The sequence below is a fragment of the Saccoglossus kowalevskii genome, chromosome 17 (assembly GCF_978046115.1).
Source record: "Saccoglossus kowalevskii chromosome 17, keSacKowa6.1, whole genome shotgun sequence".
Lineage (NCBI taxonomy): Eukaryota > Metazoa > Hemichordata > Enteropneusta > Harrimaniidae > Saccoglossus > Saccoglossus kowalevskii.
Genome location: NC_140657.1, coordinates 24313894 through 24458072, shown reverse-complemented (window position 1 = coordinate 24458072; position 144179 = coordinate 24313894). Strand labels below are relative to the sequence as shown.

The 144179-nt window shown below is 36.3% G+C and overlaps 4 protein-coding genes across 6 annotated transcripts; 3 read left to right on the top strand and 1 right to left on the bottom strand.

The window, feature by feature from the left end:
* Positions 1–41755: 41755 nt before the first annotated feature.
* LOC146732760 (uncharacterized) lies at positions 41756–49824 on the top strand. The gene is made up of 5 exons (XM_085491944.1): positions 41756–41847; positions 45929–46943; positions 48121–48258; positions 49297–49343; positions 49711–49824. Exons 2-5 carry the CDS (start codon positions 45971–45973, stop codon positions 49822–49824), a joined length of 1272 nt encoding a protein of 423 aa, XP_085348070.1. The 5' UTR covers positions 41756–41847; positions 45929–45970.
* Positions 49825–49912: 88 nt separating this feature from the next.
* Positions 49913–69651, top strand: LOC100367207 (histone-lysine N-methyltransferase EHMT1-like). Of its 2 annotated transcripts, XM_085491782.1 has the most exons (17): positions 49913–50012; positions 51924–52240; positions 56354–56466; positions 57066–57132; positions 58958–59040; positions 59503–59657; positions 60604–60678; positions 61155–61256; positions 61755–61859; positions 62005–62120; positions 62995–63033; positions 63490–63657; positions 64628–64850; positions 65305–65507; positions 66322–66400; positions 66875–67050; positions 68285–69651. In XM_085491782.1, the coding sequence occupies exons 1-17, from the start codon at positions 49935–49937 to the stop codon at positions 68385–68387; spliced, it is 2202 nt and encodes a 733-aa protein (XP_085347908.1). In that variant the 5' UTR covers positions 49913–49934; the 3' UTR covers positions 68388–69651. The 2 variants fall into 2 exon arrangements, with proteins under 2 accessions (XP_085347908.1, XP_085347909.1); XM_085491783.1 differs by lacking the exons at positions 49913–50012; positions 51924–52240 and adding an exon at positions 54861–55171.
* A 27310-nt stretch (positions 69652–96961) lies between these two features.
* Positions 96962–129659, top strand: LOC102804279 (ral guanine nucleotide dissociation stimulator-like 1). 2 transcript variants are annotated; one of them, XM_085492391.1, is made up of 17 exons: positions 96962–97058; positions 108494–108643; positions 112024–112247; positions 112949–113026; positions 113427–113617; positions 115284–115432; positions 116189–116398; positions 117923–118026; positions 118266–118350; positions 118635–118715; positions 120316–120441; positions 121227–121348; positions 122328–122402; positions 123996–124110; positions 124798–124968; positions 125451–125565; positions 127950–129659. In XM_085492391.1, exons 1-17 carry the CDS (start codon positions 97032–97034, stop codon positions 128117–128119), a joined length of 2193 nt encoding a protein of 730 aa, XP_085348517.1. In that variant the 5' UTR covers positions 96962–97031; the 3' UTR covers positions 128120–129659. The 2 variants fall into 2 exon arrangements, with proteins under 2 accessions (XP_085348517.1, XP_006815181.1); XM_006815118.3 differs by lacking the exon at positions 96962–97058 and adding an exon at positions 101644–102040.
* A 420-nt stretch (positions 129660–130079) lies between these two features.
* Positions 130080–142008, bottom strand: LOC100368122 (peroxiredoxin-6-like). The gene is made up of 6 exons (XM_002733660.4): positions 141813–142008; positions 133595–133751; positions 133017–133154; positions 132268–132341; positions 131309–131381; positions 130080–131050 (listed from the first exon to the last, which is right to left on the bottom strand). The coding sequence occupies exons 1-6, from the start codon at positions 141896–141898 to the stop codon at positions 130922–130924; spliced, it is 657 nt and encodes a 218-aa protein (XP_002733706.1). The 5' UTR covers positions 141899–142008; the 3' UTR covers positions 130080–130921.
* Between the last annotated feature and the right edge of the window lie 2171 nt (positions 142009–144179).

Here is a 144179-nt window from a genome sequence, read left to right as displayed (position 1 = left end):
GTAATGAACAGGTAACCAACGCATACCTAGTGGTTCAACCAAGAGTGACACACAATTTGGTTTGTATAATGAACAGGTAACCAACGCATACCTAGTGGTTCAACCAAGAGTGACACACAATTTGGTATGCATAATGAACAGGTAACCAACGCATACCTAGTGGTTCAACCAAGAGTGACACACAATTTGGTATGTGTAATGAACAGGTAACCAACGCATACCTAGTGGTTCAACCAAGAGTGACTCGCAATTTGGTATGTGTAATGAACGGGTAACCAACGCATACCTAGTGGTTCACCCAAGAGTGACTCACAATTTGGTATGCATAATGAACAGGTAACCAACGCATACCTAGTGGTTCAACCAAGAGTGACACACAATTTGGTATGCTTAATGAACAGGTAACCAACACATACCTAGTGGTTCAACCAAGAATGACTCACAATTTGGTATGTGTAATGAACAGGTAACCAACGCATACATAGTGGTTCAACCAAGAGTGACTCACAATTTGGTATGTGTAATGAATGGGTAACCAACGCATACCTAGTGGTTCAACCAAGAGTGTCACACAATTTGGTATGTGTAATGAACGGGTAACCAACGCATACCTAGTGGTTCAACCAAGAGTGACTCACAATTTGGTATGCATAACGAACAGGTAACCAACGCATACCTAGTGGTTCAACCAGGAATGACACACAATTTGGTATGCATAAAGGACAGATAACCAACGCATACCTAGTGGTTCAACCAAGAGTGACACACAATTTGGTATGTGTAATGAACGGGTAACCAACGCATACCTAGTGGTTCAACCAAGAGTGACACACAATTTGGTATGTGTAATGAACGGGTAACCAACGCATACCTAGTGGTTCAACCAAGAGTGACTCACAATTTGGTATGCATAATGAACTTGTAACCAACGCATACCTAGTGGTTCAACCAGGAGTGACTCACAATTTGGTAGGCGTAATGAACAGGTAACCAACGCATACCTAGTGGTTCAACCAGGAATGACACACAATTTGGTATGCATAATGAACAGGTAACCAACGCATACCTAGTGGTTCAATCAAGAGTGACACACAATTTGGTATGCGTAATGAACAGGTAACCAACGCATACCTAGTGGTTCAACCAAGAGTGACTCACAATTTGGTATGCGTAATGAACAGGTAACCAACACATACCTAGTGGTTCAACCAGGAATGACACGCAATTTGGTATGTGTAATGAACAGGTAACCAACGCATACCTATTGGTTCAACCAAGAGTGACTCACAATTTGGTATGCGTAATGAACAGGTAACCAACGCATACCTAGTGGTTCAACCAGGAATGACACACAATTTGGTATGTGTTATGAACAGGTAACCAACGCATACCTAGTGGTTCAACCAGGAATGACTCACAATTTGGTATGTGTAATGAACAGGTAACCAACGCATACCTAGTGGTTCAACCAGGAATGACACACAATTTGGTATGCATAATGAACAGGTAACCAACGCATACCTAGTGGTTCAACCAATAGTGACACACAATTTGGTATGCGTAATGAACAGGTAACCAACACATACCTAGTGGTTCAACCAAGAGTGACACACAATTTGGTATGTGTAATGAACAGGTAACACACGCATACCTATTGGTTCAACCAAGAGTGACTCACAATTTGGAATGCGTAATGAACAGGTAACCAACGCATACCTAGTGGTTCAACGAAGAGTGACACACAATTTGGTATGCGTAATGAACAGGTAACCAACGCATACCTAGTGGTTCAACCAAGAGTGACACACAATTTGGTATGTGTAATGAACAGGTAACCAACGCATACCTAGTGGTTCAACCAAGAGTGACACACAATTTGGTATGCATAATGAACAGGTAACCAACGCATACCTAGTGGTTCAACCAAGAGTGACACACAATTTGGTATGCTTAATGAACAGGTAACCAACACATACCTAGTGGTTCAACCAAGAATGACTCACAATTTGGTATGTGTAATGAACAGGTAACCAACGCATACATAGTGGTTCAACCAAGAGTGACTCACAATTTGGTATGTGTAATGAATGGGTAACCAACGCATACCTAGTGGTTCAACCAAGAGTGTCACACAATTTGGTATGTGTAATGAACGGGTAACCAACGCATACCTAGTGGTTCAACCAAGAGTGACTCACAATTTGGTATGCATAACGAACAGGTAACCAACGCATACCTAGTGGTTCAACCAGGAATGACACACAATTTGGTATGCATAAAGGACAGATAACCAACGCATACCTAGTGGTTCAACCAAGAGTGACACACAATTTGGTATGTGTAATGAACGGGTAACCAACGCATACCTAGTGGTTCAACCAAGAGTGACACACAATTTGGTATGTGTAATGAACGGGTAACCAACGCATACCTAGTGGTTCAACCAAGAGTGACTCACAATTTGGTATGCATAATGAACTTGTAACCAACGCATACCTAGTGGTTCAACCAGGAGTGACTCACAATTTGGTAGGCGTAATGAACAGGTAACCAACGCATACCTAGTGGTTCAACCAGGAATGACACACAATTTGGTATGCATAATGAACAGGTAACCAACGCATACCTAGTGGTTCAACCAGGAGTGACTCACAATTTGGTAGGCGTAATGAACAGGTAACCAACGCATACCTAGTGGTTCAACCAGGAATGACACACAATTTGGTATGCATAATGAACAGGTAACCAACGCATACCTAGTGGTTCAATCAAGAGTGACACACAATTTGGTATGCGTAATGAACAGGTAACCAACGCATACCTAGTGGTTCAACCAAGAGTGACACACAATTTGGTATGTGTAATGAACAGGTAACCAACGCATACCTAGTGGTTCAACCAAGAGTGACACACAATTTGGTACGCATAATGAACAGGTAACCAACGCATACCTAGTGGTTCAACCAAGAGTGACTCACAATTTGGTATGCGTAATGAACAGGTAACCAACGCATACCTAGTGGTTCAACCAAGTGTGACACACAATTTGGTATGCGTAATGAATAGGTAACCAACGCATACCTAGTGGTTCAACCAAGAGTGACTCACAATTTGGTATGCATAATAAACAGATAACCAACGCATACCTAGTGGTTCAACCAAGAGTGACACACAATTTGGTATGTGTAATGAACGGGTAACCAACGAATACCTAGTGGTTCAACCAAGAGTGACACACAATTTGGTATGTGTAATGAACGGGTAACCAACGCATACCTAGTGGTTCAACCAAGAGTGACTCTCAATTTGGTATGCATAATGAACAGGTAACCAACGCATACCTAGTGGTTCAACCAAGAGTGACACACAATTTGGTATGTGTAATGAACAGGTTACCAACGCATACCTAGTGGTTCAACCAAGAGTGTATCGCAATTTGGTATGTGTAACGAACGGGTAACCAACGCATACCTAGTGGTTCAACCAAGAGTGACACACAATTTGGTATGCATAATGAACAGGTAACCAACGCATACCTAGTGGTTCAACCAAGAGTGACACACAATTTGGTATGCATAATGAACAGGTAACCAAGGCATACCTAGTGGTTCAACCAAGAGTGACACACAATTTGGTATGCGTAATGAACAGGTAACCAACGCATACCTAGTGGTTCAACCAAGAGTGACACACAATTTGGTGTGCGTAATGAACAGGTAACCAACGCATACCTAGTGGTTCAACCAAGAGTGACACACAATTTTGTATGCATAATGAACGGGTAACCAACGCATACCTAGTGGTTCAACCATGAGTTACTCACAATTTGGTAGGCGTAATGAACAGGTAACCAACGCATACCTAGTGGTTCACCCAGGAATGACACACAATTTGGTATGCATAATGAACAGGTAACCAACGCATACCTAGTTGTTCAACCAATAGTGACACACAATTTGGTATGCGTAATGAACAGGTAACCAACGCATACCTAGTGGTTCAACCAAGAGTGACACACAATTTGGTATGTGTAATGAACAGGTAACACACGCATACCTATTGGTTCAACCAAGAGTGACTCACAATTTGGTATGCGTAATGAACAGGTAACCAACGCATACCTAGTGGTTCAACGAAGAGTGACACACAATTTGGTATGCGTAATGAACAGGTAACCAACGCATACCTAGTGGTTCAACCAAGAGTGACACACAATTTGGTTTGTATAATGAACAGGTAACCAACGCATACCTAGTGGTTCAACCGAGAGTGACACACAATTTGGTATGCATAATGAACAGGTAACCAACGCATACCTAGTGGTTCAACCAAGAGTGACACACAATTTGGTATGTGTAATGAACAGGTAACCAACGCATACCTAGTGGTTCAACCAAGAGTGACTCGCAATTTGGTATGTGTAATGAACGGGTAACCAACGCATACCTAGTGGTTCACCCAAGAGTGACTCACAATTTGGTATGCATAATGAACAGGTAACCAACGCATACCTAGTGGTTCAACCAAGAGTGACACACAATTTGGTATGCTTAATGAACAGGTAACCAACACATACCTAGTGGTTCAACCAAGAATGACTCACAATTTGGTATGTGTAATGAACAGGTAACCAACGCATACATAGTGGTTCAACCAAGAGTGACTCACAATTTGGTATGTGTAATGAATGGGTAACCAACGCATACCTAGTGGTTCAACCAAGAGTGTCACACAATTTGGTATGTGTAATGAACGGGTAACCAACGCATACCTAGTGGTTCAACCAAGAGTGACTCACAATTTGGTATGCATAACGAACAGGTAACCAACGCATACCTAGTGGTTCAACCAGGAATGACACACAATTTGGTATGCATAAAGGACAGATAACCAACGCATACCTAGTGGTTCAACCAAGAGTGACACACAATTTGGTATGTGTAATGAACGGGTAACCAACGCATACCTAGTGGTTCAACCAAGAGTGACACACAATTTGGTATGTGTAATGAACGGGTAACCAACGCATACCTAGTGGTTCAACCAAGAGTGACTCACAATTTGGTATGCATAATGAACTTGTAACCAACGCATACCTAGTGGTTCAACCAGGAGTGACTCACAATTTGGTAGGCGTAATGAACAGGTAACCAACGCATACCTAGTGGTTCAACCAGGAATGACACACAATTTGGTATGCATAATGAACAGGTAACCAACGCATACCTAGTGGTTCAATCAAGAGTGACACACAATTTGGTATGCGTAATGAACAGGTAACCAACGCATACCTAGTGGTTCAACCAAGAGTGACTCACAATTTGGTATGCGTAATGAACAGGTAACCAACACATACCTAGTGGTTCAACCAGGAATGACACGCAATTTGGTATGTGTAATGAACAGGTAACCAACGCATACCTATTGGTTCAACCAAGAGTGACTCACAATTTGGTATGCGTAATGAACAGGTAACCAACGCATACCTAGTGGTTCAACCAGGAATGACACACAATTTGGTATGTGTTATGAACAGGTAACCAACGCATACCTAGTGGTTCAACCAGGAATGACTCACAATTTGGTATGTGTAATGAACAGGTAACCAACGCATACCTAGTGGTTCAACCAGGAATGACACACAATTTGGTATGCATAATGAACAGGTAACCAACGCATACCTAGTGGTTCAACCAATAGTGACACACAATTTGGTATGCGTAATGAACAGGTAACCAACACATACCTAGTGGTTCAACCAGGAATGACACACAATTTGGTATGCATAAAGGACAGATAACCAACGCATACCTAGTGGTTCAACCAAGAGTGACACACAATTTGGTATGTGTAATGAACGGGTAACCAACGCATACCTAGTGGTTCAACCAAGAGTGACACACAATTTGGTATGTGTAATGAACGGGTAACCAACGCATACCTAGTGGTTCAACCAAGAGTGACTCACAATTTGGTATGCATAATGAACTTGTAACCAACGCATACCTAGTGGTTCAACCAGGAGTGACTCACAATTTGGTAGGCGTAATGAACAGGTAACCAACGCATACCTAGTGGTTCAACCAGGAATGACACACAATTTGGTATGCATAATGAACAGGTAACCAACGCATACCTAGTGGTTCAATCAAGAGTGACACACAATTTGGTATGCGTAATGAACAGGTAACCAACGCATACCTAGTGGTTCAACCAAGAGTGACTCACAATTTGGTATGCGTAATGAACAGGTAACCAACACATACCTAGTGGTTCAACCAGGAATGACACGCAATTTGGTATGTGTAATGAACAGGTAACCAACGCATACCTATTGGTTCAACCAAGAGTGACTCACAATTTGGTATGCGTAATGAACAGGTAACCAACGCATACCTAGTGGTTCAACCAGGAATGACACACAATTTGGTATGTGTTATGAACAGGTAACCAACGCATACCTAGTGGTTCAACCAGGAATGACTCACAATTTGGTATGTGTAATGAACAGGTAACCAACGCATACCTAGTGGTTCAACCAGGAATGACACACAATTTGGTATGCATAATGAACAGGTAACCAACGCATACCTAGTGGTTCAACCAATAGTGACACACAATTTGGTATGCGTAATGAACAGGTAACCAACACATACCTAGTGGTTCAACCAAGAGTGACACACAATTTGGTATGTGTAATGAACAGGTAACACACGCATACCTATTGGTTCAACCAAGAGTGACTCACAATTTGGAATGCGTAATGAACAGGTAACCAACGCATACCTAGTGGTTCAACGAAGAGTGACACACAATTTGGTATGCGTAATGAACAGGTAACCAACGCATACCTAGTGGTTCAACCAAGAGTGACACACAATTTGGTATGTGTAATGAACAGGTAACCAACGCATACCTAGTGGTTCAACCAAGAGTGACACACAATTTGGTATGCATAATGAACAGGTAACCAACGCATACCTAGTGGTTCAACCAAGAGTGACACACAATTTGGTATGCTTAATGAACAGGTAACCAACACATACCTAGTGGTTCAACCAAGAATGACTCACAATTTGGTATGTGTAATGAACAGGTAACCAACGCATACATAGTGGTTCAACCAAGAGTGACTCACAATTTGGTATGTGTAATGAATGGGTAACCAACGCATACCTAGTGGTTCAACCAAGAGTGTCACACAATTTGGTATGTGTAATGAACGGGTAACCAACGCATACCTAGTGGTTCAACCAAGAGTGACTCACAATTTGGTATGCATAACGAACAGGTAACCAACGCATACCTAGTGGTTCAACCAGGAATGACACACAATTTGGTATGCATAAAGGACAGATAACCAACGCATACCTAGTGGTTCAACCAAGAGTGACACACAATTTGGTATGTGTAATGAACGGGTAACCAACGCATACCTAGTGGTTCAACCAAGAGTGACACACAATTTGGTATGTGTAATGAACGGGTAACCAACGCATACCTAGTGGTTCAACCAAGAGTGACTCACAATTTGGTATGCATAATGAACTTGTAACCAACGCATACCTAGTGGTTCAACCAGGAGTGACTCACAATTTGGTAGGCGTAATGAACAGGTAACCAACGCATACCTAGTGGTTCAACCAGGAATGACACACAATTTGGTATGCATAATGAACAGGTAACCAACGCATACCTAGTGGTTCAATCAAGAGTGACACACAATTTGGTATGCGTAATGAACAGGTAACCAACGCATACCTAGTGGTTCAACCAAGAGTGACTCACAATTTGGTATGCGTAATGAACAGGTAACCAACACATACCTAGTGGTTCAACCAGGAATGACACGCAATTTGGTATGTGTAATGAACAGGTAACCAACGCATACCTATTGGTTCAACCAAGAGTGACTCACAATTTGGTATGCGTAATGAACAGGTAACCAACGCATACCTAGTGGTTCAACCAGGAATGACACACAATTTGGTATGTGTTATGAACAGGTAACCAACGCATACCTAGTGGTTCAACCAGGAATGACTCACAATTTGGTATGTGTAATGAACAGGTAACCAACGCATACCTAGTGGTTCAACCAGGAATGACACACAATTTGGTATGCATAATGAACAGGTAACCAACGCATACCTAGTGGTTCAACCAATAGTGACACACAATTTGGTATGCGTAATGAACAGGTAACCAACACATACCTAGTGGTTCAACCAAGAGTGACACACAATTTGGTATGTGTAATGAACAGGTAACACACGCATACCTATTGGTTCAACCAAGAGTGACTCACAATTTGGAATGCGTAATGAACAGGTAACCAACGCATACCTAGTGGTTCAACGAAGAGTGACACACAATTTGGTATGCGTAATGAACAGGTAACCAACGCATACCTAGTGGTTCAACCAAGAGTGACACACAATTTGGTATGTGTAATGAACAGGTAACCAACGCATACCTAGTGGTTCAACCAAGAGTGACACACAATTTGGTATGCATAATGAACAGGTAACCAACGCATACCTAGTGGTTCAACCAAGAGTGACTCACAATTTGGTATGCGTAATGAACAGGTAACCAATGCATACCTAGTGGTTCAACGAAGAGTGACACACAATTTGGTATGTGTAATGAACAGGTAACCAACGCATACCTAGTGGTTCAACCAAGAGTGACACACAATTTGGTATGTGTAATGAACAGGTAACCAACGCATACCTAGTGGTTCAACGAAGAGTGACACACAATTTGGTATGCGTAATGAACAGGTAACCAACGCATACCTAGTGGTTCAACCAAGAGTGACACACAATTTGGTATGTGTAATGAACAGGTAACCAACGCATACCTAGTGGTTCAACCAAGAGTGACACACAATTTGGTTTGTATAATGAACAGGTAACCAACGCATACCTAGTGGTTCAACCAAGAGTGACTCACAATTTGGTAGGCGTAATGAACAGGTAACCAACGCATACCTAGTGGTTCAACCAATAGTGACACACAATTTGGTATGTGTAATGAACAGGTAACCAACGCATACCTAGTGGTTCAACGAAGAGTGACACACAATTTGGTATGCGTAATGAACAGGTAACCAACGCATACCTAGTGGTTCAACCAAGAGTGACACACAATTTGGTATGTGTAATGAACAGGTAACCAACGCATACCTAGTGGTTCAACCAAGAGTGACACACAATTTGGTATGCATAATGAACAGGTAACCAACGCATACCTAGTGGTTCAACCAAGAGTGACTCACAATTTGGTATGCGTAATGAACAGGTAACCAATGCATACCTAGTGGTTCAACGAAGAGTGACACACAATTTGGTATGTGTAATGAACAGGTAACCAACGCATACCTAGTGGTTCAACCAAGAGTGACACACAATTTGGTTTGTATAATGAACAGGTAACCAACGCATACCTAGTGGTTCAACCAAGAGTGACTCACAATTTGGTAGGCGTAATGAACAGGTAACCAACGCATACCTAGTGGTTCAACCAATAGTGACACACAATTTGGTATGCGTAATGAACAGGTAACCAACACATACCTAGTGGTTCAACCAAGAGTGACACACAATTTGGTATGTGTAATGAACAGGTAACACACGCATACCTATTGGTTCAACCAAGAGTGACTCACAATTTGGAATGCGTAATGAACAGGTAACCAACGCATACCTAGTGGTTCAACGAAGAGTGACACACAATTTGGTATGCGTAATGAACAGGTAACCAACGCATACCTAGTGGTTCAACCAAGAGTGACACACAATTTGGTATGTGTAATGAACAGGTAACCAACGCATACCTAGTGGTTCAACCAAGAGTGACACACAATTTGGTATGCATAATGAACAGGTAACCAACGCATACCTAGTGGTTCAACCAAGAGTGACTCACAATTTGGTATGCGTAATGAACAGGTAAACAATGCATACCTAGTGGTTCAACGAAGAGTGACACACAATTTGGTATGTGTAATGAACAGGTAACCAACGCATACCTAGTGGTTCAACCAAGAGTGACACACAATTTAGTTTGTATAATGAACAGGTAACCAACGCATACCTAGTGGTTCAACCAAGAGTGACACACAATTTGGTATGCATAATGAACAGGTAACCAACGCATACCTAGTGGTTCAACCAAGAGTGACTCACAATTTGGTATGCGCAATGAACAGGTAACCAACGCATACCTAGTGGTTCAACCAAGTGTGACACACAATTTGGTATGCGTAATGAACAGGTAACCAACGCATACCTAGTGGTTCAACCAAGAGTGACACACAATTTGGTATGTGTAATGAACAGGTAACCAACGCATACCTAGTGGTTCAACCAAGAGTGACTCTCAATTTGGTATGCATAATAAACAGATAACCAACGCATACCTAGTGGTTCAAGCAAGAGTGACACACAATTTGGTATGTGTAATGAACGGGTAACCAACGCATACCTAGTGGTTCAACCAAGAGTGACACACAATTTGGTATGTGTAATGAACGGGTAACCAACGCATACCTAGTGGTTCAACCAAGAGTGACTCACAATTTGGTATGCATAATGAACAGGTAACCAACGCATACCTAGTGGTTCAACCAAGAGTGACACACAATTTGGTATGTGTAATGAACAGGTAACCAACGCATACCTAGTGGTTCAACCAAGAGTGACTCGCAATTTGGTATGTGTAATGAACGGGTAACCAACGCATACCTAGTGGTTCAACCAAGAGTGACTCACAATTTGGTATGCATAATGAACAGGTAACCAACGCATACCTAGTGGTTCAACCAAGAGTGACACACAATTTGGTATGCTTAATGAACAGGTAACCAACGCATACCTAGTGGTTCAACCAAGAGTGACTCACAATTTGGTATGTGTAATGAACAGGTAACCAACGCATACATAGTGGTTCAACCAAGAGTGACTCACAATTTGGTATGTGTAATGAATGGGTAACCAACGCATACCTAGTGGTTCAACCAAGAGTGACACACAATTTGGTATGTGTAATGAACGGGTAACCAACGCATACCTAGTGGTTCAACCAAGAGTGACTCACAATTTGGTATGCATAACGAACAGGTAACCAACGCATACCTAGTGGTTCAACCAGGAATGACACTCAATTTGGTATGCATAATGGACAGATAACCAACGCATACCTAGTGGTTCAACCAAGAGTGACACACAATTTGGTATGTGTAATGAACGGGTAACCAACGCATACCTAGTGGTTCAACCAAGAGTGACACACAATTTGGTATGTGTAATGAACGGGTAACCAACGCATACCTAGTGGTTCAACCAAGAGTGACTCACAATTTGGTATGCATAATGAACTTGTAACCAACGCATACCTAGTGGTTCAACCAGGAGTGACTCACAATTTGGTAGGCGTAATGAACAGGTAACCAACGCATACCTAGTGGTTCAACCAGGAATGACACACAATTTGGTATGCATAATGAACAGGTAACCAACGCATACCTAGTGGTTCAATCAAGAGTGACACACAATTTGGTATGCGTAATGAACAGGTAACCAACGCATACCTAGTGGTTCAACCAAGAGTGACTCACAATTTGGTATGCGTAATGAACAGGTAACCAACGCATACCTAGTGGTTCAACCAGGAATGACACACAATTTGGTATGTGTAATGAACAGGTAACCAACGCATACCTATTGGTTCAACCAAGAGTGACACACAATTTGGTATGCTTAATGAACAGGTAACCAACGCATACCTAGTGGTTCAACCAAGAATGACTCACAATTTGGTATGTGTAATGAACAGGTAACCAACGCATACATAGTGGTTCAACCAAGAGTGACTCACAATTTGGTATGTGTAATGAATGGGTAACCAACGCATACCTAGTGGTTCAACCAAGAGTGTCACACAATTTGGTATGTGTAATGAACGGGTAACCAACGCATACCTAGTGGTTCAACCAAGAGTGACTCACAATTTGGTATGCATAACGAACAGGTAACCAACGCATACCTAGTGGTTCAACCAGGAATGACACACAATTTGGTATGCATAAAGGACAGATAACCAACGCATACATAGTGGTTCAACCAAGAGTGACACACAATTTGGTATGTGTAATGAACGGGTAACCAACGCATACCTAGTGGTTCAACCAAGAGTGACACACAATTTGGTATGTGTAATGAACGGGTAACCAACGCATACCTAGTGGTTCAACCAAGAGTGACTCACAATTTGGTATGCATAATGAACTTGTAACCAACGCATACCTAGTGGTTCAACCAGGAGTGACTCACAATTTGGTAGGCGTAATGAACAGGTAACCAACGCATACCTAGTGGTTCAACCAGGAATGACACACAATTTGGTATGCATAATGAACAGGTAACCAACGCATACCTAGTGGTTCAATCAAGAGTGACACACAATTTGGTATGCGTAATGAACAGGTAACCAACGCATACCTAGTGGTTCAACCAAGAGTGACTCACAATTTGGTATGCGTAATGAACAGGTAACCAACACATACCTAGTGGTTCAACCAGGAATGACACGCAATGTGGTATGTGTAATGAACAGGTAACCAACGCATACCTATTGGTTCAACCAAGAGTGACTCACAATTTGGTATGCGTAATGAACAGGTAACCAACGCATACCTAGTGGTTCAACCAGGAATGACACACAATTTGGTATGTGTTATGAACAGGTAACCAACGCATACCTAGTGGTTCAACCAGGAATGACTCACAATTTGGTATGTGTAATGAACAGGTAACCAACGCATACCTAGTGGTTCAACCAGGAATGACACACAATTTGGTATGCATAATGAACAGGTAACCAACGCATACCTAGTGGTTCAACCAATAGTGACACACAATTTGGTATGCGTAATGAACAGGTAACCAACACATACCTAGTGGTTCAACCAAGAGTGACACACAATTTGGTATGTGTAATGAACAGGTAACACACGCATACCTATTGGTTCAACCAAGAGTGACTCACAATTTGGAATGCGTAATGAACAGGTAACCAACGCATACCTAGTGGTTCAACGAAGAGTGACACACAATTTGGTATGCGTAATGAACAGGTAACCAACGCATACCTAGTGGTTCAACCAAGAGTGACACACAATTTGGTATGTGTAATGAACAGGTAACCAACGCATACCTAGTGGTTCAACCAAGAGTGACACACAATTTGGTATGCATAATGAACAGGTAACCAACGCATACCTAGTGGTTCAACCAAGAGTGACTCACAATTTGGTATGCGTAATGAACAGGTAACCAATGCATACCTAGTGGTTCAACGAAGAGTGACACACAATTTGGTATGTGTAATGAACAGGTAACCAACGCATACCTAGTGGTTCAACCAAGAGTGACACACAATTTGGTTTGTATAATGAACAGGTAACCAACGCATACCTAGTGGTTCAACCAAGAGTGACACACAATTTGGTATGCATAATGAACAGGTAACCAACGCATACCTAGTGGTTCAACCAAGAGTGACTCACAATTTGGTATGCGCAATGAACAGGTAACCAACGCATACCTAGTGGTTCAACCAAGTGTGACACACAATTTGGTATGCGTAATGAACAGGTAACCAACGCATACCTAGTGGTTCAACCAAGAGTGACACACAATTTGGTATGTGTAATGAACAGGTAACCAACGCATACCTAGTGGTTCAACCAAGAGTGACTCTCAATTTGGTATGCATAATAAACAGATAACCAACGCATACCTAGTGGTTCAAGCAAGAGTGACACACAATTTGGTATGTGTAATGAATGGGTAACCAACGCATACCTAGTGGTTCAACCAAGAGTGACACACAATTTGGTATGTGTAATGAACGGGTAACCAACGCATACCTAGTGGTTCAACCAAGAGTGACTCACAATTTGGTATGCATAATGAACAGGTAACCAACGCATACCTAGTGGTTCAACCAAGAGTGACACACAATTTGGTATGTGTAATGAACAGGTAACCAACGCATACCTAGTGGTTCAACCAAGAGTGACTCGCAATTTGGTATGTGTAATGAACGGGTAACCAACGCATACCTAGTGGTTCAACCAAGAGTGACTCACAATTTGGTATGCATAATGAACAGGTAACCAACGCATACCTAGTGGTTCAACCAAGAGTGACACACAATTTGGTATGCTTAATGAACAGGTAACCAGCGCATACCTAGTGGTTCAACCAAGAGTGACTCACAATTTGGTATGTGTAATGAACAGGTAACCAACGCATACATAGTGGTTCAACCAAGAGTGACTCACAATTTGGTATGTGTAATGAATGGGTAACCAACGCATACTTAGTGGTTCAACCAAGAGTGACACACAATTTGGTATGTGTAATGAACGGGTAACCAACGCATACCTAGTGGTTCAACCAAGAGTGACTCACAATTTGGTATGCATAACGAACAGGTAACCAACGCATACCTAGTGGTTCAACCAAGAGTGACACACAATTTGGTATGTGTAATGAACAGGTAACCAACGCATACCTAGTGGTTCAACCAAGAGTGACACACAATTTGGTATGCATAATGAACAGGTAACCAACGCATACCTAGTGGTTCAACCAAGAGTGACTCACAATTTGGTATGCGCAATGAACAGGTAACCAACGCATACCTAGTGGTTCAACCAAGTGTGACACACAATTTGGTATGCGTAATGAACAGGTAACCAACGCATACCTAGTGGTTCAACCAAGAGTGACACACAATTTGGTATGTGTAATGAACAGGTAACCAATGCATACCTAGTGGTTCAACCAAGAGTGACTCTCAATTTGGTATGCATAATAAACAGATAACCAACGCATACCTAGTGGTTCAAGCAAGAGTGACACACAATTTGGTATGTGTAATGAATGGGTAACCAACGCATACCTAGTGGTTCAACCAAGAGTGACACACAATTTGGTATGTGTAATGAACGGGTAACCAACGCATACCTAGTGGTTCAACCAAGAGTGACTCACAATTTGGTATGCATAATGAACAGGTAACCAACGCATACCTAGTGGTTCAACCAAGAGTGACACACAATTTGGTATGTGTAATGAACAGGTAACCAACGCATACCTAGTGGTTCAACCAAGAGTGACTCGCAATTTGGTATGTGTAATGAACGGGTAACCAACGCATACCTAGTGGTTCAACCAAGAGTGACTCACAATTTGGTATGCATAATGAACAGGTAACCAACGCATACCTAGTGGTTCAACCAAGAGTGACACACAATTTGGTATGCTTAATGAACAGGTAACCAGCGCATACCTAGTGGTTCAACCAAGAGTGACTCACAATTTGGTATGTGTAATGAACAGGTAACCAACGCATACATAGTGGTTCAACCAAGAGTGACTCACAATTTGGTATGTGTAATGAATGGGTAACCAACGCATACTTAGTGGTTCAACCAAGAGTGACACACAATTTGGTATGTGTAATGAACGGGTAACCAACGCATACCTAGTGGTTCAACCAAGAGTGACTCACAATTTGGTATGCATAACGAACAGGTAACCAACGCATACCTAGTGGTTCAACCAGGAATGACACTCAATTTGGTATGCATAATGGACAGATAACCAACGCATACCTAGTGGTTCAACCAAGAGTGACACACAATTTGGTATGTGTAATGAACGGGTAACCAACGCATACCTAGTGGTTCAACCAAGAGTGACACACAATTTGGTATGTGTAATGAACGGGTAACCAACGCATACCTAGTGGTTCAACCAAGAGTGACTCACAATTTGGTATGCATAATGAACTTGTAACCAACGCATACCTAGTGGTTCAACCAGGAGTGACTCACAATTTGGTAGGCGTAATGAACAGGTAACCAACGCATACCTAGTGGTTCAACCAGGAATGACACACAATTTGGTATGCATAATGAACAGGTAACCAACGCATACCTAGTGGTTCAATCAAGAGTGACACACAATTTGGTATGCGTAATGAACAGGTAACCAACGCATACCTAGTGGTTCAACCAAGAGTGACTCACAATTTGGTATGCGTAATGAACAGGTAACCAACGCATACCTAGTGGTTCAACCAGGAATGACACACAATTTGGTATGTGTAATGAACAGGTAACCAACGCATACCTATTGGTTCAACCAAGAGTGACTCACAATTTGGTATGCGTAATGAACAGGTAACCAACGCATACCTAGTGGTTCAACCAGGAATGACACACAATTTGGTATGTGTTATGAACAGGTAACCAACGCATACCTAGTGGTTCAACCAGGAATGACTCACAATTTGGTATGTGTAATGAACAGGTAACCAACGCATACCTAGTGGTTCAACCAGGAATGACACACAATTTGGTATGCATAATGAACAGGTAACCAATGCATACCTAATGGTTCAACCAAGAGTGACACACAATTTGGTATGTGTAATGAACAGGTAACACACGCATACCTATTGGTTCAACCAAGAGTGACTCCCAATTTGGTATGCGTAATGAACAGGTAACCAACGCATACCTAGTGGTTCAACGAAGAGTGACACACAATTTGGTATGCGTAATGAACAGGTAACCAACGCATACCTAGTGGTTCAACCAAGAGTGACACACAATTTGGTATGTGTAATGAACAGGTAACCAACGCATACCTAGTGGTTCAACCAAGAGTGACACACAATTTGGTATGCATAATGAACAGGTAACCAACGCATACCTAGTGGTTCAACCAAGAGTGACTCACAATTTGGTATGCGTAATGAACAGGTAACCAACGCATACCTAGTGGTTCAACCAAGTGTGACACACAATTTGGTATGCGTAATGAACAGGTAACCAACGCATACCTAGTGGTTCAACCAAGAGTGACACACAATTTGGTATGTGTAATGAACAGGTAACCAACGCATACCTAGTGGTTCAACCAAGAGTGACTCACAATTTGGTATGCATAATAAACAGATAACCAACGCATACCTAGTGGTTCAACCAAGAGTGACTCACAATTTGGTATGTGTAATGAATGGGTAACCAACGCATACCTAGTGGTTCAACCAAGAGTGACACACAATTTGGTATGTGTAATGAATGGGTAACCAACGCATACCTAGTGGTTCAACCAAGAGTGACTCACAATTTGGTATGCATAACGAACAGGTAACCAACGCATACCTAGTGGTTCAACCAGGAATGACACACAATTTGGTATGCATAATGGACAGATAACCAACGCATACCTAGTGGTTCAACCAAGAGTGACACACAATTTGGTATGTGTAATGAACGGGTAACCAACGCATACCTAGTGGTTCAACCAAGAGTGACACACAATTTGGTATGTGTAATGAACGGGTAACCAACGCATACCTAGTGGTTCAACCAAGAGTGACTCACAATTTGGTATGCATAATGAACTTGTAACCAACGCATACCTAGTGGTTCAACCAAGAGTGACACACAATTTGGTATGTGTAATGAACAGGTAACCAACGCATACCTAGTGGTTCAACCAAGAGTGACACACAATTTGGTATGCATAATGAACAGGTAACCAACGCATACCTAGTGGTTCAACCAATTGTGACTCACAATTTGGTATGCGTAATGAACAGGTAACCAACGCATACCTAGTGGTTCAACCAAGTGTGACACACAATTTGGTATGCGTAATGAACAGGTAACCAACGCATACCTAGTGGTTCAACCAAGAGTGACTCACAATTTGGTATGCATAATGAACAGGTAACCAACGCATACCTAGTGGTTCAACCAAGAGTGACACACTATTTGGTATGCTTAATGAACAGGTAACCAACGCATACCTAGTGGTTCAACCAAGAGTGACTCACAATTTGGTATGTGTAATGAACAGGTAACCAACGCATACATAGTGGTTCAACCAAGAGTGACTCACAATTTGGTATGTGTAATGAATGGGTAACCAACGCATACCTAGTGGTTCAACCAAGAGTGACACACAATTTGGTATGTGTAATGAACGGGTAACCAACGCATACCTAGTGGTTCAACCAAGAGTGCCTCACAAGTTGGTATGCATAACGAACAGGTAACCAACGCATACCTAGTGGTTCAACCAGGAATGACACACAATTTGGTATGCATAATGGACAGATAACCAACGCATACCTAGTGGTTCAACTAAGAGTGACACACAATTTGGTATGTGTAATGAACAGGTAACCACCGCATACCTAGTGGTTCAACCAAGAGTGACTCACAATTTGGTATGTGTAATGAACGGGTAACCAACGCATACCTAGTGGTTCAACCAAGAGTGACTCACAATTTGGTATGCATAACGAACAGGTAACCAACGCATACCTAGTGGTTCAACCAAGAGTGACACACAATTTGGTATGCGTAATGAACAGGTAACCAACGCATACCTAGTGGTTCAACCAAGAGTGACTCACAATTTGGTATGCGTAATGAACAGGTAACCAACGCATACCTAGTGGTTCAACCAAGAGTGACTCACAATTTGGTATGTGTAATGAACGGGTAACCAACGCATACCTAGTGGTTCAACCAAGAGTGACTCACAATTTGGTATGTGTAATGAACGTGTAACCAACGCATACGTAGTGGTTCAACCAAGAGTGACACACAATTTGGTATGCATAATAAACAGGTAACCAACGCATACCTAGTGGTTCAACCAAGAGTGACACACAATTTGGTATGTATAATGAACAGGTAACCAACGCATACCTAGTGGTTCAACCAAGAGTGACACACAATTTGGTATGTATAATGAACAGGTAACCAACGCGTACCTTGTGGTTCAACCAATAGCGACACGCAATTTGGTATGCGTAATGAACTGGTAACCAACGGGTTCAACCGGAAGTGAATCTGGTAAAAAAAAACGTCTCATAATAATATAAATAATATATAACGCTTCATTTTGTAGAATATTCTGTCGATAGAGGTCCAAAACCATAGAATTAAAATGGACAAAATATGAGACTGTTTCAATACAATAAAGGAGTAACTTTTTTCTTACACAGATTTTAAAAATAATTCAACAAATAGATCATCACCAAAACTAGACTCCGAAACTTGTTTTCGTAAGTATCCTCTTATGGAGTATATTTATATATATAACTTTAGTACTCAGTGTAATTTTATTTTGAGTAAAATTTGGTTAGAGAAATGTAAGTCCGTCACTAAAGACACCCAATTCATTCTCTGGGTGTATATTACTAGTATGTTATATTACTTCTAATACGATGAGGTTATTACGAGGTTACCCCAAAGTATGCACGAAGACAGTACAGCGACAGTATTGACCGACGCGAAGCGGAGGCTGATGCAAAAGCGTACTGTCTGAGTGCATACTTTGAGGTATCCTCGTAATAACCTTATTATTATACATCTTTTCCTTCCAATGATACATCATGGGAATGCCGGAATCTAATAATAAAAACAAACATGGCTGCCACTGTCTTCGTGCATAGTTTGAGGTATTCTCGTAATACCTCATATACGTTTGTTGTACGTTTCAGTTTTTCTAGATTTGCGACACACAGGACCAACGTAACGGTACATTTGGTGACCCAAATAGACAATCTGGTGAAACTCCGCCAAGCACGGTATGCGCGCCGCGTGTAATAAGACAATGAGTTCAGCTTTTTACTGTGTGAGTACATTTATTAACTAAGACGTTTTCGATAACGCGTATCTTTAGGATTGAGTATAGATAACGCATAACGTGGAATAACAATTCTGCAAAGTACTTTATTTTCACTGGGTACATCAATCAGTGAAAATAACATCTTCTCTGTATTTCAAATAAACTTTGTACAACCAAAAAAATTTTCTCTTAAGGTAGCGAGACTATTATTTGTGTTGAAAATTACGATTTTCACATTTATTTATTAATTGATGAAATGCACTATAAACTTTCATGTGATAAAGTCAACATAACATAGAATGTCATGTAAGTTGGTTAAAATGTAGATTTTCTGAAGGGAAGCAAGGCAGCCTCAGTAGTGTTTTCCAAAATCAATAACACAGGTTTAATCTGTGTGTCTATAAGTTTCAAAGATAAACTCAAGACAAAGCAATGTTAGGATGTGTTATCAGTAGCTATCTGACACACAATGAGTGTTTCCTAACATTTGAGTGGTTTGTCTCCGCCCCTGTTTGTTTCACAGATTAGTCATTTGCATATGAATGTGTCAGACACAAGGTCACACAGCCACTGAAAAAAATCATTGATTTTGGTGTTTTCATATGCCGAATTTATCCAATTATAGCTATCCCATTCCTTTATTTGTTTGGTTTCCAATAGCCTTCCACATTTGGATGTCCCTACACATGTTAAAGCAGACCTTGATGGGAAAACAAATTGATTGTGCCGATAAACAAGCTTGAAAATCTTTGCTGTTACTTCATGGACGTTTATGTTTTTCAAAATACAAGGTCTTTAACAAAAAATAACGTATACTTATTGTCGTCGGATTAACACCAAATTTTCACAGCTTTAAGGTGACAGTGAGAGGAACTTGAATGTGTCCAGACAAACTATTTCATCGATTATTTACCAACGAGTTGTGGTCTGAGTTGGGGGCAATGCGACTATAACAGTAATTGAAATTCAGCACACTATTTTTTAAAACGCATTGCTTGCATAAAACTGACCAGACACATTCAATTTACCTATTGAACAACTAGGAAAAATGAAAAAAATACTTCTTATCGCCAGCATAAATGCGTAATTATTTTTTTACAGAAAAAGTAATGTTTCACCTTTGATTGAGTAACGCGTCGTAGAATGCAGATACGGGCATGACAAACACACCTTTGCAAAGCTTGAAGTCTGGCGATTCTAAAAATATATACTATCCTGGGTCTATTTGTAGTCATTTAGTCACAATTAGAAGATGAAAATAAGTAAGCAAATAATAGTCCCGCTACCTTAAATCTAATATTTCCGAAAATGATTTTCAATGATATTCTGCTATTCGTTTAGTCCCCTGATAAAAGTGTTATTTCTTATCAGAAGATTCTAAGATAAATATCTTGAATTTATCATTACTGATAAGAATATTGATGACCCTAGCATGGCTAAAATGGCGCAACTGTTCGTAACATGGACAGAAATATCCTAAATACTAGTAATACGGGAAACACTATACCCAACCTCTCTGGTTTGACAAAAATTACTAGTAGGTCACTGAAACGGAAAAGCTGTTAATTCCATAGCAATGACGATTTAAAATTTTCAACCTTGTATAAAGACGCAAGAAAAATCTTCAAAAATATGTTTGAAAGAAAAAATGTAATTATTTTAATGAGCAAAAATTGAATTATTATTGTTCGGAGTCTAAAACGTTCAGAGCTGCTACTACTAGACGTCTGCTAAAATCAGTCATAACACAATTCATCAAAATGAATGTTTTGAATAGTTTAGAACTTTGTTAAATCAACTTAATTTTGGAAACTGTGGCAATCATGCGGGATTGTAGTCACAAGTAAATTGATATTGTCTAACTTCGTCTATCACTCAAAATGAAGTTATGGGTGCAATACCAAAATAAAAAAAAAACAGTAAAACAGCGTGATGTGAAAAATTGTTGGGCGACTTTTTAAAGAATATCGCACATTTCCTATAACCCATATGCATTTTATTTAATAAGCTGTTTGATACGAGTACGTTTCCTAAAGAATGACAACAATCAATTATATAGTTCTAATGCATAAAATGGTTCATTGAATAGTCCTGAAAACTACATAGACATTTCATTACTTAGCATTTTAGCAACACTTCGACATCAATTTCAAATAAATGTTCAACTTTTTGGGATGGAATGAACGATAAGATGTACGATAAGATGTAGGAAGGTTTTCGCAGACCAAATTATTTGACTAAAAGTCTAAAAAAGGTTGGATAGTTCTACTGCGCCTTCGTCGAATTCGTCAAAGCTTTCGATACCGTAGAACGACAACGATTGTGCTATGTTCCGCTAAAAAGGCATTAACGTTAAAATGTTCAACATTTTTGTTTTTGTTTCCCCTTTTCAATAATGAAAGTGTTTTGTGCATTGTAACGTCCAACTTTCCCAGATTTAGTAGAGAATATGTATTTGGGTTTGAATGTTGACACTGTTTGAATTATTATTGTCTGCAACGGAAATTAACTGTAAATTTAAAAAAAGAAATACTGCATTCAAATCGATCGTTTGTCCAAAAATGAAACATAAATATATAATGGAGAGAGTGCTTCTCCGGTACAAATATGTAAATATTTTGTTTTCAAATAAATTGATGTTTTCAAAAACAACAACAACACTTGCTCATCGGTCGAGAAAATCACTTTTTGCACATATGTAGTGTGACGTTTGTAGATATTACATACCGTGCTGAGGTGTGGGTTTCAATAGATAACATGCCTAGAAAGATTATATTTGGCATCTCGTGTTTCCTGTGTGTATCTAGCAATTCGTCAAATGCCTCTATTTTATAGTCTACCAGTATTTCTTTTCAAACGTGCACCACGTACTGGATCAAACTTTTAAAACATAGGTAATATAGGTATACCGAACATTCTATAAAATGCTATCTAATATTGAAAATTCTGGTTTGAGGTCTAACCCAACTTGGGTTGCTCAGGTTAAGCACTTACTTATCATGTAACTGTTCAATTTATATGTTATGTGGGAAAGTCAAGAAATTTAAATAAAATTTGTCAACTTTTGCTACAGACTTTTAAAATACCTCAGTGCGTGAATACATATATGAGTCCACTAAACATTCATGACCTTTCTCAGATGTCAGCACGCTGACGTTTTTTGCTCATTCCATTGCTTAGAAACATAAACGGATAGAAAAAGACATTTTTTTTTTCTAATTGAAATTAAGTTTAATGTGAATACATTCACGCATTTACTTTACGCAAAGATGTGCACGAGTTTTTTAAAAAAATAACGAGTTTACACCATGATTCTACCATTTATATAGGTTATATATTTGTATAGTCCATAAATAATAATATTACTATCCCCATACCCGGAGGCTTTTCAATCAAAAAACATTTCATTCTCCCATAGCCCTATACAGGAAATGTTTGTTGAAAACCATGTCTAACACCAGAGGTTTTTTGACCAAAAACTTTTCATTCATGTCCTTGTATCAGGGGACCCTTAATCAAAAACCTTTTCATTCTTTCGTGGTCCTACACTAGAGAGTTTTCGATCTAAAAACTTGTTATTCTCACATGACCCTGTACCAAAGGGTTTTCAATCGAAAACCAGAGGGTTTTCTACCGAGAACTTTTCGGTCGAAAACCATTTCTTTCTCTACTGGGCCTATACAAGAGGCACTTCTATTTAGCTATAACCCTGACTAGACATAAATAATTAAAAATGTGGGAAAGTATATAATAAATAAACAAGAGATAATTTAAAATTATGCTGGGTGCATTGTAATCTCAATTTTAGAGTCGATATTTTCTAGTACTGACAGTCTAATTAATATAATCCTGTGTCGCATCAATAATATTTTGGTTCTATTTTTACAATATTAGTATGCTCTCAATGGTAATTGGCAAACACTGATAAAAACCACCTATTTTCAAAAATGTTATGTGCTCATAAAGAAAACAAGAACATTGAAAGGTTTCTAATACTTGTGTTTAATGTATAGTACTAGGTTGAATAGAATATTTCAAGTCATATTTTCACTTTTAAATTGTGAATCATCAACTTTGGATTTTATAGTGTGGTAGAGCAGAATAAGATGAATATGGTGAAAACACGGTATAATGAGCAAACGTGTATTATTACAGAAAAAAAACAATAAACCCAAACTTTTTTTTCGCAATTCTATAAAAATCAATGTATTATTTCTATTTCTTTATTTATCCATACTAATAGCAAAATTATTATAGGACAATATGTATATTTCGCTTAAAAAATATGGACAACTGTAAGAATATGTCACGAGAAATAAGAAAATAAAACAAATGCACAGAACCCTAAATAGATGGCACAAGTGTTATTAGTAAATGTTGAATACATTATTTTTGCAGTTCCCCTCAATGCATCACACTGAATTATTCTGCATGACGCGGAAATATCGGAAATTGTAGAAAGTACAAACCTCCCATATTGTGTAGCATCTTGTGCACGTCCTTGTTGCAGTATATTGTCTGTGTACCACGATATCACCTGTGGGAAGTGTCGGGTGGCCTTATGGGTATAGTAATCCTGAGTGTGAGCCACTACAGGCTAAGCAGTACGCATCAGTTTGTTTATCAATTGTATATTTATCCACAATTATTTTATTGTGTGATTTTTTGTTCACTGCCACTTTTTGTATTACGAGAAAATATAGCATATATTATGTATTTATGAACTAAACTACTTGAAAGTAATGTTGCCTTTTGAGTTGTATCAGAGACTATTATGTGAACTATTTCAAAAATGTATGGATTGTGGAAATTATGTTCTAAACGTGGAACGTCCAAGTTGAACTTCAGGGCGCTAAATCAAATATTTTAAGCAATTCGCCCAAATTCATAACATTATATAATTCACATAATAGTCCCAAAGATGCAATAAAGCATGATCTCAGGGCGCATTATTGAATGCTTAAGACCCATTGACTCATGGCAAGGGAAAAATATGTTCATTCTTTATATAAGCAAAATCAAAAAGTTTCCTATATATTTCTATATATAAGTGAGGCATAGGTGATAGTCGCAAATCAGTTTTAGTTCAAAAATCTATCTTTTGTAAAACAACGTAACTTATTATCGGCAATGAGACCACATGGTTTGGTCGTAAAATAATAAACAACAAAATTAATAGTCAGAAATATTTACTTTTTACACGGAATTACTAAATACTTCTAATTAAAAATATCAATATTTATTTGTACAATTGATACATTCGTTTGTCCTTTCAAACTAGCGACGACAACTAAACAATATTGATACAAATACCTGACCTATGGCCTATGACCTATGACCTATTCCATCTTAGTTATTGATAAACTCACTCACTGTGTGATTATAGATTCACACACGGTGAACATCATGTATCAATAGACAGTTTCCCGTTGGAACGCTCAGGAAACATTTGCATGCAATTACCCGAATACCAATGTTGTCCCACATATCAAAGTCACTGTAATAATTGTCAGTGGTATAATTGTCAGTGGTATACTGGTATAATTGTCAGTGGTATAAATGTCAGTGGTATACTGGTATAATTATCAGTGTTATAATTGTCAGTGGTATAAATGCCAGTGGTATAAATGTCAGTGGTATAAATGTCAGTGGTATAATTGTCAGTGGTATAATTGCCAGTGGTATAATTGTCAGTGGTATAATTGCCAGTGGTATAATTGTCAGTATATTCATACTCCAATGTCTGCTTGATTCATGTAAGAAGATTAAACTTATGATATAATCGCTAACAATTTTAAAATACCCAAATATCTCAATTTGTTTGTGGGTTTACTATTTTTTACACAAGTACTCTTAAAACTAGTACTACTACTGTTGGCAATTCACGATGTCAACTAAGCCTGCTGCGATCAAAACAGTTGTAGCGGCGAGTGAAGATTTCTTTGAAAGACGAAAATGTTGTCACGTATCTTTTTTTGGCATTACAAAAATGTCACTCCTACTATTCCAACAAAATGCCACATAGCGCCCAGCCAATTTTAATGTTTTTAATTTCTATTTGATATTAAATGCTTTCATTCAGTGTTGTTTAAAAAATAATGAGTCCCCACAACACAGTGCCATATATTAATCGGAACAGCACTATAGATTGCAACGATAAAAACGTAAGGACAACTCAGTCAAATCAAACGCTGCGTCTTTGAAGTGTAGATACATTGCTATTTTTGGGGTTATACGTTTCGTCAGGCAGTTGGGAGACATGTCTTTCACGTCGACGGGGATTAGAGGTGTGCAACTTGTGAAAGTAGTATTGACGCTGCTGTATACAGTAACTTTAAGTTTCCCGAACGTGGTGGATTCGAAGTGAGCGCACATGAGCTTTCGCGTGCATATTGCCCATGTGCTATTGTCCATGTGTTAGCATATACAAAATGACTGAAACTGACGTATCTTTTCGAATAGGTTCTAATTTTTTTTAATTTTTTTTCAAAATGTTGTTTTATTACATCGAGTTTAAAATATCGCACGGGTTGTGTCACTCTTATTTTCCCTACAATTTCCATGTATTAACTCCGCAATCCATATGTAAAGAAATATGTTATGTAATTTGTCATATGCTATGCCGTGACTATGCGTCACTTAACAGTGTAAAGTAAACGTTCTACCTAAAATGCACATAACAATGGGAAAATTAAACTCCGACTACGACTGAAACTCTGACAGTCCTTTCATAACAAGTCAACTGTAACTACCGCATCTGCAATTACTTTGTTCGAACAAAGCGGAGTTTTTCAAGCTTTTATCGCGTTTGCCGGCATATTCAATATTGGCCCGTGTTGAGGAAACCACAACCCACTGAAAACTGAGTGTTGAAACTGTTTCCCCTCTTTTTAGCCGTTTTTGTTGACTTCTTCTTGAAAACCTTATACATTGTTGCGACTTTAATCGAACGTTGCGTGGAGCCGCGCGTCCATCACAACTTTCAATTCTGTATGCCTGACATTTTACGTGGTGGGCATTCATTATTGTTGGTTTAAATCATCACCATCAAAATTAAACAAATTTATCTAAATTCAGGGATTTTTTGTTGAAATTAATATTCTTGTTAATAGCGATTTACATTATCGTATGACAATGTAAAACTATGACGTCATAAAAACCTCTAATTTTGATCTAATTCAGTGTTAATTTATAATTTCGCATATTATAACATGCTCTATTGCTAATAGTGAACTATCTAACGAAAAGAAATTTATTCACTTACTGAAGGTAGGCTAACAAAAAAAAGTTTTAACTTAAATGACTACAACATGCGAGTTTTCCCCGTGGTGGTATTTCGTCTAGACCGTTTCACACAACCACAAGTGTTAAATTGTATGAATCTAAACCATTGTCTTTACTGTCACTTCCATAACTAGATGTTTCACTGTCGTAGTTCCATGTTTTGGAAATAATTTATTAAACTCATTTACTATCAGCTCTATTATATTGTACAGTTTATTGAAATTTTGCGTCATTCTTCTGAGACCCAATACCATAATGACAGAACTCGTGAAGAAGTTGGTACACGCAATTGAGCTATTCGTCACCAAAAAACTTTCTTTTTGTTTTTAGGACAGGGCAAACTTTTCTATTCGTTAAGGGCAGGGGTAAACTTTGCAATTTTCTAAAGTCCTGGAATATTGTGTGTAATTTCTAGAGTGGAGGAAACAATTCGAGGCGTCAGGCTTGAGTACCTTAGTTTTGAAACACGCGTTTTCGGTGACCATCTTGTCTATTTAGCTAGACAATTGTGCAGTGTATGTTTCTGCGTTTAAAATAATAGAAGCCTACACAAATTTCTGAGAAGAAAAGAAAAAACACAGGGGGAAACATGTGGGTGTGAGTGAAAAAAAGTCTGGAAAGTTTTTATAGATGTATTTTGTAATTCTTAGCTATATCTAGTTTCATTGCATTGCATATACTATTTTCTAACATCTGTGTATGTTTTGTGTGTAATACCTGGCCTCCCAAATTGGAAAACAACTATTTATAGCCGAGTTTGGCCACGCTGCATAGAGGTATTGAATAAATGAAAACAAATAATTGATTTGAAAATTTGCATATGCAGTCGTTTGTTTTAATACTGTTTATTTTCATATATTTATTTTTGCAATTTTATTCTCATGAAACATGGTGTTGACAGTTTAAAGGTAGTTACACGCCGACACCCTAATACAAAATTATTCTTTATATCTAATCGTGACAGGTATAGTGTTTTTGGAATTTGTCTGACCCTTGGAGTATACTATGCTAAGTATTGTATATTATAACTGTAATTTGTTTACAATTAAGTAACATTTCCTATATATTAAAATCGGTAAGAATCTAGACGTGCCAGCATACAATAGAGCTTGTTTACCAACATTTGTCCATATCTGAACCAGATAGGTAAAATTCATTACATATATTAATGTTTTCACAATTGTCATAATAGAAAATTCTAAATTCCCCCTCCTTGTAACTCTCAATAATTTTACCTACTTCTCCCAGTCTCCCAATGTGTTAACATATCTCCTTCCAATCTTCACATCCACAACTGTTTCCTACCCCAGCCCAATGTATGTATTACAAATCTTCCCATACGTGAGAAACAATGTACATTTCTTCCAACTTCAACATTTGTCTTGGATTGTGCAAGGATTGTGCAAGCCATAGATTAAATTGACTATTAAAATAGTGATCAAGTTACCAGTACATCTCCCAAAATAACATAAACTTAAACGGATAAACTCACGGTAATCGGTGCAAATGAGACAGGACGATGTATGTACTATGCCTGTGGTGTGACTTGCCTAACTAACTAACTAACTAACTAACTAACTAACTAACTTGACTAACTGTCTACCGCTACACATATATCTTTGAATCTGTTCGATCTTTATTGTGGTTCAAGGTCCGTGGTCCCAAAAAACAGATTGCATGAATAAATATATAAATAAAACAAGCAGTGAAATCACACAAGTTTTTTTTTCATATCATGTCTCAAGGAATTAAAGAATGATACGGATAAGCTGCAATGGATCGTAGTACGTCACTGTACACTTCTTTCGTAGATTAAATAGACATATTTCCTTTAATACACCACCACCTAATAGATTGTAATTTATACACAGAATATAGAAACACTTTGTATAATGCCATAGAGTAAATCAACCAAGATTTCAGAAACAAAAACAAAAGAGAAAAATTTGACTATATAATGCAATCAAGAGATAAAACAATTATAATATTTGCTCTAACTAACTATTTGTTTCAATGTAAAAACAAACAAACACTGACTAACAATGTCAAAATTTATTATCAAAGTATGTGTGAAAGGACTAATTTCACAATCAAAATAGTAGTAGTATAGTCTAATGTTGCTATTTTTATTATATATTTTTTACTTAATACATTAATATGTTTTCAATTTTTCAACTTCATTGATGTACATAACCAAATATAAAATGTAATATTTTCTTTATGGTGTCAATAAAGCACTATTCTATTCTATTCTAATCTATTCTATATATATTTATTCTTTTTCAAAATTACTCAAATTTTTCAGAAACGTTGACTACTTTATGATAAAACGTTATAACAATCTACACGTGCACATGTACCGAGCACGTGTCTCCCTGTGAGCTTCATAGTTACTGTGAAGGATAAGGTATATTTATAAGATAAGAGTTAGCAACTAGTGTGATATGTGGAAAATATCGGGTAAAATCAGTGCCAAAATCATTTTTTCTTTTAGCATTAAGGTATATTAGTTATTCACTTTATGCTTATTTTTTAAGGCATTTCCTGATTACATTTTAGGTTTTTCTCATTTTTTGACTATTGTATAAATTTTGTTCTAAACTTGTTTTGTTTTGAATATTTTCTATTCTGAATTCGTTTGTTTTGAACATTTCGGTTTAGTTTATTTTTTTGAGAATTTTCTGTTCTGAACATTTTTCTTTAAGCATTTGTTGACTTTGATTTTTTTTGAGCAGTTTATATTCAGAACATTTGTTTGTTTTAGCTCATTATCATAATTTATGCATATACCATCCTAGTCGTGATCGTATGGTTGTATTCGATGTTTAATATCGTACTATGCAAATCTTTGAGAAAAGTCCAATTTCTAAGCTTCAATACAACTGCAAATTTTCCAGCTGGATACGATCAAACTCAGTGATCTCCCCGGTCGCACACTTTTTATTAGTCAGTCATAATATTATCAGGGGTAAAATCTTTTCCTCTGGGTTCTCCACACTTGCCAGGGGGGAATCTCGTCTCGTCTCAATGTCACGTCCCCTTGAGGTATGGGATCGGGTAAGTCACTTATACTTTACAGTCAAATAAGACACACACAACGAAATACGTTTCAACTTTCGTCTTAGTCGATCAGTCGAGCACTCTATAAGACACAGCGCCCTGGGGAAAAGTCCCCAAGACTATCACAAGGCTGACCCAAGACTAGCCCAAGACTTCGTCAAGGCTCGCCCCAAGTCTCTCTCAGACTGGATCACGACTGCGTCTATCGTAGAGTACTTGCCAAGACCAACTAAAACAACTTTATTCATTTTCAAAACTCTAACCAATTACAAAGCAGTAAAAAGACTCTGGGGCGTAACCTTCAATCATAAGGCCAATCACACTAAGTACTGAATACGTCATATCTTTTGATTAATCGTTCACTACATTAATAACTATGGATACCAACTGTCAGAATTAATAGTCAGAATAGCGACGGTTATCTCGTAATTAGTTCCAAATCACTGAGCCAAGTTCCATCCAAAACTTCACATAGGCCTAAACGATGACAGACATAACACAGCAATTCGCTAATAATCAACTAAATAAGTCGGTCAACAGATACGCGTAAACAAATTCGTGACAATATACCCCTGTCGCATGGTTATAACATACTATTTTTTTCTAATATCGCTGTATACCTTTCACTATATATTGTTAATAACTGTTTGAAATATGGTAAATTCGAATGCTTTCACAATATACTGATAATTTCAAACATCCGTTACAGGTTGTTTTTTTTGCTTCAATGTGGAATTTGTGGACATCTCCCAATTCTCCCAACCCCATCTTGCAACGCACGGGATTTTTTCTCGGTGGTTTCTCTGACAGTATGTTTGCCGGTCACTAGTGAAACGTATAAAACCACTGTTAGAATTACCGTGAAAGGATGCCAATATGTTGCTATAACCAGAATATATTGACGACTCCATAAATCGGATAAATTGAATCGAATACATGCGATAAATAGAATATCAAAATCGTTTCATATGTTCCTCGTCAAAATCTCGACACATTCATTCATTAGATATCCTTTATATTAAACGCAAGTCATTCATTATTGAACCTTCGAACAGGCACAACACCATCCGCTAAATTGCTAATCTGACGTTCCAACAACAAAGAACACAACATTTTATAATTATTTTAAAGTTATTATTTCATAATTATAGTATAATAATATGATTTTATGTTGCCTCAATAACGCACCAATGCGTGACAGCAAATCTTTGTCTTCAAATACACCCAAACTATAACATTTTACATTGAAATACTTCATTAGAATATTAAATAATGGTATATACATTATGTGTGTTATAAATTGTTTGTGTTGAATAAATCATTTATGTTGAAAGGTGGTTCGAAGGGAAATTTAAATTCGCTTAGCTACCAATTATTTGGAGTGTGTAAGCAGTTAAATAGAAAATACCCATAATGCTCAGCTTAAAGGGCGGTAGTCGTCGCGCCACGCATGCGTGAGATATATGGGTCTCATATAAACAAAGATGGCCATTTTGACTATTGCGCAGATCAACGAGTACAAATTGAGACGTTTCCAAGGTTTAATCAGGTAATTTGTAGGTGATTGGAAGGTTTGAAGGAGTCACCGGTGGTGTTCAGTGCAAGTCGCGCCCAGGTCAACCCCCATACTTGTGATTTCCATTTGAAGAGCGCATTGGATTGTGGGAAAATTTATGTTTATCAACACAAATGTCGCACATGCGCAGCGCGACGATCACCGCGCTTTAATTTTACATTTTGTTATTTTCTCTCTTATGAACGTTGTATTGTGGATATTCAGTTGTTTAGAATATAACACATCTATGGACATATACCCCCACTAGTACATGAGTACAGAACGGTGTTGGTTTGTTCAGTAATATATATTGAAGGATGTTTGTAGCATGGAGTGCCATATGTGTTGCTAGTTGATTTGACGATGAATGACTTGACATTGGACATTGTCTTAAACATAGATTGACACCATGAGATCATGGCTAGGGAGTTCTATACATAAATTATGATGATGATGAGCTAAAGAAAATGCTCTAAACATAAAATAAACAAAACAATGTCAAAACACAAATTATAAACAAAATACATCTAAAGATATAAACCATATAATGGGCGAAAAATAAAGTAATGTAAAAAAAATCCAAAATGTAATTTAACAATATAAAAAAAACAATAATATCATGAATAATTAATATAACTAAAATGATAAAAAATTATTTTAGCACTGATACTAATAATAATAAAAACTATAATAAACATAATAATAAATAACTATCACGCATTAATCTTTTATTTGATATATAATAACTTATACTGTCGGAAAAATTAAGATACAAGCAGCGGTAACATGGGAATAAAGAAATAGAAAGTGCGGTAGTTAGCGTTTCATATAATTTTGCATTTCAGTTACGCATGGAAATTTACGAACAAACGACATGCGAATACACGCGAAGTAAATTTCCAGATGAATAAAATGACAAGGAGTTTTTAACCTAGGAAATTAATGATGGGGTTATTTAACTTATTCATACAAATGTGGGAGAAAATCGAATTTTGGAGAGTCACACAGAATATTGACCTCAAGCACTGCCTAGATATCGTCGGATAACAGGGCTTCACGTGATACCGATCGTTCAATGAGCATATGGCGTTTCAATAATGGGACTATATCACAGAATGACATGTACAATACTGTATATGTATTCTCTTGATAAATAAAAAAACAACTAAAAATGTACCATGGTAGAAACAATAATGATAGGTATAATTGATATCTTGTTTAAAATCATTGCTACATATATATACCTAAGTACTAACTCAAATGACTGAATCTGTAAAAGAAATTGTTCAGATGTTCCTAGTGTCATTGCGTGCAATGTGTGTTTGCCTATTTTAATCGGGCGGTGGCTATTTGCTCATTAACGCATACGCAATTTAACTTTAAAAACGTCCACTGACCTTCTGTGATCCCATTGTTCAGAAATGATTTTGATTGGTACTCGGATATCATCAGGCATGAATATAACAGTTGCATACCTTTATCTTATAAACCCCAATTTGGTATGACTATAGTATGATAGTATGTAGATTTCTGTTTACATTTCCCATATAATGTGGGTGTGAAATGCCCACCCGTGACCTATCACCACCCTACGCAGTATTCTCCACTGGTATTATTAAACAAAGACTCAATACCTTGTAGGTTTAACCGAGTAAATGTATTTAGCATTTATGTTATTCGCATTTCATTTTTTTGTAATACAAAAACCGCGATTATGCATACTATTACACCGAATCCCAGGATTTAGGTGATTTATTTTCAAACTCATACCTCACAATGAAGATCATTTCCCACTTTTCACATGCTATATGGTTTTCTAAATATGAATTTTCTGAAATATTTTTGTTTTTGTTTTTTCTATGTCTAAAATACATCTTATTTTGCTTCTATAATAGACTAACTAACTATTGTAAATTTTCTGTCTATTGTCCAACCAAACATAGTTTCATAATGAGAGGATATGTGTTTTTCATTAGCTTCAAATGTTAGTTTTACGGAAATATTTGTTTCTTCTCAAAATCTAAAATACATCTTCATTTGCTTTACTATATATTCAACATTACATTGAAAAATATACTCAAGCAAAAACAATAGTTGTAGACTTGCTGTTCATTGTTATTATAAAAATACAGTATACTGGGAAGCTGATTGTCAACGTTTTCCCACGTGTGTTTTGTTTTCTTGTAATTCGAGCGAAAGTATTGTAACTTCCGAATTTATTAATAAATTAGCATTTGTTTTTTTTTTCGTATCATTTCTTTAGTTTGAGCGCGTTCACGCATGGCTATGAGAGAGCATGTTTAGGTGTGATATATATGAGAGGCATTTGTGACTGAAATGAACAATTTGTATTGTTCATGGTTGAAAAGCTCAATGGAAGTCATTAATTCTATTGCGGTACGGTTAGCTTTGGAATTACTTGAAATTTAGCATCCGATCAAGATGAAATAAACCTGGCGCGATGTCTATTCAGTGTAAATAATAAAGTTTCAGAAATCGACCAAAACCTCGAGTTCTCAGTCTACCCAGTAAACACAGCGTGAATGGGTTAAATTTCAATTCTTACCACCTCAAATGTAAATGCCGAATCTGTTTATTATTCTTCTGTTTGCCATTGGGAATACAAATGACATGTGCTGTTCATTTCCTGTGTCACCAAAGTAAATGAAAGAATATCTTGGGAATAAAGATAAATGAACTATCCGAAACGACTCGCCTATCACTTCTATTTTCGATAACTTCAGGTTGTTCTCATTTGTGAACAATGGCCGCTATGAACTCATACAGTCCTCTCTCACGTGATATATTTCTGGTATGATATACGTTGTTATAGTTACATAGTTTTGGGGAGTGTCACATAAGATTTTCACGACTATGCCTTAATACGAAGGGTACGTGTTATATAAATAATGGTAGGTTTTAAGCGAACAAATTGAGTGTTTAATTTGAATCAGAGACATGTAGCACTCAAGACATAAGTGCAATAGGAATATCTTCATTTGTATTCTTAAAATTAACTCTTGCCTTTTTTTTACAGAAATCCTGTATCCACCCCGGAAGGCCATGATTGTTTTCGACGAAGCCATGTCCTCTCTGAAAGGAAATTATAGGTTTGTGTGTAACCTAATACATTAGCGTGGTGTGCATGTGGCCAAACTTTAGAGATTTAGCCAGGCACTAGAAAACCACCAACAATTCCATCAGATAAAAGATTGTATAAAACATGTGAGTGAAACAGAATTGGGAATTTGACAAAAATTGAAAAAAAAGTTCTGTCGAAATATCTGAATAACACTATTGACAAATACGGTAATTCATAAACGGTTGTATAGTATAATGTTAGTATAGACCTTAAAATAGAACGAATAGCCAGTTCTAAAGAAATCTTATATCGAAATCTGGTATCATGATGAAGCAGTTCGCATATGCACAGAAAGACGTACTGTGTATTGCACAGCTGATTTATTATGAGTGACGTCATATGGCGTACTTTAGTTTTGTTATTGGTTTATAGCGGTAATAACTTACGTTGCACATCGAATGTTGCTAAGTCTCTTAAATTATAAAATTTATGATGTAACTAACCACCAAAACATCGTACTTTATTATATGTAAAATTAGCTGACAGGACTGAACGTAAATTCTGTCCTTGTATTCATGTTTTGTTGTTTTATTACACTGAATCCACTTATGATCCAATTATTGCCAGACAACGCAGATCGATAGCACGTGACCTTACAGCCTACGCTACTCAAAACTAGGGTAATGTAGTTATGACACACTAATAGTATTAGTATCCATGGCCGCAATGATCGGCCATAACATGCTACGTCTCTGGAAGTCTTTCAGCAGATCGCAATGACTTGAAAAGGCCTGTAACAGTATAAAAACATGTTTTTGGTGGCGTTAACAAGCATCGCAGATCAGATATTTACCAATGAATATATAGATAATTCACGGTAACAGTTTTATTGTAGACACCACCGTACTACTAATCAATTCAGACATATGGTGGGTTATATACAGACGGTGGTGGGTTATATACAGACGGTGGTGGGTTATATACAGACGGTGGTGGGTTATATACAGACGGTGGTGGGTTATATACAGACGGTGGTGGGTTATATACAGACAGATGGTGGGTTATATACATACAAATGAAGCTATGTGTAGAAAATGTTGAAGAATGATATTTGGCAAACAATATTAATATCACAGTTAATATAATAACGCTCCTCGTGCTTTAGGTGTTACTTTTTCGAGATTTTTTTCATGTAGCGCTTGGTTGGCAACACCTTGATAAGATTACCCCCATACGTATTTAATTAATCAATGATGTGGTGTGTACCTCGTATTAATGACGAGTTCATCGTCTCCAAGTATAGTCCCCGACAACGTGACGGCCTGTTTAGTCGTTTGCACGCGCAACATCATTACTCGTTCCAAGAATATAGTCAATTTATTAACTCTTCACATGTTATGCTATGAACGAGTTACTACGTTATTCCATTATAAATGTTGAGTGTTTTTATTATCATAATAAGAACTTGTTAGTGACCAATCATTGTTATCAAATTTGCTAGTTGTACCCTCGACTGTAAACAAGCATGTCATTCTAAAAATGTGATGGTTGTATATAATTACTCCAATGAAAAAACAGGTAGAGACAGTACACAATCTATAATTGGTCAATTTTCCAAGGACATTTATAACACGTGTTCTGATTGGGCACTGTTTTTAATTTGCATATTTGAGATGAAATTTGCTCGGACGGTCCTGAATTTGTTTGGGAAATGCACGTATTTCAAGTTGTCGTCTGGCCTATCACGGAAATATCGTACATACGTGATGACAAGTGTTCTTCGGCAACTGAAATAACCTTTCAACGGACAGAAATACAATCAATTTGAGGAGCAACACAGGCATTCTCTTAACGTTTTTAATAACTAAGTTTATTTATTTTTATTAGTGTTTTATTTAAATATTTACAAAATAGAGATATTTACTCACTTATCAAGCAAAGGTTAGTTCGAGCATAGACCCGTTCCGCGGTCTATGGTTCGAGGTCTTTGAAAAGTAAATTTAAAATGCCATTTTTTTTGTCTTATTGCCCGAGGCTAACGCCTGGTTATATGCCACGCATCCAGTCTACAAACCAATGTTCTTTTTTGTAGGAACCATATAACTGAAAGCGGAATTAGTTATCGTGTTTTAAAGAGAACATTGTTTTCCTTCGTACGAGTAGAAAATACCTGTATGTGTCTAGACTCATGAAAACATGTTTTTTTTAATTTAAAAAAGATACAAAGATTCACAGAAAGTGTATCTCTCAATTGTTTTCATCATCCTCGTGTACAGTGAAAAAAAATAGATGTATTTACATATTTAATTTATGTGACAATTGTCAAATTTTGACTGCACGTTTGGCGGGAATCGCGGTGCACTCTGGGCATTTAAATATTCTGCGCATGCTCAGTTGACAGAGCGTCACTGTGGAAGTTGTAGGTGAGTGACAAAATAGGGATTTATAGAAAATTGTTATTCCTGTCGCTTTCTGCACTATTATATTCAAATCGTATCTTCACGTAGCTCCGGCATGTTGATTCTTCTGGAGCAACACGTATCCATGGCGGTTGCACTCGTCAAGTGACACATGCAGTCTTGCGATCGCCGCTGATCGATCAGGGCCGGTGTCTATATGCACACCCCACACATGCGTACACCAGATAACGTTTTAAATTTTTAGATATGTCAGTGAATGTTCCCTAGTGGTTGCCTTTGCCCTAATTAAACAGTTTTAGTAAATAACAAATGCTTAAATGACAGTATCACCTCGCAATTCATGTCCGTATTGCCAACTTAATGCATATTATGGTTGCCCAGTAAATCAGTACGAACGCATCGATGCAGACTTGTTCTTTCGTTTTTATCTATTGTGCATATCCATGTACATATATGGTAAATTTTTTCAGTAGTTTTAAAAGTTGTAATATTTAATTTGTGGTGTGCGGCAATGATTTTCAGAATTTCCGGACTGATTCGTGCGCAGTCACCAATGGTAAAACAGTATCTGATGTTACATGGCCTCTGGTTAGTCATTGTTTGCAGATCTTATGAAACACTGTTTCTGATTGGCCCGCCGTTAAAATTTGCATATTGAGAGCATAGCCATTTTTTGAGCGATTTTGATTTTTTTCAACCTATACTATAGATGAATCATTAAAATTTGTATATTATTCATTTGTTTTGTGTCAGCATTTTTATTCTTACCTATGACCTTGTGAAATATGTGTCAATTGTTTTGTTTTTCACTACCTATTTCAAATGTGGATAAACCTAATGTTTTTGTGTTCTTAGAATTATTGTGACTTGTCATGTTTCTACTGAAGTGTAAAACTAAGGATACCAATTGGTTTTGGTTGTTCCCCAGAATAATTGTTCAAATTCTTCAACTTCAGATTTGTTTGAAGTGTACAAGATGCAGTTCCGTTGCCTCAACACTTGAATTGTCAGTGAATTTTGAGTTGTATCTGATTTATATATCTTTTTTTTTTATACCATCAATATTTCTTGCCTCCCCCTTTAATGGCCTGCATATGGTATCTTTGGAAAATTTGGATGCACAATTAATTGTATTATATTTGATGACTGATTTTGCATAAATTCAACAATTGCTTGATTGAACAATAGACTCACTTGTTTATACTTGCATTCATGCATTTACACAATGACTGGTTGGTATGAACCAATTGTTTGCAAGAACCCAACAACTGGAGGTGGAATAATTGCATTATAAAATTATAATAACAATGGTTATTGCATTGTTAAATTTTAATAGCCATGAGTTTGGTCAAATTCACAAACATCATTGATTTAGATATTATCACTAAATGTAGGCAATCTGTTGTTGTGGCATGTGTTTTTGGATATTACGTCTCCACTCAAAGCAGAGAGAGTGGTGGTTGGTTACAATTGGTTTTAATTCTATTTTGTGCCAGGAAAATGAAATTAAATGATGGATATTTTGACATATAGGCAGTTTGATATGGGGAAAGTAACTTTAATACTGAAAAAAATAAGAGAAATTAATATAATTAGTAATTAGTACTGCTTCCTGCTCAAATTTATTTTCCCAATTTTTTTGTTTACATAACTAAAAACTGTAGGACAATCATTCTGATGTATTATAATAGCAACAACACCCTCTCTGAAGTCTGGTATACCTGGAGATATTGCACAATTAATGATAGATATGCGTGATTGAATGATATTGTGGATTGTATCATCCTAAACACCATCAGGAAAATGAAAAGACTGACCTATGTTCATATCAATATAGTTGGTTATCAGTGCATAGGGAAAAGTTTGAGTAAACGTAGGAGTTAAATATATATAGCATACAATCTGAATGTAACTTGTGCAGTGACTTGTATGAAAATATACATGCATTTAATTTTCACCAAAACCCTTGATAAATATTTGTTTCCAGTATGTGTTCTTATTTGTTTATTATTGTAAACCATTTTAATTACGTGAGTGACAAATTTTTTGTGAATTTCGTTTTTTTATATTTTCTTCATGAATGCTATAAAATCCCCAAATGCAGAATTCTTAGCAGTGAAAATTAATTTGTGGTGTGCGGCAATGATTTTCAGAGTTTCCACACTGATTTGTGTACAGTCACCAATGGTAAAACAGTCTCTGATGTTACATGACCTCTGGTTAGTCAGTGTTTGCAGATCTTATGAAACACTGTTTCTGATTGGTTCGCCGTTAAAATTTGCATATTGAGATCATAGCCATTTTTTGAGCGGTTTTGATATGGTGGTTATTACAGTGTTTGAGAAACAATACAGTTATAAAAATGCAATAAATTTTTTTTCTCACATATTTATGTATAATGACTATATTTAATTTGTAAAAGACTATATACCCCCGGTATGTACATAACTATCATAATGGATTTTTTTGATATTTACTGAAGCCTTAGAATTACTGATATTGACTATAATGATTTGAGTCTCTTCATCTTTGTATTTAAATCAGCTAACCTTTCAGAACTTTTGAATAAGTTCCTTTATAGTAAGGAGGAAGAATAATGACGTTCTTTTTTTTAAAGACACTAGTTTTTCAAACAGTTGTACATATTATGTATGTATATATGTATGTATGTATGTATGTATGACAGCAAATGTATCCTACCTAATTTTACAACCGATTGAATATTTGATTTTTTTGAATCAGAATACGAGATTTGTATCACATGCATGCCCAACACAATGACAACAGCCCTTTAGTTAATCCAAGCATTGTTCCAGTGCAACATTTCTATGCATTTGTTTATAATTTATTAGTTATCCATTTTGGATAAAACTTATAAAAATTGTGTGCAGTGACCAATCAGTAGCCTATTAGTAGACTAAAGTAAATGAATTATTAATAAAGACATATAAATTGAGTGTTCAGTATTTTAAGTTTTTTTTTTTGAACTGAGTGCAAAAATCAATAATAGGAAAAAGTCAGTGAAAATTCACCTCATTGACAACATTAAGATGAGAGTTGCTGACAATGTCACCGTTCGCTGATCATATCAAAGGATACACCATCTTGCTGATTTGTGGATCAAACCTTTATGCTATAACATTTTTTTAATCTGTTGTTAAGAAAATGTGATTTATCTAATGCTTCTTTTGAACTGTTTTTTAATTCATATGGTTTCACAAATATTCGCTCTTCAGTAATTGATCGCTCACAAATTTCCTGCAATTTGCATTCATTTCTTTAAAGCTTTCGAATTGTGTTTGATTAGATTCATCCCTTTTTACACATTTTATATATCCTTAATTTTCAGCCAAATGGACCTACCAAATGGAATTTCCCATTAGCTACAATTCTTGATAAAAATTATTGAAAAAATTAAAAACAAATCTTATGTATTTATTTGGTGACAGGTGTCAGAAATTGAATTGATGTGAAATAGGTCTCATGGGATGGTAGAGAAATCTGCCATTTTGGGGTTCACAGTAAAAGCTATTTTATGCTTTTGAAGATTTCCATTGATTGCTCCATCATGAGTGTCGTCTTCTAATTTGTGCATTGTGAGAAATCAAAGACAGTGCGAGTTCTTAACTGAGGGAATGCAAGAAAATGATTGTAAAATGATGTGAATCTTTCAAAATGTGTGAAATTTCACAACTTTCAGTCAGATAGGTCTCTGCAGCAGGACTGGTTCAATAATTAATGGAAAAAAAACAGTCAAAAAAAATGTTCAATAAATTTGTAAAAATTTAAACTACATACAAGAAATATTACCATCATGCCTAACGCGATACTGTAAAATCATTTATTTTCACTGACATTTAATATCACTATTTTGATGTTTTGATAATATTCACTATGTTGTAATTTTACAAATTTGTCAAGGAAACAAGTTTTATTTTTATTTTACTTATTCACATAGATTCAATTTAGCGGACTTTACTTATCAGGAAAAATAGTGAAATTAAAATCCAGTGAATAAGTAAAGCATTTACAGTTTCTCACCAGATGTATTATTTAACTCATTGCCTGTTGAAAAAAAACATCAGCAGCAATGTGTTTACAGTAAACATTAGGTTCACACTAAAAATTCAAAAGTTTCTAGCCAAATGTGTTTATTTTAATTTTTTGAATAGTAATAAAATTTCATTTTTTTTCAAAAATTTCAACAAAAATTTGAAAAAAAGCTGTAATGCATGTTTGTAAACTGATGTTTGCAATGATCAAAAATAATGATGGCTAAGAAAATATAATTTTATTTTAATATAAATTTTAATTTAATATAAAATTTTAATTTCATGTGAATTATATATATATATATATATCTTATATTTTTATTGACTTTTTAGAAATATTAATTTTGTCAAAAAAAAAATTGCTAGGTAATAAATTGCAGTTTGCATCATGTCTGACAACCTAAGTTGCCTGAATCCACTGTTTTTATTTCTAATCACAAACTTTGAGTATTATATCAAAAGTTTCCCCCGAAAATATCTGTCAGTAAGTAGTTGCAATATCTGTGTAGACACGCAAGGACATTGTATATTTAAATTTATGTGTTTAGAAGGAAGCCATTTTGATATGCAAATTAGGGGCATGTGGAGGGAAGCCATTTTGTAAATCACACATGGCTGTAGACTGAAAAAGACTGTCCAGGGGAAGTTCAAGTCACAGGCACGTAATATTACTTAAATTATGACTGAGGTAATTTTGTATGTCTTGGTATATATACTATATATGACCTTTTCAAATATAAACTGAACAAAATAGTAAATCCTTGAAATCTAGGTCACCAGTGAATTTTGATACTTAGATGCTAATTAGTGTAGTATTTGGTTGTATGTGACATTGTGTGGCAGTGGTATGCAGTTATAGATAAAGTAATTCAAATATTTTTTGAATATTTGCCCCAAAAAACTGGAGAAAATCTACAAGTATTGAAATTGAAACTTGGATAAATTATTCAAATTAGCTAGCTCACCACAATGCCTATAATATGTTAGTTATCCTGTGTCTTGTGATTGGAAGGGTTTGGAGTTGTCATATGTTGTCTTGTGTCAATTGAATTATTTCCCTCAAATTCATTTTAAAATATTATATTACAATTGTACCTCAAGGAAAGTGAAGGTACTTGTGTTTCTTGCCTAAAGTGGACATGCAAGAATATTTTTCTGCTTTCTAGACGATGTATTTTAATATTTAAATAAAATGCCATATGTACGATCATCATGTTTGTACATAGTGGATATTTGTGGTACCGGTATATGCAAATTTCAGATGTGAGTAGCCATTTTAGATATGCAAATTAGGCAAATGAAAATACAGTTTTCTGCAATTTGCACATAATCATCTAAAACTTTTGTATGATGTTCTGATGTGCTAGGTTTCACAAATAACATTCATTCGATTATGCAATCTTTTTGTTAATATTAAACCAAATGGACTATTTTCTATTGGACAAAATTTTGATATACTGAAAACATAGAAACATGTGTATATACAAGGAAATGATTCCAGTGTGTTTGCCTAAAGCTGGCATGTAAGAATGTTTTTTTTGCTTTGTAGTATATATGCTAATTACAGATACTGAGAAGCCACATTAGATATGCAAATTAGACAAATAAAAATCATCTTTTTACTGAATTTTGTTTTTTATGAATAGAATAAATAGAATGTGCAATTGATGTTAAAAATGATAAACATGTTTGTGTTTCGCAGTATAGTTCCTGTGTCTTTCTAGCATTTTGATACCATTTCTTGTGCTTTTAATTTTTGATTATGTGAATTATGCAAGCTAGTTAAAATTGCTTAGTTTTGTAACAGTAAAAATGTCCTAAAGACAAAGTTGTAACAGCGACTTCCGTGAAATTTTTGTTTTCATCAAATCGCTAAATTTTCTAGAAGTGAAAATACAACTGTAATAAATTTCTACACATTGATGCAGCAGAAATTATACCTTGAAATCATGTTTATGAAAATCTAGATAAATTGTTAAAATTATATGACATGCATGTTTCTAATAATCAGCACTTTGTGATTTTTCTCTAAGATATGCAAAAACACTAAATAAACAGTAAATAAAAAATATGTGCAATGCAGAGCATTGTTCAGATAAACAATTTTGTTTACCGAGTATAACAATAAATACAATATAGGTGATTAGAAAGTGTTATGCGACGTGTAACTATGCTTTTTTTGGGAAAACACTAAATTCGATCAATGTAATACTGTAAATGACATCATGTGTCAGTACTGATATCTAACCAACTTGCGCTCATGAATACGAGAATTCCTGATTGACATGATCTGGATAATAACTCTATCCATTTAGGGGGATTCAATTTGCCAATAGACTGTTCTGTAAATCACATCAAGTGACACAGCATTTGTTTATTTTAAATGGGAGTTTCGCATTTTTCATATCATTATTTCGATATGTAATCGCCTGTCATAAAAAAAAGCCTGTCATTCAGGGATTGACCTAAATGACAAATGACTACACAACTAAGCGATAGTATGTGATAGATAGATCTATGTGATGAGTTTTTTTTTCGTCAAAGAAACATTTTGTTATATTGGTTAGGTGTATTCATGTGCTAAAAAAGGTACATCATGTTTTGACTGCTCAATGGTCTATAGGCCGGAATTAACCTTATAAAAAAGGTTATAAATATGTCATAAACTTTATGGTTTAGTTTTATAAATATGATAATTCTATTTGAAATTTACATTCCCACTGACCAATATATATGCCATCAAATGTTGAAATTATGGATGGGGAATTGGAAATTAACAGAATAAGAATTTAAGTGGGTGAATTTAGTTATACATTTGTATTTTTAATTATTAGACACTCACTTAGTTAGAAGACCTTGTCAGTTACATTGTAGGTATGTTTGTCCACATAATGTCTGGAGTTATGGTCAAAGGATATCTACTTTTATTATCATATTTTTTAGCAAAAACATCATTTTGACACATTTTTTATCTCCCAGCATGTTGCCATCTGTCCATGTGTACATACATGTACGTCCACACAATTTGATCAACATTTAGTAACCATATGTGGTCATTAAATATGTATAATCATTATATCTGGAGCATTATTTCAGATATAGACATTCAACCAATAATCAGTGCTTTATTGAACACATTGGGCACATATTTAATAACCATATATGGTAATATGACCTCATTAAATATGCATAACGATCATATCTGGAACACTTGCAGATCTGATCAACATATTTAATAACCATATATGGTAATATTACCTCATTAAACATGCACAACCATCATATCTGGAACACTTGCAGATCTGATCAACATATTTAATAACCATATATAGTAATATGACCTCATTAAATATGCATAACCATATCTGGAAAACTATTGCAGATCTGATCAACATATTTAATAACCATATATCGTAATATGACCTCATTAAATATGCATAACTATCATATCTAGAACACTTGCAGATCTGATTAACATATTTTTTTACCACATATGGTAATATGACCTCATTAAATATGCATAACTATCATATATGGAACACTTTTGCAGATATAGATGTTCAACCAGTACTTGTAATAAAGACGCTGAGGAATCTGCCATCTCTGATGGCTTTTTTGTTTTAGCTTCTTCTTAGAGTAAAATTTAACAGATGTTTTTAAAAAGTCAATTTGTACTACAATCACCTTATTAATTAAAGCACTAGAGTCATCTTGTTTGATATAGGACTCATAGTGACACGTACAATGCATGTAAAAATACATTGGAATTTGAACAGGTTCATGTCTTTATGAATTGGTTGGATCGGCACATTTGTTTTCGTGAATGACCTGTTTATGAACCAGTGTGGGTTTTGTGTATTTAAATTTCCATTAAACAAATTGTTTTACCTCACTTCATTCCTATTAAAGATGCACTTTTATTAACAGAGCAAATATGAGTCATGCACCTCAATTGAAGATGCAGTTATAACTGCAAATACAAATACAAATTGAGTTTAATGCATACTGGTATTGACTTTTAATCAGAAAAGTTGAAATTGGTCATACCTATTAACCCTTAACGCAGTAGTAAATAGTCAAAAATTGAGAAAAAAAACTTAATTGACCCAGATTCAAATGTGTTTCAATTCAAATTGTGCATGTCACATATTTTTGTCAGAAAAAAAATAATAAAAAAAGCAGAAAATTCAAGGAAGGAATTACAGTTACATGTTAATATGTGATTAAAAATTGATCACTAATGATATTACCTTCAGCAGTTAGGTGTTTAATTTATTTTAAATTATTTAGATCTGTGTGTCAGTCTTCTACTCTCAGTGACATTGGATCTACAAAACTAGGTGGTTGTAAATCAAGATAACCTTTTTGGGTGCAAGGGAGCCATTCATAAGTCAATGTTGTTTTGGTCTGTGGTCGTTTGTAAATACCAAATAATTGACATATGCATTATATTTTAATTGACGAAATAGCATTTCATCTCTAGAGTGTGCAACATAATTGAAATGTGTATTATGTTTTGTTTTGTTTTTCTGGACAAGCTAACTAAAACAATTTGTGATATTCATTTTTTCGATTTGTATTTTTGACATATCTTTTTTTCATTCCATGTGTGTTTTTAAATTAACTGAACATAATATGTTGTTAGTTGGTTTATTTATCATTTATTTATTTTGTTATAAGTTGGATATGCAGTTATTTTGGTCATATGTATTCAACATGTAAAATGTTTCTTTCTGCAGACGCTCACTTTGGAGAAAAGCTGCAGCAGTTTGACATCCGTGATGGCAGAGTATGAAGTGAGTGAGGGTGTTAATATTAACTCTGAGTTGCCTAAGGAGAGTGGTTCAAACCTGAGTACAGAAAATGATTTGAGTGTTACCACTAGAGATAGGCACCCTGTAACTGCCCGCATGTCGCCATTTAAACCTACTGTGCCCATAGGAAAAAATATAGACCATTTAGATGGTTCAGTCACCAGGAAACTTAATCTTGATGATGACCAGAGTATTAATAACAGCAGCACTTATGAAAATGGTTATTTTAACGATGTTACTGTGGAGAAAAGCATTGATGAAAAAACGAAAGAAGGTACCAGCAATGAACCGGAGGTGCCTGAGACTGTTCCAGAAATCTTGGTTCAAGATAGGGATGCTGATGCAACGGATACAGTAAGTAATTCTCCTGATCCAATTGATCAAGTGGCTGAACAGGATGATCAAGTTGCTGAACAGGAGGGTCAAGTAGCTGACACAGCCGGACAAACAACAACTCAAACTAATCATGTAGAAACTGAACTAACTAACCAAATTGGGCAAGATCAAGTAGATGGAGCTGATTCAAGTGGAGAAAACGACGCTGTTGTGAGTTTCCCAAAATTAGACCGTAAGAAGGACCACGCTGAAGTAAAACCTGATCAGGAGACGTGTGATCAGCAGAAGTTGGAGATAGAGGCAGTCGCTCCTAGAAAGTTGAGAGCTAGGAAGACAGGTGTACCATGCGGGTATGGTAGTCGGAAAATGAAGTATTTGACTTTGAAAGGTGGCAACAGAAGGTCTCTGACTGTTTCTGAATTGTTAGCCCAAAAAAGAAAAGCAGGATTAGAAAATGGCTTAGTTGTAAACGGTAGTCTTTCCGATGGTGATAAGCATCGTGTTTCCAAGTGGAGGAAGACCCAAGGTTCACTGCAAGAAGAAAATGAAAAGGTTGTCTTTGGTTTGAATTTGAGACCGAGAAAAAGACCAGAAACTGATACAGGTAAAAATAATAAATATTTAATTATTTTCAGGTTTTTACAAGAATAATAGTGCAAAAACAGTTAGGGTGTATTGGCCAATGTGTAGCTGAGGTCATGTACTGTCTGAGTGCATACTTTTATAGATCCTCATAATAATGTTATTACTGTAAAATCTGTATTAAAAGCCGCAGCTTCTAATAAAATGGTACAATGCAACAGAGGGGATGCGGCTTCTATTAGAGCATCTACACATATGAGAAATGGTGAATTTTTAGGTCTCAATTGTTCAAAAAGAATGGGTGCGGCTTCTAATACAGATTTAACGGTATACATTTTCTCGGTCCAACCACTTGATTTAGTATGCCCAGAACTGTGAACTCCAGTGATTCTTTTACACAAGGGAACAGGGGCACAGTGCCCTCATGCCATGGTCGTGCACCCCCTTACCCTGGGGAGCAGATCCTCTGGCAACCATAACATTCTGATTGACCAGCGATCATATGTGGCCACATTCTTCAACTGTGACCTGTCTACATATCGTGCGACTAGGTCTATTGTTTACAAATTATAATCCACAACTGGCAGGATGCCAGCCAGTAAATTTAATCTGACCAAAATGATGATCAAAGTCGTATTTGAGTATAACAACTTTCACCTATTGATTATTTTTAACATTAGCATCATAAATTTATTAAAAATTTGTGGATGATTTAATCAAGACCAGTAGGCATTACTGTAACAAATGATATCCATTTGGCTCCAAAGGAACCTCAATATATAAGAAAATGTTGCACCCACAAATAACAAAATTCATCAAAAACATGAAATAAATTGTGAATGTCAAATCTGCTGAAGACTGCCTCTCATTTCTTTTAAAGTCAAGACAGCAGCATGCTTTATAAATGAAAAACATTTTGTAATGGGAATAATTATTAATGAAGGAGTTTTATTTGGACAAATAAGTAAACATAAACTAACAGAGTGAATGTATTATAACTGTTATGGCATTAAAATAATATTGTATAGTTTTGGCTTCCACTTTTTTGGGATGCACAATTTATCAATGAAAGCCACAGCAGGGTTTGAGTTTAAACTGTTGTCATTGTTGTCTACGTTTATTAATAATTATAACCAACCTTATACAGATGAAACTTGTAACATAAATTCAGCTTTGATTGCGATTGTTGATTTTTGCAGATACGGATAGTGTTGTCAGTGGTAGCAGTAGTGTAAGCAATAGTAGAAGAAGGAGAAGAGGTGTGAAAGGTATCGAACCTGAAAGGGCTGGAGGAGCCATTCTTTCCCATCTACTTGATGGTTGTGGCCTTAATGATGGTATGTTTCAATAATAGCCATGTTTTGGGTTATCAAGTTCCTGATCTCCCAAGTACATTGTATTAGAAGATCACTGTACTATGAACTTCAAGATTATGCAAATGTATGTTTAGTTTAGTTTAGTTTAGTTTAGTTTAGTTTAGTTTAGTTTAGTTTAGTTTAGTTTAGTTTAGTTTTGTTTTGTTTTGTTTAGCTTAGTTTAGCATAGTTTAGTTTCCATGCATGCATATCTGAGACATGCCTTGACGTCAAGTCTCATCAAACCTCACATTTAATTAATACCTTGTCTGATACATACACGCATAAGATGATTTTGTAACTGAGTAAAAGATGGCTGACTGGCGGCCATACGATTGTAAAAATATATTAAAATCAGGTATTTTTTCAAACATGGTGGAACTATAAACCATTATAGGGAGTTGCTGCATGATTTGATTTGATTTGAATTGTAAATTTGACTCAAGATGGCTGACTAGTGGCCATTTTGCTTTATATAAATGCTATTTCAGATGTATATCTCATGTATATAGATGCTTTTAGCAAATCACTTCAGCTTTTATACGTAAGACAATACTTCATCAAATACATGCACACGAACACTACTTTTGTCATCCGATCAAACTACTGGCCATTTTAGTTATAAAAAAACTTAAGGAAAGATTAACCATCATGGGAAGTTGAACAAATTTGGCTTCTGAAAACATATGTCATTAACATGGTGCATATTGCTGTCACAAATTTTGTATACTGTAAAATACTTTAGTTTTGCTTGAAATTAATTTTCACTGTTTTTGCTGAAGGAGTGATTCAGGCTGCATATTGGGTTGAAAAGACCTGTGTGTATGTCCGCATTTAATCAGTGGGGCTGTGGCTATGTCATATTTAGTCAGATCTTGTAATTGTAAGCTTCTTAGTTTCTTATGAAAGTTTATGAATCAAGGTGCTTTAATTAAATTTGTCTACTGTATGTATGAGACAATGAATCAAATACGGTACTATGACTTGCTCATTATATTTCATTATTTTTGTTCTATTCAGGTAAAACTAAAAAAGCTGTACCATCTGAAAGTGTTAATAAAGTTAAAGTAAGTATATCATACTGTGCTTATCTGAACCATAAACTGTATGCCATTTAAAAAATTTTAAAGTCTGTAAACATTGTGGAATTTTGTAATAGTGAAAAAAGTATCAGCAACTTTTGCGAAATTTTATCTTCATAAATAAATTTGCCTTCATTATAAAAGCAGAGAACAAACTGAATCGGAGGGTTAAAAACAGTCATTTATGACACGAGAAACATTTGAATTCGGTTTGAGCATTCGTTGGAAGTAAATTTTTTGTAAATTTTCACTTCGGAGTGTAGTTGGTAATCAAAAATTAAAGCCATAGGATGCAGGGGTATAAAATAAAACCTTTCAATTTGTCATAGTTGCTGTAATATTTCTCTTATAGCATGAACCGCCTCTTTGTAGTTGTAAAATGGCATTCGGTGTTCAATTTGAACCTGGCGTCATGCCTGTCTGTCGAGCAGTTGAGTACTTAGATGGCCAGGTGAGTTGGAAATAATTTAATATGCATTTTCATTTTGCAAATCACTAATGGGTCCTATATAGAACAGGATTAATTATTAAACCCTTTTCTAATTTCAGCTCCGGCCATCAACTCGTGTGAAATTTATGGTGCTTTGTAATGACCATCTTTCAAAAATGGCTCGACATCAGTGTTGTCCTGGGTGTGGTGTATTCTGTTCTTTGGTAGGTTGTCTTTATGATGCTTCACAGTAAAGATATTCATTGTATATCTCATTGCATATACCGTACTTGACCGCGTTAGCACCCAGGGGCCTCAACTCAGAAAATCTTGATTTTTTAGGGGTGGGCGCTTACCCGAGCACCCCCTTCGAAAAAGAGTGCAAATGAAAAATTTGATTCATCAAGTGACAGATTACGTCTTTGAGGGAAATCAAATTACGAAATTAGTTGAGTCGTCATTGATTTTTACAATGAAGAAACAGAATTGATCATAAAAAATATGCAAATTTTATTACAATATTAATTACATACCACCAGAATTTACGAAATTAAAAACATTTGAGTCTGTTGGAATACAGTCGAAGTCAAAATTGTCATATTATCTCCACTGACGAAGGTGTTGGATCGTACGCAAACTCTCGATGAAAATCACTTTCCGCCATGATGCATTTGCAGATTTCACCTGCAGCGGCGTCCTTTGACTTAATGGGTCAAGTTGGTTATTAACCAATCACAATGCTGTTTTGTACTGACGCCATTCTTCGAAAATTCCCGAAGACTTTCCGGTAACGCAATGCGGAAGTGAATTAACGATGTCGAAGTACGATCTGTTGGAATTGATTTCAGCGAATAAACGACATAGTTTTTCCAAAAAACTAGTAACTAGCCATTTTTGAGAGGTAAACTGTATATGGCATGAAATATTTACCGCATTTTACTTGTATTAACAGGTCATTGTCGAAGCGTAGTTTACACACGGTTACCGGGTTCTACGCATTCACAACATGTTCACAGCGGTCGATATCCACGCTGTATCATATAAAAACGATTACCAAGATTCGTTGCGCAAGACCAAGTTTTAAATTAGTTGCATTTTGAAGGGGTGGGTGCTTGCCCGGGCATGGGCGCTAACGCGGTCGAGTACGGTAATAGAAAACATTCTGGAAACTCTAAATTAAAACTACACGAAAGATGTTGTTTCACATTGGAATGTAAAACACAATAGCCTAGTCAAAACAACACTCACTCCTGACTCACAATCATAAAATCAATAATAAAGTACATACACACTAGTTTCATACAATGAATGTGATTATTAGTCCTAGTTCAGACGGCGTCCGAAAATGGGGACTTTTGCGTGTGTTCAGACCTATATCTTAGAACTATCTAGACCAATAACATTCAAACTTCAAACATACATAATATTATACATATGCACATCATTTTAATATGGTGCGTAGCTTATGGCAATGGACATAAAAAAAACAAAATGGCAACGAGAGCACACTTTAATACACTTGATGAGAAGAATCTGCCACAGTTAAATAAACAGACCTTGATGAAGATGTCTCTTGGATACTTGTAAACATTTATTTTATAGTTTCATGGATCTTGTAATATATAGTGTTACCTCCATCTTCTGACAAGCAGTGCAGGATTTACATTCTATCACTACCATGGTGGTTATTACATTAAAGTCAGTCAGTAAATCAGTAAATTGTTACACAGGGAAGATGCAGTATCAATGAAACATGTATTTTTTTAATATTGTTTTTTGATACTGCATGCTGACAACCAAATTGGATTATAGTTTGTCACAAACCACAAATGTTACTTTTGCAGGACACACAACAGTGTTCATTAGATGCAAAATCACACTACTCATTACATATGCAGTGATTGTTGTACACACCAAAACAATTGAAGCCCTTGCAGAATTTCATTGGTTCGTCTAACAAATACTCGGACTTGTGGTTAATACAAGAATGTTTTTAGTTCCAGATAAGTCATAGTCCAATGTATTTATAAATACACAGTATCAAACAACAATATTAGATCGTCTCAGCCATATTTCAGCTTCAATTTTGAGTGGAAATAATGATATTATGTTTAAATAATTTTGTTTGAACACAGGGTTCTTTTACTATCTGCACTGGGGAAGATTCAGTACACCACCACTTCCACAGGAAATGTATTAGTGAAACTGACGGTACATTATACTGCCCACACTGTGGTGATGACGCCCGTAATGCCAAGGATGTTCGAGTGGTGCCACAGGTTATTTCCGTATCAACATTACCAGATGCAGTCCCAGCTACTTCATTACCCCTGACACCAGGCTCTGCTAGGTTGTCCACACCAATTGTTGCCCCAGGCTTGGTAGGAAATGATTCCATGCTTGCTTCCAATGTGGATCCAAATGCTACAAAACCTGTTGGTAAACGGAAAAGGTTTGTTTGTGTACAGGATTTCTAAAAAAAATTCTCTCTATTCCAAGCTGTTGTACTAGTATTTAATTTATTTCTGCTGACTGCCTGTTAATTAAACCTTCACCAAACACTTACTGATCAAACCTCCATTAAATGTCTACTAGTAATGAATTCATGTCATACCAATGTCAATAATTGATTTGATTTTATTTCACCAATAATTCACCAGCTGTTCAAAGAAACATTTTATTATACATACACTGTACTTTCTCTTTAACAGTAACAATTCCATAAGCTTTAGTCAGCATTTATCACCACCTTGTAGTATGAAGAGAGAGGACTCAGCAGTTAGTCTCTTAGCCAGCTCAGAAACAAAGGCAGATGAAGAACTATCTCAGACTCCTAAAGATAGGTCAGAAATGAACACAGTCTTAGCCTCATCTTGGAAATGTGAGACAGGAAATTGGCTTACAGTTGTCAAAAAGAAAACAGCAAAGAGTCTAAGACTGGCTAGAAGTTTGGCAGCAACACAAGGCAAGCTGCGAGCTGGGAAACATAGGAAAAGGAAACACTTAGCCAGAGGCCACAAAACTATGGCACAGATTAGGGACAAGTTGTTAGCTTTTAGATATAAAACACAAACAAATGATAGAAGGAAAACAAAGACAGTTAATAGTACCAAGGCTCAGGAAAACTTGTCTAAGAAAGAAATAGGTGGAGTTGCATTGAATAACTCATCTAAGAAAGATGCTGGAAGAGTCTTGTTTAATAGCTTAGTCTGCAATCAGTATGTTCCAAGTCAGTATATCGGACGACCAGTAGTTCAAAGTGGTTATAAGCATGTCAGGTAATCTATTCCATTCTATGTAGAATTTCCCAAGTGTTAGATATGCTTCCTTGTTTATAGGTGGAGAAAACATTGGATAGTTTTTGTTGTCCCACTTCCTATCAGCAGTTTTATTGGTCTTTGCACACAATTTCTGACATCGTCTAACAATCTCTAAAGAAGTCAAAACCTGATTTGTTTTGTAGCTTAACCATTTGAGTGTCTTTTGCTTTTCAAAACTTTAAATTAAGGCCTGTAGTCTATGGGAAATCATTCTATTCGGTCCAAAATAAGCTAAACTATGGAAAAACCCAAAATGTTGCACTAAAACTTTGGCAGCAATTGTAAATACCAAATTTTTGACTTGTTGGTGTTAAGTGAGATTAAATGCTATCACAAATTAAGATTCTGAATTAACTTTCACGAATTGAGTAGTATTTTTCAATTATTCCTCACTAAAGGGGCTGAAAAATGAAAATTATAACAAATTTAATATTCTAGTTATACTAACAAAAGATGCTCTATCCTTTAACCTTTTGAGCCAAATTGTTTTATAAATTCACATACTTTTTGACATTTTTTCAAAAAATTTGACCAAGACCTGTAGCCAGTGGGGAAATGATGACCAAAGTTAACAAAGATTTATCAAAAAAAATACATATAATTTTGGCGACAACAAATTTGAAGGGTTAAATCTCATCTGTTTTCACAGCTTAAATAAATGTTATATTAGATGTACACTACTGAATGGATCTACAGTTATTAGGTTGATTATAGATTATTTTGTGTTATAATTTTTCAATCAATCATGTTCAAAAGCATTTATTCTAATAGAAGCAGACTATAGGCATTTTACAGCAAGTCTCAGAAGTATTTGGGCAGCCAATTTGCAAACTCGCTAGCGAATTGGTTAACTGCTTAGGTTTTGGCTAAACAGTTGGCTTTCGAATCTCGCTGGCGCCGTATTGTCAACACACCCACTTACGGCGAATCTATATAACAGTAGGGGACGATTGTCATACTTGAAGAACTAATCAGCGACGGTTTTACAGTTGGGTGGCGATTTCGCTTTCAAATATACCATGGAAAATGTTCTATTTCTTTCTTATCCATGTAGTTTCAAGCAGTGTTCAAGATGGCTACCCCCATATAATATCGGTGAAATAATCGCATTTATCATATTATCACTTGTACGTCAGCTGACTGTGGTTATTTCCAGGCTCAAACCGGGGGCTCAAATTACTCAGGGGAATCTAGACAGTGCCAGGCTGCGTAAAAAGCATTCTATGTCCCCTACTGCGATATAGACTCGCCCTGAGTGGACGCGCTCACAAGTCGGCGCCAGTGAGATTCGAAAGACAATCGTTTAGTCAAAACCCAAGCAGTTAGCCAATTCGCTAGCAAGTTTGCAAATTGGCTGCCCCAATACTTCTGAGACTTGCTGTAAGTGGAAGTTAATATTCTTTTTGCTAATTTGTAAAATTCAACTGTAATTATCAGAAAAAATAGTCAGTGCTAATATAGCATGTAATGCATGAAAATTACAACTTTACAAATGGTCTATAGTGTCATATTTTATGAATTAACAGTTTATATGCATGTAAAAACAGTCACTCTCCATGCGAGTCAGAATGTAAACATTGCTCATTCGGCTTTGCATGTCTGCCATTGCAGCATTAGAACATTTCCATTTCCATTGATGCACATTGGTGCATTCACACTGTGCTAAGCATATTTTTTCAATTTCTATCCGTTTTAATACAAGTATGGAGCCATGCAGATAGACGGTCGGTGATAAAAATATTTTCAACACTTGAAAATATTTGCTTTTTTGTTTCATGCCATATTTGTTTTCATCTATTGCAATGCTTGTTGTCCTGTTTTTGTCACGCAGTCACTTCGTCTGTTTGCTTGCTTAACATGCTTTTCTTGGCCTACAGACAAAGGTTTCACTCAACTCATCGCAATTTTTGTAGCCTCCAGTGCTGTAGTAATAACAGTAGTATTAATAGTAGCGTTCTTAATGCTGATCTCATTCCTGCAAATGAGCTTGCAAGTGATAGTGTGCCCACTGACAGCAATTCTTATCAGTTGTCCAGTCCAAGTGATAGTGATATTAGTCCTAGGTAACGTGCACTGTGCTTTTTAACTTATTATTATGCAAATACTTATTCTCTCAATTAATATGAATATATGATATTTGCTCTATTAGTAGTGTATGCACTTAGGTAAATTGCACAGTTTTTTCTATGGGCAAAATAAGACTTATTTAAACACATTTTCTGTTGAAAGCCTTTACAGACATAGTAAAATCATGGCTTAGTATGTGACTTTTAGTGTAAGTGCACTTTTATTGGATACGTGCTTCTAATAGAGCAAATACAGTATTTTTATCCTGTTCAAATATAATAATTTCTGGGTATTGGTGGTGATGCTAAATATAATACTCTTATGCGTACCACATTTCGTTGAAAACCATTGGATGAATGTAAAAATTTTAAGCATCTTGCAGTGCAAATTTGAAAGAGTTTTACATTGTACATTTGCATTGTACTTGAACATGACAACTGGCAATACAAGAATGTGAATATTTAGCCAATTGTGGTGACCTTCAACATTATCAAACCCATTTGCAAATTGTTTGGAAATTGTTTGATAACTTGCGATTTGTCGTCTTCTCTTAGATTTGATGAATCAGATTACTGTAAAATCACTAATTTTCACTGGGTTTAAATTTCGCTGATTACCATTTCAGGCATATTCAGTGGGTTTTAAATTTTATCATTTAGATAATGTTTTCTATGCTAAATTTTCCACATTCACTGGGTTTTAATTTACCACATTTTCTAGTCAGTGAATAATTATATAAACCCTGTTACAGTAACCCAAACTTTATGACCAACTTTGTTGCATAAGTTCTTATAAACAATCATATTTCAAATATTTCAATTGCATTGTTTTGCACCTGTGGTATCATCCACCCCTATGACAGTTTATTTGAGAATACTATTAAATAAATATTTTCTTCTTTCGACAAGTGTCACTTTTCACAAATTAAACCTATCGTACTTAATATTTTTAATATTTTGTATAGAAAAATGTTGCAAAGACCCTGTACCCAATGGGAAATGGTTGATTTGGTTCAAAATTATCAAGGAAATTATAAAAAGATAGTTAAAATTTGGCAGAATGTTGCAAAAGGTTAATATTCACGCATATTAATTATGTAGCTTTGCTGTGTGTCAATTTGAAAGTCGGTTAATTGTCTTGGACAAATTTAAAAAAAGACTGTCTTTTTTTCCTGACAGGAGTAAAGCTCGGATGTCTGTTCCCCTGAGCTCTCCTGCTCAAGAAGACAAAATAAATACTCTTATGCCACCTAAAAGAGCTGTTTTGCCAAATGGTCAGATTATATCTACTGGTAAGTAGCAAAATGACACAGTAGACCTTTGATTGTTCATTGTGAGATGCTGCGCTATGCAGCGCAAAAACAGGGCGAATAAAGGTCATAGCGTCGTAGTAACGTATTTTGTGGCAGATATTCGATCAGCGTCTTTCATGTGTTACGCGAGATCTTGCAGTGAGCAGAAAATCATTTATTCTCTCTGTATATTAATACTCAAATTATCTGATTTACAAAATATTTCTAAATATTGTAAACATATGAATAAACATGTATACTGTAATATACTTTATTTTAGCTGGAATTAATTTTTGATGAAAAGACTTTTTGGGTGTTTTGTATGGAAATTATTTTCACTGATTTTTTAACCAGTTGAATGTAAAATATAGGGAAAGGGGAATTTGCTGCATTTTATTTTCACTTCAGTGAAAATCATTCATTTCTTCAGTGAAAATAGCAAAATTAATTCCAAGCGAAAATAAAGTATTTTACAGTATATTCTTTAATTATAGTTAACAAAACATACTAAAACACAAAGGCGCATGGGTAGACATGTTATATGTTTTGATTTTCTGTTTATTTCTGTCACCGAAAATGACATATTGTATTTTTTACAGAACATTTTACCAGTGTGTCATCTAGAGAAGTTTTGGAACAAGCTCTCAAAGTCTTAGAAGACGAAAAGTAAGATTTGTAAATTCAACCAACAATTTTTTCTGGTCATTTCTGTGTTTTATCAACCGATTATGTTCTATGGGAATTCATTATATATGCACACACCTAACTTTGAAACAACCCATCATTGCTTGAAACCTTATTTCTGTGCATCATCAACCTATAGTGTACCTACATGTTCTATGTAAAGTCATTATATATGCACCACCTACTTTCAAACAACCCATCATTGCTTGAAACCTTATTTCTGTGGGTCATCAACCTATAGTGTACATGTTCTATGTAAAGTCATTATATATGCACACACCTACTTTGAAACAACCCATCATTGCTTGAAACCTTATCTCTGTGGGTCATCAACCTATAGTGTACATGTTCTATGGGATTTCGTTATATATGCACACACCTACTTTGAACAACCCATCATTGCTTGAAACCTTATCTCTGTGGGTCATCAACCTATAGTGTACATGTTCTATGTAAAGTCATTATATATGCACACACCTACTTTCAAACAACCCATCATTGCTTGAAACCTTATTTTTGTGGGTCATCAACCTATAGTGTACATGTTCTATGTAAAGTCATTATATATGCACACACCTACTTTGAAACAACCCATCATTGCTTGAAACCTTATCTCTGTGGGTCATCAACCCATAGTGTACATGTTCTATGTAAAGTCATTATATATGCACACACCTACTTTGAAACAACGCATCATTGCTTGAAACCTTATTTTTGTGGGTCATCAACCTATAGTGTACATGTTCTATGTAAAGTCATTATATATGCACACACCTACTTTGAAACAACCCATCATTGCTTGAAACCTTATCTCTGTGGGTCATCAACCTATAGTGTACATGTTCTATGTAAAGTCATTATATATGCACACACCTACTTTCAAACAACCCATCATTGCTTGAAACCTTATTTCTGTGGCTCATCAACCTATAGTGTACATGTTCTATGTAAAGTCATTATATATGCACACACCTACTTTGAAACAACCCATCATTGCTTGAAACCTTATCTCTGTGGGTCATCAACCTATAGTGTACATGTTCTATGTAAAGTCATTATATATGCACACACCTAACTTTGAAACAACCCATCATTGCTTGAAACCTTATTTCTGTGGGTCATCAACCTATAGTGTACATGTTCTATGTAAAGTCATTATATATGCACACACCTAACTTTGAAACAACCCATCATTGCTTGAAACCTTATTTCTGTGGATCATCAACCTATAGTGTACATGTTCTATGTAAAGTCATTATATATGCACACACCTACTTTCAAACAACCCATCATTGCTTGAAACCTTATTTCTGTGGCTCATCAACCTATAGTGTACATGTTCTATGTAAAGTCATTATATATGCACACACCTACTTTGAAACAACCCATCATTGCTTGAAACCTTATCTCTGTGGGTCATCAACCTATAGTGTACATGTTCTATGTAAAGTCATTATATATGCACACACCTACTTTGAAACAACCCATCATTGCTTGAAACCTTATTTCTGTGGCTCATCAACCTATAGTGTACATGTTCTATGTAAAGTCATTATATATGCACACACCTACTTTGAAACAACGCATCATTGCTTGAAACCTTAGTTCTGTGGATCATCAACCTATAGTGTACATGTTCTATGTAAAGTCATTATATATGCGCACACTTTGACTGCACAACTTACGCAATTTGTAATCGTTTGATAAAAAATTTAAATTCTGTAACTATTAACAGAGTTGGTATTTATATTTGAAATTGTGAAATTATGTAAGAGCTTCACTTACTTGTACATGTATTTGTTCACAGACCCAAGAAATTGAGATTCTTTCCTAAAAACTTATATATGGCTTCAAAGCATGGTGAACTGGAAAAGGTTCTGTATATGCTAGGTAAATATATTTCTTCATTTGTATTCATGCATATGTACACATTGCAGTTGATTTTATTGATTCAAAATGGCCGACTGTTGGCCATTTTGTTTTAATGAATGATGTTCTGAATCATATCGCTGAGATGCCCTAACTGATCATGTTCAAACTTTTTACACATCATACAATATATTTCAATCCAACTCAAGATTGCCATTTCAATGGTAAAATTCAGTAACTAAAATCAAGTATTTCTGCTATTCCAAAACTCAATCTTGGTAGTGTCTTGATAGATTTCATCTAAATGTATATACACTGGACATTATATGTGCCTTGATGCACGTAATTTTGTTTTCTCATATCCTATTCAAAATGGCCAACTAATTTGGGTTAAACCTGAATAAGTCTAAATGCTATAAAATAAATGATTTATGTGATAGATATTTTTGTGTGATTAAACTGTGATTATGTTTGATTTGACAGCGGAAGGTTTTGATCCAAACTGCAAGTTTGTTGCTTTCAATAATTCCACAGCTTTACATGGAGCCGCTATGAACGGCCATGTTGTCATATTATCTGTAATTCTACAATCCGATGGTAATATTGATTCCATTGATGCTAAAAGTAGAACGCCGTTGGTATGTAATCTTCTGTCGTCACTCTTAAGATTATTCAGCAGACTAGTAGTCAAAATGCTTTCAAATCTTATTCATGTGGTTTTGTTTCTCAGTTATGTCACTGAAAAATTAACCGAATAAATCTGTTTCTGTTATCAAGCTTATGTATTTGTGCAATTCTTGAGTTTAGATGCTAGGCCAGCAAAAACAAACCTCTCCTTTGCCCGACAATACCTGAAAACCTGGCACCATTATCTCTTCATTTAAATTTGATTTTAATATTAAAAAAAACAAATGAAACTGCCTATTCTGCCACAGGTGGTGCCCTTACTGCTCCAACGTCCTCTCAGCAGTGTCTCTTCTTGATGACACTAGGTGATTCAATTGGTAATTATTATTTAAACAAACATTAAGTGCAATACAAAAATCTACAAGGATGTATATTTAGAGAGAGAAAATATCTGCACAGATTAAAAAATAAAATCCTGTAAATAAACTGACAGAAAAACAAAATGAAAAGAGTTCATTATGTACCTCCTTCCTTAACCCTAAACACACACATCCTATTCAATTATATACATCAATCCTTGCACGTATATATACATGTAAGTATTAATATATATTTAAAAAAAAATAGATTATGTTTGAAAAACAAAACTTAATCCAAAACTAAAAAAAATTGCTACGGGTTCTCTATCATCTCTCTTACCAGACAGCCTGCAACCATCAGTTTCTTACTTGTGATTTGGATCAAACTTTTCCAACTTTTTTGAAAGTTTCAAAGCATATTTTAAGAATGATGACAAATGATTTTAACACCTTTGCAGCTGAACTGATAATGACATTTTCCTCTATCTGTACATGTGCTTGCTCTTTTTGACCAGTCAGTGCTGTAACCAAAACAATGATAGCAAATATCTATTTAAAATAACTAACAACATTGTTTTTTTTGTTGTTTTTTTTGTAGATGGAAGCTTGTGAGTTTAATCAAATGGAATGTGTTCAGTATCTAGTAAAGGCTGGTGCTAATATAAACGCCCGGGTGAGAAAAAATAATCATTTCTATTCCTTCTATATCTGAGTTTGAAACTATTGATGATCTTGTTCATTTCAGCAGAAAATATGAAAAAATTTAATAGAAATTGTATTTACTGTGCTGTTGTCTTTGTCGAGCAAAGCTTATCATATGAGTGATTGTCCGTCATCCAGGTCAACTTTTTAGCTCCGCTGTCGACTTTGTCTAGCGGAACTTATCATATGAGTTATTGTCTGTCGGCGTATGTCGTCCGCGTCAACTTTTTACTTTTTGGACTTCTTCTTTAAAACTACTAGCCTGATTGCTTTGATACTTGGTGTATATGTACCTCTGGTAGATCTCACTAAGATTTGTTCATTTCATGATCATATCATTAATTTTTGTGATTATTTTTGTCATTTTTGGTAAAAAGTGATATTCCTCAGCCGAGAGGCTGCTTGTTTCAATAAAAGTTGTAATGACTGACATATTTTTGTTCACAGGAAGATGACGGTATGAGCTGCCTTCATTTAGCAGCAAAGGCCGGCCATTTGGAAGTTGTAAAGTACATTCAGCAAACACACTCCATAGACATCAATATACAGGTACAAAACAAATTTGTTCATGTTTAAAAATACTCTTTTGTGATTTTAATACTAATGTGTAACTACAAATTTAGTTTAGAAAACTTAGTTCTCATTGCTGTATCAGTTAACCTTAGCTGTCCTTTGACCTAGTAGGTCACTGACTAAATAACCAATCAGACAGCTTGTACCATCAATATTAAAAATGGCTGACTCTATTTAAAGTCTTAATTGTAACTTTTGTTTGCAATGTTATAAAAAATTCTCCATACAATAAAATAATGGGTATGTAATTTTACAAAATATTGGTGTTTTTTTTCTTGAAATGATGCTAGATAAACCAATTGAACAATTGAAATGATGGAACTTGTGTTAACCATATCAACTATTTTTTTCAAAATGCCCACACAAATGTATTTCTGTAAAAATTATGTTTGGATCAAGTTTAAAATGATGGATTTGTCTCCTATAAATAAACTGTACAATTATGAAGTTACTTACATAAAATGTTCTCACTAGGATGATGGTGGCTGGACAGCGATGATCTGGGCATCAGAAAATCGACATAAATCAGTTGTGGAGTTTTTACTGGAACATGGTTCAGACCCTCATATTAGAGATAATGTAAGTGTAATTTACTGTCTCATAAATTCCTTACATTATAGTTTTCATACACTGTATTTCATCTTCCATTTGGTTAATATATAATTTGTTTAATATACAATTACTATTACCGATCGATTTCTGATTTTCATTATACTTATTTCAGGAAGAAAATATCAGTCTTCATTGGGCTGTGTACGGAGGATGTGAAGAAATAGCTGAGTTATTTTTAAATGCCAAATGTAATTTACATTGTATCAATGTTCATGGTGATACACCTCTGTAAGTTATCGTCATGACTTCACGAAACGTTGTATACTCCTGTCTTTCAAGCTCCTACTAAGGCTTAAAAAAAAGAATATGTTTCTCGTTTCCGCACACACATCAATTCACCACGTTCAATTACCCTCTGCATAATTTTTAACTATGCGCCTCAAACGTTTTTTTCCCTCTAAGCATTCTAAAATGCGCTTGTACTCGCACTTGTCTCAAGTTTCCCCCATTTTAGTTCAGTATCCAAAAAAAAAAAAAAAAAAACTGCCTCGCCGCAGAGAAACGAGAAACAAGAGAATTTTTTTTCCCTGGCTTAAAGTAAACATTTTTTTTTTAATCTTCAGATCCGTATATCATTCTTTTAAACACAAATTGTTGTGAATACTCTGAGATGGATCATTTCTCTTGTGCAGCACAATAATTTCTGTACTACTATACACATCGACTTGTGTATTGTGTAGTATACTTGGTCCCATGTATAGTGTCATCGTCATATGTCCATTTCTATACAACTATTGATATTAGATTTAATGAATTTTACTGAGATTTGTGTATTGTTCCACAAATCTGTAATGCAAAAGTGGAAATAACATGCCAAAATTGTATAGAGAAATTTACAATTCAAGAACACAAAACAAATGACTAACAATTGAAAAGACATTCTATAAGAATACAAGAACATGTACACCACGCTACATAGTTTCACTGGACATTTTATTCGAAATAAATATGCTGTGAACACACCATAGACTTCCACAACACTCTGTAGTTGAGAATTAGATTATATTGTCATACAATTACATGTAATTAAAAAAAAAAATTAACAAAAATAAAAAAACTTTTGATATCTTTTTTTACGTTTCTTTTTTTTCCCCATCCACAGTCATATTGCTGCTAGAGAAAACCACTATGTATGTGTCGAGTAAGTAATCATCAGTTACTGATACTTCACACTAAGGCCAGACTTTTATTATCCCCCGTCAAGCGTAATTTCTCACGCCCGCCAATTTGTAAGTGCAAGAAATTGCTAAAAAAAACTTATTTTTATCTTCATTTTTGTTCCGCCCGCCGCATAACAATCCCAAGTTGCATTTTCATGGGAGTATCATGATCAAAGTACCAAAGTCTCGCGCAGATGAGAAACAAGATTATACATGGAATAACATTTTATTTCATTTCTTCTCTCTGATCAATGATCTCACACAAATCTAATGGAAAAAAAAGAATTTATTTTATTTTATTTCCGCCCTCGAAAAAAATGCCTTATGAAAACTTGAGAAACAAGGAAGAAAAAAAGTCTGGCCTAAATGTCATTGCTGTGAATAATACGCACCGTGGTCATCTGATTGAATATAATATAACAATTTTATCTTCACAGGTTGCTTTTATCAAGAGGAGCAGATATCAATGCTAAGAACAAAGAAGGAGAAACACCTCTTGACTGTTGTCAACCGAACTCAAAAACTTGGACCTCCTTACAAGTAAACATGAGAATGAAACAAGCAGCAGCAAATAGAAAAAAACGCACAGAAAAAATTTTACATCGGTAAGATTATATACTTACGTAGATATTTAAATATTTGTTTAGTTGTCAAGTATGTGTGGATACTGTACTAGAAGAGACTATCAGCGATGGCCGAGTTATTTTCATTGTATTCTGTATTTGCCATATGAACTAAAAAATGCATTTGTACACTAAATCAATGACTTATTTGAACTTATTTTAAAACTCAAGAAACACTTTCATAAATTGCGCATACACATTAGTGCATACGCTACTTAATAGCACAAATATGGTATTAAAATTAAGTAGATGCAGTGCTTTCGCGAGTTGAATTGTCTATCAATATAAACCAAGCCATTTAATACGCATATAGAATAAAACGAAAATATTATATATTTTGGCAATTTTGTTTCCACATTTTGTTATAATCAAATAAAAAATATAAAAATTTTTACCATCTTCTAGAAATTCTTCATTTTTTTCATTTTGATATGGTTCTAGCTAAATTTTATGCAGACTTATAAGATGTTTCCAGATCACATCATTTTGTTTGAACATCTCATCAAAGTCATTAGCAACAATGTAGATATAGCATGTCCTGTCTACAGTACTGTGAGGATTAAATTGATAGTCATTTGTGAACTGATTATCGATGACCATGAAATATACAGACATAGAGGCACAACACTACTAATTGAATCACTATAGTTGGTAATGCTAACATTGAGTGTAAACCACTACATCAAAAATAATTGCTGAACCAAGCTTCTATCATTTAGGTGTATAATTCAGTTTTTCACAGAATATCCATGAAATTTTGTGATAAATTGCAATGAACTTGACATACTATTTATTCTGCCATTTTGAGCCACATCAATGATACTACTTTTTACATATCAATACTCTTGGGTGATCAAGTAACATATAACACCATTAAAAAAAAAATATGTATTCTGTCACATGGTATAAAGTAGTCCAAAAAATGTAACATGTTTGTATGTTAATTTAACAGAGACATTTCTCGTGGACGAGAAAACATTCCAATTCCCATAGTGAATGGCATTGATGACTGTCTACCTCCGGATGATTTCTTGTATATTACCCAGTGTTGTGAGACGGCACCACTTAGTATTGATATGAATATACGCCATGTTCAGGGATGTCGATGTCAAGATGATTGTCTAACTCTAGGATGTATATGTGCTATTAGTAGCGTGCAATGCTGGTATGAAAAGGTAAACGTTATAACCAACAATTAATCATCTGAACAACCTAATTGTTCCCTTCAAAATGTTGGTTCAACAATTTTAAGGTGAAGTCTGAAATCGAGGACTGACCCACATTCGAAGCCACTTCTCAGACATGCTTTGACTGATCACATTTAAACTAATTGGACATTGTTCTTCTGATAATTGTATTACTATCAGGTGAATGTTATGCTAATTAGGCAATTAGTATGCAAAGAACATTTCTGTTATCTCCAGATCTTGAACACAATGGTTTATTTAGTTAAGTAGTTGACTACCTTGAAGTGCCACTGTTGCATTTGGTGTGGGTCCCACACTACAGTGTCTCAATTTGGATGTTGATATTTTGTATTCCTCACAGTCAACCTTTGTTGGTACATATTTAAGAATGAATGCATTTGAATTATTTTTGTACAAATATTTTTCATGACTTTCATTATAGGATGGAAGATTAACAAAAGATTTTAATGCATTAGAACCGCCATTGTTGTTTGAGTGTAACAGAGCTTGTGGTTGCTGGAACACTTGTAATAATCGTGTTATACAAAATGGCAGTCGCTGTCATCTACAATTGTATCGAACTAACAGAATGGGATGGGGCTTGCGTACAATTAAAGATGTACCTCAGGGAACCTTTGTCTGCGAGTAAGTATAATTTCCTGCAATAAAACATTGCAGACACATTTGCTACATAATGGAAATCCACAGAAATCTTAAAAAATACATAAATAAGTTCATACATTCCATACACACACAAACATTTAGCAAAAATACACAGAAATTCATTCACATACACATTGTACATTGAAATTCATTCAAATACACGCAAAAGCATAGAAATCTATACAAATACACACAAGTACATTGAAATCCATCCAATTACATGTAAATACATTGAAATCCATACAAATATACACAAATACATAGAAATCCATTCAAATACACGCAAATACATTGAAATCCATACAAATACAAGCAAATACATTGAAATCCATACAAATACAAGCAAATACATTGAAATCCATACAAATACAATTAAATACATATAAATACAAGCAAATACATGCTAAAAATGCTAAAAATAAACCTGGTGAATATTTCTCTTACTAAACAGAAATACACATATCCCATACAAATACAAACAAACACAACTGTAGATGCAAATAAGCCTGAATCCATACAGCTTGCCACTTGACTTTGCCGTAGGTATTACTGTAAAATCTATATTAGAAGCTGCATTCCTAATACAAGCCATGTCCCTTTTTCTAAACAATTGACAGCCAAAATTCACGATTTCACATACATGTATGCTCCAATAAAAGCTGCATCCCCTCTGTTGCATTACACAATTGTAATAGAAGCCGCGGCATTGATTCCAGATTTTACAGTACTTGATATATGTTTTTAAAATGATTGATTGTGTTTATTTGTCAATCCTGATATTTTCTGTTATTATTAGATATATAGGAGAAATTATATCTGATGAAGAGGCTGACAGAAGACAAGATGATTCTTATTTGTTTGACTTAGAAAACAGGGTATGTACTAAATCCTTTTATTGAACAGTTTTGTAACTGTCGATCTAATTGTGTTATTTTTCACATTGAATATGATCTATAACACCAACTTTGATTGGTGGAGATTTATTTCCAGTTCTGTTTATGCTGTATTGCCATTTCTCCTGGATAACCCTTAGAACAGTTTTTCTTCTACATGTGTGCCTTATTTTCATGAAATTCTCTCAGTTACCTATTCAGGTTTCTCAGAAAAATTGGGTACTCTGAGAATTTCTTTTTATCTTTTTCTGTATTATATATATTCAAATTTACCCAATTCAAGGTGATTCTCAGGATGAAATCACAATATTTCGACGATATACGTAGTAAGCACATTATGTGTTGATGCCCCACATTTTTCAGGTCTACTATTGTATTTTTACACACATTGTGATATCGAACACATACAGTCAGGTGAATACTAACACATATGTTCTCCATATTCTTTTTTTATAGGAGGGAGAAATTTTTTGTTTAGATGCTCGTCACTATGGTAACATAAGCCGGTTTATCAACCATTTATGTGATCCCAACCTGGTGCCCGTCCGGTTCTTTGTTGATCACCAGGATTTAAGATTTCCAAGAATAGCTTTCTTCACTTCTAGAGATGTGAAAGCATATGAAGAGTTGGGGTATGTATCGGGGTTGCTACAAACATGATACCATTTATTTTTACATACATAACATGTATCTCAATAGTGAAAAAAAACCATATGGTACAGGTTTTCACTCTTTTATATCATCAACTGTGTAAACCTTTCCTGTTTTCAAGCAACACTTTAGTTTTTTAGCTCCGCTGTCGACTTTGTCGAGCACAGCTTATCATATGAGTGATTGTCTGTCGTCCTGCGTCCATCGTCCGTGTCAATGTTTTACTTATTCGACTTCTTGAAAACTACAAGCCTGAATGCTTTGATACTTGGTGTATATGTACCTTGGGTAGACCTCTCTCAGATTTGTTCATTTCATGATCATATCTTCAATTCTCTAATTTTGGTGAATATTCTGTCATTTTTGGTAAAAAGTGATAATTTTCGACTTCTTGTTAAAAACCGCAAGTCCAATTGCTTTGATATTACATATATAGGTACTACATGTGGATCTCTCGCAGATTTGTTCATTTTGTAATGATATCTTCAATTCTCTAATTTTGATATTACATATGTAGGTGTACTACATGTAGACCTCTCTCAGATTTGTTCATTTTGTAATGATATTTTCAATTCTCTAATTTTGGTGAATATTTTTGTCATTTTTGGTAAAAAGTGATATTTTTGACTTCTCGTTAAAAACCGCAAGTCCAATTGCTTTGATATTGCATATATACATGTAGGTACTACATGGGGATCTCTCTCAGATTTGTTCAATTCATGATGATATCTTTAATTTTCTAATTTTGGTGAATATTTTTGTCATTTTTGGTAAAAAGTGATATTTTCTTCTTGTTAAAAACCACAATCATTTATGGTGAAAAATGATATTTTTGAATTCTTGTTGAAAACAGCAAGTCCCATTGCATTGATACTATGCATATTGTTCATTTTCTAATGATATCTTCTGTTCTTTAATTGAAATGTGCATTTATACTAACAGCGGAGCTATCTCAGCCGAGAGGCTGCTTGTTTTAAATTGTAAGGTTATTTGGTTGGACATTTAATGGTCTTAAATATAAAATAAACAACAAGAACTGTTCATTGCTAAATGCTTATTCATTGTAATACTAGTATCACATTACCACATTTTCCACCACAGGAAATAAATACTAGTATTACTATGCTGATACTAAAACTTTTCATGAAACTAATGTTAGTGCTCATAATTAATGAAACCCAAATCAAAACTTTCTTTTTTTGTTTGTTTTTACAGATTTGATTATGGTGATAAGTTCTGGAGTGTCAAAGGGAAATATTTTTCATGTCAATGTGGATCCGAAGCATGTAAACACTCAATAACGCTGTTCAATAGCTGATGAACTGGAAGAGTTGTTATACATTTCAACAAATTATGTCTGGAATAATAGATGAATTTTAAATTTTGCAATTTTGCAATATATTGAGCAGTTTTTAACTCTTTGAATGCCATAGTCAAATTTCGCTACCTTTTAAAAAAAAATTGCCTGCATAATTTTTAAAATGTTTTCTCAACATTTTTATCAAGATCTTGAGCCAATAAGAAATGTTCATTTGATCTAAAGTTAACAGATACTAGAAAAAAAGAGAAAAATGATGTGTTGATGTGTTTTGTTTTGTTTTTTACCTTCCGTGTGCAGTTAATGTGCATGTGTATGGTGTGTGTGTGTGTGTGTGTGTGTCTGTTCCACTGATATCACAAGAACCACTCATTGAATGTCAATGAAACTTGGTACATAGCTTCTCTGTGGTAATTCACATACAGTACCTGATTATTTTAGGTTTGAAATCCATGCATATTAAATACCTAATTTACATAAAGATATAAATATATCTTAAAAACAACTCAGATTACAAAAAAATCTTGCTATATAAGTGCTATGGTGTAATCTGCAGATTTGATTAAATTTGGGTTGAAGTACATGCATATTAATTAGTACCTAATTTGCATAATTAAACAAAATTTCTGATATCAACCACCCAACAGATTTTTTTGGAACTTGGTACATACTAGATTCTCTTGGATAATGCACAGACCCGATTAATTTTTGGTTTAAATTTATGCAAATTATGTAATTTGCATAATATTTTGCCAACCACACAACAGATTTTACTGAATTGATGTTCAGAGTTCATCAGCATTCGTGATTAGTTTAGGTTTAAAAATCATGCATATTAATTATCTGATTTACATAATACAATTTAGCTGTTTTACATCCTAATAATTGGACATTGCAAAGCATACATTAGTATTTATCTCCTGTTCATTAATTGGGTAACTTTCTGATAATGGTGCTCTTGGATAAAAGCAGACTATAAACCACTAACAGATTTAAATGCTGCAGCAAACTTAGTGTGGCATGGCATTCAAAGAGACAAATAATTGTAATTTTGTTCCATTTTTAATTGTTTTACCCGTTTAATTGTATTTTTTTAATCAATAGCAATGGACTTGCCAGAATTTGTCATTCTTGTATATGGAGATCTGTTTAACATTGATGGTTGGTCTTCATTTTTTTAGTTACAATGTTGGATCGCTGCCATTTTCTATATGTTGGAGATAACTCTTGTGATGACAAAATAAAGAAAAATGTCTCTAGAAAAGTTGTCTCTGTAAATTAGTCTGCAAATGCTTAAAGCAGAGCGTTCATATGCACAGGAATTGAGTGAAGCGGCAATTAAGAGCAAATGCTAAAAATACACAGATGGCTCCTCTCCCTGCTTTTATGTCAGTGCTTTTTGAATATCTATTACCAAAAATCCGAATACTACATTTCAAATATCTATCAGATATTGTTCTACAGACTTAATTTTACTATGATTAAGAATTGCAAACCCCAAACTTCAATTTACTTTGCTAATCTGTGCATGAGGTTTACCATGTAAGCGTGAAGTTGGAACACGTCTGGCAGGCTTTTTGTCACAGATATTGGTTTGCCATGGGTTGTGGGTTAGCCTCCCCAGGTTTTTGTCAGTAGTGACCACAAGAGATAGCCACACTTGACTCATGGCCATATGGTGCTTGCAGTTCCATCTATCTGTTAGGAACAGCTACCAAGTGTTGCCCCTATCATTGGAAACTGAGGGAATGCATTCAGATCAATATTGTCCCAACTGATTGACCTCGTGATTGACCATGTCGATGCAATTGTCTTCAGTGGTGTGGCCAAGAGATTGATGGATGGTTCAGATCGAATAGCCAGTTCTGCCACTCCGTCTAAATTGAGTAGAGTTTGGGTGTATCTGCTAAAGGTGTGTGTCTGTATTCTAGTGCAAACCAGGAGATGGTATCCATTGCAAGGTCGTTGAGAAGTATTGATTTTGTGTCACCCTACTTGTTGAGTAAAAAGTCAGTTGTGGAATTGTTACCCCTAAGCAGATTCATCATGTGTGCCCCCTACATTTGACATATCTGTCAAGATGGACTCTGATGGCAAAGTAGGAGTGAAGTGTGCCTGACCAACGAATCTTTGGGGAGGATGGTCCATCAGACTATGGCTCCACAACTGCCAGACAGTTGCTCTATCAAAGTTTCAGGTATTTCCCTTGGGTAATTAACGCTTTAAGAAAGATTCCTTTTTGCAACTGAAAGCACTGTACTGTCTGGTGTGTAGTGGCATGAGGCACCAGAACTTTCACATTCCTTCTAGCACGATTCTGTCACAGCATTTGGATAAGAATGAAAAACAGCATCGGTCATGTATATTCATCTTGAATTTTCAAGGTGAATGTTCCGGCGAAGCACTCCACTCTATATCACCTTGAAGTATTTCATTAGGACTATGTGTATGTGGCAATGCCCTCACAGTTTAGAATCAGTTTAACAACAGCCAATCATATAACTTCTTTCTTCAACGTGCTTGGTCAAGCTATCAAAATCTTCGAGGCGGAGCTAAGTCACTAAACGCCCCACGTTGCTATTTAAGACGCGCACCACTCTACCATGTATTTCTATGGACTCTGCGCGAGCTGCTGTGCACTGGTCAAAAAATCGAGAAAACAGCACAAACTTAACTTTGAAGAAATCCAACCAAATTTAAATAGTTTGCATATGTAGGGGGTGACAACAACCATCCCAAAATACCGTTTTCTGAGAATTTATTGGTCTTTGCGGCTGTCTTTGTTTCACCATGATGGTTGCCAGGCGGTGAAAATGCCTGACCCGAGAATAAATGTCGCTGAGCACAGCTAAATCTGTGTTGGCTTGGATGTCGAGGCGATACAGCGACAATATCCATACATCATGCAAGTCACTGATATTCAGACCAAAGCTATTCAAGCTTTACTTAATAATAGTGGTAATAGTGTTGTCACCACTGTTGACTATTATAGAAGAGTAGGTGTTATGCCCCAAAGCTTGTGATATCACTGCAACACATATCGGCAGTAATGAAGCCAAAAATATCAGAAATGCAGAGCTCCGAGCGCTTTCTGGCAGTCTTTGTAACAAAGCATTCTATTGGTCGGTAAACTTTCTATCGCGCAACCACGTGACATACACGATTATGAATGGTATTACCGCACAGTGTTGTAGAGGGAGGAATGTCCGAACGGAACAACACCGTGCAGGCGGACGATGTGTATATTTCTTTTCCCCAAGTATGTCAGCATCTTTTATTCTATGTTTTTGTCATATTACCTGAAAATAGAAGTGTGCATGGAATCATGGGAAGAAACTGTGTACATTACCGTGTGATAACTGTAATAAAGGTGATTGACAGGTCATACTTGTTTTTAACTCTGGAAGGACAGTTGGAATCTGCCAGGTGTGCTTGTGATTACATAACAAAGGATGTTTACAACCTCGGAAGGACAATTGGATTCTACCAGGTTTGCTGCTATTTGAATAACAAAATATGTTTATGATCTACTGAGTTGCCTACGTGACACAGCTGATAGCAAGATCACAATTCACTACGTTCAATTATCCACCAAAGACTCCGGTCAGTCAAAATGACTATTTTGAACTGTAGGCATTAATCAGCGATTCTGTCGGTGACGGAGAGATAGAATCCAGGTCAGGGGAAGCCCCATGACCTCAAGATTCTTTTACCCCTTACGTCACGAACCCACGTGACCGAGTGGAGATGAAATCTAGCGAGCTCTGCTGGATCGCCTGCTTTTTTTCCTGTCCGGATTTATAGCTTGGGTTGTTGCCGCTGCTCGGCATCCGACATGGTAGCTGGTAGGATAAGTTTTCCTTGTCTTTTTTTTACCCTCGTGTCGTTTTCCCCTTTGCGTGTAGTATTTTCACAGCAAAGAAATCAAAATCCGGCGCCACTACATAATCACATGTTGATTTCATGGCGGCACCTTTTACAACTGTAATTCGTCTCCCTCATGCATGTCGTCTTTTATTTTTAATGTATTTAGCAATATATCGATGTAATGACAGCTCCAAGGTTCGCTGCCTTTTTCTTCCGGTCTCCTCGTCTTTCGAGCCGACCGTACAGTGGTTTATTCAGAATCTACCAGCATAGAACCCGCATCCGAGATGCTTTGTCGTGGCTACATGTGGGTTCCGGGTTTTTTTTGCGTGAAAGCGTGTTTTTTTCACTGGAGTTCTGAGGCCTGAGATTTTCTTTCAGAGCCATCAAAATCGCTGACACTGACCGCGTCACAGCAAGGTCGCGCGTCCAGTAAACAAATCAGTTAAAGTGAGTTGCGTGTTTTGCATGAGTGGAAAGTCCTCACGCTCGGCTACCGGTACTTCATGTACTGGGACGTCGAGTAAGAGGCCCGACGGCGGAGGTACCAATATTTTCTCGGTCTCCCCCACTGATCGGAGGGCATCCTCACAGTCTGTTTTTTCAGGCGGTGTTTTTTACCCGATTTTACCGGCTGCAGCGAGGCTGTGCCCCTGGAGGCTTTCCTCCTATGGGGGCCCGTTGCGGGTCTCTTCGTGGAACCTTCCTCGCACGGTGCCGAGTTTGCCTCCGAGTCGAAGGACTGTCGGGGCAATTGCGTCCCTGGCAGGCCGGGTAGATCAGACGCAGTCGGAGCGAGCTGTCTCCACTGTGTCCCCTCGGTGGGCAAGCAGGAAGAGACACGAAAGCATGTTTGCATTCAAACACGTCTCTTCCGGGGAACCCCCGTTCCCAGTCACGGCTCTCCCACTATTTTGGGGGGTGGCCGAGGCTCAGGCTAATTGCACCGGTCCTTCTCTGGATCCGCGGGCACTGAATGCCAATGGGGTGCTGGCAGCCAAGTCTCCGATCTCGGGGCAGGGCTTTCAGGGCAGGGCACGCGTTGACCCCCCCACACTTTCAGCCAGCTAGGGTTCGTCACGCGGTAACGGTACAGCGGTAACAAATTTATCCTTGTGTCCGGTCCCCGCTGTGGGTTTTGACTACTTTCTTACCGACCCACGGGCGTCCCCAGAGGGAACCGACCCTGTCATGAGACGCACAGTCGAACACACTCCCTCTCACATATTTTAAGTTAAAGGAGACGCAGTTCGCTCGCGTTGGATACAGCCGGTACTCCGGGCGGTCCCTCAGAGTCTTCCATCTGTATGACTCGGTGAGCCACGCTTTTGGGGTGAGGCGGAGTATCATCGATCCCAGTGATGCGATATATATACCCCAACCCTTGATCCTAAAGTGACCACCTAAGGTGGCTTCAACACTTATGGGATCACAGGCGTCGGGATCCAAAGCAACCCCGGGTGGGGATAACGTTAGGCAACACTTCCCACTAGACCAAACGCTACCCGGTCGGTGTGTCTCGGGATCAGACCCCATAGCGTGGGATGAGACCAAAACGCCCCCAACCGCATTCCAAGGCTCCTTCCCCAGACCCCGATACCACGAATTTGGCAAACCGGGCAAAGGGGGATAGCCGCGTTCCATGGGTGTCTTTGCCAATTGAGGACGACCCATCTAGCCCTGAGGGCAGAGTTGCTTGAGCGCATTATTATGCGTGCCCAGCACTCTGGTGACCTTGGAGGCAGAACGCACCAGCCTCCTAGACCAGGCGACATTTTTACTGGTGGGCCACCGCACATCTACGTGCGACACCCCCTAGTGTTGCCTGGCTCGCTTGGCCAGGGCCACTACTGTGCTACGAGACGCGGCCTTAGATGCACATGTTTTCGCCGACAAGCTGAGCTGGGGTACATCCCCCACCTCAGTGACGCAGACTGGACACCCTCCACCCTCTTTGTTCAGGGAATGGTGGGTACAGTCTCGAAGCTTCGGAGTGCAATGAATCAGAGGGTTCAGATCGAATCCGCTAGCCAGTTGGTCCTGCCATGGGCAAGCGGAGGGCACCCCAAGCACAGAAAACAAAACGCCCTAGGGCGTTGTCCGCTAGCCAGAGTCAGCCAGGAGGCAAGCGCTTATACGCTTCCATGGGAGGGAAGGGTAGTGGCACGCCCCCAGGGAGGTAAGAGCCAGGTGGTGGCTCCTCACCCTCTCTGGGCGGACGTCTACCCGGCAGCAGGGGAAGCATGTTTGACGCTCACCTCTGCAACCGGGGGGGACAGGCACGTGTTCGGTGAGTGGCCAGATCACAACTTAGTGACTACGTCAGGCCTTGGGGAACTCGCCTCATGGGGGAAGGGAGCCCCCCCCCCCTGCAACTGCCGAACACATGGCCACACATCCCTGTCGTACACAGATTGCGCCGGTGTAGTCCGGTTTGGAGACGGCGGGTGACCGATACCTGAACCTTTCCAGGTGGTGACATTCGTTTACAGCATACCGCTGAAATCTCCATTTCCCCCCGTCAGTGTCTCCCCTGTTGGGCACTGCCAGGGGACTCCTGCAAGGCGGAAGCAATCAGACAGGAAGTAGCAGTTTGCTGGGGAAAGACGCCATACACAGGGTACATCAGCCGGAACTAAGTCCAGGCTTCTACCCAAATGTGTTCGTAGTACCAAATCTACAAGTGGCAGGCGTCCAGTTTTGGACCTAGACAGACTGAATCAGTACGTGCCCCTCGATCGGTTCCACATGGAGACACCATTCAGGGTTCTTCTCTCCATCCACCGTTTTGACTGGCTAGCCCCGCTAGACTTAAGCGGGGCCTACCTGCACGTACCGATGCACCTAGCGAGTTGCCATCTCCTTTGAATCGCCCAGCTGGGACAAGTATTCGAACTTCGGTGCCCCTCCCCGTTCGGGTTAGGCACAGCGCCCTACGTGTTCACCAGAGGGATGAAACAGATAGTGCTGCTGCTTCACCAGATGTCGGTACACCTCAACCCGTACCCAGACTACTGGTTACCAACAACCCGGGCAAGGGGTAATAGCCAAACGCATCAGGCTAACACAGGATTTACTTCACCAGTTGGGCTCGTTAGTAAATCGACAAGTCCCACCTCGAGCCAACGCGCAGTTGGTGTCCCTGGGCATGGAGTTTTGACACAGAGGTAAGCTTGGCTTAGCTATTTCAAGCATATTGCTTAGCGCTAAGCAGCCTAGCCGAATACCTAGTCAGCGTTCCCTCGGTGTCCCTCCGTGAACTAATGCAGATCATTGGAATGATGACCTCGGTTTGAAGGGTCGTTCCCCAGGCCGCACTACGCAGCCGCCCGGTATAACGCTTGTTATAACGCCGAGCTCTCCTATGGGAACTAGATAGGCGGGTTTCGATCTCGGACCAAGTGAAGGAAGCCCTGCCCTGGTGGTCGTCACTGACCAACCTCAGGCAGAGGGGCCCCCTTGGACCCGCTCGCCGCAGGTATGACTCTGGTAACAGATGCCTCCCCCAGGGTTGGGGAGCGCATCTATTGGACGAACAAGCCCAAGGATATGGCTCCCGCATAGTTTCGGGACCACCATACCAACCGGCTCGAACTGTGAGCAGTGCACTACCACGCTTTCTACCCGTAGTTCGAGACCACAGAGTCCTGCTCCGCACAGACAACGCAGCGGTGGTCTCCTTCAAGAAGGAGGGGGGACGCATTCCCCATCGTTGTCAGTCCTAGCGGAGCAAAATCCTCCTTTGGTGCCTGGAATACAATGTGGAGCTAACCGCACACCACCTTCCAGGGGTGAGGAACAGTCTGGCGACGCCCTTTCAGGGCGACTCCGTCTCCAGAACACGGAGTGGCTGATACCCCAGTGGGTAGCCTCCAGGCTGTTTCGGCTGTGGACGGCCCAAGGTTAGACCGTTTGCCGCACCCCGGAACACCAAGCTCCCGACGTACGTAACACTCCTGCTGACTCCAGGAGCCTGGGCCAGGGTCGCTTTGCTACCCCGCGGACCCACTTAGTTGTGTACGCTTTTCCTCCCTTCCCGCTAGTCCACCAAGCACCGGAGAAGACTTCGACAGGTGCACACCTGCATATTATCATTGGTCGCACCCAATTGGCCAAACAGGGCCTAGTTTCCACTTCTGTCGGAAACGATAGTCGAAACACCAGCAGTGCTTCCGGACTTACCGGACATGCCGTCCCAACCAGACGGCGCACTACCACGAGCCCGGCGGGTATCACTTACCCGCATAGAGGCTCTCATTAGACCCGCACATACGAAAGCTTTATCTGAGCGGGCTGCCAACGTCCTGGCCAGGGCGAACATGGATTCCACCAATGCAGCCTACATTTCTAGGCTGCGAGCATACACTGGTTAGTGTAGCGGAAGGGAGATTGATCGATACTATCCCTCTATTGGCCAGGTAGCAGGCTCCTTCGTCCACCTGTTTGACGAAGTGGGTTTGTCCTACGCAGCGATCGTTGGCTACAGGTCGGCCTTGTGCCCCACCATTCAAACGTACGGGAACAAGACTAACCGATTGTCCTACTATTAGGAGACTATTTACTGCTTTCCAGACGCTGAGACCCCATGCAAGGGAACTGCCCAACTGGGACTTGTCGGCTGTGTTGTCCGCTCTAAGCAGACCGCCTTTTGAGCCTCTCTGATCAAGCAACACTCAAATGTTTGACGTGGAAAATAGTCTTCCTACTGGTCCTCGCCTCAGGTAGGCGTCGGCCAGAGCTGGGGGGCATTGTCCTTCTCGGATGATGTACCGCCGTTATGGACAATCAAGTTGTGCTAAAGACACGAATCGGGTTTCTCGCCTAGAACCAAATCCCAGGACACGATCCTCAACCGATCGTCATCCCCCGACTGGCAAATATTGTCAGTCCGGAAGACCAGGAGGAATTGCTTCTCTGCCCGGTCCGAGCGCTGAGTTGCTACGAGAACCATACCAGGTTTTCTAGACGGGGAACCAAACACATGTTTTTGTGTTACGACCCTGACAAGCGGGATAAGCCGGCTTCCCCGACTTCCATCCCCAGGTGGATTACTGCGACTGTACTGGAGGTCTATAATACACTATCCTCCTCAACACAGACCTTGTAGAGACACCAAGTACAAGAACATGAGGTCCGTGCGATTGCTAACTCACTAGCGCTAGCGTCAGGTGCCCCCCTCAAACACATTCTGAGGGCAGGCTTCTGGAGAACGCAGAACGTCTTCATCAACTACTACCTAGGAGACACCCAATCTATTGAGCAGGGTCTCTTCAGGTTAGGCCCCGTCGTAGCAGGTCAGGCCTTGTTTGCTGACCCAGCCCGAACGACTGCAGGGGCCTCTGCGCATAGGCGATAAGTCAGTCTCTGCATTTTTGCGGGCAGATTGTCTGTTCCACTAGCACTTCCTGGAAGCTCCCAGGTTTCGCTTCTGTTGACCTATGCCCTCATGCGAACTGTTTCGGTCCTACTTCAAGCTTATCACCCCCGAGTTCGGCTTGGGTCTAGCTTCCTCAGGCACACTGAACCCTGTCACCACAGCAGCATTGGCTTCTTGCTTCGGGGACAGCACAGGCAAGGTAAGACACCACCCTTCTTGGGTCTTAACTTAGGTTTTTGGGTGTGTTTTCATCCCGGACTGGGGAAAAGTCTTTCATCATTCTCCTTTTTTTCTGTTTGCTCGGAAAAACCCGCCACCTATCGGTGTCTGACTCTGCCTACAGTTCAAAATAGTCATTTTGACTGACCGGAGTCTATGGTGGGTAATTGAACGTAGTGAATTTAGGCGAGGGTTATCCGAACCCGCCTATTCACATAGTTCATACCCACCATAGACTCCGGGTCCCCCCCCCAACCTCCCCACTCTTTCCGTCGCGTTGGTCTAAGTCCTCGAGGCGGAGAGAAAGGAACCAGAGTGAAGGACGGCTACCTGTGGCGCTGCCAGGTGGCCTCGGTCACGTGGGTTCGTGACGTAAGGGGTAAAAGAATCTTGAGGTCATGGGGCTTCCCCTGACCTGGATTCTATCTCTCCGTCACCGGCAGAATCGCTGATTAATGCCTACAGTTCAAAATAGTCATTTTGACTGACCGGAGTCTATGGTGGGTATGAACTATGTGAATAGGCGGGTTCGGAGAACCCTCGCCTAATTCTGATTGGCTTATGCGGAAACCTAGGTGGTGTCCCTGAATATGGGCTATTTATAAATTGGACAGACTGAGGACAGTTGGGGTCCATCATTTCTACCGTGTACTCTGTGTGTTCCTGCTGCGATATTGTGAGACAAGTGATACAGGTTTCAATCATCGTTCTGTGAGACTTGTATGAACTGCTCTTCGATCTCCTGCTTTCAGCAGTGCCCTCCAGAATAACAGCCTTCCTCTGCAATTTCTTCTGTATTTCTTCGTTATTGTGTTGCAGAAGCCATTGACTGTCATCCATTTCTACATCCTGGAACTGTGAGTCATTGTATTTGTCTGTGTATTGTATTTTGAGGGGTATTAAAGCCAGGAGCTTTAACTCGATATTTTGGTACTAGTATATGTGTATTTAATTTCCAGTATTATTGTCTTGCCTACCCCATATTAGCAGTGAAAGAACCCCCTGTCCAGTGTGAGTTCTGTGGGTGCCTTCTCATTAGCAATACACTGTGACAAAGTACATCAGACTCGGTTATTTTTATGTTTCTCCACAAACCCAAATGGGGTGTCAGTATGTACTGAAGGTGTTCGAACAGTGACTCTTTTGAAGGATGATAGAGAAATCAGTCATCAAAATATGAGCAAACAAAGATGCCCCTGGTGTGGAGTTGGTTCAGGTGCAGTCAACGGAGCTGTTCGTGAAAAAATGTGTTCGCAAAGGATTTTTAGCGGGCAGGCAAAATAAAACATCTTCAGTGGGAGGGCATTACAAATAGGGTTTCTCAGAGGGGAATTCCAGTACGAGAAGATTTTTATTCAGAGGGTAGGCAAATTCCATTTTTAGATTGAGCGGGTAAGAGCAAAATGCAGAATTTTCCGCTAGCATCAAAAACCAAATTGCCAAAGGGGAGGAGTGTTTAGACTGAGAATACCCCGATCCCAAGTTCTTTCTAAGCTTTCTTCGATTTTTTATTGTCTCCCATAATGCATTGTATGTTCAGAAGTGCAAAATTTGAACTTGGGTACAACTCTCTTAATAAAGAGTGTTGCCGGTGAAATGGGTCATGGCATTTTGTCATTTCATAGAAAATATAGGTACTATATTACCATTAAATTCGCCTGCTATAAAGAAAAACGTTAAATTCAATTCACATGGGTTTAAGGATTGGAGCTGGTGATCATAACGTCTTCTCTGGGTAATGATAGGGAGAAGGCAGAAACTGTTGAGAGGGGAGAATTGAGACATTATGAACTGGATGGGAGAGAGTTGATACAACTGCGTGTCCAGAGGACAGGCAAAAACAAAATGAGCGGGGAGAGGGCAGTGGGTACATGTAGCAAAATTGAGTGGGGAGAAGGCAGAGGGGAACAAAAACTGAGTGGGTAGAGGGCAGTGGGGAACAAACACTGAGTGGGGAGAGGGCAGTGGGAGCAAAACCGAGTGAGGAGAGGGCAGTGGGAGCAAAAAACAGTGGGAGGGCAATTTAATTTGATTGAGAGGGAGGGGAGTTGCGAACAGATTGACCTCTCCCCTCCAAATTAAATTAAGCCTTAATAATGTTCATAAATTAAGTTACTGCTGATCAAACATAAATACCAAACATTTTTGCAAATTTACTCGTTGACTGCACCTGGTTGGTGCATCTACATTGCAAACAAAGCTCTACGGAGTTTGCCTGGGTGACAGGGAATGTGTATGTATGCGTTTTGGGGCTCCAGTGTTGCTATGTCGTTACCTAGTCTGATCCACCGCGGGGTCACCTTGAATTACTGTAAGTTCGACAAATGGATTTCAAAGGCGAGAAGGAGTCTCCTCCCAAACTAAAATATGTATTGTATTTTTTAAGATATGGTTTGGTACAAACATTTATGTTGGATTGAATAATAATAATAATAGTAATTGTGTTTTGCCTCTTTAGAAACGCATTGTTTTTCAGTATATAGCAATAGAAATATTAATCAATACAAATGAGTAAGAAGATTTTTAAAAAAGTAAATCAAATATAAAATCAAGTGTTATTTGTGCGTTGTTAGAATGCCGTGAAGATTAATTGTGTGACATATTTAATTGAGGTTTTGTTTGTATTGTATTTTGTATGTAATGTTGTTTTGTGGCGCATGTATCTGCATATATTACCATACCAAGGTCATGATTATTTATCCTGAATTTGGTTAGATTGATTCTTAGTTTAATATTTACCAGACGATAAATATTGTTCATAACAATAATCTTACTTAAATTTTGAGTATTTACGTAATTTGCTATCATCTTTCATAATGTTTGATTGCCAATGGTCAGTGTATTTTTGTTTCATTTGACATTTCACTTTGTTAATCAATTTTTGGGGTTTTGAGTCTAAGATTGTTTTCTCTGTATCATACAAAGAATTCTGATTAATTTCTGTCAACATGCCTTTTATTGTTGACATCCAAATATTACTATTTTATTTTATTTGTTTGTTCATATATGCCAATTTTGTTATATTGTCTTCTGGAAGTTTCCGTAGTCTTAACCAATATTTAATAAAACGCGGTAGTCGTTGCGCTGCGCATGTGCGAAATATATGGGTCTCATACAAACAAAGATGGCGACTTTGACTGTTGCGCAGATCAACGAGTACGAACTGACACGTTTCCAAGCTTTAATTAGGTAATTTTCATGTGATTGGAAGGTATCGAAGGAGTCACCGGCGGTAATCAGTGAAAGTCGCGCCCAGGTCAAACCTCATACTTGTGATTTCCATTTGAAGAGCGCATTGGATTATGGGAAAATCAATGTTTATCAACACAAATGTCGAACATGCGCAGCGTGACGACTACCGCGCTTTAAACATGGAAGTATGTACTTCAGTCAGTAATGGGTAACTACCAATCTCATTTCTACAAGCCGAGAATTCGTTTACAGTATTTAAGATTTATTTTTTCAATAGCACTTCTATCCAATTTTGTAAAATCAATGCTCTTATCCCCGGATTTCTGCACCATATAACAATATTGGTTTGATATTGGAATTAATTAACTTGATAAAGATGTTGATATTTGTGATGAAAAATAGTGTTTTGTTAAGTGCAAACAGAACTTTAGATGCTTTTTCGAATAGTGTATGTTTTGTAAAATTTCCAGATGATGTTATCAATATTCCAAGGTAGGTGTAGTTTGTAACACAATTAATGTTTTATTGCCATATTGCCGTTGAATGAAATTTATCATTTATGTTTTCAGCATCCAAACAGTTTCTTTGCGTTTGGTAGAAATCATTACAAAATGTTGTTCAACTACAATGTTCACAGTGTAAGCAGACTCTGTCATTTCCAAGTATTGGAATGGTAACCTAATTCATTTGTCGGTGAAAGGTTATGTGGGAATCTCGTAAAAAGCATTTATTATGCAAATGTACAACAGTTGAATGCAAACAACACTACTAGAGATATGTTACGAGGGAAACTGGTAGGATAGAGCGATAGGGAAATTACGCCTCCCCCTCCCCCGCAAGTAATGTCAGGTGTGGCAAAAAGGCTAGCATATACCTATCCGATTCCTACAAATAGATCATGATAGAAACATTGAGGTCCTCCATTTGTCTTGGGCCTAGACAGACATCCCAATAATTCGGTCCAAAAACAGACTAAATGTTTGTTATAGAACAGTAATAATGATAATAACCTTTTTTGTTTAATTCTGATCTTTATTAATAATGTGAGCCCCGATACCCACCAAATTAATACATTTTTGTACAAAACTAAGAACACGTGATGTAGTGTATTTTAACTTGAACTTATTTATAAGACATGTTTTATAATTTATAAATTGAAATCATATCGACACAGCGACAGCTTCTTAAATAAAACCTTGTTGGTCCATTTATTAATAGTTCTATGTGTGTGCCTATTTCGATGGCTTTATTACTGATATTCAGCAGTTGATAGCAAAAACGCTGATGGAGTTTTTATGTTTCTGTTTTCTTTCAGGTATAGCTTGGTTTTAATACTCAATATATAACCAGCATATGTGGGTATTTATGATGTCTTCAGCCATTTTTATTACATTATAGTGCTGTGCTAGTCTGTTGCCAGGAGAGGTTGTATAGTCATTTGAATGTTACCACTATGTACGTGTACTCGCAAAGTTTATTTTTTCTTGGCAGTTTAAATTAATTGTCATACATTTCATAGCATAGTTTTCTGAAAATAATAACTTTCAATAATGTTTGCATGTCAGTCCTAATCAGAAGTGTGAATAGAAGTGAATACCTCTCCCCATTGCAATATTAAGTAATATTAATTAGTAAATTTCTCATCGTTTATATAATGACCGACGCAAGCACTTTGCAGTTTAGTCTTGGGGATTTTCATTGACAAGGTTTGGAAGACCACATAGGCATGTGTCGCTAAAGGGTCGTGTTTCTAGGGTTAGGGACTCTTGAAATGGGTATACATTTAGCAAATAACACGTGAAAATCTCCATAAGCACCTTCTTTAAGCATAAACAACGTTATTTCAAGAGGGGAAAACAGCCACGGGTTCGTTTTTTAACAAGTCGTTATATCTTGTGGGGAAAAAAACGAAAAAAAAACTTCAAGTTTAATTGTTATTTCGGTAGCGGGAATGTTCATACCGTAATAAGCAATGGGAAAAATATTTACTGCACTGGAGATGGGTATAATTTTAACGCATTTCGAATGTCTAGAATAGACATGGAGTCTAGACGTATCTATGGACTCTCTTGTCATATCACCACAAGGATACTCTCTCTTGTATTATACTGTAAACACTCATAGCAAAGCGTACATAGAAATGAAAATATTGGTGGCATTAATATAATTGGGAACAATATTGAGGAATTTATGACAATTTGACGTCTTTCGCCGGGATACGTGGGCTCATCTGGAGATAAATTTACAAATGGGCAATGAATGTATGATGTCTTGTTCAGAATGACTTTCCGACGTTTTTAAGCGTTATACACAAAGATTTGTTTGTTTGTTTGTTTTTCAGAAAAGAATTACAAAGTTGAAAAGAGAACGAAAATGGATTTATTCTTGGAAATACGTTGTAATCATGAATCAGGCTGGGACTGCACAACACATAAGTACGTTGGTGGCGCTCTTTCTTGATGTCGGGATGCAAGTACGGAATACACAAACATGCCATGAACCATGGCAGGCTATACTCACATTCATACACACACTACTTCGTGTCGATGTCTCAATCTCTGTAAATTTTGAGCAATATTAATCGTGCAAATACGAAACAAATATTGTAAACATATTTTCATAGGTTTGGCAAGCAATTAACCTAATATGTTAAAAACACCGCCATCCGGATAGACTTTCTTGCAGTCTGTTGCGATTCTGATGAAAAATTCTTGAAAAATAAATATAAATTGCGTTAACGAGGGGTGAACGCGAAAGTCATGTGACCGCGAAATCTACTACTGCCCGTCCCGGTTGAACCATGATTTGACTGCTCCTTTTTTTCTCCCCGACCGGACGAACCCTTCCTCGCCCTACTTAACTAACTCTGCCTCGCTCTGACTGAGCTATCCCGACCTATCTATCAGGAAGATCTATATTTTATAACATTATCGGCAGAACAATATAGACGTATATTGGAGAATAAATCTTTACGACGATTGAGTTCTGGCCATATGATTTGACGCCCATTTTATCCAGATAAATTATAAATATCTGAAAAATATTAACCATTACAGTTGTAGAAAATGATGTGTTTAACTATAATACGTCGTACGGATGTGCCCTGTCATCCACATTATCTCTTTAACATAACGTATAATGTTCTTTATAATATGGCTGTTTTGGAAAATTTTGCATTAAAATAAATAGTATATTATAAACACCTACAAATATGCAAATATGTGGCAACCCTTGAATATATTGTTTATTCTTTCTACACACCCCACTAATATCGAGCTACAATGCTAGTAATATCCCATTACCTATTCACATTTATGCACACGTTACCCACAAACACTGTGTCAAGCTTCTAGAGAATACTCATAATGTTTATGGCAGCTTATAACTCCTCAACTAATGCCTAGATACAATGCTAGTAATATCTTATCGATCACATTTATGCAGACGTCGTAAACACACTGTGCGCCGTGAGCGTCTCGGGAAATAAAATACTCTATGTTCATTGGCCAGTTTATATGCTACCCAACTAATGTCTAGATAGAATGCTTGTAATATCTCATTACACATTTAAATTTATGCAGATGTGAAACACGCATATACTTTATAACCGTCGCGATAAATATAATACTTTATATGCTATACGATGGCAACCAACCAATCTATCTATCAGCTATCAAACTTTATTGGAACGTGCTGGACTACAAACACTGGAGATGTCCAGGAATCGTGACATACTTAATCAAGTTTATAAAAGTGTGAACAAACTCTCCCCCATCTTTTATTTGGTATTTATACAAGGAGAAAAATGTAACGTACAATTTGAGAAATTCTCATCAACTAAAGTTAAAGCGACCAAGGACAAAACGCTATAGACTGTAGTCATTGTCTTATTATGGTGCTAAAATGTGGAACTCGCTTCCTAACCGAATGAAGGAGTGCAATGATTTATATTCTTTTAAGCAAATGGTGTCATTGTGGTCACCATCATTTTAGGATATTTAATTACTTAAACAATTAATTATTTGTGAAGTCTTACTGTTGTTTTTCTCTGTGTTTGATGTTTGTAATTTTTGCTTTTGTTTGATGTAATTTTTAGTAGTCAGTGATATTAGCCTTTGGCTAGATATTTCAAACTGATTTTAAATAAACGAATTGAATTGAATCAACATTTACGGCCAATAGCTGACCGCATTGAGATATTACTTTCATCGCAGCTAGGCATTTGTTCATACTGGAGTGAAATTCACATACATTCTAAGCTATCTTCCTTTAGACCCCGGTGCTTTGTACGCTTTAAGTTCATTTAAGGTAGATTTGCATGTTTGTGGGCACTTGGGAGTGAATTTTTTTTTTTTTGCTTTTCATTATCCAAACAGTCTTGGCTATAGACTGTTAAAATTTTGTAGAATTATGAATAGTGGAACATACTCAAAAAAGGATTTTAAAATATAAATAACAGGTGCAAACATTATCTTTTTTGAATGCTTAGCTAGATTTAGCAAGGCTATACATAAATAATAAAAAAAGAAACGTGGTGAAAAAAGAAATGACGGGATCTCCATATTATGCATTATATTTAACTTTTAACAAAACGATAATACATTTAAATTTGGAACTGTTACAGCCATTTTAATTATGAGCATTAGCAAAATTCTTACTGAGTGAATTGTTATGCAAATTAGCAATTATCTCAGCTTCTTGTTAGTGCACATTCCAGAACTTTAAAAAAAGTAGCTCCTAGACGCTTTGACCTTTTGTTTTTAAATTTTCACAAATGATTGACAATGTGTTTATCTTCAAAACGCCGTTGGGGCATTGTTTTTGGTTGAACAGTGTTACAACAATCATACAGACAACTAGCCTGAGTGTTAATTTATGCATAAACTTGAAATAATGAAATTTGAGCTGCTGCCCTGCAAAATTGACAACTGGTAGATTTTTTTCAAGACAGCACTTTCTTCACAGTAAACAGATGTACCCGTAAACCAATTTTGAATGGTTTATAAGCTAATTTTTTTTAAATCACTTTTGACCAAAAAAGCACATTTTTTTGCATATTTCAAACTACAGTGTCCATAAAAAAATACTAACAAAATTTTAAAATTCATACAATAAGCTTTCCGAAAATATATAGTTTTGTGGACAAGGGACGTCATCTTGGTTTCCTAATTAACTAATTAAAATACCTGTCAGGTGAACTGCATCTCTACCTTAAAGCATACATTATCTCTTTCTATTGATAAACTGATTAATTAATAAAGCTTTTTTCAACTGATTTAAAAAAAATTGTGATCATTCTGATCAGCATAAAATTTCTTGTATAAACTGCTAAAATAATCGCATCATTCCTGAATAATGTCGCTTGTAATTTTACCTTACCTTTTTAAAAAAAAAAAACATATCCCATAACAGAGGTATTGCAATAAAATAACAGATTTAAATTCAACATCTCGTTTGTCATTTATAATAAAACCTTTTTCAAAATCAGGACACCAATCAGAAACTGCTTTTTAACAGTCTGTTTGGGAACAAATTTAATTTACAAACGGACTCAAACACGACGCACGTACCGGTGGCCTTTTTTAATTGAGTGCTTAAAAATCAATAAGGATTTTTCCCACAGCGCGGACAGTGTGGTCAATAGTCCCTATGGAACGTTACGCGCATACACCTTCTTGATAATCTCAGCTTTTTCATTATCACGATGAAGTGCGGGCGATTGTCTACCCTCTCCCATACCCAGTAACGACAGTATTTCGCAGTTGATTTATTGCCAGATGCAAACCGTCGTGTCATAATTACGTCATGACTTTCCAGGATTATGAACATTATTAGATCAAAACGTGTACACTCGCTTAACAGCCAAGCACCGAACTATTCTGGTTTTAACAACGCTATCATGCTCGGTAGAATCACTCACAGTCATTTGGATTACGATGCCATTCCTGTCGCAGTTAATGATAACATTGCCACCACAATGGTCGGGACACGAAAGACCCCCGAACGATGTATATCGAATGCATGGCAAGAGCTGATTGCCACGGACATTGAATTAACCAACGTTGTGAGCATATGTTGCCGTGAAGGCTCAAAATGGTCGAAACTCAGACGACCGTTGAAAATACTTGAAATTGTCGGCCACGGTTTGTTGTGGATCTTTGTTGCTTTGGTGGTGATCGTGGTCACAACGGACGCCGAAATTGAACAATTCATGGTGAACATTTTATCAGGTGCATTTACTTTCATTATAACATATTTGAATTATACGTGCGGACGGCAATCGTATCACCGTCAAACTTGAGCATTGCATAGCTGTGTTTTTTGACACCTCAGAAGAAAATCCCGTGTATCAATTTTCACGGTAGACAAGTCTGCCAGACAAGTTTTCTCAAAATACGAGCAAGTATTAATTATCTTTAACCACAGTTATCGGCTTGTAGTTTTCATTTGCGATGCGTGTGGTGAATGGCAACGGTAATACACTTTGAATTCGAAAGTTAACTTCATCAGTTGAAACCATGCATAAGTAAAATAATATGTAGACGTGCTACCCTATGTATGTGTTTAATCCTATTGAGACATATATGAAACTAACGTGCCAAGCACTCTTCCATTGTAAGTTGTTTCAGCCACCTTGAAGTTGAAGTATAGAGTCGTTCACATGCAAAATGTCTTGGTTCGGCTTTGATATCAGCACGGACCATTTATTACGTTTAGCCGATTTACATTTGTAGCGTTCATGCGTGGCATTCTTGCTTTGTCCTGTTTGTAAATGAATGAATGAATGAAATTTATTCCGCCAAAAAGGTTTTAAACAACATTAAATGTAGAAATTGTACAAGTAAATATATTTATATGGATAAATAATGAATTCTGCTTTTTGTGCAACTTTTCCAGAAATCAATAATGCAACATAATACTTGGAACAAGAATGTAATGCCATATTTGGAATTAGATGTTTGAATACTAGTCATGAAACGCATTTAAGCATATACAAAAGTACACCAACATCAATCCGGTTCTGACACGTGTGTGAACATTGTTGATCAAGCATTCATTTCGATATTTGCGTGTGATGTATATTACGGGTAATATACTGGAGGTAACAAAATAAACCAAATGAGTTATAGACATGGAGGTATAGTACTGACCAGATACAACCATGGAGGTATATCCCCGACCAGATACAACATTAAGGTATATATCTGACCAGGTTCAACATGTAGGTTTAGCTAAAACCAGGTACAACCATCTAGGTTTAGCTCAAACCAGGTACAACCATGTTGGTTTAGCTCAAACCAGGTACAACCATCCAGGTTTAGCTCAAACCAGTTACAACCATGTTGGTTTTGCTCAAACCAGTTACAACCATGTTGGTTTTGCTCAAACCAGTTACAACCATGTAGGTTTAGCTCAAACCAGTTACAACCATGTTGGTTTAGCTCAAACCAGTTACAACCATGTAGGTTTAGCACAAACCAGTTACAACCATGTTGGTTTAGCTCAAACCAGTTACAACCATGTTGATTTAGCTCGAACCAGGTACAGCCATATAGGTTTAGCTCGAACCAGTTACAGCCATGCTGGTTTAGCTCGAACCAGTTACAACCATGCTGGTTTAGCTCAAACCAGTTACACGCATGTTGGTTTAGCTCAAACCAGTTACAACCATGTTGGTTTAGCTCAATCCAGGCACAACTATGTATGTTTAGCTCAAACCAGGTACAACCATGTAGGTTTAGCTCAAACCAGTTACAACCATGTTGGTTTAGCTCAAACCAGGTACAGCCATGTTGGTTTAGCTCGAACCAGTTACAACCATGTTGGTTTAGCTCAAACCAGGTACAACCATGTTGGTTTAGCTCGAACCAGTTACAACCATGTAGGTTTATCTCAAACCAGTTACAACCATGTTGGTTTATCTCAAACCAGTTACAACCATGTTGGTTTAGCTCAAACCAGTTACAACCATGTTAGTTTATCTCGAACCAGTTACAACCATGTAGGTTTATCTCAAACCAGTTACAACCATGTAGGTTTATCTCAAACCAGTTACAACCATGTTGGTTTAGCTCAAACCAGGTACAACCATGTTAGTTTATCTCAAACCAGGTACAACCATGTTAGTTCATCTCAAACCAGTTACAACCATGTTGGTTTAGCTCAAACCAGTTACAACCATGTTGGTTTAGCTCAAACCAGTTACAACCATGTTGGTTTAGCTCAAACCAGGTACAACCATGTAGGTTTATCTCAAGCCAGTTACAACCATGTAGGTTTATCTCAAGCCAGTTACAACCATGTTGGTTTAGCTCAAACCAGGTACAACCATGTTAGTTTATCCCAAACCAGTTACAACCATGTTGATTTAGCTCAAACCAGTTACAACCATGTTGGTTTAGCTCAAACCAGGTACAACCATGTTAGTTTATCTCAAACCAGTTACAACCATGTTGATTTAGCTCAAACCAGTTACAACCATGTTGGCTTAGCTCAAACCAGTTAAACCATGTTGGTTTAGCTCAAACCAGTTACAACCATGTTGGTTTAGCTCAAACCAGTTACAACCATGTTGATTTAGCTCAAACCAGTTACAACCATGTTGGTTTAGCTCAAACCAGTTACAACCATGTTGATTTAGCTCAAACCAGTTACAACCATGTTGGTTTAGCTCAAACCAGTTACAACCATGTTGGTTTAGCTCAAACCAGTTACAACCATGTTGGTTTAGTTCAAACCAGGCACAACCACGTTGGTTTAGCTCAAACCAGGTACAACTATGTTAGTTTATCTCAAATCAGTTACAACCATGTTGGTTTAGCTCAAACCAGGTACATGTGTATAACCATGTTAGTTTATCTCAAACCAGTTACAACCATGTTGATTTAGCTCAAACCAGTTACAACCATGTTGGTTTAGCTCAAACCAGTTACAACCATGTTGGTTTAGCTCAAACCAGTTACAACCATGTTGGTTTAGCTCAAACCAGTTACAACCATGTTGGTTTAGTTCAAACCAGGCACAACCATGTTGGTTTAGCTCAAACCAGTTACAACCATGTTGGTTTAGCTCAAACCAGTTACAACCATGTAGGTTTATCTCAAACCAGGGACAACTATGTTAGTTTATCTCAAATCAGTTACAACCATGTTGATTTAGCTCAAACCAGTTACAACCATGTTGGTTTAGCTCAAACCAGTTACAACCATGTTGGTTTAGCTCAAACCAGGCACAACTATGTATGTTTAGCTCAAACCAGGGACAACATGTAGGTTTAGCTCAACCCAGAGACAACCATGTTGGTTTAGCTCAAACCAGTTACAACCATGTAGGTTTATCTCAAACCAGTTACAACCATGTTGATTTAGCTCAAACCAGTTACAACCATGTTGGTTTAGCTCAAACCAGTTACAACCATGTTAGTTTAGCTCAAACCAGTTACAACCATGTAGGTTTAGTTCAAACCAGTTACAACCATGTTGGTTTAGCTCAAACCAGTTACAACCATGTTGGTTTAGCTCAAACCAGTTACAACCATGTAGGTTTATCTCAAACCAGTTACAACCATGTTGGTTTAGTTCAAACCAGGCACAACCATGTATGTTTAGCTCAAACCAGTTACAACCATGTAGGTTTAGCTCAAACCAGGTACAACCATGTAGGTTTAGCTCAAACCAGGCACAACTATGTATGTTTAGCTCAAACCAGGTACAACCATGTATGTTTAGCTCAAACCAGTTACAACCATGTAGGTTTAGCTCAAACCAGGTACAACCATGTAGGTTTAGCTCAAACCAGGTACAACCATGTAGGTTTAGCTCAAACCAGGCACAACCATGTAGGTTTAGCTCAAACCAGGTACAACCATCTAGGTTTAGCTCAAACCAGTTACAACCATGTAAGTTTAGCTCAAACCAGGGACAACCATGTTGGTTTAGCTCAAACCAGTTACAACCATCTAGGTTTAGCTCAAACCAGGGACAACCATGTTGGTTTAGATCAAACTAGTTACAACCATGTAGGTTTAGCTCAAACCAGTTACAGCCATGTTGGTTTAGCTCAAACCAGGGACAACCATGGTGGCGTAGCACTGATCAGGTACATCGCCAGAAGTAAATTGCTGACTAGATAAATCATATGGATTCTAACAGTGTGTTAGTAATGGTGTGCTGATATGTATATTGCTACTTTGTTAGCAAATCAGTGAGTTACATTTCAATACTGTATGTTAGGTTGCTTTTTCGTTTAGTTTCTCGATCTTAAAGTTGTATTGAAGATGAGCGGCACTGAGGGTAGATCGAAAAATGTCGATGGCAAATGCAAATTGTGTCAACAAAGGGGATAACGAGGATTAAGTGATAGATGTTCTAAGGGGATTAAAATTTATACATACACCGACAGGGTGAATAGGTTACTTTGTGTAACACACCTAGAACAACATGGCTATGTACACCTCACATTGTCCTTAACACGTCCGAGGAATTACGAAGGACAGTACAACTGTAAACAGGAATGTGTATCTATTTTGCCCTTTTCAACTTTTCACGGTCAGTGTTCGTTTTCATGGCGTATTAAAGAAAAAAAAAAGAAGGAAGTATGTAATGTACATGGAAATAGACAACTTAAGTAAATTGAAACACGCAATGCACGAATCGCGCCTGTTGACTGTTCCTATTATATTTATTTTAAGTGGGGACGAGTTCAGCACATACATTGGGGAAACTAATTTGACGAACAAATTCGTGCTTTATTGTAGGTAAAGATTTACTCTACGCATTTACGTTTGTGTTTCTGTTTCTGTGAGTGTTTGAACAATGACTGCATGTTGTCAGAATACATTGTGTGTTATTGACAGAATGTGATTGCTCTGTAAAACTGATTTTTTTCAAAACAATTTCAGAGAGGAAATACTAGTATACATTTGCTACATGCATAAAAAAACATAATTCTGGTTTATATAATTACGTAGAATAATCGAACTGAATTAATTAATCCCAAGCGACCACCCACCGGCATGAGTTTTGTTGTCCTTAGAACGAGGCTACACAATATTCGAAAACACTAATGTGAAACTCAACCTCGTTCGCACACAACAGTTTGGTAATGTTAGTAATATTTTTCATCTTTTTTTACGAAAGTAATTCCTAAGACAAACACGTTGTAAGAATGATTTATTTACATCTGATGTTCCATGAGATGATGAAAGTGGAGCAATAATTTTTAAAAAAACTAATTCTGTTGAACTCTAAAAAACTTAACTGTATTATATTATATTATTTGTTATGCTTTTCCATATTTGAAGCGAGATACATTTAATTATATCAGTGGAAAAGTGTATTCGGGACCACATATGTAGAGGTTACCCAATTGAAGAAATTTGGTTTTCTGCAAATATTTTGTTATATGCCTGGCAATTTTTATTAACATTTTTTTTTTACAATTCTCCTACACTTTGAAAGTCATTGAGCGATTTTACTTGCGACGATTTTGTTTTACAAAATCCTCTAGCGCACACCCAGTTTTCAACACGGGAAACCCCGTAGGATTTTAAATTCCACGCACTATGCACATATAATCAGTCAGAGCAAGAGAACCACGTTATTTCCTGTCACAGCTCTCTCGCTCTCAACGACATTTCAGCGGCCATTTGCTTCTAAGATATATCCTATCGATGGTATAGTTAAAGCGGGAGGGTCGTGACCTGCGCACGCGCAGGAATTGAGTCCCAAGCAACGATAACAACACACGCTGAGAACGCAAAGGCTCATGGGTATGCCATTGTTTGTAAAAATTGACACGCTATGACCACCTGACGCATGCGTAGGTGACGACTCCCCCGCTTTAATGGTGTCGGGAAGAAAAAAAAAACATAAATATTCTAGTGTTCGTATTTCGATTATTCAATAAAATCAGTTTCATTTGAATGAAAAACAATTAGATTCGAGTAAAAACAGAGGGTTCGTCACATGCGCACGCTCTAAACGCAAAGGTTCATGGGTAGACGTTTGTTTGTAAACAACGTCACGCTACGGCTGTCTGACGCATGCGCAGGTGACGACGCCCTTGCTTTAATGTGTCATTATGTGCATATCTTGATAACAACCTATGCTTGCAACGTTTTCATTAATTCCATGTCATTCTCTTACAGCAATTTGCATTGATGTTGTCGTCGTTATGGTCGTAAAATTTCTGGTTCGTCGGCCTCGTCCAAGCCAGAATACTAGTGATACTTTTGCAACCATCTCAGCCAATTCAGCGGGACTTTCTTTCCCATCTGGACACAGTACACGGTCAGTTCTAGTCGGGTGTATCCTAATATCGAAGACGAAAATAAGTGCCACCACCATGGTCCCCGTTGGAATGTTCCTCACCAGTATCGTCGTGTCGCGGTTGCTGTTAGGACGCCACCATGTGTTGGATGTTTTCGGTGGGATTGTCATAGGATTGATACAGTTTGTTTTCATCGATCATCATTGGATGTCTGTAGACACGTGTCAAATGATCATACAGTCGTTTTACCTGTTGTAGTTAGCACCGCAGTCTCCTATATTTAAAGCGGGAGGGTCGTCACCTGCGCACGCGTGGGAATTGAGTCCCAAGCGACGATAACAACACACGCTAAAAACGCAAAGGCTTATAGGTAGACGCTTGTTTGTAAGCAATGACACGCTATGGCCAACTGACGCATGCGCAGCCCGGATGCGCAGATGACGACTCCCCCGCTTTTACCTCTAACAAACATCAGTCAGTCTCTCTACAAACGAAGTGTTTTCTCATTACATCACAACAAGCAGCACAGGTGTATATTTTAAATAAAGTTCACACAAGTAAAATTAACTTTATTAACGGACCTAGTCCTGGTATGTGGGGATGTTAAATAGTTCCTTTCACATCGTTAGCAGATTAACGTGATCAAACAGATCTGTAAATATTTAGATATTCCGCAGTAACTTATCTCGCAAATGTGAAAGACCTAAACAAGTCTATAAGAGTGTTGATTTAAGAAATCAGTTATATGTGGATTTATATATTTATATAATGATAAATATAGAACAAATATAGCGCCGTGACTGTTATAATGAAGGTACATCTATGCTGTAATATTGAATTGTAATTTCATTATCGTCATTACGTGTATGTACCAGTAACCATGGTAACATTTGCCGTTAATGTATAAATAACCATGGCAATATAATAATATAAAAGGAAATAACCAATCAGCATTGTTTAAAAGTATCATAGCGACGAAGCGCTTCTGTGGCATCACCAAAGGAGTCAAATAGACGACTCTGATCGGTTGTGAAGTCGTTAGTTATTTATAATATAGTAAACCTCACAAAACCATTATTTTTATTGCCATGCGACTGAAGATCACAGTACGTCACAGAATCTTCTCGTCTCTAGAGGGCAGTAGTAGGAATGTGTGACATGCGTGCCCCGTATCGTGTCAAAATTCTCTCCTGTCAACTGTTTTTCAAAGTCACAACCTTGAAGTATCGCTCATTTTGGAAATGTCAATTATTTGCTTAAAGTGGAGGGTTCGTCACCTGCGCACGCCTGGGAATTGAGCTCCAAGCGGCGATGACAACGCACGCTCAAAAAGAAAAGGCTCATTGGAAGACGCTCGTTTGTAAACAATGACACGCTTTAACCGTCCGCCACGTGCGCAAGTGACAACCCCCCCCCCCCCGCTTTAATGAGGCGTTGCATGGTGTGTTAGTAAGTTGGAAATTCTGAATTGTAATTCATCTCCAGTGTAAAAAGTATTTCTTTTTTGTCAAATTAAAACATATGTTTATTCATTTACATGGTTATGTATATCCCACAGTATTGACCGCAATATTGGACTCGATTTCCACGCTGCGTCCCACCCTAATCCAGTTCATGGTAGGTTAGGCCAAAGAAAATGTTTTGTTGCCCTCGGAGACCGACCGAAAAATATGAAATATCGGGTCGCGGTTTTTTTTTTTTTTTTTTTTAATAGGCCGAAATATTACAAACTCGCCATTTTAAGCAGTAAAAGAGTTTCCACTAAAAATTAACGACCCCGAACCGTTGTTTGATCCCCCTGGGTCCCCGGGGGATAAGTGGCGACTTTGAAACTCGGGTTGATCTGTATTTAAATACAAAAGACTGAAAGAAACACTTTGATTTTTGTGTTTAATATCTAGCATGCGTTTGATTGATTCCCATATACCTCGGCTATTTACGATACCCTTAGTTTTCACGAGTTTAAAAAAGAAATCCGACCGACCGACCCAATTTTTCAATTTTCCGACTTGAGGGCAACATAATTTGTTGGCATTATCAATGGTATTGGTTTGAATCGTAGTTGAACACGAGTGGCTCGCCCGTGGTTAGGTAACAGTGGCGAGAAAATGAAACCGAGTCTATCCTTCTATATGGACTGTGATTTTACCGATAGTTTATGGACTTTCATGGAATTACACATAAACCAGTCCTGGATATGTGTGACAGTGAAAATATCTAACTTAGGAGGTGGTAGTAACATTGAAATATCTATCATTTTACCACCACTGGGGGCAGCACATACACGCAGCACAATTCATTACCGTAGAGGGAAACATAATGCTCATACGACTCTTGCTGTTCACTTCATAATTATAGCTTTAAACAATACTTCGGCACTGACACGTGGCTACAGTGTTGCACCATGCTGATGTGCAAAACCTGTGTTATTTAAACAAAACCTCACAACAACCTGAAAGAGGAACAATGAAAACAATGGGGATGATCATATATATTAATATGGGGTTCGGATAAATATACAGATAAAACCTATAGAATAAAAAAAAAATTGTGTAAAATACTTTAATTTACAAGTTCGTCAGTCTTCAAAAGATTTAGTAGTTCACGTGGAATTAGAGAGACATCCAATCTCAGTATTCATTAGCAGAATGATGCTCAGATATTGGTATAAAATGTGTAGCCAAAATGGAACAGACCAGGAAATGAGACAATTTTATTACTCAATCACAATGGGCAAAATAAATGCAAGAAATAATTGTAGAAAATGAGATAGATGATTATTGGAGTGAGACAAAGAATAGCCTACATTACACGTGATCAAATAGAAGCAACGTATATAGCATTGTGGAAAAGCGAAATGAATGCAGAAAAATATAAATCCGGGAAAATAATAAACTATGAACCTACATTAAATTAAAAAAATAAATAAAACGGAGAAACTCTTGGGTGTAAAAGACGTCACATTGTTTAACCTATGGTCGTCCGTCAAATTAAAAAAATATTGTTTTTTTTTTTTTTTTTTAGAATCTTGCTATATTTAAAATGACAAGAAGTACAGCCAATCAGAGTCATCTGTTTGAATGGCATTGCTTACGACACCTTCTACGTCACTTTGGCGTCACGAAAACCTGTTATCGTTAGGAAAAGAAGGTTGTTGATAACGTTATTGTGATTGCACTGCACTGATCACATCTCTCGTAATTATCTCTACTCCGCCTCTCCAATGTACTGTTCAAAATCTGTTCCGTTTTGAACCAGGCAGTGAAGACCGGGGTTGAACAATTTGAAATTTGTATTTTAACGTATAGCAAATTACTTTGGGTCTCGTCCAACTAAGTTCATTCGCGAGTACGGTATATTGGACCGCATTACATGTTAAACTTTGAATATATTACTCCGCCCACTTAAATATAATGCATACTCGCTTGATATATATCTTTTAAATTTTCACAGTTGCAACACAAACAACAACATAATAGTAATCACGGTATATCATTGTATCAAGAACAGCATTCATCCTCTTAATGTGTGGGACTTTGTTTTCAACTGAGTAGTAATATACGTGAGACGTCTCGACAACGCCCCCTACCATAAACACCATCCATATCGCTGGGTTCCTGCTGATTACGTTATAGGTGGGTTACAGGGAGGCGTTTCGACGATGGGTCAGACGTAGGATTAACCGATATAATCAGAACAGGACTGTGTTAACATCTGCGATGAATTTCTCTCGTCAAAATAGTCTGGTAAGTCTGTGGCTTGTTTCAGACGATGACCATTGTACATATGTATGTGTCCTCTTATTACTGCCTTACCGGCTGGTGGGTCACGTATTGCCGCACTAGGTCATATAGATATCGATACGCAGTGGTGATACCAGCTACTGGATCGTAAAAACTTCACCTAACCTACTCACCATGCTTGTTATTCTTTATTTTCTCAAATTAATTTGCAAATCACGTACAAATCACGAATCAAAATAAATATACACGATTTTGACACTATAGACACAATGACGATGACTGACATGCGCCATGTGGGTGATAACAGTTCGATGACACTTTTTAATGGTTGTATGGTCATATTCAGTGAAATATATGACCCTGACTCAAAAACTTACCAACTATAAAACCTTCCTTTATTTTAAAGCTGCATACTATGAGTCCAGTCCTAATGTAGTCCAGGCGTTCTCCTCGACCAGACAGATAATCCACCACTGCACCGCCCATGAAATAATCCGCCGCATAAACCCGACGTATAAATAGAGCGATTATTATTATCATCACTATATCTTTATCTTTATGAAACAGGTGTTTTTTTCATACATCGATTGAGCGCCGATTGCGTTTTTTTTGTGTGTGTGTGTTTTAATAATTATTGTGTTGTACTGTGTGGCAACGTCTCCTCGAAGAGAATTTATAATACAATACAACACAACACAATATTTTTAAATTAACGTCGTCACGAAACTCATAACGATCTGAAATTGTCGCTTCTGTGCTTTCGTGAAAGAAGTACATGTACTAATGATTTTGTGTTTCAATTAGAATAAAAAGTAATGTTTCCGGTTTCAAACTTTAAATCATATTTTACAGGATAGCAGCAAGCATTTTGAAAAATCAGAAAATAGCCATAATTCTACACATCGTATATATTAATTCGGTAATGGATATTTCGCGTCTTATTCTGTAATACGTGTGAAGAGTCTGATTAGCCTGATATATTCAGACAAGTGTGGCTGACGTAAGATGTGCAAAACCATTTTTTTTTTGTTTTACTAAAATGATGTCAAAGATGAGATGTATCCAGTTTGCACAATACAATTTATTTTACAATATGATTTTTAAAAGCATCATGGGCGGTGTTTGTTGTTACCCCCCCCTTTTACTGCGTTGTCGGACCTTCGTGTTCAATAACAATAACAATGGACTCGAGATAATCTTATCTGAATCTAAGAACAAAGTCCGTCGACATAAAGATGCTTCCAGCCGGGCGACTCCCATAATATACGGAACAAGAAAGACGCCACGATGGTTTTGTTGCCTTTTATACTTCGTGGTCGACCGGCTTTTTTAAATTCTTCACTATAGAGCATAATAGTATGTGCAATGCGATGTGGGCGAATATTATCATGGTAGAATATTATCACCCTGGAAACTCACTAAATTAAATTATTTTTGGTAAAATTTGTGTCAATATTACGATTCATATCATCAACAACAATATATAAAAATTTCGGTCCGCGTCAATAAGCACAATTTAAAATTGAAATATAAAAAAATGTTGTCGCGACAGAAATCGATACAAAAACAAAAATATGTGGAATTGGCAATTTTGACATTTCACATTCGGTTTTGTTTGCGGGTACAAATCCACAATAATGGAAGAATGGAGAAACTGCCATGAAAACCCGACCCACTTAAGCTGTTGTGGGCACTGTTTCTAAAATATAGATATGCACCAGAAATGTCAATATATTATGCGGAGATCGGTTTCGCCGCGCATGTGCAACATTTGTGTTGATAAACATTGATTTTCCCACAATCCAATGCTCTCTTCTAACGGAAATCATGAGTACGAGTTTTGACCTGGGTGCAACATGCACTAATTACCGCAGGTGACTCCTTCAATACCTTCCAATCACCAATTTAAGTAATTATATAGTTAAAGCTTAAAAACGTATAGGTTTGTACTCTACACAACAGTCAAAGTCGCCATCTTTGTTCATATGAGACCCATATCTCGCGCATGCGTGACGCGACGAACACCGCCATTTATTATCACGGATTTTAAATATCATTGCAAACTACTACTGGTTCCGTTTTGCACAGTTGTCTTTCGTATATCCGAAGAGCGCCGTGCAACAATGAAGTCGTGCCTACATCAACAATTTATCAGTTCAGTTAAAAAAATACGGAATAGAAAGGCGAGATATCAAAAATATTCTGGCTCCAACGAGTAGAAAAAAACACAGGAAGATATGTTTAAATATTCACTTGGCCAAATGTTATCTATAGCTAATTTAAATATGTCGTAATGATCATAAGAATACCATCGACTGGCGCGTACGTTCCGTTAAAAAACTACCTTTCTCTACGTAACATATGGAAGCATTTTGCTGAAACATTTCCCGTGATATTTTTAGATGTACAATAAAAAAAATGGTAAGGATTCCCAATAATTTATAATACACTGGGTGAAGATTGTTAATACGCTATTATATTACTGTATTATACGCTAACAACGATTATTGCATCATTTCTTAATGTTACCTTCCCGGGGATTTCCACGTCGGAAACAGATAATGGTTACTTTTCTCGACCATTCCCCTGATAGGGATTAAAATTTTCAGGAGAAAGAAAAATCCTAAAAATGGATCTGACTTCGAAACAAAAGTCTGGATATTATGCCATTTTTTACCAAATTTAGATGTTTTGAGCTTAGCGGTAGCCGGAGGATGAAGGGGAGAGAATGCCAAAATAAACACAATTATTGAAACTACATTTCAGCTTTGGTTGGTATGGAGACGTTCTTCATACTGTAGATATATTTCCATGGTAACACATACATAGACTTTGATTGCATCACTGACATCGTAGTTAAATAGTACACAGCGTCGACCTTGATTGATTTAGATCGAATCAAATTGGTTTGTCAAATATTTCCGTTAACATAGTTTGAAGTCAGTTGGATGAATCACAGACTCGGTTTCAGCCCCTCGTCGCCACGCTACAGCGAATACCAATGGCCGCAAGTGAGTCGCTTGCTTGCATCATGCAGCATATCTTTAAAAAAAATATCACCGCCGGGGGGAAGCATGCAAAAACTGGAATGTACTAGTATATTTACGGGAACACAGACTGAAAATTGAGTCTACTAGTAGGTAGATCTCAATCACTGTATATAGAGGAACGGCGATGTGGCATTCAGGCGATGTGGCATTCATGAAAAATGGCGGGAATCATCCAGGGACCCGAGCTAGACTGCCAATTGAATATATCTATAGATATATAGACAGTCCATTGAGAAAGTCTGTGTGTCTTCCTGAGTTGGCGGGTAGTACTTCAATCGTGCTAAGAAAACGTCTGCAATCTGGACCAGTGCCTCGGGTGAAATCTTGAGCATTTTAATAGTACGAAAAACCATAAAATGTCGTCTTGATAAACAGTCGTTAGTATTCCAAGAAAATGATCACTGCAATTATTTCCCGTGTATTGAGAATCCCACATGACTGCACTAGTGAACGAGACTGTTATATGATTGAACGAAACGAGGCACCGTATTACGTCATCTCTTTTTTTTTAGCTGTGTCGTGTAGTTGGAGTGTCCTGGTAGATTCTTTCAGGCTGGCCGTTGGGATGACTCTATATAGAAGTCTACGGGAGGCACATTATTTTGAGACTTAAGTTAAAGGGCGGTGGTCGTCGCGCATTCGCACGTTCGAAATTCAATGAATTTTACGCGCGGTTGTGTACGTCTCTGTGAGTCCCATGTCGAAAAGGACAATGCGACGACCACCGCCCTTGCAACGAAATGCTCGTCTATGACCGGCTAATAATACCGAATGCCTGTGTGATGACCGCAACAAGAGACATGATTCGAAATAATTTTGGAAAATCGAAATTTTATAAAATATGATTGATTTTAAATAACATACTGAAGAATACTTTATTTCCGTTTGACATTTATTTTCGCTGAAGGGATGCTTCAGTGAAAATAAAATCCAACGAATACACGTTTTTTCCCATATTTCACATTCAACTCATGAAACAACAGTGGGAATAAATTCCATACAAAACACCAAAAAAGGCTTTTCAGCGTGAGTACTGTGAGACAGCGGCGTTGACAAGGAACTAAAAAAACAATTAAAAAACTGCTTCTCCAAAATGATACAGAAAACAAATACAAACACATCAATTAGGAGCATGAGCTGGGTTTTTCACATTTTCCCGCTAATTTGTTTCCCGTGTGTGTCAGTGGGTTTCATAAAGTTCATTTTGACCACAGTCCACTAACAAGTATGTAAAAATTGACTAAAACCATAGACCTATAAAGGTCTATGCTAAAACGCAGCTACTGTGAACGTGTATTGAAACGTTGTCCCAATAGTGTGATGATCGTGAAATGGTAACTCCTTCACACATCGTGAGCTTTTATATTTTATTCAAAAAATAAAACTGAAGCAATTCATTGTTTCACACGTCGGAGCCAAGATTCAAAGTGTCAATTTTGTGCTCACAACTAACTCATGAATATTCATCACTCGTCTTCCATATATGGAAGGTGGTGTCTCTTTGGGTCGTTTTATATTTGCATAAAGAACTAGCTCATGTCGAAGGTCACACTTAGCAAATCCGTGCGAACGGTCCGCCTCCAGATTTAGTTTAACAAGACAGAGAGTGGGTTCAGTTTCTTCGCAGATCTTTCCGTTGCTAGATGGTAAACCACTTCGAGTTTTATTCGCCGTGGATCTACTCAACACAGTTCGAAACTATGAGTACAGTTGTGAAATGACATAACCGAAAGTTTTGAAACTTGTTGTTTTTAGTTTGAACCGTGACGTATTTTGTTTTTGTTGCCCAAAACATCGTCCATGCGTGAAGCGATGGAGCATTCCCTGAAGCCGTACAAAACTTTACTTCGTAAATTTGAAGGTATGTCCCCGATTTTTAGCAGAAAACAGAAAAATCGGCAGCCATTGAAGACGAAGTCGACGAACACGAGAGGGGTAGGTATCCATGTTTAATACGTTGCTTGACTTGTCGCTATCGGGCGTTGATAATGGCAAAACAAGGGCCTGTCTACATATATGTAGTACCCATGTTGTGTTTATAATCGGAGTCAGGGGTGCGGCTCTGATGCGTGGTCATCTTCATTTTTGTGTGGGTCATTCATATACCCTGTGGTTCAATACCGACGGTATTCCAGTCGCTTGCTATTATCGCGTATATATATGTAGTCTACCCACAGCAACGTTACTGGTCTCCGTGCGGTTGCTTGGTTTCCCCATCCCGCCTAGCCCGGATCCGAAGTGTCACTCGGGTCTCTCTCTCTAGATCTCGACACTTAAATACTTCCTGACAAATTCCAAAATCAGCGATTTTGCAAACCATCGTGTAATGCCATACTTTATTTTTTTCAGATCCGCAAAAAATAGATCTGGTTTTAGCTCGATTCTGTTTTATTGAATTTACATGGCCATGACAAACATTTGCATGACAAACGCAGTCCACCTCGGTGTCTTCAAAACTGTGAATGGCCATACAGCGGTTTCAATGGGTCGTAATCACTGACAATCACCGATAATCATCGGTGAAGGAAGTCTGCATGGCTTCATCTCACCTACGACCGGTGCTAATGTGTGAGTGAACATGTGTAAACAGTTTTGAAATGTTCATGTTATAGAAACCATGGAGGTAAAAAGAGACCTATGTGCGTATACGATTATTAAGTGAACATTTGAAATCATAGGGGGTTGTCAGATGATTTGTTGATAATCAAATAATCAAGCTTGACACCAAAATGCAAAATGCTATTACGTTCAAGAAAAATAATTTACAGTTAAAACAACACAACAAATTGCAATGGTCACGCATTTCCAATGACCCACCTCCCCATTATTTTAAATGGTTGACCCCTTTTTATTATAAAAACAAAATTGGCAAATTTACTTTGCAATTTTTAATTGTGCCTTGTTTATTGCAAAATGTAGGAGAGAGTTGTTGACAAAGTGTTGATATGATGGTTCCTGTGAGGCAATTCCGGGACTCTGCATGGCCAAGTGGTGTTTACAAAGGATAGGGTTTCACTGTGTTGACATGGTATACCTTGTAATAGTGTCAGATTGTGAGAATTACAAGGATGTACAAGCCTCCTCAGCTGGGGCTGGTGCTAGTCACATGTTAACACATTAAGGGGTCGGCCTTTCAAAATCTAGGGGTAGTGGAATTTTTTTTTAAAAACATCAGCACGCTTGACACTGAGTGAGAGAACAAAATTGCATGTAAGGTGTTGCAGGAATAACATGTTGGTACATAAGAAAAAGAAAAATGTACAGATGAGTTGCACTGGTCACATTCTTACAGCCACCCTCCATGATTTGAAATAGTTAACCCAGAAACTTATTATTAAAAGAAAACAAAAACACTTCTCCAGCAGCTGTCATGACAAAAAAAAACAAAATTTACTGACTGAAACATTGTAATCAATATCTATTTTTGTTTTACAGTGAATTTCACAGAGGCATAAATGTTTATTTTATGTAAATTTATAAAATATTTAACCTGGAATACTTTTGCGTTTCATTCAAATCCAGAAACTTTGTGTCTGAATTTTAAATATGGAAGGGTTTTCAAGCTGGTTGATGTTTTTCAAATGAAGTTCTTATAAAAGTTCCATTTTGCTTAGTTCTGGGCATTGTTCTCTAAGTTGGTTGGGTCAGGAAGATGTATAAAAAATAAAGGTTATTATGAGAATATCGCAAAGTACGGAATATGATTTTATCAGATATTGTTGTGTTTGGAGACTCTTCAGTAACCTGGTTTTATCGGACATTGCAGTGTTCGTAGATTGTTATTAGTAACCTGGTTTTATCAGATATTGCAGTGTTCGTAGATTTTTATTAGTAACCTGGTTTTATCAGATATTGCAGTGTTTGTAGATTTTTATTAGTAACCTGGTTTTATCAGATATTGTCTCCTTGTTGAAACAGTACTATGTGTCATTTACCAAATTACTTCCTTCTTCCGTCTTCCTCTTCTTCCTTTCTATTTCCCACTATATTTCTGGTGATATGATCCGTGTAATGTATTCGATATGTGCTTTAAAACAGCTGTCATTTGGCTCAAATTACATATGAATATTTTTGACACACACACTCTATACAACTCATCGACCCATATAGAACATGACTTAAAGGGCAACCTTCCAAGCCTAGGGATTGCACCAATGAATCATGGGACACTATTGTTTACGTTGTTTACAAAGTTAATCTATCTTTTGTTATCCATTGTAATTTTAATCCAGAAAGTAAATTTATTGTGAGATTCGGCTTAACTGGAAGTGCCCCTTTTGAGAGAAAATAGTAATACATGTAAATAGATACAAAACTGTTAATTATTATTATGATTTCTGCCTATTTATTTCACAATATTATTACAAATAAGTGTTATTATTTATCTTAATAATATAATATACAGAGATGTTTATGTTTAATTCTTCTACAATTGAAATAAAAAAAGGTAAAATAAAGAGCTGACTGTTGAAATAAATCAGAGTACAGTCTACTCTGCCTTCCACACATGCAGTATTAACCTTTTCACCACAGTTCATTTGTTTCGTCACAAAATAGTCCTGTTTAGAGTCTGCACTTTTCTTCAGAAGATTGGGACAAAAATAGCCATTTTTTTTGAGTAAAAAATGAAAATTGACTTAAATTTTGTACATTAGCTCTAAAATTAGGAATTATTTCAAGAAATTATTGAAGAATTATAAGAAAAAAGTGCAGAATAATTTGGGCGTGAAAGTCTGGTGGTGAAAAGGTTAAGTTTGGGAAACTGGTTTAGTCAAGAAAGACAGCGGGTGACTTCAATGTCTGAATATTTTGCTCGGCACAAAAATACTTTTAAATTATGTTGTTGCTGAAATTATTTACATACTGTAGAATTCTTTATTTTCACTTGGAATTTATTTTCGCTATTTTCGCTGAAAGGATGATTCTGTGAAAATAAAATCCAGCGAATATAATACTTTTTTTTCCTATTTTTCACATTAAACTCATCAGAAATCAGTGAAAATAAATTCCATACAAAACGCCCAAAAAGCCTTTTCAGCGAAAATTAATTCCAGCGAAAATAAAGTATTCCACGGTATTTGTTGCATGCTTATATCGTTTTTCTCTTGTGTATTATATAGGGCTTAGTTGAAAGCTAGGTTTTATCTATGTTAATTTTTTTGATGAATTTGTGATTTTTGATGAATCAAAACCCTATGAATATGCTAAGTTTATAATTACCATAAAATACAACACTTCCTTCTTAAACCAGTTAACTTAAAATCTAAATAGGGATATTCAACAGCACCAAATTTAATAAAATTAAACTCATGTAAATACTTCTCCTTCTATTGTAACAATAATATTTCATTCATGTGCTACAAGCTATTATGGAAAATGTATCGGTAATATAACAAGTTCCATGTAATGTGTCAATTATATGTGACATATTAACCATAACTTGTTTTACTTTTGGGGTGTGGCAGCAAACATTAAAATCTTTTTGTATACACTGATATTCCAAAGGTGCTGTGTTTATTGTATCATTGTTTCCATGGTAACCAGGGTGTAGTCAGCAATATTTAGCCAGTTTGCCACAGTGAAAGTAATCTTGCAAAATAATCCACAATCTATAATCTAAAATTTATTATATCTAAACTATATAATCTATTAATATATACACATGCATATTAACAATTCTTTGGTAATTTGCATGGACAATTATTCTCTGTAAGCTTAGATGTCTTTTAATTAATTATAACAATTTGTCAATAATATCAGTAACATACAACATTCTACATACACGACAGCATTGATTAGGGACTGTCAGCTCTAGTCAGCTAAAATGAACATTCAGCTTGCGTTGAGGTTGGCTTTAATGAACCTTTGAAGTTCAACTCTGATAGGACTGAGCCAGGACATGTCCCCAACTGTGTGACAGAAAACTACATGTTCATGGACTCTATTCCAGTTCGGCTCTAAATAAAACGAACCGTATTTGAATTTCAAACCACATTTGACCACATGAGTATCCATTTTACAAGAGATAATTTCCTGTTAATTGGTGGGAGGATAGTTCAGCTCTGATAAAATACTGACATATAAACCTAATTGCCAGTGTTATTTGTGTACTATATTTTTAATAATATATTATGTTTTTTACATTAATTTTTTTTATTAATCTCTGGCCCTTTAGAGAAGTAGCCCTTTAAAATCTGTCGACTTTTGTCGAACATAATCCACATACTGTGAAATACTTATATTTTTTCCTTGGAATTAATTTTCGCTGAAAAAGTGTTTCAGTGAATATAAAATCTAGCGAATATACCTATTTTTCTATATTTTACATTCAACTCATCAAAGATCAGTGAAAATAAATTCCACACAAAATACCCAAAAAATTTTTCCAGCAAAAATTAATTCTAGTGAAAATAAATTATTTCACAATAATTATTCCAACAATTGTAAGTATAAAAAATGTTGTTATAGGAAAAAATGCATCAATGTGTACAAAATATTACACCATAATTTTGGCAAGAACAAAAAGCGTTCAAAGAATTTTCGGGCCAGCAGTTTATTAAATAAATGGAATACGCAATTCATCATTTTTAATTTTTTAACAATGATGTAATTAATATTTTCATAGAATGATAAAATAGAGGGAAATTAATTTGTGGCAGTGATTCATAAACTGCTGTGGTTTGGGATCATATGTCATCACTTTCCCAATGGTTGGTTGCTTTGAGTAGGCCAGTCACTAGTATCAGATTTCTGACATATGGGGTCTTAATGAAATAACATGTGTACATTCCCATGGTTGTAAATAGTAGGCGTTTCTATGAAAGTTGTCTTCTCTGCATAGGGATGGACTATTATTATTTCTGGGAGTGATTTTTCATACTCACTAAAGGTTGGATCATTTGAAATTATGGGGAGTACAAAGAAAGTTGAATATTGGGTAAAAAAATGTTCACTTTCAATGACGTTTGCTCAAACTAACTTTAAAGCAAATCGTTAAAGTTTTGGTGACCCCTCCCAATTTTATTTGGTTCACCCTTAACCCTTATCTGGTCAAGTCAATGTTAAAGTACACAAAATAAGGGTTAAAGATATAATGATGACATTGTTGGAGTGTTCACTACTCACATGTGATGATCTATATATGCTGACAGAATAATCAATCACTGCATCAGATTTAAATCAGATTGGAACTATTGTTTATATGAAATATGGTTACTATGCACAGGCTAACATGCCCCCCCTCTCAGCCTAATGGTTGTCCCTCAGCATAACTTCCATTTTTGCAATACCACCCTAAACGTAAATTCCATCTATCACTCTCATCCAACTATCTGAGTCAAATGAATTAATGATGTCATTTGGGTAGTTATTTGTTTGAATTATACTGTAAAATACTTAATTTTTGCTGGAATTAATTTTCGCTGAAAAGACTTTTTGATACCCCAGACACTGGAGGTTTTAATGTTCCACCCGCCCAGTAGGAAAATGCTACACAATTTGTAGCATTATCTTACCGGGCGGGCGGAACATTAAAACCTCCAGTGTCTGGGGTAACTTTTTGGGTATTTTGCATGAAATTTATTTTCACTGATTTTTGGAGAGTTTAATGTAAAATATAGGGGAAAAAATGTATTCGCTGGATTTTATTTTCAATGTATCACTCCTTCAGCTGAAATAGTGAAAATTAATTCCAAGTGAAAATAAAGTATTTCACAGTAGTTTTGTTTCAAACACTAATATAGTCATGTAGCACAACTATACTGTTTTGACAAGTAGTCATAGTAGTTTTCTAGTTAGCTAGCGGCTTTTTGATAACAGAATATAGTGGATACTTGACACTCCTATTTGTTCAGTTGTGTAGTACAGGTAGAGGCAAATAAATTATTTATGTTTCGGATCACTATGTGCATCAGTTAAAAACGTTTTGCATCGCTCATTTTTTTATGTTTTCTTTTTCTGAATTTTAGAAAAAAAAATGTTTTCATAAAAAGTCATAGATTTAATAATAATTCAGAATATTAGTAAAAATAAAAAGCCAACTAATTTTAGACCACGAACATTTTTTAGCTTAATTATTTTTGTTTTTTACTCGATGTACTGCTACATGTGTTTGTGACTTTGTAAATCCATTATCTATTAAAATTGTGTGGTTTTCCAGTGTCATGAACATTTGCTGTTGAACAAAAGTGTTTTGCTATAAGTCTTCTGCATTATATTTATATAAATTTTTAATTTTGTTTTGAAGGCAGGGAAGACTGTAGATTTATAGTGCTTTGAGTATGGAGTCTGCACCATGAATCAAAACCCATTGAACCTTCATGGTACTTAGCAAGTGTGCTATCTGCTGTACTTGCTCTGTAAATTAATTTGTTTTTGTTTTTTTTGTAGACTGACAACCCGCATCTATGGGGTGAGGAAATAAAAGATGGCGTTGTGTACAATGTTTATTTACGCAAAGTGAAATATTTCAACAGTGTAACAGCACCTCCAAGCAATACGACACGTAATCCAATATCACGCACAAACACAGACCCACAGGTGAGCTAACTGAGATGTGCTATATATAGAATATAGTATATATGTTTCTATGCATTTTGAAATTATTCCATTATTTCTGCCAAGGTTAAAATAATTGTAGATAATACTTCTATGATTTTTTTTTAAACAAGAGCTAAATATAGAAACTAGACTTTGTGAAAAATTACAAAAATGTCCAGATTTCTGTAACAAATTAAAATAATTATAATATTCATTGATACTTTTTTATACATATTGAAAATTTGTGGCTATCCATGGAAACTTTCAGCAGTCGATGAGTTGAGTGATGTTTTGTGTTTATTTTACTTTTCTGTAAATGAGAACATCATTTTAAATGATAACCATTTCCGTATAAAAATTCATGGTGTAAAAGTTAGTTTTGGCCATTAGCGAAGTGTAAATGTGCTGCAGCAAAGTTGAAATGTAACGCGCCGTTATCGACTGATGACAAACACGATATCAAGAATCATGAGAAACGTAGAATTTATAACATGTGGCCACAAAACATAAATTGCAAAGTGTAAAATCTGATAAAAGTCAATAAATAAATGTCACATCAATAGACACACTGTGCTGTGTTTACAAAGATTATTTTTTATGATGTAATGTTTAATCTTGGTTGAATCGACCACACCCACAAGATACACATTTTCATGTCATGGAGGCAATTCAGAGAAAAAATGATAGCTATGTGGGATGGGGCTGATCAAGAAGACATTATTGTATCTTTTTTATTATTGTTTTAAGACCCATCTTTGGCGAATAAAAACCTTACTTAGGGTTTTACCATTAGAATCTCAGGGTTGGTACAACTACTGTTCAAATTATTTCTTCTCCACATAGTTTTGAACTGAATTTTTTTCTATGAAGATGTTGCTGTGTAAATTGTGTTTTTTTTTTCATATAATTTTTTTTTGTAATTTGAATCTCACTGTGTTTGTGTTTGTAATGGTCAACCTTTTACAATGAGAATCGGAGGTTTTTAGCTCCGCTAAGTCGACACAGCGGAGCTGTTCATAATACTGATTGTCCGTCGTCGGCGTCCGTCGTCGTCAACTTTACAATTTCAACTTCTTCTTCAAAACCGCAAGTCAGAATTTTTTCAAATTTGATATGCAAGTACCTTGGATGGTTCTTTCTTAGATTTGTTCATTTCATGTCAAAATCTCAAATTCTCTAATTTTGATGAATATTTTTGGTAAAAAGTGATATTTTCAACTTCTTGTTAAAATGGCAAGGCCTATTGCTTTGATACGGTATTACATATATAGGTACTACATGTGGATCTCTCTCAGATTTGTTCATTTTGTGATAACATCTTTAATTCTTTAATTTTGATGAATATTTTTGCACTTTTTGGTAAAAAGTGATATTTTCGACTTCTTGTTAAAACCACAAGTCCAATTGCTTTGATATTACATATATAGGTACTGCATGTGGACCTCTTTCAGATTTGTTCATTTCGTGATGATATATTTAAATCTCTAATTTTGATGAATATTTTTGTCATTTTTGGTAAAAAGTGATATTTTCGACTTCTTGTTAAAACCACAAGTCCAATTGCTTTGATATTACATATATAGGTACTACATGTGGACCTCTTTCAGATTTGTTAATTTCGTGGTGATATCCTCAATTATCTAATTTTGATGATTATTTTTGATATTTTTGAATTCTTGTTGAAAACAGCAAGTCTGATTGTTTTGATACTATACATATTGTTCATTTTCTAATAATATCTTCTGTTCTTTAATTGAAATGTTCATTGCTAACAGCGGAGCTATCTCAGCCGACTGGCTGCTTGTTCTAGAAAAAAACTGCAAGAGGGCACACTGCAATTCAGCGGCGCTACCAAGTTGGGAGATAGGGTTCTCCCTACCAGGGTGTGGAGTTTTTGATAATTCTAAGTTAAAATAGAGCATTCTATGGCTTCCTTGGAGCCAAAATTACTATCAGACAGGTCACAGTTGAAGACATGGCCACATGTGATCCCTGGTCAATCAGAATTTTATGGTTGCCAGAGGATCTGCTCCCCAGGGTGAGGGGGTGCATGGCCATGGCATAAGGGCGCTGTGCCAATATTCCCTTGTTTAAAAAAATCCCTAAAAGTGTTACTATGAAACCTGTTTAAACCAAACATAAAAAAAAATTGTTCACTATACAGGGATGTTCAATTTATCAAGGGTTTACAGGGGTTGATGGGTTTACAGGGGTTGATGGGTTTACAGGGGTTGATGGGTTTGCTGAGGTGTTGAGTTTGCTGAGGTGTTGAGTTTACTGAGATGTTGAGTTTACTGAGATGTTTAGTTTACTGAGGTGTTGAGTTTACTGAGATGTTGAATTACTGAGATGTTGAGTTTACAGAGGTGTTGAGTTTACAGAGGTGTTGAGTTTACAGAGGTGTTGAGTTTACTGAGGTGTTGAGTTTACAGAGGTGTTGAGTTTACTGAGGTGTTGAGTTTACAGAGGTGTTGAGTTTACTGAGGTGTTGAGTTTACTGAGGTGTTGAGTTTACTGAGGTGTTGAGTTTACTGAGGTGTTGAGTTTACTGAGATGTTGAGTTTACTGAGATGGTGAGTTTACTGAGGTGTTGAGTTTACTGAGATGTTGAGTTTACTGAGATGTTGAATTACCGAGATGTTGAGTTTACAGAGGTGTTGAGTTTACTGAGATGTTGAGTTTACTGAGATGTTGAGTTTACTGAGATGTTGAGTTTACTGAGATGTTGAGTTTACTGAGGTGTTGAGTTTACTGAGATGTTGAGTTTACTGAGATGTTGAGTTTACTGAGATGTTGAGTTTACTGAGATGTTGAGTTTACTGAGATGTTGAGTTTACTGAAGTGTTGAGTTTACTGAAGTGTTGAGTTTACTGAAGTGTTGAGTTTACTGAAGTGTTGAGTTTACTGAGGTGTTGAGTTTACTGAGATGTTGAGTTTGCCGGTTTATGGAATTAATGCAGACAAGCAAGTTCTTTAAAAAAGGCACTGGAAAATGGTGTTCAGCGTAGGCAGATTTATTCTCAGTAACTTAATGTGTACGGTAGTCTAATGTTCACACTCTGTTTTTGGACCCAATTGCATTTGCAAGAAAAAAAATTGGCATTTTTAAAATGTAATTAATGTCATGTCATAACCAACACACAGAATGGCAGACATAATGTGTATTTGTATAACGTCCAACAATTATTATCCGTTTTGCATTTTCTCAAGTTATTCCAAGGAAAACAATGTGCTTTTGTAAACCACTAAAATTTGCCAGCCTCAGATCGGAAGTCACATGATCTCTGCTAATGTGCTATTCAAAATTTAAGACTATATTTTTAACACATAACAGTATACTAAAGTTTGTTTCATATTTCTGATTTTTTTTCTTCTTAAAGCTCCTTAGTTATTCTACCACTGCCAGCTTATCCGGAGAAGAATATTCCGGAATACAATGGGAAACAAGGCGGGAATACGTCATAAAATCTGCCACATTAGAACGTTTAGTTGAAGAATTAACGCAAGCGATGAACCACATGGATTCAAGTTTTATTAATATCTTTCTGAATACCTACCAGTCATTTACATCCACCGAAAAGATACTAAATTTATTAATACAGAGGTAAGGGACATCTCTACATTCTATCTTTGCTTTTGTGGTAATCACAATTATGAAATTGACAGGTTGTATAGCACATAAACAGAACAGATGCCAATTGCTTGAACAAAGACCTTGCTAAAGTAATTCAACATTTATAAATATCAATTATAATATTTCAATTATAATATATATTTTAATTTGTTCTGATCTGTTGGCTTATGACAGATTTCTAATCTGTTCCTCGTGATGGATTTCTGATCTGTTCTGTCATGATGGGTTTCTGATTTGTTCTCTCAATGACAAGTTCTGATCTGTTCTCATGACAGATTTCTGATCTGTTCTCTCATGATGGATTTCCGATCTATTCTCTCATGACGGATCTATTCTCTCATGATGGAATTTCTGATCTGTTTTCTCATGATGGATTTCTGATCTGTTCTCTCAATGACAGGTTCTTATCTGTTTTCTCATGACAGATTTCTGATCTGTTCTCTTATGAAAGATTCTGATCTGTCCTCTCATGATGGATTTCTGATCTGTTCTTTCATGACGGATTTCTGATCTGTTCTCTCATGATGGATTTCTGATCTGTTCTCTCATGATGGATTTCTGATCCGTTCTCTGATAATGGGTTTATGTTCTGTTCTCTCATGACATATTTCTGATTTGTTCTCGTGAATAATTTCTGATCTATTCTTCCATCGCCTCAAATCTATTTACAGGTACACATTGGCCAGTGATAGACACAGTGGTTCTAAAAGTCGGTCTATGAAGAAAGGAACAAAGCTACTTATCAGGAAGTAAGTACCGGTAAACTAAGATTGTTTTCCTTTCCAACATTTAAAAGAAATATTCTGTACTTTGTTGGTAATATGAATCAAATATTTCTGAACTGTATTAGAATATGACATAAGCTGAAAATCCTTGAAAATAAATATTTGTTGGATTTCTTAATTTTTTTTTTAAAATGATTAAAATTTGGGATGATTGCATCATTAGGTTCAGTTTTACCTGTTGCTATGTTGAGATTTCATGCACAGTTGTTTTAGCGTAGTATGTGTGTACAAAAATGTATTTAGTTTTTGCTCGAAACAAGGTCAAATAAAAAATAGTCATTGTGCCAACAGAGAGATTTATGTACACGTACTATTAAAATATATGGTCACATTCCTGATTTAAATATTTATGGTTTAATATCAGATCTGTGCAGTCGGTATTAACAATGTGGTTAGACGAGAATCCATCAGATTTTCGAGAACCACCGAACTACCCATGTCTGACCACGTTGATGGAGTTTGCGAAGAACACCATGCTAAACAAAGAATTGACAGAAAGATGCAGACGTAAAATAGAAAGATGGAAAAATGAGGATGAAATTACTGATAGTGATAGTAAGTAGTAGGCTTACAGGTCATTAAATTATTCCCATGTCAATATCACTCCATAATGCACTCCATTATGTCAATAAATTATACCCATGCCAATATCACTCCATAATGCACTCCATCATGTCAATAAATTATACCCATGTTGATATCACTCCATAATGCACTCCATTATGTCAATAAATTATACCCATGCCAATATCACTCCATAATGCACTCCATCATGGCAATAAATTATACCCATGTTGATATCACTCCATAATGCACTCCATTATGTCAATAAATTATACCCATGTCAATATCACTCCATATTGCACTCCATCATATCAATAAATTATACCCATGCCAATATCACTCCATAATGCACTCCATCATGTCAATAAATTATACCCATGTTGATATCACTCCATAATGCACTCCATTATGTCAATAAATTATACCCATGCCAATATCACTCCATAATGCACTCCATCATGTCAATAAATTATACCCATGCCAATATCACTCCATAATGCACTCCATTATGTCAATAAATTATACCCATGCCAATATCACTCCATAATGCACTCCATCATGGCAATAAATTATACCCATGTTGATATCACTCCATAATGCACTCCATTATGTCAATAAATTATACCCATGTCAATATCACTCCATATTGCACTCCATCATGTCAATAAATTATACCCATGCCAATATCACTCCATAATGCACTCCATCATGTCAATAAATTATACCCATGTTGATATCACTCCATAATGCACTCCATTATGTCAATAAATTATACCCATGTCAATATCACTCCATATTGCACTCCATTATGTCAATAAATTATACCCATGTCGATATCACTTCATAATGCACTCCATTATGTCAATCAATTATTCCCATGTCAATATCACTTCATAATGCACTCCATTATGTCAATCAATTATTCCCATGTCGATATCATGGCATAATGCACTCAAGCAGGTCAATAAATTATACCCATGTCGATATCACTCCATAATGCACTCCATTATGTCAATAAATTATACCCATGTCAATATCACTCCATATTGCACTCCATTATGTCAATAAATTATACCCATGTCGATATCACTTCATAATGCACTCCATTATGTCAATCAATTATTCCAATGTCGATATCATGGCATAATGCACTCAAGCAGGTCAATAAATTATACCCATGTCGATATCACTCCATAATACGCTCCATTATCTAAATAAATTATACCCATGTCGATATCACTCCATATTGCACTCCATTATGTCAATAAATTATACCCATGTTGATATCACTCCATAATGCACACAAGCAAGTCAATAAATTATACCCATGTCGATATCACTCCATAATGCACTCCCTTATGTCAATCAATTATTTCCATGTCAATATCATGGCATAATGCACTCAAGCAGGTCAATATATTACTCTAATGTTACTATCACACCACAATGCTCTGAAACAGGTCATTAACAGGTCACAGATCAGTGCCAATAATCAATGAAATCATTAGAATCAATCAAAACTATATTTGCAAATTTTATATAAGTATGGATAACAGGTAATGATTACAAAGTGCAATACAATTTGACAGTAAAAAAATGTTTTGTTTTCATTGACCTCAATACAGAATATTCATATTTGTACAATTATTATTTTTAGGTGTATGTAGCGGTTCGTCAATGAATTCCTCAGCTGACAGTCAGTTCACGTTCTCAATTGTTGAAGAAGTCGACAATATGATGAACCCAAGAGAGTTCCATCAAATGGAAGAAGACTATATTGCTGAACAACTCACATATATGGATGCTGTAAGTAACCATGGAAATATATCATTATGACTAGTTGAAAATTGTTGAATTCTGTCAACTTTGAATATTATAACAGTGCATGGTCTAAATTAAAATTTTTTAAATAAACATGAATTTGAGGAAATGGGAAATGATCAAATTATGTTAAAAGAATTTTTACTCTCTAAAAAGAAACAAAAATGTGATTCTTAGAAACTGAAAATGATATTGCAAAATGATTAGGCTGATCAGAATTGTAAGATTTAATATTATTAAAAATGACTTGTATATAAATTATAGTGTAGTAAGAACAGGGTGATCACAAAACGAGCTCTATAGATAGCATTTGTATATTATATAGAAGAGTATGGAAGATATACCGCTACCCTGGTACATTTCAGGCCATAGGTACCGCCATTTTGTTTGTTGTTTCACAAAATATGTGAATCAACATAGTTCATTCTTGATACAAATTTTCAGAATGTTCTTCAATTTTATAAAAATAATTTTCTGACAACGGACTGAAAAAAGTTTATCTTCGAATAGTGTTTTGATCAGCGGCATAACACGAATCATGCGTGGCACCATCTCAAATCACTCTGAACTTGCACAGGGACTATTACTTTGATTCCCTCAGTTCACACACTTTAACGTTCTACGGTTAAGTCAGTTCTATTTTTAGTAAATCGATAAACTACTCGACTGTGCTTGCTTGCCGGGCATTGCTTGCTACATATTATACTTCATACTTGTTTTGTTTTTTTAAATGTCAACTAGACCTTGTTTCGACAAGTGGTAATACCGCATTGCCTTGGAACGCTATGGTCAAAGAGAGACAAAGAAGACTCCATAGCGTCAACTGTGAAAGCTACTGTTGAACAATTCAATAAAGTATCATATCTAGTGATATCAACGATACTCGGTGACCCAACACTGAAGGCATCATTGAGAGCTAAGATCATTACCAAGTGGATACATATAGCACAGGTAAATATTATGGGATACTTCTGTATAACACATACTATTATGGGATACTCATGTGAGACAAAGTAATGGGATAGTTTCTTATGACAAAGTACTATTATGGGATAGTTGCAATCAGAACTGATAGGGATTCTCATTCAAAATGGAATCTCCCAAAAATCATGGGATAGTTTCTTATGACAAAGTACTATTATGAGATAGTTACAGTCAGAACTGATGGGTATTCTGATTCAAAATGGAATCTCCCAAAAATCATGGGATAGTTTCTTATGACAAAGTACTATTATGGGATAGTTACAGTCAGAACTGATGGGGATTCTGATTCAAAATGGAATCTCCCAAAAATCATGGGATAGTTTCTTATGACAAAGTACTATTATGGGATAGTTTCAGTCAGAACTGACAGGGATTCTGATTCAAAATGGAATCTCCAAAAAATCATGGGATAGTTTCTTATGACAAAGTACTATTATGGGATAGTTACAGTCAGAACTGATGGGGATTCTGATTCAAAATGGAATCTCCCAAAAATCATGGGATAGTTTCTTATGACAAAGTACTATTATGGGATAGTTTCAGTCAGAACTGACAGGGATTCTGATTCAAAATGGAATCTCCAAAAAATCATGGGATAGTTTCTTATGACAAAGTACTATTATGGGATAGTTTCAGTCAGAACTTATAGAAATTCTGATTCAAAATAGAATCTCCCAAAAATCATGTGGATTGTTGACTACTGGAGAAGTCGGTCTTAAAAAACAAACACAAACAAAAATGTTGTGGTCCTGATTCCTTTTGTTTTTACATTCAAAATATGAATTTAATTTCATCAAACTACACATTACATAACTGTAGTAAGATGTTTTTCAATGTCATTATATCAATGTCACACTAGTGAATTAGCACAGCTAGCTGTAACACCTTGTGCTTCAGTGGAACGTCATATCAATTTAAAACAGAGCAGTACTAGACGAAAATTAAAAATACAATTTATAGAAAATATGTATGCAAACTCAGAATTAGTGATCATACCGGTAATTTAATGATAGAGAAAAGTTATCATACAAGACCAAAAACAAAAGCGGATGATAGAATGTGTGAAAGGTGTGGTACTAATAAAGTTGAGGATGAATTTCACTTCTGATTGATTGTCCACAACACAAAGAAGCAAGACAGCACGATGAGCTTAATTCAATCAGCACAAACCTCAAATCATCATTTCAATATGTTAGATAATGAAGCAAAGTTTATATATATTATGGGCAACATACATATAGAACTGGCAATTTATATTAACGAAAGTACCACTTTCTAACCCAGTGTTGTCAGTATATTTATTTTCTTCATTTCGGTTTGTTTCTTAGAATAGCATTTGACTATGTTCTATTCAAAATATATAATTACAATAAAGTTATTATTATTATAATAATCTGTCTAGAGGGCCCATGTAGCTGATTTGCATGTTCTACCAATTGTAGTACTTTCAGTTCTCAGTGCTTCCTCACATGTATTTGTATTGTCTTCTAGGAATGTAGAAACTTGAAGAATTTTTCATCTTTGAAAGCAATATTATCTGGTTTGCAAGCCAATTGTATTCACAGACTACGGAGGACGTGGACGGCAGTGCCAAAGTAAGTAGTGTGTCTAAGTTCAAGCTCAGGTCATAGGTCACATTGATTCACTTTTTAGATTGTGTCTAAATTCTGTTTCCTATAAAGAAATAAAATTTCAACGACATTTCATTCTATTGAAACACAATGTTAAATACAAAAAAAAAATCAATTTACACTCACTTCCTATGAAGCGCCCTCTGTTAGTAACATCAACATTTATTTTGTTTTTACAACCTGTCTATCATTCACGATTGCAGGGATTCTGTGGTGATATTTGAAGAACTTTCTGAAATCTTTTCACATGAAAATAATCATGAGGCATGGAGAGAAATTTTAATGAAGGTAGGTTGATGTGTTATATACAATTTCTGGTTCCCAACAGTATTTTTTCTGTCAGTATTCAAACACGGCATTTCTGTGACAAGCACAGTAAAACATCATATTCTTAGGTCTGGGGAAAACATTGTATTCCTACATTGGAAGAGCTGCTCCACAGTTCTGGTTCAAAAATGAACAAACTACTGTTTAGCAAGTTTCCGTCCTTGTCATTATAACTTTATATAGCTGACCAGCTTACTCATAGTATAAGTTTATGATGTATGTTTTATATCTTGTACTAAACACAGGAAGGCACTGCCAAGTTTGTTGACAAATCATCTACAATACGATCGAGAACCATGAGGAGAAAGTCTCTCAAGAAAGAGTTGGTAAGTTTTTATAAAGCTGGATCTGCGTCTGTATTGTGCAATAATTGTCTTTATTTAAAAAAAAAATTGATCAGCTGATAGCCAGGTATTTTATGCAATATCAATTCTGGTTGGCCGACAGCCAGATGTTTACTGCAAAATGAATTCTGATTGGTCGATAGTAGATGTCCGAAAACTTATAATTCGGTCTCCGTCCGTGCATGCGTCTGTGCGTCCGTCCGGAGTCATATCTCAGAATCCCTTGGACCGATTCCGTTCATTCTTTGCATGTGCCTCGTACTCCATGTGGGACATATGCACATGCAGTGGTTTAGCGATTCGATTCAAAATGGCCGACTGGCAGCCATCTTGTTTTTTGAAAATGTCTTATTTTGGACATGCTTTGTCAGTTTTCATTCCATTTTAGTACATAGATCATACATGTTAGGATACATGTCCCCGACCGCTCGTGAGTTCCTGAGTCTTTCCATCCGTCCGTCCGTCCGTGTGTCCGTCCGTCCGTTCGTGCGTCAGTCTGTCCAGAGTCATAATTCAGAATCCTGTGGACCGATTCCGTTCATTCTTTGCATGTGCCTCGTACTCCATGTGGGACATATGCACATGCAGTGGTTTAGCGATTCGATTCAAAATGGCCGACTGGCAGCCATTTTGTTTTTTGAAAATGTTGTATTTTGGACATGCTTTGTCAGTTTTCATTCAAATTTAGTACATAGATCATACATGTTAGGATACATGTCCCTGGCCGTTCGTGAGTTCCTGAGTCTTTCCGTCCGTCCGTCTGTCTGTCCGTCCGTCCGTCCATGCGTCAGTCTGTCCAGAGTCATATTTCAGAATCCTGTGGACCGATTCCGTTCATTCTTTGCATGTGCCTAGTACCTTATGTGGGACATATGCACATGCAGTGGTTTAGGGATTTGATTCAAAATGGCCGACTGGCAGCCATCTTGTTTTTTTAAAATGTTGTATTTTGGACATGCTTTGTCAGTTGTCATTCAAACTTGGTACATAGATTATACATGTTAGGATACATGTCCATGACGATATATTTCGCAATTGGATCAAAGATGGTCGACTGGCAGACATCTTGTTTTTGTTTTTTATGCGGTATCTTGGACATGCTCTGTCAGTTTTCATTCAAATTTGGCACATACATGTACTTTATACATGTTTAAATAGGATGCATGTCCATGACAATTTGTTTCAAAATCTGGTCAAGGATGGCCGATTGACAGCCATCTGACTTTTTGGCTTTACTACTATATTTGCACAATTTATGTACCATTTTCATTCATATTTGGCACATACATCATACATATCAGTGTGTTTCATAATCAGATCAAAGATGGCTGAATAACGGCTGTTTTTATTTTTGGCCATATTACTACCACACGGAACATGTGTTTTGATGTAAATAAACAATCTGTTGTATGCGCCACTTGGAACTCAAGTTTCAAGGACACGCTCGCGACAACCCTTCCACTTTAATATGACGAGCACAAAGAGAACTTTCAAAAATTTAACAGGGACTGTGTCATTTTCAATGACTTGTCTTTAATTTATTTCAAATGATAACAATGTTAATTGATTTTTCTTCCTCCAGTCTAGTATCGTTCATGGGACAATTCCATACCTGGGTACATTCCTCACTGATCTAATGATGATTCATTCAGCATATCCCGATGATATATTACAAAATGGTTATATCAACTTTGAAAAGAAGAGAAAGGTATGTCACATTATCCATCAAACTAGGAAGTCTGCCTTTCTTGAATGACACCCTAGCCTAATATGCATACTGTAAAAGAACTTGGTTTCAAATTATATTTATATTGGAAAAGCTGGTGCCATAAGACCAGACTTTTATTATCCCTTGTTTCGCGAAGCCGGCGAATGAACAGGAGTCGAAAATGAAATAAGAATAAAAATAAAATTTTATTTCAGCGTAATTTCTCGCAAAAAATTGCTAAAAAAATATTATTTTTATCTTCATTTTTTTACCGCCCACCGCATACCAAATCCAAGTTGCATTTTCGTGGAAGTATCATGATCAAAGAACTGAAGTCTCGCGCAGATGAGAAACAAGGTTATGGAATAAAATTTTATTTCATTTCTTCCTTCCGATCAATGATCTTATTTACAATTCTTTGAGAATCACACAAATCTAATAGAAAAAAAAAAAAAAATTTTAATTTTTTTCCGCCCTCCTCAAAAAAATTCCCTTATAAAAACTTGAGAAACAAGAAATAAAAAAAGTCTGGCCTAATGATAAAATATAATATATGAATAATTGATTAAAAGTTTGGGTTGTAACTAAGTTCTGTGGGTGGCCCTCTCAATTTGAAATTAGTTTCATTCTCACCAGTTGCTGTGATTTGCTAAATGGTTGTTAAATATTTAGAAAATATTTATAAATGAAATGTCAACCCCGCCATTGGTTATCCCAAATGAGGGTATTGAGGAAAATATTGAAATAAAATAATTTTACGATAAATTTATTTTTTCACTTTCCAGGAATTTGAACTTCTTGCTCAGATTAGACTTCTGCAGAAGGCAGCTCAGAACTATCACATCCATTCTGACAAAGATTTCCAGAAGTGGATGGATGGAGTCAAGATATACACAGATGAACAAAGGTATGGTGCAGTCTTATTGTTTGGATTGTGTTGATTGGCTGCTCAACCTGCATTGCTCATGAATCAACCAAACAGAGAAGAGCTTTCAGAATGAAAACCTTGAATTAAAATGAAAAAAAGAATCTGACTATTAAAAGCATATTACTTCCGTTGTAATCTTCCACAAATATTCCTTTTGTAATTGTCGTGGTTATTTTCATTTATGGGTGCCAGATTTTGTTTGCTCAGTTCACAACATGTAAGCCTGGGTGCTAGTTCAAAACAACTAAGCTAAGGTGTCAGATTTTGTTTGCTCAGTTCACAACATGTAAGCTAGGGTGTTAGTTAAAAACCACTAAGCTAAGGTGTCAGATTTTGTTTGCTCAGTTCACAACATGTAAGCCAGGGTGCTACCGGTAGTTCAAAACAACTAAGCTAAAGGGCCAGATTTTGTTTGCTCAGTTTATATTCTGTAAGCTAGGGTGCTCAGTTGAAAACCACTATGCTAAGGAGCCAGATTTTGTTTACTCAGTTCACAATCTATTTGGTTGCTAGGGGTTCAAAATTATGTTTGCTCTGTACACAACATATAAGCTAGGGTGCTCAGTTCAAAACTACTAAGTTTAGGGGCCAGATTTTGTTTGCTCAGCTCACAATCTGTAAGCTAGCTAGGGGTGCCAGATTCTGTTTGCTTAGTTCAGTTAACAACATGTAAGTTTAGGGTGTTAGTTCAAAACCCCTAAGCTAAGGTGTCAGATTTTGTTTGCTCAGTTCACAACATGTAAGCTAGGGTGCTAGTTAAAAACCACTAAGCTAAAGATTTTGTTAATTTTTTTTTTTTTTCATAGTACATCAAATTATATTGTATTATTATGCAAATTGTTTGTTTTTTGACAGAGATTATTATCAACACTTGAGTATATGTGTACCAAACAGTATGCAAGAAAATTATTAAATAAATTTAGTATAATATTCTAAAAACGTTTTTTTTCTTCCCTAGCTATCATCTGTCATGTATTATTGAACCGCTCAGTCCAAAGACACCAAGCCACAAAAAGTCACAGTTTAGTTTCGGGTAAGTCACATGACATATCAGTGTTCTCCCCAGGCCAAAACAGCGTCGCGGGCCCCGACGCGATCGAATTTGCCCGCGACGCTGTGTTTCCTCCGCGATGCTATTATTTATCCCGTGATCTGATTTCTTCAGTCTCTGTAGACTGTAATTTTCCTGGCTAACTAGTTAAATCTACAAATGCATTGTATTAACGCCAATTTCCCGGGATTTTCTCATTGGTTGGATATCGTTTTAAAAAAACAAAGCAGTTCTATAAAGACAAAGCCGTAAGCCCCGGTGTCAAACGCTCTTTGCCAAACGTATATTCATATGCAAATGATATAGTCACACTTGGGGTCAAAAGCCACATGTTTCTGGTGTGTACGAAACGTATTTTCATTATTATTTTTAGAAATGTAGTCGTACTATTATTCTAAGTTTTGATTTTTGTCAGTATTTTTGATATTGTATTTGTTTTTTGAGATCAAAATGTGAAAAAATATATATTTATGATGTAAACAATTTTGACCTTGTGATTGTGAATCCAAGATGGCGTCACCCATGTAAGATCCAGCGAGCGTGAACTTCCCACTCGGATCGCATATCGTGCTCAGATTCGGATGAATTAAGTGAAGCATAATTGAAAATAATATATTTATCAAGAAATCGGGAATTCTAATCAAGAAACGTGTGGAAATTGGAGTGACACTTGTGTTATTTCTTGGAAGAAAAACCTCAATATTACGTGGTATAACAATGGCGACAATTCGTAATTCAGACCTCCGTTGTCTCGAATTGTTCACAATTGTGTTGAACAGACAACATCGATGATTAAAAAAAATACATAAAGATGGATAATTTCAGCCAGAAAAACTATTATTGCTCGAACATAGTAGCGTGTTAAGTATCGTGACTCGTAACAGTTGTTGTACTTAATCGGAAAACAACAGAAACGGAAGACAAGCAATGAGAATAATCAACCCCATGTTTAATTTACCGGGACTGAACAGGGTTTTATAAAGTTGCTGATTGCTGGGCCAAGCAAAGAAACAGAAAACTCAGTATTTCTGCAGGACATTTGCAATACTAAACATGCAGTGCAATAATTGTATACAGATTGTACATAAAATAAATAGAAAAAAAGGAAAAAAACTGGTTTTGTTTTATTTCCCCATATGACAAACAATATGTTAATTTATGCTAATTATATGCTAATTATTATGCAAATTAGCCGCGACTCTATGAAAAATTTCTGGGGAGAACACTGCATATTTTGCTATGCTTATTCATACTTAGCCATTTGAACTCTTGGGCATGGCTCACTCTATATTGATTGGTGCAAGGTAGGTATGGTTTTACTACTGTAAAATATTTATTTTAGCTGGAATTAGTTTTCGCTGAAAGGACTTTTTGGGTGTTTTGTATGGAATTTATTTTTACTGATTTTTGACAAGTTGAATGTAAAATATAGGATAAAAGGTATATTCAATGGATTTTATTTTCACTGAATCATTCCTTCAGCGAAAATCAATTTAATGTGCTATTTTGACATCAACTAAGCTCATCCTTTTCATTGGTTTTTGAAATGTTTTTAATTTTACTTTTTGTTTTCAGAGGAACGTGGCGACGAAGATCGGCTATATTTCATTGGTCTTCAAGTGGGTCATCTACAAGTTCAGAAGATGGAGTCAGCGTTTCAAGTTCAGATTCGCCAGCACCTGGATTGATGGTGGGTATTGCATTTGCCATGGACTAAATATTGCTATAGAACAATAAGCTCAATTTAGGTTATTAAACAACTGTACACTTTTGACAAGGTTATTTCCTGAAAAAACTTGTGCTGACCCAACATTGTGGCAAGTTCCAGTGGTTCTTTTAAACAATTATGTATATCATTTAAATAACAATACAGCTTAATTTACATAATGAGTAGCCTTATTAGAATAACATAATTTATATTGTTTTCTTGCACAGTAAAACAATGAACCTGCCCAAAAATACCTTGGGAGAACACTGGTTTCTAAGTTTTATTTCCATGCTAATTTTGACTCTAAAAAATAACTTATTAACTTTTGAAGTGGTATTCTCGAAGGCGGACATCGAAGCATTTCACCGCCTGGCAAACGCAGCAGTGAAAACAAAGACCATAAAAACCATACCTAAAAGTTGAGTTTGTGTTGTTTCCTTGACTTTAGCTGTTTTCACCGGCTCGACCGGCGTTCTACATCAGCTCGCACAGAGCCCATAGAAATACACAGAACAATGGTGCGTGTTAGAACAACATAGAAAGTTTTGTGACATAGCTTCACTCTGGAAAATACTCTGTGAAAACCACTCTTACTTGCTGTTCAGATTTTATGGCTTTTCATTATATTAATAATTTTAATTAATTATTCTATTTTATTTTCTTCGACAGAGAATGTCAAGATCGTCATCCTGCTCATCCTTATCAATAGAATTATCATCAATCAGCTCTTCTTCATCACTGACACCGTTGTCGCCTAGATACCTGTCTCCAACAAGTTGTGCTATCAAAGTGAGCATGGAGAACAACTCAGACCAGGGCAATATTTACAAGAGTATTTTAGTAAGTATCAACAAATGTTATTATACAACTTACCTTATTAGGATTTGTAATTTCCGAATATGAAATGACTTATTTGACAATAAGAAATAATATGGCAGTTTCCAAAATTTACATTTGCCTTTTATTAATGATTGAAATTTAAACATAAAATAATAATTAAAAAGTCAATATTAACAACTTTGATCTTTTTAATTTAATTTTATATTGCTGGATAATATAGAATTATTTATCTTAAAATAAAGGATGTTGTCATGGCAACGAATGTTAGTATTCATTCAATTAGTATGGAATTTTGAATTAATTGAAACAATTATATCTTTAAATACACAAGTCTTCTAAAAAATGTTGTTTAAATTTTGTTTTTTATTTTTTCATTGTTTTAGTGTCTCATTTTGCACATTTTACATAATTTCCTTGTTTGTGTTAGACAAAACCCAAGTTACCAGATAAAATGAATTTACAATCAATTGTATTACCTGTAGGTAAACCATGAAGAGCATACACCTGCTGTCATAGCAACAGCATTATGCAAATACCAAAAGGATGAAGAACCAATCAGCAGCTATGAATTAGTTCAGCTTCTGCCAGACGACGAAGGTAAATACATCAGTCAAAAATATCACAAAAACAATTTCATATGGAATGATTTTTCAGAACTAAAAATTTTAATTTTATTGACTCCCGTGTGCGAAGCACAAAAGGGAGTCTTTGCAGCTACCCTGTCTGTATGTCTGTATGTCTGTATGTATGTATGTATGTATGTATGTATGTATGTATGTATGTATGTATGTATGTATGTATGTATGTATGTATGTATGTATGTCACTTTTTTTGTGCCACCGTTATCTCAAGAACCACTAATCAAATTTTTGTGAAACTTGGTACATAGATGCTCTGGAATGATGCGCAGAGTTGATTAGGTTTTGGTAAAAATCTATGAATATTAATTACCTAATTTGCTGGATAATTAGCTGATTTTTAGCTGTTCCAAGACTGTTCCACTGATATCTGAAGAACCACTCATTGGATTTTGATGAAACTTGGCACATGGATGCTCTGAACCAATACCCAGATTTGATTAGTTTTGGGTAAAAATCTATGAATATTAATTACCTAATTTGCATGATAATTAACTGATTTTAAGCTGTTCTATGACTGTTTCACTGATTTTTGAAGAACCACTCATTGGATTTCAATGAAACTTGGCACATGGATGCTCTGAACTAATGCGCAGATTTGATTATTTTTGGGTAAAAATCTGTTAATATTATTAATTACCTAATTTACATAATGATTAATCAATTTTCGGCTTTTCCACTGATATCTCAAGTACTAATCATAACATGTCAATAAAACTTATATGTCATATGAGTACATATATGTCATATGACACTGCACAGACCTGATAGTTTTTAGGGTAATATCAGTACATATTAATTACCTAATTTGCATAATTAATTAATTTTCAGCTTTTGATATTTCAAGTAGTAATGATCATGTTTCAATGAAACTTGGTACATAGTTACTTGAGGACTGTGCAGAGACCTAATTAGTTTTTGGGTAAATATTTGTGCATATTAATCACCTTACTAGCATAATTAGTTAATTTTCAGCTTTTCACCTGATATCTCAAGTACTAATCATCACATTTCAATGAGACTTGCGACATAGATATTCTAGGACTGCAGATACCTGATTAATTTTGGGATAAATAATTGTGCCTATTAATTACCTAATTTGCATAATTAGTTAATTTTCTGCTGTTTTATGGCTGTTGCACTGATGTCTAAAAGCCACTCTTTGGATTTCAATGAAACTTTTAAAGAGTACCCATCACATTTCAATGAACCTAGGACTATACACCATATTAGTTTTTGGTAAATATTTATGCTTCTTAATCACCTAATTAATATAATTAATTAATTAATACTGATATCTCAAGTATTGATCATCACATTTGAATAAAACTTGGTACATAAGTGCTCGAGGACAATAGACAGCCTGACTAATTTTGGGTTAAAATCTGTTCATATTAATTCTCTAATTAGCATAATAATTAATATTATTTTGGTTCTAATCACATTTCAATGAAACTTGGTACATTGTGCAGACCTTATTAGTTTTACACTTAAATCTGTTCATATTAGTTACCTAATTTGCATAATTAGTTTTCTGTGTTTCCATCAACATCTCAAGTTCAAGTAATTTTGAATTAATTTTTAATGTGTCTCCAATACTCTCAGCACACGGGAGTTCTTTCTAAGCTTTCTTTGATTTAAAGCATCATTTCTCATATTGCGTCATGTTCAATATAGAACCGCCGCAACGTATTAATTAAACAATGTCTGTTAAATACAATTTTTTACAGTATTTTCAATTTTTAGTATGCTCTATCATTGAATTACCAGTATGCATCATTTCAATCATAAATGCACCTCTGTCATTTAAGTAAATTCATCTGCTACCAGTAGAGCAAATACAGTATTTTTATGTGTTTATCATAAATTTCAGATAGACACAAGACCTAATTTACATATGATTAGAATTAAAAGTGGCCATGCATTTTATTTACCATCAAAAGAAAAGTTGCACTTACTCCCAGATTAAAACACCTTCAGACCGATTAGAGTCTATGACTCTGTCATAGTTGAATGTGCATTTTATTTTAGACGACAGAACTACTATTTTTGTGTAGAACATTAAGTTTGCATCTCGATCTTAATAAATTGACTCTTCCCAGTTGCAGCACATTTTAACAATTTGTGAAAGAACAAAATTTCATACTGTAATCAATTCTTACCATATTTTGTTCCCGCACAGTTTTTCTTTATCCAGACTAATAAATTGAATTGAGAACAGAGTTAGATTATAGTTATAAATCAAAAATAGCTTCATTACCGATAGTCAACATTTACATAAAAAGAAAAATTTTAAATTACTGACATTCTAGCGTTCTAACTGTTAAATTTTTTTTCTCGCAGAAATGGTGATCCCTGACAAGTGCAATGTATTTTATGCAATCAATCAGTCTGCACCGGATTTGACCTTTGAACTTAGGAAGAAGCAGTCACCATCAGAAAAACGACCAGTGCTTAAAAAGAGAAATAGTAGAATAAAATTACTGATCAAGAAAAAATCATCTACTAGTTAGAGAAAAACTGTAAAGATGTTCAACCACAGCATAGCACAGGGTGTGTTCATGTGACCTTATAACCACCGGTTATGTGCATCATGTGACCATATTTCCACTGGTTATGTGCATCATGTGACCATATTTCCACTGGTTATGTGCATCATGTGACCATATTTCCACTGGTTATGTGTATCATGTGACCATATTTCCACTGGTTATGTGCATCATGTGACCATATTTCCACTGGTTATGTGCATCATGTGACCATGTAGCCACTGGTTATGTACATCATGTGACCATGTAGCCACTGGTTATGTGTATCATGTGACCATATAGCCACTGGTTATGTGCATCATGTGACCTTATAGCCACTGGTTATGTGTATCATGTGATCGCGTTTCTTAATGTTCAGTAATTATGCATCACAAGGTCATGTTCCTTCTGTACATTGATTATGTATCATGTTTTCTTCATTACATATCGTGCATTAGCTATGTATAGTGTGTTATGTTTCTGATAGTCATGTGCATTGGTTATGTATTTATTATATTCTTCACACCATAAGCAAGGACAGAAAATTTGAATTCTTGCATGTTTAACAAAATCAAATTTTGTAAATGTGCAAACACAAAACAGGGTTACCACTGTAATATTTGTAAATATGTACATTTTATAAGAGGAGGTGGTTCGAGACTTGCCATTTGAAAATTAATAATTTTAATGTGCAAATAAAAATATGAATTTTTACTGGTTTTAAACAAAATTCTGCTCAAGTTTGAGAAGCTCAAAATTAAGATATTTTTGTCATTATAAATAATGTATATAACGAAGTATTAGAAATAATCCTTATTGAAGTCTGACATTTAATTTCAAATGTTTTACATTTTCAGCGAGTCGTGTACACAACATTACAATGAATTTCAAGAATATTTATCATACAAATCTGATTGTTCCAGTCATTTGACGACACTGTACCATGACCCATGTCATTTTATTCAGATTCTTGAGTTTTTTTCTGCCACAATTTACGCTTAATATATTTACGAATTATGTTGCCACAAGTGTTTATTATTTGAAGATTGATCCTGGTTAGTATATCAAGAACCTATCATTATGCAAGGTGCTTTTTATTTACATTTATTGCTGCCAAATAGCCACAATTTCTAAACAAGGTATGTCCTTTTATACATCTTTACGATTGAAGGGTTGCGTGAAACATGCGCATTTAATATATTAGCGACTGATCTCTCGTTACCCGAAATTTTCATCCATTTTTACAAGTAATTTATGGCATCAAAATCACATGTTCAATAGTTGCATTTCTGGAGACTACCTTGTATATAAATCTCTCAACATTATGGTTATTTCAGAGCCGTTGTGCAAGAAAATTTGATTAAATAAATTTGTGCAGTGGCTTTATAGAAAAAAAAATGCTTACGAGTTGCCATATACATGTATTAAAAATATGAAACAGGCATGCTCCTTTATGCATTATAAATTATAGTTTGTAATTTTGTATATACATTGTATTATATAATAAATGAATTTTTCTTTATAATTGATGTCAAAATTATTTCAAGTTTTAATCTCATACTAGAATAAAACAGCACTACCTTCACAAATACACCTTTTTGTTGCTAGAGGTTTGCTCTAGTAGTTTATGATCACACCTAACCCCAAAACTCTGCAAGGCTCGGTGTAAATAACAGAATATGCAATCATTGAGTTATTAAAAACTCGAGTGAGCGAGCAATAGCATTAGTGGTGAAGAATATCAGCCAGATGTGCACCACAATATAGCAAATCTTATCAAAATTAGCTCTGCAATATGACATGCAAATTAGCTACTTAATATGCACAGACATTGTCATAAAACTAATGCCAGTACCTTAGTACACAATTTGATCAAAATCTGTTTAAAAGTTTGAGATTTTGCTTGCACACATGCAAGTTAATCATAATGAATACATTGCACACATTTTTTTTAGTAATAATTTTTATTGATTGCTTTTATATTAATTATTATAATTTTCCAATATACAATAAAATTCTTGACCACTGAGGGCGCCAACCATGTGAAAGATTATATACTTGCATTCTCGTTGAGGGCGCCCTAGTAAGAACAGCACAGCATACAAGATGAAAAATGGATGAGCATTCATCTAGAATTTAGAGAACACTGACCCAGAATTAATCCAAGAATGCTTCAAATAATCATGTACATCTAGTCATCTATATTAATTTGTTCCTGGTTAAATTAATTTTTAGTATTGAGACTAAAATTCAAATTGTCATCTTATTTTTACTCGGTTGGTATCCATGAATTTCGAAAAATATCAAAGACTAGAATATCAAATTCAGATGATGTTTTACATTTTTTTGTAAAATTACTAATACCAAGCCAAAATTTTCTACATGGAACTAAATGAGAAAATGCATAATATTTGACATGGCATGTAAATAGCATACTAAAGGGTGTGCTCAAATTAACCAAGTTTGCAAAAAACAAATAGTATTTCATGCAGGGTCGTACCCCTCTATCCATACTAGAAAGTCAGGAAATTTTGATGGACTGAAAATGCAAAAAAACAAAAATTCAAAAATTATAAATTGATGTTACCGGTAGTCCTCTAGACAAAATAGCCTTCTGAAAAATTTAAAACACCCCAAAATTGTTAATTGTCCATGACAAGGTAATTTTAGCTAAGTATTACACAGAGTAAAATGTCAAAAAACACAGAATAAACCCTGTAGTGAAATGAGACTAATCATGATATTATAAGCATACATGCATAACCAACATTGTTTTAATGGGAGAGACTATGGCTGGGGAGTCATACGTAGGTATTGTTTGCCGGAAGGTACAGGCTTTATTTCTACTCCCTTGGGGAATAGTTTAGCCACATCCTCTGGTTTTACAGTTGGCACTACCATGCACTTCTCACCCGGCTGTAATATACAAAAGCAAACAAAAATAATTATTTTATCTCAAAAACATGCAATTCAATTAATTTTTTTCTAGTAGACAAAGACATATTTTTCTGAACTTGTGACCTTAAAAAAAAAATTATTTTGGAAGAAAAACACTGAAGAGATGATAAGGAATAAATCTTTTTGGACTTATTGTAGCACAATTGAATTTGGAAATCCAATCGTATTAATTTTCAGGAAAGAAAGTATGTACTGATTAAATAAAAATCGTCTTGCCTTCCAGTCGACTGGTGTAGCAACTTTCTTTGTGGCTGTTAATTGGAGAGAATCAACTACTCGCAGAATCTCACTGAAAGTTAAACAGAATAATCATAGGCTGCATATTAAAGCAAAATTCTAAAGTTCTGTGTGATCTTCCACGACATAAAGTGCGGGCTCTTAAAGGAGAGAAATCTTGATTTGAGGAATTTGTAGGCCTGTGGGGCAACTTCCATTTTCGGAGTGGTTTTTACAGCTTCAGTAATCAACAAGTTGGTAGCCATCTACCAATCATTTTAGACAATCACAAAATTTCTATAAATTTTGTTGACAGCTATTAGTTTTTAGAAAATAGCCATTAATAATCAACAAAAATCTGATAACAAACCAGAAATTAATATCTTGCATTTCAATATAGATTTTAGATAGACATTTTTCATTTTTTTGCTATGACCCTGGTGACCAATATTTATTACATGTAAGTACAAAATTTGGATTATGTGGGAGTTTTTTAAAATAATTTTCACATTTTTGTTAAAATTAAATCACAGTGAACACAATAATAATTAAGACATTGAATTTCACGAATTTCTTTTGGATATTTTGAGGTTTGAAATTCATGGATATGCCAATGAAATAATACATTTCATTGTAAATATAGATGCCCATGCGAATTTAAATTAGTGACAATTTGAACTCTGAATTAATTATTAATGCGCTTATTGTACAATCGTCCGAGTGCTCAAGATAATACCGTAAAATCTGTATTAGAAGCCGCATCCCTAATAGAAGTCGCACCCATTCTTTTTGAATATTTGAGAACCCAAAAATTCATCATTTCTCATATGTGTAGATGCTCTAATAGAAGCCGCATCCCCCTCTGTTGCATTGTACCATTTTAATAGAAGCCACGGTTCCTAATACAGATTTTACAGTACTGAACACTAATATAAAGACAAGCCCAATAAGATACTTACTCAAAGTTTCTTCCAGTGGTAGCAGGATAAAGAAATGACAGTTTCAGCTTCTTATCAGGCCCAATGATAAAAACCTGGAAAACAATTTTGGATGATAATGGTAATTAGCTCTCCACAAATAACGATCCAACTAATGAACTATTGATATCTTGCTTTCTCAGGATAACAAGTTTGATAAATTAATTGGAAGCCTGTATTATAATACCAAATTGATATTTGTGCTTGCCCAATGCTTACAATATTATTGGTGACACAGTTATCATCGTCTGAATCACATGGTCCCGTGTCTTCGACCTATACCATGCAGGATCGCATAGGCTAATTGCATATCTTAAGCAGTGAGATGTTATTGAGCGCGCCTCGAAACAAGGCGCCCAATCAGCTTGGACTAAATTATAAAAACTCACTGCGTCGATTGTCTGTACCTGATGAGGCTTGAGGGCACCAACACCGAAAACTTTCGCAATTTTATCATCACAAATATCACGATTCATGGGCGCCGCCATTTTGTTTAAAATGAAACGGCAAAGAGGGATTTGTAACCTGCGAACTGATTGGACAATGATTAGTCGCTACTGACTACTGGGGGCGCTGTTAGAATACGCATATTTGATGGTCGTTCTGCCAAAGTCTGTTTATAATCTTGGCCGAATAATCTTAGACCTTGGCTAGCGAAGATGTGTTGCGATCCACAGGATAACGTGACTGATGTCAAGCAGAAAGAGGCAAAGTTGTAAACAACGACTTACAGCACGACAAGTGAGCGGCAAACCAGCTGCAGTTTTCTCATCAGGATCTACCATGCCAAGTTTTACGGCTAAATCTCGTTTCTCATCAGCAATTATCGGATAAGACACCCCGGCAACACCAGAATATGCTTTGATATCCTACAGAATAAGATTGTTATTAGGCATTATTTTATGCGATCTCCATACGTTAACCATGGGGCGGAGAGACCTCAGCCATGTTAGGCGCTCAAAATCCACCTGGGTACAGCTTGAGACTGCAGCACAGGACCACATACGCTGGAGAACTGTCATCGATGGCCTATGTTCCAGGAGGAGCGACGGGCCAAAGCAAAGTGATATGTTAACCATGCATAGAATCACAGCAACTTTCACATGGATCCTAAAGACACAGAATCACTGAGACTATGGAGAAATTTTCTCAACTTGCACAAATTCCTAGCAGCGAAAATTTAATTGTTTACAGCATGTTGTGACCTCTACTGATGTTGTTCTATGATACACCGGTAGATTAGTGCAGTTTCACTAAAAATTTCCAAAAAATGGTTTTTAGAAGAAACTATGTTCACATGTAGTCTTACCTCGATCCAACCTTTGTGGTCTGCAACACTGTCACATGACAATGCAATCAGTTTCACATTACGCTTCTTAAACTCTGGTACGAGTTTTTCAACACGACTCAGCTCTGTTGTACAGACAGGGGTATAGTCAGCGGGGTGGGAAAACAAAATAGCCCATCTGAAAAAAAATATAAATGCAAGGTTTTTAAAAAAAATGCTTCTGATTGGCCATCCAGTCCTGGCAGATCTATATTTAGCCAATCAGAGAGAGTCTTTCAGATTTCTAGGACCTGTACAAATTATTGAGCAACACAATGAATAAAATTCCCCAATTAACTGGTGGTTGTACTGTACTGTTTGATTGGAATACTTGATTTGCTCATCAGAAGTTGCATTAAAATTTCCTGGTCTTGTTCTTTCCAATAACGCCAACTCTTGCTGAACACGTCACTTACAGATATACATCTCATCAGCATAGTGCCGTGAAATGTCATTTCAAAAACTTCTTATCTTCAATTTGGTCAATTTTTATTTTTATTCGACTTGTGACTTACAAACACAAGATTCCAAAACAAATGTTACAAAAGTTTTGAATATTGTAACTGATAGGGACCAACAATTTGGCATATATTAATTATGGTTTATATTTACAACATTATCTCTCACTCAATTTCAGTCCTCAAAAGCATTTACATTTAAAGCTTGGGGGAGTTGGGAAGAAAATAGTAGGTCGTGCAACGATGAGCCGGTTGGTACACATCAGAGAACGTCATGGCATTGGAACATGCAAGTGCATTCAAATTGCGCAACTCTAAAACTGTTAATCACAAGTAAAAGCATGTTGAAGCGAAACCATGAAACTACATGAAGTCAATGACTGGTTACCAAGTGAGATTACATCACATACATATTTGGTGCCGTTATTGTGAATGATTTGTTTGCAGGTAGCTCAGTACTCGTTGCATGACACATGCACGAGATCTGGGTCTAATAGAAACGAAGATGGTGACTTTGACAGTTGCCAGACCAGCGAGTACAAACTGAGATGTTACCAAGCTTTAATTAGGTATTTTTTTAGGTGATTGGAAGGTATCAAAGGAGTCATCGGCAGTAATTAGTGCAAGTCAAAACTTGTACTTGTGATTTGCATTGAATTGTGGCAAAATCTATGTTTATCAACACAAATTTCGCACATGCTTGGTGTGACGACCACCACCCTTTAAGTTCTATTGATACAGTTCAATGTCCAATTAATTAAGTACTACTTTATATTTAATCTACATACATGTATATAGATGTACATTATTTTATTATTATTCAGTTCTTGTACCTTTAAACTACTTAAACTGTATTTTATTGTGTGGAAGCTCTAATTCAACACCACAATGTTGTTGTGACTAGTTGTCCATAGACTTCAGAATTGTATTCCATCTTGATATGGATACCACCTGCCATGCTACCACTTGACAATTGTATAGCCAGCAGTTTAGTAACCATGTCACGTATAAGGAAATACCAGACACTTAATTCAGATGTGATCTGATCAACATCCTCCTTAGTCTACCGGATAAATTCTGTCACATATCGGTACATTGTATTTCTTTGAGCAATCGACATAAGAAAAGCCACAAAACAATCTGTGCATAAAAAGGAACTTTAAATGGTACACAATCAGTGCCTATCTACGGCAACAGAAGCAAACATAAAGATTTTTAATAGCCGGGGCTGTTTTGCTTTTATTTTTTTCAAGAAAGACCCCCCCCCCCCGAGTCTGCTGACGGTCTAGACAGAACTACGGGGGGGGGGGGGGGGGGGTAATACTACCGGTAACTTTGCCAAAGCAACAAAGATTATTAGAAAAATGGAAAGTGAGAGTAAAGCAATATTTTCATGCCAAATTGAGCATAATTATTCAATTGTTATTATACAATAGTATCTGCGAACGTATTTGTACAAAATTTACGACTCAAAACTGTATTCAAGCAAGAGATTTATCATTGACATGAAACTGTTAGCCGAAGTAATATTTTTGAAAGGGCATTTTTCAAGGGCATGAAAATCTTTTGATCGCGATAGAAAGTTTATAACCTCTTTAGAAGACAGTCACCTGACTGTCACTGTATGTAGAACAGTTTCTTATTCAGCCCCGGATAAAGCTATGCTAATTACTAAAGACAGGGTCAATATGCCAGGTACATGCAAGGTCCTGTTAATCGGGCTTTGTTCATTTCAGAAATGTACACACTCTGTACAAATATGAGAAATTGTGCAACTCTGTGTTGTCGATTTCCACCACTAAGTTGTAATTCTCAGGGAATTTTGTTGTCTTAAATAACCCTCTTCATATCACCATATACATGCATCTTTTAAAATGAATCATGGGAAAAACACAGAACGCTCACCGATTGGTGAATTCATGCACATATACATGTAAGTGAGCTTCTAGATGCGCATTTTTTTTGCCAAACATGATTTAATGTCCAAAGTTGAGTGGAAGCTGATATGAAAACGATTTGAGAGTATACACGTTTGTGGTATTATTAAAGGCCAGTGGTCGTCGCGTCTTGTTCAATATGATTCAATATATTTTATTTGGAACATACACAAACAATAAGGTAATGTCCAAAAGAGCAAGACTAAAACAGATCCAAAATACAAAAAAAAAAAAAAATTGGAAAGAATAAACTTGTCACAACTGGATGCGAAAAGTATTTCGCCTACAATTATTTTTTTTTTGGTTCGGCAACATTTTTAAGCCAAGGTTGCTAGAAGAAAAGCTTAGAAAAAACTTGATAGAATTTTCTAACCGTTCTTCTAGCAACACTATAAGACAAGATTTTAGGTCAATTCACGGGCATCAGAAGCACACGTTTACTTAGCACTGGCTAAGGAATTTGACCTCTTAGCTTGTGCTAAGGAGCTGTGCGTGAACGCAACAATTTAGACGCTGTTGCCAATGTATCTCTGTACCCATACCAAATTGCATGCACTTTTTTCAAAAAATGCTTCACTCCAATTAGACATTTTTAAACTCAGTCTACGGCAACTACGACTGCGTGTTTCATCTCATTTTGCGTCTGCGAACAATTATTTTTATATCATGATGACGGACAATTCTCAATTTGGCATGTTTGTTTGTCAAATGATGTAATTTTAAACTTAATTTTGTATTTTGAGGCGAACAATGAGGAAAAAAAACGTTGGGTTGCAGTCAAAAACAGTATTTCTTTGATAAAATACAAATACAACTCATGCATTCTAGATTTACCTGTACGTAAAGACAGTCAGAAACTGTCAGTATTTTATCGAACAAATACTGTTATGTTTACAGCCAATCACATAAATCATACCCTAAAATATTTATCACGATGTAATACCAAAGTTAATTATTAAATGTTAGACATTTCATTTTATTTCAAGAATTACATAAACTGTGACTTTATGGTAGAAATTAGTTAAGAATAATTAGCGTAATAAACATAATAATAGTGAAATGTTTAATACATGTCAAAGATTGCTGGTGTTTTTTTCTTTTTTTCTGGTGATAATATTCATCTTTTTGTAATGATTAATTAATTTTGTAATGATTAATTACGATATTCAATACATTTGAGCAAAAACATTGATAATTTCCTCATTTTTGTGTATACTGATGGATTATTCTATTATAATCTTTCAGCAATAATAAAAAACTGGGGTCATTGACCTATTTTTTTTTTTTAGAAAATCGTATGTTTATATTATATTATGAGGAAAAATAAGTAAAACATGCTCCTATCAAATATTCAAGCATTGTCATTTTTTTTAAACTTGGGGTAATGATGGAGTTTGTAGAAAAACAACTTTTTCTACAATAAAAATAATGGGTCAACGACATAAAATAGTATTCAACTTATAATAGTTTGTCCACACAGTGCGCGATAGAGAAGTAAAATACTGTGCGTCCGGTATCGTGCGTACGTACAAAAGCGAAATATTCTTAGTCCTTTTATTTTTATTTTTTATATTATTATTTTATATGTTTCAAAAACTGTTATTTGAATTTCAATAATCTCATAAACAAATATTCTTGACTCCGTAATAATGTATTACAAATAATATTTTTATCCTCCGATCATGTATACCAAAGCCCATCGCGGTTGTGTCCACCGGAACAGCCCTCAAAATTCGATTCGGGATTGTGAACCTGGCAAGGAATCAACGCTTTCTGCCTTGTTTTACTGAACATCGTTACATATAAATGCAATAATGGGTCCAGGATGGCATGGCCATATCATATTTTGTCGTCTTCGAACCCAAATTAATAATTCAACAAGGCTAAAATCCCGATTGCAATACTTGATCAAAAGAATACATCTTCCCTAAAAATCGCGCCCTCCAGTGTCGAAGCGATTGTCATTTGCGTCATTATTCTTTTTTCCACAAAAACAAACAAATTTATCAAATATCACTGATTCGTCACCGATTTTCTCTCAGCTTCCCGGTGTTTTTAACGTTTTTTTCTGGTATGAAAATGTCTGCAGGCTGCATGGATTTTTTTACATGATTTATCGTAATCGATTTATCGTAAAAAATAATAGTGTACCCGACTCAAAATCTGCCACTAAAACCAAAGATCCCCCAAACCATTGGTGGTCGTCGTGCAGCGCCTGTTCGAAACTTGCACTTGTGATTTGATTTGTATTGAATTGTGGCAAAATCTATGTTTATCAACACAAATTTCGCACATGCTTGGTGTGACGACCACCACCCTTTAAGATCTATTGATACAGTTCAATGTCTAATTAATTAAGTACTACTTTATATTTAATCTACATACATGTATATAGATGTACATTATTTTATTATTATTCAGTTCTTGTACCTTTAAACTACTTAAACTGTATTTTATTGTGTGGAAGCTCTAATTCAACACCACAATGTTGTGACTTATTGTCCATAGACTTCAGAATTATTATATTCCATCTTGATATAGATATCCCACCTGCCATGCTACCACTTGACAATTGTATAGCTAGCAGTTTAGTAACCATGTCACGTATAAGGAAATACCAGACACTTAATTCAGATGTGATCTGATCAACATCTTTCTTAGTCAAAATTCTGTCACATACATTTTATATTCATTCAGTAATCAACAAAATAAAAGCCACATATCACAATTGTTGTGCATAAAAAGTTATTTTAAATAGTACACAATAACTGTCCTGTCTACGTCACCTGAAGCAAACCTGAAGATTGTTAATAGGCGGGGCTGTTTTGCTTTTATTTTTTTCAGGAAAGAACCCCCCACCCCCACCCCCACCCCACCCCGAGTCTGACAGGCTTGACAGAGCTATACTAACTTTTCCAAAGCAACAAAGATTATTAGAAGAATGGAAAGTGAAATTAAAGCGATATTTGCATGCCAATTGAGCCTAATTATTCAGTTGTTGGTATACAACATCTGGAAACATTTGTACAAAATTTACGACTCAAAACTGTATTCAAGCAAGAGACTTATCATAGACATGAACCTGTTAGCTTAGGTAACATTTTTGAAAATAAATATATTGATTTTTATTGAGTAGTACCGGTAATTGTGAAGGGCATGAAAATCTTTTGACCGCGATAGAAAGTTTATAACCTCTTTAGAAGACAGTCACCTGACTGTCACTGTATGTAGAACAGTTTCTTATTCAGCCCCGGATAAAGCTATGCTAATTACTAAAGACAGGGTCAATATGCCAGGTACATGCACGGTCCTGTTAATCGGGCTTTGTTCATTTCAGAAATGTACACACTCTGTACAAATATGAGAAATTGTGCAACTCTGTTTTGTCGATTTCCACCACTAAGTTGTAATTCTCAGGGAATTTTGTTTTGTTGTCTTAAATAACCCTCTTCATATCACCATATACATGCATCTTTCAAATTCACCTACTTTTGTATCAAAATAGTAAAAAAGATGCATTTTGGCTGATATTTTCAGTATGTTCACATCAATAACACTACCATATCAGTTTTCAGTCAACTTCATGCAATGAATTATGGGAAAAACACAGAACACTCACCAATTGGTGAATTCATGCACATATCAGTGAGTGTCTAGATGCGCATTTATTTCACCAATCATGATTTAATGCTCAAAGTTGAGTGGAAGCTGATATGAAAACGATTTGAGAGTATACACGTTTGTGGTATTATTAAAGGCCAGTGGTCGTCACGTCTTGTTCGATATGATACAATATATTTTATTTGGAACATACACAAACAAAAATAAGGTAACGTCCAAAAGAGCAAGACTAAAACAGATCCAAAATACAAAAAAAAAAGAAAAATTGGAAAGGATAAACTTGTCACAACTGGAGAGAGTTTCAATGAATAGATAGTCAATACTGAAATTTCAATATGGGACTCTTAGAAATTCGAACATGCGCTGCAGGACGACCGCCACCCTTTTATGTCTGTTGATGAAAAGACATTTTTAAGGTTGTCAGTTATTTTGGGATGGAACAATATCTCTGGGCAATTTAGGAACCAATTGTAAAAGTGTTACGAAAGTTTCAAAACTCTAGAAATGTACACACTATCACACAGTATTTATGTATGAAAAGTTGACAAATTATCAGTCATCCATTTCTAGCACACTACATCAAACACACTTTAATAAACTATCTTATCAATGCTGTCACAAACATGGAGTGAAAATCTGGTGGGCAGGTGAGACAATGTCTGTAATGAATTTAATAAATGCATAAACTGACAAACTACTAAACGAACCACCTTTTTTGAGACTATCGTCGGCATCTTTTATTTAAGGTTTATCAAGACAGTTTTGTGAAAACTTTGGAAATTGTCGAGACTTTGTGAATATAGGTAATATGTGGAAAAAAAATGGAGCAATGGATTAAATTAAGACGTAATATTACCTAGCGTGTTTTATAGTTATAGTTAATACATGGACTATTGGGGTGGGGGGTGTTGAAACTCAAGATAATAAAACTGTTTATGGAACTAATTTGACAACCGTGGTACCTCAATATAAAAGTGTAAAAAAAAAAAAAAAAATCATACACCTACTGCTCCGTTTCTTTATAGTATTCTGGTTGCATTGTATTATTGTTCTTGTATAAAATATATTATACATATTGCAGCACTATTTTTAGTGCCATATTGTTGAATGAAAATATAACCCATGTTAATTCCGTTGCATTAGGGGTTGATAAATGTTGGGTGGCTAAAATTAATTCCTTTCACTCAGATTTGAGCTTGGCTTTCCTTTAATTGTTTCTACATTTCCTCACTCTAATATTCACATTATTTTTTTTTTACATTGAATTGTCTATTCTGAATAAAAAAAAAATTGACAGACCATCACCATTTACCTAAAATTATGTTTCATTCCAGAAATTCCCAGAAGTCAAATTGGAAATAGTAAAAATTCAGTTTTAGTATTTAATACAATAATGCAGGTCAATGTGCAGTAATCGCTAACTCCAAGATCAAAGTAGTGAAAATGTTCGGCCTTTTTTTTCATCTTTTCTCAGCTATAAACAGCAGACAGGTATTTTAGCATTGGTGAAAACATTTCATTTTTCCTGCTCAATTTTTGTCAAACAGATTATCAATCCCCTGGCCTGAAGCGTGCTTATATATTTTAGTTTAGCTTTCCTCTTTTTTTTGTTATCAATAATAGGATTTAATTCAATTTTTTTCCTATGCAGATTATATTCTCAAAATTCACCCCACCTTCTAAAAAAAATGGTCACCCCTAAAAATGAAATGTTCCCTGTATTACAGACCTGCATTACCAGTATTAAGTGCACAGTGCGCCCACGCTGGGGAACAATATACGATTGTTTTTCCTAAATCAAACAATCACTTTACAAATTTAAGTTTGCATATTTCTGGTGCGAAGATAGAAATGTACACGTGGTCACCTAGGTCCAAGCATGAAGCTGAAGGGGGACAGCTTCAGGGTCCGAAGTGGACATCTAGTTATACAGGTACGCCCAACCCGGACCATGCATCACTGCTTACCGACACGTAGCGACTTTTCCAGATTTTCGCCAAGACCCGTTTCGTTATTCAGATTCGTGTTATACACGAACAGAAGATTAAGCAACATTTGTTGGCATTTGTGACTCCAGAAAATGCAATGTCATCCCCACCTGTAATAAGTGCTACCTGAGTAAGTGCACAACTCATTGCAAGTGTATATTTGAAACTACACAAAAAATCAATAAAATTCACTTACGACCCATCTAGCCAGTCATGGAATTTAATTTCACCAGTGGTCGTATCAGCCTTAAAGTTGGGAAACTCGTCGCCTAAGTTCACCATGCTGTTCGTCGTAGTACACAGATTGTGAGGCAGGTTAAGTAACACGTCTACACAGCAGGGCTCTGGTGCAAAGAAAGAGGTGGGTCTCTCGCGGGGATGACCTTTAAAGCCAAATGTCAAATGCGTGGAATGTTTCATTCCAAAGAGGGTATGGAAGGTAGCGGTTTACTCCGAGGTGGTACATAATCGCCGCGGAACAAATTATCCCGGGTCTCAGGTGGAACTAAGATGAGTGGTGTTGTATAACACTGAGCGATCATTATATTTGGTCGCTGCCTCCGACAAAGATCAAAATCATTGCTCACTCTTACATTGTATTTAACATTGGATCAAATGATGTAGACAATAGAATACCACTAGATGAATGCCAGAACAAATATGAGCAGCTGATTAACCATACACGCAATACCTACCCAACCAGCAAAGTATACGTATCCAGTATATTACCGAGAGTGGATAAAGACACCTTTAACCAAGACATAGTTAAACTTAACAGATCTCTGCAGATAATCACTGAAGATATTGAAAATGTATATTACATAAACAATAACTTTCGCGACAAGGGTAAGAACATAAAGATGCATCTGTATGCGGACAAAGTACATCCCAACATGGAACTATAAACCCCAGGAAGAACAACGAAACTAAGAGGATTAAAAAAACCTTTGTCTTAGTTTATCTTACAGTGCTTTCGCTTTTGTTTCCACGACATTAGTCATACTCCATGTTAGTTGCCGCCGATACGCCCGTTTCAACCGCTTTGCTGAAAACGGAAAACTTGAAAAAAAAATTTCATATCTGCGCAGTAAAATATTTCGTTCACTACGCATGCGCAAACAAGTCGGTCTGCAGGGTGACCTTCAGTGTACCGGAAATCATGCAACGGGTCGGAGTTTTAGCGAGTTTTCATAATTTTTAATGTCGTTTTTAGATTACTTCTTGTTTTTTTCAACCCTCGAAAAAATAAGGTTGCGAAAGTTTGCGAAACATGGGGTTTGGTGAGCTGTTTGTTGTTGAGATATCCCGACTAATTCCGTGTTTCCCTTCGATCGCCAGAAGTGGCAATGTGTTTTTTTTCCCCGTTGAATGTCGATCATTTATCAGTGTTTTTGTCTTGGCGCCATTGTTTTTTTATGCTATAACCGGAACAACTCGGTCACGTGATCTCCCGGAGTCGTCCGATTGACTCCGAAAATGACCGATAGTCGGAGATAAACGTTCATTTGCGTAAATCGGCTTATTTTTTAATGCGACAAAATAAACAGTCAAAATAAACATTCGACATCGCGGCAACTATCATAGTTCAAAGGAAACGAAGTGGTTGTTCTTCCTGGGGTTTATAGTTCCATGATCCCAACGACAAAGGAACCAGGAACATTGTAGCAAACATGAAAAAAACCATATACAGTGCTATTAAATCACAATTAAGTAACCACTCGACAACCAGAGAATCAGATCCAGCAGTAAGAAACTACAAGGCACAAAGCCACAAGCCAATTAATAGAAGAAACACCAATAATCAAAACAATGTGGAAGAATTCGCGAGAAGCGAGAAGAGACAATACAGCAATAACCGTAACTACAGAAACAACAATCCAGTTGAAGAACTATTGACACATATCTTCAATTATATAAGAAGATAATCTCTTTTGTATTAATTAAGTCAAAATGACTACAATTAATAACTCATTACTTGACCTAGACTAAGGTATTTTTATTTCATGCTTTATAATTTTTTTTAAACAATTTATTTCATTCTACAATTATGACTTCCGATACAGCAAATAGAGCTATTCTAAAGTTTACAACTTGGAATATTTTTGGTAGTTTAGAGAAAAAAGTTAAAGATAATATTTTTTTAGATAGTGTTAGAAACTTTGATTTTATTAGCTTAGTAGAAACGAAAACAAATAGTGAGTCAAACATAGATATTCCAAATTACAGTGTCTTCCACTCTTTTCGAACACAAAAACACAAAAAGGCCCGCTCAAATTCTGGTGGTATTGCTTTGTACTATAAAAACGTTTATGCAAAGGGTATAAAACGTATGCAGAGCAGTTGTGAAGATTTTATTTGGATTTGCCTTGACAAAAATTTTTTCCATCTGGACACTGACATTTATTTGTGTACCTTGTATTTAAGTCCTCAATTTTCAAGCATTTTCAGTTGGAAGGAGCCTAATTTATTCCAATCATTAGAAAAAGATATCACAAAATATTCCAAAATTGGTTCTATTATTCTGACTGGGGACTTTAATGCAAGGACAAAAAATGATGAAGAC

Coding starts and splice junctions, on each gene's coding strand:
- LOC100368122 (XM_002733660.4), bottom strand. CDS start 141,898: ATGGTGAACTTAGGCGACGAGTTTCCCAACTTTAAGGCTGATACGACC. Junction 133,155..133,594: donor ACCACAAAGGTTGGATCGAG/GTAAGACTACAT, acceptor CTTATTCTGTAG/GATATCAAAGCATATTCTGG. Junction 131,382..132,267: donor ACCACTGGAAGAAACTTTGA/GTAAGTATCTTA, acceptor TTTAACTTTCAG/TGAGATTCTGCGAGTAGTTG.
- LOC146732760 (XM_085491944.1), top strand. CDS start 45,971: ATGGCAGAGTATGAAGTGAGTGAGGGTGTTAATATTAACTCTGAGTTG. Junction 48,259..49,296: donor TGGTTGTGGCCTTAATGATG/GTATGTTTCAAT, acceptor TGTTCTATTCAG/GTAAAACTAAAAAAGCTGTA. Junction 49,344..49,710: donor AAAGTGTTAATAAAGTTAAA/GTAAGTATATCA, acceptor TTTCTCTTATAG/CATGAACCGCCTCTTTGTAG.
- LOC102804279 (XM_006815118.3), top strand. CDS start 101,906: ATGCGTGAAGCGATGGAGCATTCCCTGAAGCCGTACAAAACTTTACTT. Junction 113,027..113,426: donor ACAAAGCTACTTATCAGGAA/GTAAGTACCGGT, acceptor GTTTAATATCAG/ATCTGTGCAGTCGGTATTAA. Junction 124,969..125,450: donor ATATTTACAAGAGTATTTTA/GTAAGTATCAAC, acceptor TATTACCTGTAG/GTAAACCATGAAGAGCATAC.
- LOC100367207 (XM_085491782.1), top strand. CDS start 49,935: ATGGTGCTTTGTAATGACCATCTTTCAAAAATGGCTCGACATCAGTGT. Junction 60,679..61,154: donor GTGCTAATATAAACGCCCGG/GTGAGAAAAAAT, acceptor TTTTGTTCACAG/GAAGATGACGGTATGAGCTG. Junction 65,508..66,321: donor CAGGGAACCTTTGTCTGCGA/GTAAGTATAATT, acceptor TGTTATTATTAG/ATATATAGGAGAAATTATAT.